A 144179-nucleotide genomic window follows, 5' to 3' on the forward strand; every position below is an offset into this window, starting at 1 on the left:
TTCAAACAGCACCTTGTAATGCCACATTCCTTGAACTCACACAATGCTGGTGCTAATAGAAAAGAATCTGTATCTTGGTGGGGGAGTTGAAAGCTCCATAGAAGGTCCCAGCTCTAATAATAAATTGCCAAGTGATTTAGACAAGCTGTTAAGCTGCTCCACGCCTCAGAATCCTTATCTGTATACAGGGCTAATAAAATTGAGAGTACAGAGAGGTTAAGTAACTTTTACAAGGTCATACAATAGTAACCACCAGAGCTGGGACTCAGACCGAGGCAGCCCATCGTTACAGCTGGATAGTTCACAACTCTGATGTAATGGCTAGGAGATAATGGGTGTACACAAACTCTGAAAAGGATAAACTGGACATATTGGTGAATGGAGATAAAACTTAATGTTATAAGCCAGTTTTTGTGTGTGTGCAAAATTGTGAAAATCAGAGCTTGATAGGGACAGCTCAGATGTCTGGGCATGTCATTCTTGACTTAGTATCTATTTTTAATTTCTGTAGCTTAAAATACATGACGGCAGACTGATTATCCCCTCCCCTCCATTCCCTTTAGCTAAACCAGCATGGTAATACTGATTAATGGATCAAAGTCAGCAATCCCCCAATTAGAATCTATCCAACTAGCTAAAAAAGAGAAAATGAAACTAAAACAGATAATTGCGTCAACTGGGGTGGAGTTCCTGGCATGTGCAATAATGAATCACCAAATAATTGTGACTGAAAAGAGATAGCTACCCATGAAACCTTGACCCAGCATTTCTTTCATCTCACTGGCGGGAAGCCAGGAGAGTGGGTGTTAATAACGTGTTCTCATATTGCTCATGTACTACTTTCTGTGCCTCAGTGTGGTATTTGATCACTGACAAAGTCAGCAGTTGTATATGCATATCAATTAGTGTACCTTTCTGGAAATGCCCTTTAAATTCTGTGTCTCTCTAATTTATATAAGTTATTTTTCTGAACCGTTTGAGAGAAGGTTGACTGTATTATGCCCCTTAATGCCTTCATACTTCAGTTTGTATTTCTTAGGATTAAGAATAGTCTCATGAAATCAGGGAATTTAACATTGATACAATGCTTTTATCAGATCTGTAGTTCATAGTTCAATTTCATCAATTGTCTCAATAATTCTCTTTATAGCATTCTTTCTCCTCTGGTACAAGATCCAATCCAGGGTCACAGCTGAATTTAGTTGTCATGCCTCCTTAGGTTCCTTTCATATGGAATATTTCCTCAGCCTTTCTTTGCCTTTATGACACTGAGATTTTTGAAAAATACTGGTCATTATTTTACAGATAGCCCCTTAATTTGAATTTGTTGATCATTCCTTATGATTAGACTAATTCAGGTTATGCATTCTTGGCTGGAATACCACAGAAACATTGTGGTGTCCTCCTCAGGGTATCATATCCAGAGGCACATGATATTGGTCTGCCCCTGATGGGTGATCGCCCAGTCAAGATATTGTCTGGTTTCTCCATCACTCTGGTGGCCATCAACACGCACAGCTCAGATCTCCTGAGAGGGGGAGCATAACTGATGGCTGCCCCAGCTGCTGAGCTCAGAATCCTTCTGTGTGGAGACTTCCCACTGGCTGCTCCCAGCCAATGAGTAAATGCAACAGCAATCCTAAAGCAGACCCATTCCTGCCGGACACGGGGACCTCTCTGCTGGCCTCCCCATTAGCCTAGCTGAATCCCTGTTAGTGCTGCATTTAAGACAGGAGGTCCTGATCTCCTGCAGAGCAAGAGCAGACAGACTGAGTAGTCGACTGAAGACTCTGGTTAGTAGACTTTCTTACCCTTTCTTCAGATGAGAAGATGGAGGCTCAGTGCAATAAAGTAACTTGCCTTTATTCATTCAGCTTTTTGATAGGTCTGCCTACCTTCAAAAGCCTTTATTCCTCTTGCAGTTACATTTGTGTGGGTCCATGGATTTGACAGAACAAGGCCAGGGCCTTGGGAAGGAACATTGCTGTGTCATGTCCACAGCACATTCCGTGTCATCCCCATTTCACTACAATTTTGACTTTTTTTTTTCTTCCAGATTCATGTTCTCTATCTCAAGATTTCAGGGTTACCTCAGTAAGAGTAATGGCTCAAACTGTAGCAAGGCAAGGCAAGGCAAGACACTCTAATCATGCTGACAAGAGCTACAAAACCCATTACTAAAAAAATACATTTCGATCAAATATATGGTGATGGAAGGAGAACTGACTCTGGGTGGTGAACACACAGTGGGATTTATAGATGATGTCATACAGAATTGTACACCTGAAATCTATGTAATTTCACTAACAATTGTCACCCCAATAAATTAAAAAAAATAAAGAAAATACATTTCTTTAAATTAAACACTGAAACGAGTTTTCCTTCTCTTTGGGTAGACACATAGCTCTAGTTGCGTGTCTCTAGTGAGAGAAAGGTGAATGCTAAGAACTGTTACTGGGCTAGGATTTGCTTATATTTGTGTAAATATATAAATGGGAGTAGTTTTATTCTTAAAGATTAAAGTACAGTAACAGATCATTGAGACTTTATTACAGGCCTGTTCAAGAAATGGTGGGAAAAGCTTTTTAATACTCACAATCCATCTTAGGACCATAGATGCATAATAATCCTTTACAGTAGTACTAAAATGTTGGCAGTTTTCACGTGTATTATTTAGTTTTATTCTCACAATAACTCTGCATGAGGTAGAGCAGGTTTTATCTCTACTTTACATATGGTATTTTATATTCTTTCAAAAACAAACAAAAATTAAATAAAGAAAGTTAATTGAAGTGCCAATGCACTGTAAGAGATGTATCTGAAACCTGGCATAAGAGGAACTCAGTTTCTGAAACTACCTACTGGTCTGCCTGGAAACTGTCATTTCTTGTATAACATTTAATATTTAATATAATTGCTAATATACTGGCGTCAGTGCTTCCAGCCTGCAGAGAACCCTCACTTAAATCTGTAATTCCTTTTGCTGCTCTTTGCATTCAGGATTTAATAAATAAAATAACACGAGCACTCAACATGAATCCTTTTCCTTTGATATTGCTAACAATTTTGAGCAGCTTTAAACCCTTTAGCTTGCTATGGGGTTAATTAAAAAGGGGAGAGAAAAGAACCAAAGTCACTAATTCCAAATCTGATCTATTTGGGAGGTGGGATAGGAAGGTCTTATTATTTTCCACTAGGAATGCTTCTCTAAAAGTTGCAATTGAAGTTGTGAGAAAATAGTTTTATAGACAAAACTGCTTTTTGGCAAAGTAGCTTCTTGGAGTGTTACTTCTTTTCTATATGTGGTGGTTGTATTTATCCCAAATAACATTTTTTGCCTTACAGTGTCTTTTGTTTAATATTAATAGAGTTACATAGGCTTTCTTTAGATAAGTATTTGCTTAGTCTATATTTCTTATCATTATGAGTATATCTCATTCGCATAGCTTATAGCTGGAGATTTTGGTTCAATTTTAGTACAGTATCCCTATTTGAATCGAATCATTCATTTTGTTTACATTGTTGTGATAACAGACATATTTGGACTTATTTCTACAATCCTAATTTGTGTTTTCCATATATCATGCTCTTTTTTTTCTTGTTTACCCCCTCCCTTACTTCTGTTGCATTAATGGAGTTTTTCTTTATTGCCTTCGATTTGTTTTTCTTCAGTATATAGTCTTAACTTTTTACCTGTGTTAGAAAAACCTAAAGTTAACCAAAATCTCTATGCTACTCTTCAATAATATACGAACCTTAGATCTTTTGCCTCAGGTCACCCTCATTCTCCATTTACTCTGTCTTACATGTTTTTCTTGTCTAGTATTTTAGATTCTTTTTCCACCTCCCTTCCCTCATTAATTAATTTTTACTTATTGTCTGGTACAGGCAATGTTTCTTCAGATTTACTCATGTTTTTACCACTTACCTTAGTAAAAGTGCTTTTTTGCAAACCACTTCTTTCTGTGTTCAATTTTCTTTTTCCTTTGGTAGCCCTTTTGAGTCTCAGTCTTCATTTGAAAAACGACTTTATTTCACCCTCAGTTTTCAATAATTCTTTAGCTGGAAATTAAATCCTAGGAGGTGCACTGTGCTCCTTCAACACTTTGGGAATGCTATTCCATTTTCTACTGTTCTCTTCTGTTGTTGAGAAGTGTCATCGGTCTAAGTGATCTGTCTGTCCTCACTGGGTGCTTTTAAAATTTATTCATCTTTAACACTTCATTGGGTGTATTTTAAAATTTTAATTGTTTGAGGTTGTTGTGGTTCTTGAATCAAAATATACATGTCTTTCTCCAATTCTGAAAAATGCTGAATCATTTGGTTTTCAAAAACACTATTTCCTTCTGCCATTCTCTCTTGTATTGCTTTCTGAAACTCTCATTAGAAATATACAGGTGTATGTTTAAACAGCCCAATAGGTTTTCAAAATTATTATGCCATTTTATACTCCTATGCACAACCAACTCCTACTTGGTTCACTTTTTGCCAACATTTGGTATTATTAGTCTTTTTAATTTTAGTCATTATAGGGTGTGTGAAGTGGTATCTCATGGCAGTTTTAATTTATATTTCCTCAAAAGACTTCTAATCTTTTCATGTGCTTACTAGCCATTCATTTATATGTTTTGGTGAAGTATCTGTTCAAGTATTTTATTCATTTTTAAATTGGGTTTTCTTATTATTATTGACACTTAGGAGATCTTTGTATATTCCAGACACAAGTCCTTTGTCAAATACATGTGGAACAAACATTTTTTTCCCAGTCTACATATTGCATTTTCATTTTCTTAATGATATATTTTGAGGAGCAGGAGTTTATAATTTTGAAGTCCAATTTATTAATGTTTTTCTTTACTATTAGTGCTCTTTGTTTCCAGTCTAATAAATTTTTTGCCTGTATTATTATTGTCTCCTATATTTTCTTCTAGAAGGTTTATAATTTTAGCTTTTCTTCATAGATCTATGATTCATTTCAAGACAATTTTTGGCATGAGGTTCATTTTTTTAGGTGTGAAAGTACTTTTTTATTAATTTATTTTTAATTATAATTGATTATTGTATTATAATTGAGTATTGTATTAGTTTCAAGTGTATAACATAGCAATTCAACATGTATATACCTTACAAAGTGATCACCACAGTAAGTCTAGTAACCAGCTGTCAGTGTACATAGTTATTATGATGTTATTGACTCTCTTCCTTATACTGTGCATGACATCCCCATGACTTATTTTATAACTATAGATTTTTACTTCCTAATTCTCTCCCCTTTTTCCATCCCTCCCTGGAGGTTCATTTCTCTTTTCCATAAAAATATCTAGTTTTTCTTGTGCCATTTGTTGAAAGACTATGCTTTCTCCCTTGAATTATCTTGGCTCCTTTGTTGAAAACCAATTGACTATGTATGTGGAGGCCTATTTCTGGACTCTGTGCCATTGATCTATTTATCTAATCCTGCATCAATATCAATATCTTAATTATTGTAATTTTATAGCCTTAAAATCAAGTAATATAACTCCTCCAACTTTAATCTTTTTAAAAACTGTTTTGGCAATTTTAGGTCCTTTGCTTTCTCATATAAACTTAGAATCAACTTGTCAATTTCTACAAAGAAAGCCTGGTAAGATTTTGATTGGGATAGCTTGATTATAGAGATTGAATTGGGGTGAATTCAAATCTCAACAATCCATCAGCATGATACATATAGCTCTCCATTTATTTCCAATCCAGATAGCATTTTATTTTGTTTACTTGCCTTATTGCACAGCTGGAATTTCCTACAGAATGTCGAGTCGAGGTAATGAAAATAAATATTCTTTCTTTGTTCCTGATCTCAGGGGTAAAGTGTTCCATATTTTGCCATTAAGTATGATGTTAGCAGTAGGTTTTTCATAGATGCCCATTATAGTTTAAGGAAATTCCTTTTTATTTCTAGTTTGCTGAGAATTTTGTTAAAGTCATGAATGGGCATTAACTTTTGTCAAGTACATTTCCTGCATTAACTGAAATGATCACATATTTTTTCTTCTTATTTTGGTAATATGAATTACTTTGATTGATTTTTCAAATGTTGAACCAACCTTGCATTCAGGAGATAAATCTCAGTTGGTCATGATTTGTTATTGGTATATGCTGCTAGATTTGATTTGCTAATTTTTTTGAGAGTTTCTTTTTTATGTTAATGAATGATATTGGACTGTAATTTTTCTTTCTTGTAAACTTTTCGTCAGGTTTCACTATTAAAGCTATTTGGGCTTCATAAATTAAGTAAGTTTTTCTTCTCTACTTTCTCAAAAAGCTTATGTAAGATGAATATTATTTTCTTCTTAAATATTTGATAGAATTCACCAGTGAAATCATCTGGACCTGGAGTCCTCTTTGTGAGAAGGTTTTAAATTATGTATTAATTTTCTTTGCTAGGGATAGCACTGGTCAGACTTTCTACTGCTTTTTCTGTCAATTTTGGTAAGTCATTTTTTAAAGGAATTTTGTCCCTTTTATCTAAGTTGTCAAATTTATTAGCGATTGTTCTAATATTATTTTATTATCTTTCTGATGTGTGCTGGAGTGATAATGATGACCATTTTTTAGTCCTGATATTGCAATTTGTGTTTTTTCCCTCTTTCCTTGACCAATCTACAATGGGGTTATCAGTTTTATTAATCTTTTCAAAAGGTCAGCTTTATTTTTCTTGATTTCTACATTGTTTGTTTTCTATGTTATTGCTTTCCATTATTATTGTTTCCTTTTCTTACTTTAGGTTTACTTTGCTTTGCTTTTTCTAGTTTCTTAAGTTAAAAATTAAATCATTGCTTTTAAAACTTTATTTCTTTCTAATATAAGCATTTAAAACTATAAAACATCCCTCTAAGTACTGCATAAATTTTGATATGTAGTGTTTCATTATCATTCAGTTAAAAATATTTTCTAAATTCTCTTGTGATTTTTTTCTTAGACCCACAGCTTATTTTTTATATATGCTCCTTAATTTCCAAATATTTGGGGGTTCTATGGATACCTTTTTGCTCTTGGCTTCTAACTTATTACCATCTGGCCAGAGAATAGTTTCTGTCCTCTTAGATTTATTGAAACTTGTTTTATGATTCATAATATGGTCTATCTTGGTGATTGCTAATGTGCAATTAAAAATATATGTGTTTGGTACTTGATGGATATAATGTTTCATAAATGCCAATTAGGTCAAGTTCATTAATAATGTTGTTCAAATCATCTGTAACCTAATTTTTTGTCTATCCCATACATTATGAGAAACAGATGTTAAAATCTCCAACTTTGAGTGTGGATTTGTCTATTTCTCCCTTTAGTTCTGTTAAATTTTATTTAATATATTTGGAAGGACTGTTATTTGATGAGTTGACTCTTCTCGTTGTGAAACAACCCTAATTATTTTTCTGGTAGTAAACTCATTTTAAAAATTACTGTAGTATACTATCTCTAATTTTTACTTCATTTGGAGGTAGGTAGCTTTATTCCATTTATAGGTGTAGAGACTTAGTAAAACTGGCCAAGTTTGCACAGCTAGTAAATGTGGCAGAGCATACTAAAGGTTTTGAACTTGACAGCAAATCTTAGAAGTCTTCGGTATTTTAATTAATACAATCTTCTATGATACAGTCTATAACATGTCTTAATTGTATCCGTTTTGTTTTTATAACTTTTTACTTGTATGCTTATTCTTACACAAATGGGCCATATTCTTTTCACTAATACTTACACTTTCCTCCTCGTTATTTACCTCCACATTATCTGTTCCCATCACAAAAACATAATCAAAGTAAACCACATTCCAGTAATTACAAGGAAACTAAGATTTGACCCTCCTAGAAAATCTATTATAGCAAGAGAATTTATCATGACATGTTTTTTTGCTCGTAAATAAAATATGCATTAAAGTTTGCAAAACCAGGTATAAAGTTATGTGATGTAATTATTATGATGTGCTTCTTTCATAAAATGATAGAATCCTATTTTACTTTATATTATTTTTTTTGGTTTCAAACTTGAGTACTTTAAAAAGAGGACTGAGAACTTCTTAGCTCTTGATCTTCTATTTTAAATGAATCAACCTTCTGTTTTACGTGGATTAAAGGTTAACAGCTCAGTTTGTATACTGCATTTTGTCTTAGTCTATTGTGTATATTATTCAAAATACAAAACACATTCAATATTAATCTAGCCAGTATCCATCAAATCCAATTGGAAAAAAAATCAATCCTAGAGATGAGAATATTAGTGTTGGATTACAGCTTTCTTTTGCAAAACAAGGAAAAAAGTTTAGTGCATAGAATGCAGAAAATTCTAACAAGATTTATTTACAACTATATTCTTTTTCTTTATCAGGTTTACCAGAATAAATATTTGTGCAGCTGAAAGTGTTGCTAGTAGCAGGTTCTTGGTGATTGCCTCAGGCCAGGTAAATATCTAGTTATAGCTGGAGCACCAGTTTTGGGAGAAGTCAGCGTATTATTCTATAAGGTGTTATTATTGTCCACACGTGCTTTCAGCTTTGCCTGAGTACATCCTCAGAACCCCATGCTGTTGACGATATGCAACCTCCATAATACTCTCTTAAAGTATCTTTTTGGGGTATGTACACATTTCTCAGACTGCAAACTTTGCAGGCAAACATATAACCATTTTTCTAAAAGTGGACCCAAATGCAATTCAATTTTGAACCTCCTATTTCTATCACTGACAGAGAATTAAATTGTGTTATTTTCCAAGTAAACTCCGGCAAATGTAGCAGTCTTGATCATTTGATATGCATACGTTGGCTTCTGCCCTCACATTTTCTCCCTGTTGTGAGATCTAAGTTCTGAATGGATGGACTTTATAGTGTTCAGGTGTTGGGGTGGGGTGGGTGGGTAATGCCTCCCAGCTTCACTACATCCTTTTGAGAAGTAGCTCCCCCTCCTAACCATGCTGTTCTCTGTTTCTGCGGCTTCCACTGCCGGTATTTCCCTTTAGGGACTTTTCCACAAAGAACTGACTTGAGTGCTGTTCCCATCACTCTGGAGCTCATAGAAAACAGCATTCAGTTCCTCCTATGTCTAGCTATGTCATGTCACCACTTTAATATTGCTGTTCTCATATCCCCGTGGCATGGAGCACAGATACATGAGTGTTTGCTATCCAAGTCTCCTGTGGACAGCTAGGTATAGTACTTATGGATGGAAAACAAAGGGGTTCTATAGAAAGTAACCTCACAGGGTGATCTGATCACAAATTCCTAACTGGTCAGGTCATGGGGGACAGTCATGCCCCAGACACATAACCTCTTTAGTAAAAGGTTTATTTTTGCCTTAAGTAAGCCTGTCCATTGTTTCTGCCCATCTAGGTTAAGGCCTTCAAGCAGTAACCACGCTCAGAGAGCACACAATCTTGTTAACTATGCTGTAATCCAATCCACACCTTGCTTTCTCTCCTCTCCTTGTAATCTTCCTTACATTCCCTCCTTAATTTCAAGTGCATAAAAGAACTTGCTGAACTGTTTTTCTCGGGAGTGAGCATTGAAATCCTGCTCACTGGCATATGCTGTCAGTTTGGCTCAAATAAACTCTTATAAGAACTATCTACAGGTTTGGACGTTTCTTACATCCACATGCTCTATTTGTGTAAGTCAGGATAAGCTATGTTACTCTGTGGTGACAAATGTTCCCCAAACTTCAGCGGTTTAGGATGGACAAAGGTTTAATTCTCACTTGCACGTCATTCCTTGGTGCTGCTCCATGACCCCTCTTTACTCCTGGATCCAGGCTGAGGGTTGCTGCTGTCTGGGACATTGCTGATAAACAGGGTGAAGGAAAAGAGAACAGAGTGAACTTTGTGCTAGCTAGTACAGCTCACACTTTATTGGCCAAATGAATAAGCAGAGAAGTATAATTCTTCCCAAGGAAGGATCAGCTTATGTTGTTAAATAATACCATCTACCACACTGTTCCTGGGTTTTTAGCTTAAGGGTGGGTCCATGTTTCTCTAGGAACTTAGCCTGAGGAGTGGTGAAGGGTCAGAAACCTCTTGCTCATGGCCATTGTTGCTTCTTCTTCAGCTCAAATTCTCCTCTCCAGTTAGGAAAACTTACCTCCTCTTCAAAGAGGGTGGTCTGGTTCTTCACCTGTTTTCTTCTAGTTGATTGTGGGAAAATAAAGTTTACATTCAGCTTCTTGCAGTGTTTAGCCCAATGAAGCTCATGAGAATCTACCTTTTGCAAATCAAAAACCTTAGTGTTCAGATAATGTTTTTTTTGTTGTTGTTGTTTCTGTTACGAGTTTAAGAAAATCTATTTAGGAACCCAGGAGCTGAAAACTGATTTCTTTTATTCTTTCAGGCTTATTTCTCTTAAAGATTTGTTGTTTGTTTTGTGTCCTCCTTTGTTAAATGCTCCCAGAAACAATGAATGCTGAGGGGTCAGAGGGGAGAAATAAAGAAAGGTAGTAAGAGAAAACTTCAATTACCTCCAAATGAAATTTTATCACAGTTGTAAAGGAAGTGAAATGGTTGCTAAAACCAAGTCTTCCCCGGGAGAGGAGAGATTTAGAACATTGTTATCCTGAGTGAAAATCTAAAGGATGCTTTCCGTGGTGGTGGTAGATTACCATTTCCCATTCCATTATCTCCAAGACTCATTGTAAAGGATTTTTGTAAAAAATGTACAATTCTGGCTTCCTAGCTTTTGCTTAGGACCTTCCCTTTGAGAAATACAAATGTTTGCCCAGTGGTAGCTTACTAGCCAAGGCAACAGGTGTGAGAAATCAATATTCAAATGAATTTACATGAAAATGAGTTAAGCAGAAAACGAGGAAAACTGGAAGTTAATCCTCTAAACTTGGATTCTGGTTTCTTGGACCGTATAAAATTGAACAAACCCTCAAATCTCAATTTAACTGTATGTGTTTTTCTTTATCTGTAATTATGTTTGAAAAGTCATGTGATCCACATGACCATTCACAGGAGTTCACCATTTAAAATATTACTTTTGGTAAATTTGGGTTATAAATGTTATACATGTTCACTGAAGAAAATTTTGAAAAATATGGAAAAGTATATGCAAAATAAAAATATGCATAATCTCACCTCATAATAGCTACAGTTAACATTTAGGGGTATTTATTTATGGAATTTTTCTTTCATACAAATAAAGGTTTATAAAAGGGAAACAGATTTAGTTATATAATTTTGGATTCTACTTTTTTTTTAACTTTTTTTAAAATTTTTAAAATTTTTTTATTATTTTTTTTAATTAATTAAATTTATTGGGGTGACAATTGTTAGTAAATTTACATAGATTTCAGGTGTACAATTCTGTATTATATCATCTATAAATCCCATTGTGTGCTCACCACCCAGAGTCAGTTCTCCTTCCATCACCATATATTTGATCCCCCTTACCCTCATCACCCTGGATTCTACTTTTTATAAAAATTTAATGTGAAATGATGAATATGTTCCTATGTCATTATATATGCTCCAAAAACATGTTTGTTAAGCCTGCATAATATTCCTTGCTATGGATGCAAGGATAATTTATTTGATCAATTTCCTGTTGGATTTTTAGGTTGGACTTATAGGTTGTTTTTAACATTTCAGTTATATAAATTATGCTGAAATGTTGATATTTGTATTAAAATTTATATGTGTCATCATGGCACCTGATGGATAACTTTCTACATGTGAATTTACTGGGTTAAATAGTATGAACATTTTTAAGGTTTTTGATATATCACAGAACATTATACCCCAGATCTCATAAATTGTAAGGTACACCATTATTTTATGTAACACTAACAAAGGATATGATGCCAACCAACTAAACATAATGCTTTCTTTGTTTGCAATTATTGAAAGAGCTTTCTGGGCTTATTTTAACATACAATTAGCTTATATTTTATTCTTGTATATTCATAAAAGAGAAACAAAAACTCTGGCTAAGGTATTCACTCCCATTCTTTGGGGTCACTTTTTTTTTTGACTATGTGGTCCTTGGTGCCACCAGGAGCATTTGGATGCAGCATTATTTAAAAAAAAAAAAGAAAAAAAAGTGCTATGTTTGCTCCAGGATTTTCTTCTAACAGCTGACATCACATCCATTTTTCAAAATTTGGTGCATATGGGCAGGCAATGACAACTAAATCACAACTGTTGCTTGGCGGACAGTGATCCTAATGCACATCTCAATTTAGAGATATTAACATGTAAAAAAATTATTTCTGGGAATGAATGAAATATGCTATATCGCGAATTGTCCACCAGAAAAGTTTTACCAGTGTGTATTCCCATCAGCACCCCATGAAGTTAGCCATTTCCCTTAAACTGTAGTCACTTTGGGGAATTTCTAGAATCAAAAACCTTGCCAATTTGATAGGTGACAAATAGTATCTCATTTTACTTTACACCTATTTTACTATTAGATCATTTGACATTTATTTTCATATATTGTTGGTCATTTATATTTCTTCTTTTGCTAATTTTTCATATACTTGATTTAGTTTTCTATTTTGATGTTAATCTCTTAACTATTAAAAGTTCTCTACACGACTCTCAATAAGTAATGTACAAAGGGTGTTCATCTTTTCTGTATAATACATTGCAAATAGTTTTTCCCTAAGTTCTAGTTTGATATTTTTCGTTTTTTAAATTTCTTTTTGTTTTTTAATTTAATTAAATTTTTGAATTTTTATTTAAATTTACAGGATTATTTTTATTATATGCAGAAGTATCTAATTTACATGCAGTCAAGTTAGTTAATATTTTCTGTGATTTCTTCCATTGCTCTTATGTTTAAAAATGTTCACCCCAGACTTAACATGAAGTAATTATTAAACTTTATTTTCTTTTAATTGTTTTATGGTTCGTACTCCCTTTTAACAAATTAACTTTTTAATGCATATGAAACTTACTTTGGTAAGTATCTAACCTTATTTCTTCCCAAAAGTCAATGAATTGTATAAGGGCCACTGACTGAATAAGCCTTCCCCCTTTCCCTGATTTAAGATGCCAACTTCTTAAAACATAGACATTTTTTATACTTACTGTGATATGTATATGGGATAGCATTTATGTGCTAATGTTTTTGTCTCTCTAGTTTTGCACCAGTGTCATATTGTTTTAATTCTGAATTAAATTCACAATATAATTTATCAACCAAATTAGGATGCTTTTACAAGTGAATTATGCCTGGATGATAGGTACAAATCTGGGTCCTGGGGCACCCTAGTTATTGTGGTTTTATAATGAATTTTCATATCTGGTAGAACAAGATTCTTATCATGACATTTATTTTCAAAATTGATCACTTTTCTCAAGCACAAAAATATGCAGAATTAAGAAGTGATGGGATGAATACCTAAGAAGTATTTCTGAATGATTCACACACATCAGATGAGATGGTTTGCTCAATTTAAATGAAATTAAGTTGATTTTTATTTATTTATTTATTTATTTATTTATTTATTTAATTAATTTATTGGTATTTGTTGACTCTCTGTGACTTCCTGTTGCCTTCCACTTGAAGTTACATGCAGTTAAGCGACTCTGTAGGGCCATCACTTAGCTTATGCCATCTCTCTTTACCTTTGGTTTCTATAGAGTTAATCTTTTGCTCAGTCTTTTCTTAGAACCGGCTAGCTAACTAACTAACGGGTTATTTCAGGTGCCACTTACATTCTTACTTAATAGCTGCCATTCCCCTTTCTCACACTATTCACCTGCTGCAGGCGTCCTCATTGCTAATTAGCACAGATGAACAAAATATAACAGAGATTCAGTTCAGATACTTCCCAAAGTTAACGCAAAATCTATGAATTCCTGCCTATAGGATTAGAGGTCCAAGTCAACCCGGGGATGGAGGAACATGGCGTCTTTCCATAAACCCAGAAAGGAAGAGGTCTGGCCCAAGTTCTACGTTTCTCCTCACTGTGGCAGGAGGTGGGCCTGTTTCAATATAATTTGTTTATTTATTTATTTTGCAGCATTTATTCCCTGCAAAGTAAAATGCTGACTGACACAGGTTCTCCCAGGCCATCACAATTTCTTTCCATCAAGCACTGTGGAAAGCCCCTTTTTTCCCCTTACAGAAACAATGGTATAAATCTCTGTGTCTCCAGGAACACAAAACACATGGCTTTGTGTACAGGAAGCTGATCTGCAAATGTTTGTTAAAAAAGTTTTGAATGACTTTCCAGCCAGTGATCTTTAAGGCAAAGTGTACCCTTGGGCTTTGTGTTTACCATTTTTATGTTAATTTTAACTTGGTTTTACTAATACAAAACATTTGTTAGAGAAGTGAGACATCACAGACCTTAAAACGACTTGAAGAAAGTTCTGGTGTATAATCCTTGAGCTTCTTTCTAAAAACTAGGATTTGGGGCCCCACCTTTATTTGTGTTTGTCCTTTGCCTCTTGTCCCTTTTTTCCAGTCCCAACCTGTAGGTCTATAAGCTGGATGTTGCCCCTGCCCTCTCCCCTCTGCATCTCTTTCCTAGATTACTTCCTTGCCTTCTGCTCAGATCTGACCCACATTTGTTAAAAACCATCTAGCTAGAATGTCTTTTTGTTTTGCAACACAGCTCACCATATCCCCTTTTCCTTTCGCCAATCCCCACCCCTGCTTTTTTAGGGTTTGTATGTTAACGGTAATCACATCTGGCTTTACAGACACCCTGTTCGGCTTTGCAATGCTCAAGTTTAGGAAGTCCCCAAGTTACAACATAATGTGTTTCCAAAGTGCCTTTGCTAATAAGTTGTTTGGAACTGGGAATACATTTTTCCAGCAAAAGTCAGCTCTAACTGGTGTTTATAGTTCTTAGTCCAGCCTATAACTTACTCACTTGACATAATACACATTCATTGAGTCAAGCATTTGCTAAGTGCTGGTGGGTTGAAAATTTTTGTGTTCACCAAGTTGCCCTTTATCAATGTGCTGTTTGAGTTGAGCTGTTCATTCCCCTGACCTCCTTTTCATGTATCATCTGCAAGGTTTTTGCTTGTTCCAATAAACAAGCTCTTTAATCTTTAGCACTAGTTTTGCAAGTTGTAGCCCTCTCTACACAGTTCATCTGTAAGACACCACAGTCACTTTCTGAACACCCAGGTGAAGCAACAATAATTTGTACATGATCAAAATTTAGCCACATTGCTCTAAAGGTTTGAGGCACACCAGGCTGTCATGGCCTATGGGATGAGGTCCATTGCATAAGGAATGAAACATTATTAAAACACGATCTTCAGAAAGAGCAGAATTTCTTTGATGCTAGGGGGCAGGTTATTGTTTAGTTTGTTTCCTGGGATATGGCTCCTAGTTGGCATACAGAAGGGTCCAATATTGACGTTTAATGAACGAGATGAATGAATGAAACAATGGATGGCAAAGGGAAACTATCTGTGCATGTGCTCTGAGTGTTTCCCAGGGTTTTCAAGCATGAATAGGAAGGACCTCACATTGCAGTATTTCCCTCCTGTAGGATCATCAGGAAGGCCCGACTTTTAGCATGTCTGTGACCTCTTTTGGCTTTGCAGAGTTCAGCGAGAACAGTCTTCATAACATTGTTTTACTTTTCATCTTTCTTCTTTACTAAAGGTGGGTCAGCTTTATATTTCAGCTTTGAAAAAAACAAAATATCCGGGACTATTTACCCCGGGAGGCCAAGAGGCCTCTCACAAGAACTTTATTTTTCGTTTCCTGTTTCAATGAAAAGGTGCCTGCCTAGCAAAGGCCCCAAGACTGATAAACGTGACCATCCTTGGCATGTGGCGGGCTGCCTGCACGCTTGGGTAGATTTGGGGTTCAAGTTTAGGAACAAGCTTTTGACTTGGAAGTGAGCCGGCTTTCTAGGGGGGGTTAGGGATGGGTGGGTGTGGGCTGCTCTTCTCTGCTGCCTCTTCAAATAAATCTGTCCCCCGGAGTGAGGCGAGAGGGACAGAAGGACAGTGCGTTAATACACAGCTCTGAGGTATGGCTCTGTAAAGCCGGGATGATAGCGGTCTTTCAGTGACCGCCGTCTCCTCCAGATACCCTCCCGGGATCGGTCCCAGGCGGCAGGGCGTCTGCAGTGGAGCCCGACCCGTGCCTCGCCGGAGGGGGGCGCTCTCCCGTGGGGACGGTCAGACGCCAGGGGCGGGGCGGGGCCGAGCGGGGAAGCGGCCCCTCCGCCCCCCTCGGCGCCACCCCTCGCTCCGCCAAACTTTCCTTGGGCTCCAGGCGCGTCGCAGCTGCAGCTCCGAAGGAGGCGCGCCCCGGCCGCCCGCCCGCCCGCCGCGCCCTCCGCTGCTGCTCGCGCCCGGCTGTAGCCCGACACTGGGTCGCCCCGTCGCGCACGGCCCGAGGGCATGCGGCAGCCGCGGGGGATCCCGCTCCCGGGCTCGGCGGCGCGGGCGAGCGTGAGCGGTGAGTGGGGTGCCGGGCGCGGGGACGGTTCCCGGAGCCGCGGCCGGACGGGGCGCGCGTGGGGAGGCCAGCGTGCAAGGGCCTCCGCCCGGGCCAGCTTGTCGGGGTTACCTGACGTCGGGCCCGGGTCCCAAACCCACTCCGAGTATCCGGGACAGGGCTCCCCGGGAGCTGTGCGGCACATCTTACCCTGTCGCACTGCTTTCCTAGGAGTAAAGCGCGCAATGTCAGAGCCGCGCTGCGTCCGCCCAGCTGGGGGCTGGGGGGCTGGGGGCTGGGGGGCTGGGCACGGGGCGCGGAGAGCGCGGCGAGGCTCCGTCCGCGCTGCGTGGGCGCAGGTGCTTCTCGGCCAAACTTGATCTTCCCGCGGGGCGTGGGGAGCAGAGGTGCTCCCGCGGAGCCTAGGGATATGACATTTTTCAGCCTCCAGCTATGCCTGGTACGGTGGTGTGTCAGGGAACAGCTCCAACCTTGCAAGGCATCTAAAAATTCGGGAAGTAATTATTATTAACTAGTCACACCGTGGAGGGGTTGTGCTTTGTGAGTGACCGTCCCCGCGGCACACAAAAGTGCTTTGTTCTGTGGCAGTGTTACTTTATTGCTTTCCCTCAGCAAGTCGAGACTACCCAAAATTGCCTCGAAATTTCTCAAGCCTGTAATTGGAGGCGTAACTGTGAATATTGGAAACAATTTAGTCTTATTAAGGTACTCATTAAAACGACCCTCCAAAGCATTTGTAGGTCAATTTTTAAGTCAGTGATTTCCACGAAATGTTTTCCCGGTAATTTGTTGTCATTGTGACACATTTCCCTCCTCACTCCTTGGATTACCTGGTCTTGGAATGTGACCTTAGAAATTAAGAGCTGCTTAGCTTCTCATGGTTCCTACTTGTTTTTTGTAATTTGGAGCCACAAATAGCCACAAACAGATGATACCTTTACAAGTAGGTTATTATTCTGTGCACTGTAAGGCATTTTATTAATGCATGGACTTTTGTATTGCTAAGGAGAGTTGTTGAGCTTTCCAGTGAACTATCAGTAGTTGCTAACCCTGTTTCCAGTGAGACGCTGGATCCACTTTTGTGTGGTCTGAATCCAGTGAGTAGAATTTTCCTTTTATCCCCAACCAGAAGTGATACAGTTAAAAACACACAATCTTGGCTGTTAACACCATGCTTGTCTAAACAAACTGGACTATTCTAGAAAGACCAGCAAGCAAACCCTGCCAGTGAAGCTTACGTATTTGAGATAAGCTTCCAGAATCTTTTGTGCCTTGAGACTGTATGGATCCAGTATCATGACCCAGTTTCTGGACATCTAACCATATGGACATAACTTATATTGATTGTCACTACCATATAACTAGGAAAATAGATCATTCGGGCAGTTTTATTCTTTTTTCTTTTTTTGGTCTTTAGAATTCAAAACTTTGTAGCTTTAACTACAAATGTCGCATCCTCTTTTCTAAATCTGACAAATGCATAAATCAACTACCAGGCTCTTTCTATTAGATTAGATCTATTTTAGATATCTGGGTGTTTTACAAGATGTTGGATAGAACAGATCCTTATATGTTTTCTATGAATGAAGACTGAAATGAAAACAATAAAATATGTGATTATTTTTCATGTATGTTCATTAGAACCTGTTTGAGAGTACACAACATGTTCATTCTCATTTTTCCAAAACACACACACACACACACACACACACACACACACAGGAACAAATGCACACACAGCATTGTAGCCAGGCTTCAACTAAGACATACTCTCAAAGTCAAGTACACACGCCTAAAGCTGGCTGCTTCTCTCCCAGGTTTTCCATCTTCCTGCTGAAGAGCAGAAATCCACCATAACTTAAGTCCAACCTCTTATTTCTTTGGGTTGGGGCAAGGGGAATCACTGTAACTCAAATGGGAATTACTATAACTCAAATTACCCATTAGCCTCTCTCCTGGGAGTGTACATTAGTTCAAAATGTGTACTGGCCTGTGATTATACCCAACAGAGTGGTTAAGTCTGATTGCAAGCTTCTAAATGGCAGAGCACAGGCCCAGGGCATTATGAACGTGGTATAAGGAGAAGAGCAAGGCTTTGCAGTCAGACCATCCTTTGTTGCAGGCCAGGCCTTGTGACCTCAGATCCACTGCTTCGCCTCTCTAAGCCTTCATTTCCTTGTCTGCAAAAATGAAGATTATATCCACCTCCCAAGATTAAAAGAGAAAAGCACTTAGCAGGGTCTTTGATATACAGGAAGTACTACTTAAATGCCAGTTGCCTTCTCTTCCTTCTAGATGAACATTAAAGTATTGACATTTCTGGAAATGGGGGCGCAAATGTACATTGTTCCAGCAAGAGGGCAAAGATAGAGCCCCAGTTGTCGGTGACTTTGGGATGTTCCGCACATGTTCCTTACTTGCCTACCCCCTTCCTGGTCATGGCCTTTGGCTCTTGCCTCCTTCATCCGTCCTGCAGGAACTCAGCCATCTCCTCTCTGGCCTTGCTGATCCTTTGTCCCTCATCCTAGATTCTCTATGTATATGGAGGCTGAGAATTTAGTCCTGCCATGGATGGGAGAGGTGAGGTGCAGGTGAGGGGTGAGGAGGTGTCTTCAGGAGCCCTGAGAGTTTCTACTTTTATAATGCTGGGTTAGAGAGGCAGTAGGAGTACAGGGGTCCGGGTTGTAATCCCAGCCCCACTTTTGTGAGTTCTTGTATCCTTCAATAAATCACTTGTCATCCTGGAATCAGTTTTCTCATTTACACAACGGGGTAATAATCCTTCCTTTTTTTCCTACCTGCATGATTTATTGTTGGGTCCCATTAAGTCGTATATGTGAAATTTAATTCCATGTATAAACATTGGAATTAAAAAGGCGGGGCCTCAGATCTGAGACACCCAGGCAGGCTCTATGGGGGTGCTCAGATCTCCATGTGGGTTTCGGGTGTGCTAAGTGGATGCTAACTGTGGCCCCTCCACATACATCTCTCCTGCTCTCTGACGTCAAATGAGACTTCAAGGAGGAAATCCTGCCAAAGGTTGAGAAACTGCTCTGTGAGGAACACGAAAGGAAGACACATTTCAGGACTGAAATTACCCAGCACTGCATGATCAAAGATACAGGGCAAAGTTCCAAGGAAGCTTTAATTCCCCCTTCGAATTACCTGTACTTTCTGCTCATCTCAGGTCTTAGTGGACAAAAACAAAGAGCTAACTAACCAACCAATGTGTCAGAGGAGACTGGTGATGGCGGTCATCAGACGTGGAAGTGGGGTGCCCTATAGCCTCCTCACTGCCCTGTGCCTTCTTGTTAACTTGGTTCTTTAAGGTTCACTCTGCAAAGTACTAAACGAACTCAAAGCATCCCCTAACCCCAAACAGTTAAGCTAATTATTCCATTCATTCTGAAAGATGTGTGTTGCTGTCTGCCTGACCTTCCTGGTGAGCCAGGTGAGTAGTACCCAGTGAGTGCAGGGTCCTGACTTCCTGGGTTGTACCCACCTGCTCCACTCTCCAGGCTGATGTCCTCCTCCTTATTCCTCTCCATCTCCTGGCCTGGCCTCTGCAGCGCCTGACCCCTTGCTTCTTGTCCTATCTCCCTACTGCATTGAACTCCCTTGCCTGTGACTCTGATACTGTTCTGCCCCCATTGACCATGCCTCTCCTCAGATGTGAATCGTTCGTAAAACTCAGACTGGGCTAGACTGGGTGTCACTCTGGAAAAAGACCTGCCCAGCACAGCCTGCCCCACCCTTCCCAAAAGATGTTCGTCCGCCCTGCTCATTACTCATCGGTTAGTCCCTGTCTTCATTGTTCCCTGGAATTTTAGGCTGTAGGTTTTACTAGCCCTGCCTGGCCTTGACTCAGCCATGTGTAAATTCAGTGGTATCATCACAGGTTGGCTTGGCAGGTGGCAGGGCACTTTAACCCCTCCATAAACACTACCAGTTTGCTCAAAGGCCCTCCAAACCAACATGCCATCTAAATAAAAACAGTGTGCTGCTTTGTAAATGCAGCTTTAAGACAAGGTCCCTAGGGTCCCCTTTTACCCAGGCTGCCCCAAAGCCCCTCCTCTACAGAAATTCTGGAGCTGCCCCAAGATAAACTCAGATCAGGTAAGTCAAAGGTAGGCTGTGGCGTCAGAGAGGCATTCATTTCTCAAGGAAGCTAGAAATCCAAAGTTAAGGCTCAGGGTCATTGGGAATAACTAGTTGTTGAAGACCAAAGCAAGGGATCAAGTATAGAACATCATTGCATCACTTGCCTTCTGCCCTGGTTCATTTTTTAATAGATTGGTCCTTTGAATGGGGTTTTTTTCCCTGGACTAAATTGTCACATAGATCTAGCAAGAGAAAATAAGTACGATCTTATTGTATATCCCCATGGCATTTGGATTAGTCAGGGTTCTAGAAACAACAGGATGGATATATATATATGTGTATATATATATATATATATATATATATACACATACATACATATATATGTATATATATGTGTGTATATATATATATATATATATATATATTTATTTATTTATTGTAAGAATTGGCTCATGGGATCACAGAGGCCAGGAAGTCTCACAATCTGTCATCTGTAAGCTGGAGAATCTGGAAAGCTGGTGCTATAGTTTAGTCTGAGCCTGATGGCCTGAGAACCAGAAGCACTGTTGCCCAAGGTAAGGAGAAAATACATGTCCCAGCTCAAGCAACAGCACAAATTCACCCTTCTGCCTTTTTGTCTTATTCAGGCCCTCAGTCTATCACACGATGCCCATCCACACTGGTGAGGGTGGTCTTCTTTACTCAGTTTACTGATTCAGATGCTAATCTCTTCCAGAAACATCATCACAGACATACCGAGGTAATGTTTTCCCAGCTAACTGGGTATCTTTCACCCAGTCAAGTTGATACATACAATTAATTATTGCACCACAAGATCAGGAAATTGGCACTGATACAACACTGCCGTCCAATCCACAGAACCCATTTAGATTTCATCATTTGGCTCCCAGATGTCTTTTTTCCCTGTCTGATCTAGGATCCATTTTAAATGTATTTGTCATGTCTCTTCTGGAATGGTTCCTCAGACGTTCCCTGTCCCCTTGCAGTTGTACAGATCTTACATCCTGCAGGATGACTCAACCTGAGTCCAGCAGGCATTTCTTCAGAACCAGACTCAGGTTATGTGTGCTTGGCAGGAATACATACTCTGCTCTTCTTAGCTCATCACTTTAGACTACGAGATGTCAACCTGTCCCACCACTGGAATGTTGGCCTTGGTCACCTGGCTACGTTGGTGTCCATGAGAACGTCCCATCTTGAATTTATCTTTTTTCCCTTTGAAATGTATTGCTGTTTGTGGGGAACTATTCTCAGGTTATGTTAATAGCCTCTTCCTATATTAAACTTCCTCCTACAGCTTTATTATTTATCGATGACTTCTGCCTGAATCAGCCACTTCTATGAAGGATGCCAAATGGTGATTCTTTATTTCTATCACTCCTACATTCGTGGGTTGGCATTCTATAAGGAAGAACTTTTACTCTCCCTCAAGTATTTATTTATGTTAGTAAGTATCCATGGAGTTCTTTTGTATACAGTATGTTGAAATCTGTTACTATCACTATTTATTTTGATGCTCAAATCGTCCTTGTTTGGCCAGTGGGAATCCCTTTGAGGTGGTTCCTGTGTCCTTTTGACATCATTTCTGGTGCCACATGATGTTATTCCAGCCTCTTCTTGTAGTTTCCCTGACTTAGCCCTCCCTGTTGGTAGAGAAAGACATTTAGAAACCAAGATATGGAAGGTTGATGTGCTAATTGTTACAGGCTGTCATTTGCTCTATATCTCTGAGAGTACAGAGCTAGGAAATACATGTATATCAACATATACATGTATACGTTTTCCTACATTAAGCCATGTATTATAAAATCGTGCATTCGTGCTAATACCTCCAATTCCAATCCAATACCCAGGGATCAGTCTATTCTTTACCCTTGATTTCTTTGTACATGTCTTCTCTTGCAGTTAGAAACTTGACTCCCATTATCTTTAATATTTTTACTTACTAGCTCAAAATAGCCCAACCCCCACCACAAAGGCCCTCCTCTGTCTTCTGAGCCAACCTCCTGTGTCTCTGCAGCTTCATTATTAGCCTCCAGTCCCTCCAGCTCACTGCTCGGTGTGGCTTCCCCACCCCCACCCAAGCCTCTATGCAACACCCCAAACCCTGTTTCATACGGCATTCTCAGCCCCGTGCTTATCCCTCATCCTGGGGAGGGAAGAAAAAAGAAGGCAAAGGGAAAGAGAAGATGGGGATGGAAAGAAAGCGAAGATAGACATAGTATATATACATTTTTTAAAGTTTTTTATGCATATTGCCAAATTGCTCTCCCAAAAAGTTGTACGAATTCATATTCTCACCAGCATGTTATGAGGGTGCCATTTTCCCTATACTGTTGCCAACACTGAATTTTATCCTTGTGTTTAAATGTTGTCAATCTGATAGCCCTCCACTTTTGTCTCTATTACAGCTCATGCCACACTCAACTCTGTATTATACTTCTTTCTATGTCTCATCTTACCCTTTGGATCAGGGTTTCCCAACCTTGGCACCACTGACATTTGGGCTGGATAATTCTTTGTTGTGGGGCCATCCTGTGCATTGGGGCATGTGTAGCAGCGTCCCTGGCCTCTACCCACTACATGCCAGTAGCAGCCCCCTGCTATGTCTACCACAAATACCTCCAGATATTGGGAGATGTCTCCAGGGGAAGTGGAGGACCGGTCCTGGCTGAGCACCTGGTGCATTTCACGTCTTTACACATGTTTTTGTACATCTGTCTTTCTCCTGAATATGGTGAACAGTAGGGAAATGTTACCTGAACAGGCATGACAGGAATCAGTGGTTGGGTAGAATCCACTATAAGGGGACCAGTGCAACTTGCCCATGACATGTGTGCAACTTTCCACATATGCAAATTCCATGAACAGCCAGCAGTGGAAAAGGAAAAGGAATGTCAGCAAGGTTAAATGTCCATGGATTGCTGCCAGGTCATTACTAGCATTTCTCAGTGACTCTCCAGTCTGATTCCTTATAGGTACATAATTGAAGTCTGTGGCCTTCTTCAACTGGTAGACTCTTATTTGGTTGATAGAGAAAATAAAATGCTTTAGGAGAAGGTGTTTCTTCAGTTCCATTGTTCACTGTGTTAGAAGTAAACTGGGTTGCTTGCTCTTCTGAGCTTTCTCCGAAATAGGCAAACTGACTAATCATCGCTATTTTCTATCCTGTGTTTAGAGTTTTATTTTGTCGTTTTCATTTGATTATATGGACTTTTCTCCCATAAACTCTTGTCAAAAAATTCCAAGTAGAGATGCACTTACAAATTTTTATTGACATTTACCATAATCAAATTATATTTCTTCTAGAATCAGTAAATGTTTGTAAGAGGCATGCATTAATGTCATTATAGAGGACAAATCTGCATATTTCATCTCTCATGGAGACAAACACTTTATCCATTGAAAACAGGCTCCAATACTCAGTTTGGTGAAAAGAGACCTGGGCCAGAATGATGAGAGCTGATCAGAGTAAATCAGTCTCTGAGTAAATCAGTCCCAGTTCTAGTTTTCTCCTCTGTAAAATGGAAAATGTTACACTGCCCATTCATCATGAGAGCAATTGGGAAAAGAGATGTGAACTCACTTTGAAAACTGTTCGGTGGTATACCAGTTGAGTATGTTTTGATGGATTACTCTAAGATCCAGATAGAGTGAGTGGTCTAGAGGAAGTATGATAATAGAATTAGGTTTTCAACCCAGCTGGCTAAACTTCTCTTACACATATTCATCTGGTACTAAATGTTTTCGGTGGTAGTGAGAAACACCACTGGAAAGGGTGGTAGAGGAAAGAAGGTTTTGGCTTTGGGGTTGTTATGCCAGGACCCACCCAACCTGAGGCAAGGTTCTCCCCCTGTGGTCTCCTGGTAATCTGTATTGGGACCTCTTCTCTCCCACCTCGTGGGAACAGGCTTGCCCTGTTGTTTACTGGACTTGTCTGATTCCTCTGGACCTAGAAGTAGGTGGAGGGCTTTACATTGGCTACGTCATTCACTTTGTCTGAATAACCCAACAAGGTAGAGATTGTCTCCCTTTTACAACAGAGGTAATTGAATCTCAAAAAGGTTAAGTAACTTAACTCAGGCCCAACTGATAATAGTAATAATGAAATTAACACTGTGTCAGAGGCTATTCTAAGCACCTTATTTAAATCTCCCAACAGACTTAGGGAGAAGTTACTGTTATTCTCCCATTTTATAGATAAGGACATTAAGGCACAGAGACATTAACTAACTTGATGGTAAGCAAGGCTTCAAACGCAGGCTAGCTATCTCCAGAGGCCATGCTTTTTCACGTGTAAATATCCAGTTTCCCCAACAACATTTGTTAAAGAAACTTTCTTTTCTCTATTGTATATTTTTGGCACCCTTGCTAGTGATCAGTTGACTGTATATGCATGGGTTTTTTTCTGGGTTTGCTGTTTTGTTCCATTTGTCTATATGTCTGTTTTTATGCCTCTACCATACTGTTTTTATTACTGTGGATTTGTAATATGTTTTGAAATCAGGAAGTATGAGACCTCCAAATTTTTGCTTCTTTCTCAAAATTATTTTGGCTATTTGGGATCCTTTGTGGTTCTATATGAATTTTAGATCTTTTTTCCATTTCTGTAAAACAAAAATGCCATTGGGATTTTGATAGGGATTGCTCTGAACCTGTAAATCACTTTGGGTAATATGGACATTTTAACAATATTAAGTCTTCCAATCTATGAACACAGTATGTCTTTCCGTTTATTTGTGTCTCTTAAAATTTCTTTCATCAATGTTTTGTAGTTTTAGTGTACAGCTCACCTTCTTGGTTAAGTTTATTCCTAGTTTTCTTTTGTTTGTTTGTTTTTGATACTGTTGTATATAGGGCTTTCTTAATTTCCTTTTTGAATTGTTTTTGTTTGTATATAGAAATGCAACTGATTTTTGTATGTTAATTTTGTATCCTGAAACTTTTGTATACCAAATTCATTTATTAGTTCTAACAGGGTTTTTTTTTGTTGTTGTTCAGTCTTCAGGGTTTTCTGCATATAAGATCATGTCGTCCGTGAACAGATGTAGTTTTACTGTTTTCCTTTCTGATTTGGATGCCTTTTGTATCTTTGTCTTGCCTAATTGTTCTGGCTAGGAGTTCCAGTATTATGTTGAATAGAAGTAGCCAGACTGTGTATCCTGGCCTTGCTCCCGGTCTTACAGGAAAAGCTTCCAGTATTGAGTATGATCTAGTCGTGGGGGGCGTGTTCTTTAACCACTCTGCTCACCTGCTTATATTTGAACGCAGAACCTGAAGCCTGTGTTCTGCCGCTCCACCATGTGTCCGTCCTCTCTCTCCTCACCCCTTTCTCTGCTCCTGCCTCCCTGCTCTGTTTCTAGCATCAGAAGAGGGAAGTGGCGGTACCTTAGCTTAGTCACTGTGGCACTGGGCCCAAACTCAGGCAGGGGGAAATTCATTCCTGGACTGTGGTTATTTTAGTGTAGGTGTAGGAGGACTTTGTCATTGATCCTTGTTAAAGTGAGGCGTTAGAACACGAGTCGTGAAACTTCACGAATGGCAGCTGTATATTCCATTGACTTTTTAAAAAGAAATTTTGAGTTATTTAACTTTCTTGGGAAATACTATCTACCATTTATTGAGTACTTCCTAGGTCCTATGCATCTTGTTAAGTTCTATAAACATAAATTTAGTGTAATCCTTTCAACCATCCTACATGGTAGTCATAGTTACTGCGCCATTTTTTGAGAGGAAGGAAAAGGCTCTGGCTGGGTCAGCAATGTGCCAGGTGAGAGCCATTGCTGAAAGTGATGAACTGCCATCTGACTCAGGTGACTCAGGTGGCTCCTTTCCCTTCACTACCATGCCCTTCCTGTGTGTCACAGCCCTCCATGCTTTCCTTGAAAGGGTTTAGTTTACCAGAACTCCACAGGTCTGGCCTTCCCTTCTCTAACCTCTGTTGTAAATTCCCATGCTAAAATGTTCATTTATTTTTTTGTTCTGACCGAGAAACATTCTTTATACAAGATAGGAGTACAAACATGAAACACACACGCGCGCGCACACACACACACACACACATTCAGAAGAATGGGAGATGTATAGCAGCAGCAGGTACCTAAACATGATGAAGCCCCACTGAGTAGGAATGATTCCGACCTCCCTGCCCTGGTGTGGAGTCAAGTCTGTGGTTGATCCTTGCTTCTGCTCGTAGGGGGAGGCCTCCCAGGGGCCCTGACTTTGACTCTCTCCTCCTTGTATGTTACCTTCTGGGGTCATATCTGAAATGGGTATTGGAATGTGAGTGCTCCTTGGAGGGAGAATGAACATGGGCCTTTCAGGCTAAGGTGTGGGCGGCTTCCATGGCAAGGTAATTCCTTAAAAAGTTCATAGGTTTCTTTCTGGCCCGTTTGCTTCTAGTTCCTTCCACTTGCCAGTTACCCCATCCAAATTCTGCTCTGGACCAAGTTCCCGAGCATGCCTTATTTCCCAGCTGCTGTGCTTGACCCACTTATCTCCCCCGCTTTAGTAGTTTCTGCCTTCAGGTCCGCTAAAGTGTGGATTTGGGTGGGAAGCTACACCCTTCCTCTCATCTCTACTGTAGGCCGGTCTTTGTTCCACTGCAACTTCTCACTGAGAGCCCTTTGAGAGGCTGTGAGCCTCCATTTTCTGCTCTCTGTAGTTAGAGAAGCACTTAATTTTTCTAATCTTCCAAGGCCCCCAGTTTCTGGTTGCTGTTTGTTCTTTTCCACCCTTGCTTACAGACTTACAAACAATTCTCGCCTGAGCCCATCTCTTTCATATAAAAGCTGCATGGAGCAACCAATACCCACTCATATTCTGTTTCTTTCCAACACCTTCACCTAGAGCTACAGGCTTCTTAGGCAAAGAGGTCCCCAAACACGACTTGAAGAAAACAGAAATTTATTTTTCTCTTGTTAACAGTCCTGAGATGCGTGGTTCAGGTTTGAAGGGTTTCTTGCATCTTATTTCTCCACCACCCACAAGGGCAGTGCTTCTCAAACTTTCATTGTTTAAAGACTGGTTTTCTTTATTTCCAGTGTGCCAAAGACCCACACTTCTGGTTTATACTCTATGGATCAGACACTTGTATTTCACACAATGTCAAATTACCGTAAGCATTTCTAAGTGCTTATTTGCATTTTCGGTACTTATCTCCTCATTGATGGAAACTAGTTTGTGCACTATTTTGACTCATGCTTCTAGGGCTTTGCCTGGTCTGAATGATCAACGCTGGATCACAGGCCTGTTTGTGTTCCAACTTGCAGGAAGACGAAAGAGCATGGAGCAGCACATTCAATGTTTCAGAGTTAACCCGAAAGTCACAAGCTTCATGTATGTTCGCATTCCATTGGCAAGGACTCAGTCACGTGGCCACCCTAGCTACAAGGAGGCTGGGCAAAGGGGTTTATTACTCTACAGGAAAAGGAAAACACGATTTAGCAGTCGGTGCCATAGAACAGAAAGCTAAATAATGATACAAACAATAATCAGAGGAGAAGTCGCAGGACAATGTACCATTTTTAATGCATTACAAGAATGGCTGTGTGTTCAGTGCCACTCCACACAGAACAGGACTTTTTCAAAAATGGAATCTGGGGTCCTGCTGGACCTTTTATTCAGCCTGAGATTCAGAGGCTGGTTGTGTGGTGAGGTTAACAAGGGGAAGTTCCCATGAATAGAGGCCGAGAACCATTCTCAAGAGGAAGTCCAGGTACACAAATACCCAGGTTTGAAGCCGAGTTAGAATCCAAAAGGCTATATCCAGAGAACTGGGGTAGGAGCATCTGCAAAGGCTTGGGCCACTGCAGTAGTCAGGACCCAGTGGGGCACCAGGAAAGGTAGAAAGGTAGTCTACCCTGAGCCCAAGCAAAGCACCAGAGAGAGGGGGAATTAAAGGTCCTGGCTGTGTGAGTGGGACACAGCCTCTGCAATTCCAAACCTCTCTGCCAGCTGGTGAACGCTGCACTACAAACAACTGGGGAGGCCTGAGGCCAGCGTCATCTCAGTCCCCTGCATTAAAAACCTGATGTTTAAAATTGAAACTTCATTCCTTACTGTGGCCTCATTATCTCCAACAGCTGACCTGAGGGAGACTGAGAGTTCCAACCTGCATGCCTGCTACCATCTTGGAACCTTGTTTCTTATTTATGTTGACAGCAGCTTGGGAGCTTTGCATGAGGGAGAGAGGACGTGAGAGGTGTCAGGGCTTCAGATAATTGTTAGGGAGTCATCCACATAGAGGAAACAATTTTAGCAATAGTAGTGCTAGTGGAAGAGAGTTTAAAAGGAGAAAAAGAGAGGGCTGAGAAGTGAGGTTGGGAGTGTGTACATCTCAAGAGTGATGGAAGAACAGGGAACAGAAATATTGAGCACCCACGGGATAAGAACCAGGAGAGGGTAGAGTCACAGAGGCTTGGGAGGGGAGTTTCAAGAAAGGTATAACTATTTGTCAACTTCCACAGTGAAACCAACGAAAAAGAACACTGGAAGCAGGATTGGGGAATTATTCAATCAAATTGGACACATTTTTATTGTGTGCCAATTACAAGCAAGGTTTTGTGTTTATGCTTTAAAGAACAGGGAAACAGAGGGATACCAGCTCTGCTCTCAACAGATTTAGAAGTGAGCTTGTGACAAATAAATGTTTAATAAAGTAGGTTGAATACCATGGGAGAGGTCCTAAGAATTTGTCAGCCAAATTTCTTGAAAGAGTAGCCTATACTTTCTTTCTACTTCCATATCACCCAAACATTGTCCAATCCAGTGTGATCAGGTTTCTGTCTCATATCTCCAACCAGCTAACTTCTAACAAGCCAACCAACCCATGAACCAAATATTGGTTGTACATGGACTACATACATGCCCCTATATTGGGCACCAGGTACATGAACATGAGTAAAAATGTCTTCTAGCCCTTAGGAAGTTCACAATCTGGTGATAAAGGCAGACACTGAGGCAGAGAATGTTTTACCATGCACAGTCAGGGGACCCCCCCACCCTCCAGTGGCTGAAAGAGAGTCTGAATCTAGTAAATAAAAAGCCACTTTAGGAGAATCCATGTATGCATGTGTGGAAGTTCGAATTGTATAGATTTGTATCTAATAGGTTCCAGATCAAGGATTGTTTCTGATCTCCCCCAGCAGGTTTGTACTCTTAGTGGAAGGAGCAGGTGGAAGAGCAGAGGTGAAGAATGCTAGAATAAAAATTTTGAAAAGCTATTGATGGAATAAGGACGAGCTTATTCCTGAACCCTCCTCTCAGTGTTCTGAGGCTCCGAGCTTCTTTGTCTACTCAGGGACTTTGTTTACTGAGAGACTATGTGTGGCTCGTGTCCCCGTTGTCTAAAGATCGTCTGTGTTTATACCATCTCTACCAGGGCTGCAGGCTACAGAGCTTCTGGGAGAGCAGCACTTAGGCAGCATCATCCCCAACAGCTATCCCCGCCACTGGAAATGCCTCCGAGGGGGATGGATCGGTGATGCCCACTGAAATGCAGCCCTTGTAGCTATGTTGGTACTGCTTCTGCCTCACATCAGGCTGCAGTGTCCCCTTGAGTCAGGCTATCATTTTACCCTTCCCCTCGCCCTCCTCATCATAAAGGAAAATCTGCTTCCTTTTCTGCAGTGTCTTGTTTCAAGCCTGGCTAATCCTTGGGCCCAAATTAACACTTAAATCCATGTCATTTGCTTCCATGGTGCACAAGACTAGGAACACAGAGAGAGTTGGGACTAACTGATCCTGGATTACACGGGACATCTGAGGTAGACTCTCTCTGCAGGGACCTGCTGGAATCCAGTGCAGTCATCTTTGTTTTATATCACCATGTAACTGTGATATAACAGTTTGGTCCAAACAGTTTGGACCAAAACTTTGTCTATTGGGAATTTTACAACATAAAGAAATCTAATTTTCTTCTCGTGGGAAGTTATTTGCTGTGAGCAGGCACTTTGAAATTTTCCAGAATACATTATCACAGAGTGACAATGTCCTTTGTACGAAAATATCTTTTTTTCTTAGGGTTCTGGTACGTGTAAGGGGACATTGAGGGCATCAAAAGAATTGTGCTACTGGCCCATTCCCTTGGGAATATGATTTATTCAATTTATTCCTCTTTGCTTCTCTGAGAGTTGTTTTATATATATGTGTGTGTTTTCCCCTCCCCCCTCCTGACCCTCACCGCACTCCGAGTCAAGCCATTGTTGTTCTCAGTCTAGTTGTGGAGGGCACGAACTGGCGACCTTGGTGTTAGGAGCACAGCACTCCAACCACCTGAGCCACCTAGCAACCCCAAGTTGTTATATTCATAACTAGAAAATGTTACGTGTACTAGATCTTAGTAAAAGATTTAGGAAAATCCACAACACAGTAAAACCTTGCAAATAACACTTTTTGTTGTATTACAATACATTTTAAATGACATCTGGATTACTCCGAGTTCCATACGAAACAGAGAATCCAGTCAAACTGGTAATTGGAGGGAAGACGGTAACTTGGTGACTGGTGAAGGGCAGAGTTCATGGAAACCAACAAGCGACTTGCAGAGCCCAGAGCTAGAGACAGCAGAACAGCTAACACCCTTTACTCAACTTGAAAGCTGAGGGAAGGGAGAGGAAAGGCGGCAGTATGGAAATGCTGCTTGACTGGAGCTAACCCAGCCAACCCACAGCAATCTGGCAGGGAGGGAGCAGGGGAAATCATGATCTCAGCCTCCTCCCTCCACCAGATCTCTTGCTGCACCTCCCATTGGCAGGCTTTAGAAGGCAAGGAAACCTCTTGGTGCGGTCCACAGAGCATGTGGAGAAGGTTGGAGAGGGGAGCTGGCAGGGCCTGCGGATGGGATCAGGCACAGCATTGGAGTGCCTGTTACATGCATTTCTACGAGTTGACTGTCTTTACACGGATGTGCTATTTTACTACCAGACTGGCCAGGGGTGGGAGAGCGAGGCAGGATGGGGAGGGCGATATGAGCCTCTTGCTTTAGTGATGCCCCTGCTTCCTGACCGAAGTGTAGGCTCCCTGCCAGGGAACCCTCTGACTTGTTCGTTTAGCAATAGCAGCGCTCTCCTTTCAAACTTCTGAAGCCTTAATTAAAACAACTGTTTCCCACTCCAGCCACATGCTTTGAAAACATGATTTTCCCAGCTATGTAGAGTTTCAGGAGTCCATCAGACACTAACCTGGGCTGGGGTGGTCTCCAGAAGCATGGAGGGGTCTCTGAAGATCACTATTGACCTTTTGCTGGTAACAGTGGGGGATTATTTGGAACAAACCATGTAGAGCAAGACACTCCTGAATACCTTTCTCAGAACTGGAGGCAGGAGACGGGGTCCTGCAATGGAGTAAACAAGGGAATGCAGTTTCATGGTTAAGTCAGGACAAACAGTTTGGACCAAAACTTTGTCTATTGGGAATTTTACAACATAAAGAAATCTAATTTTCTTCTCGTGGGAAGTTATTTGCTGTGAGCAGGCACTTTGAAATTTCCCAGAATACATTTTCACAGAGGGACAATGTCCTTTGTACGAGAATATCTCTTTCAGCTAGGAAGAGTCATACTTTATATTTTAGCATTCTCTTCTTCAAAGCTACTGACGTGATTACACAACAGTCTCAGGATTATTTGCTATATAATAGAACATGTGGTGTTGCATTATCTATAGATATTATTAATTTTGAGCATTTTGATTGGCACCTTTACTTGTAAGAGGGTCAAAGGACAAAATGTATCTGTCATCTTTCTAGCCCAATGAATTAGATGAGACCAAAACTGTATAACAGAGAAATGAAACACAGTGAAAGATTTACATTTGGATAAACTAAGCCAGGGAATTTTTGATTCACATAAAATCTGTGCGTCACCTCTTTGGTTCTCTATGTTTTCAAGTTTGCTTTCCTGTTTAACCAATAGGTTTAAGACAGTCTTCAGTCATCATTGACATCTAGGGAACAATAAATTTGACTATAGTTGTTTATTAAACAAGTCCTAGGGTAGAAGCTGCGTGTGTATACCATGGCCTCCTGTAAATCCGCCCACTCAGTGGAAAGACAAAAAGCACTAGTTGAAGCAGCTGACATACAGCAGACTGTCCTCCCTACCTAACGGGCTCATTAACGTCCACTGGCACAATAACCTGTTTATTTTGCTAAGCGCAGGCTGCAGTGTTCCTCTGTGTGCCACCACCTCTCAGCTGAAGCTGACTCGAGGCAGTTTCTCATTTCCCAGTCGCCACCAGTGGGTGCCTGCCCCTCCTCTTTGTGGCTGCTGTCTTGGGACCTTTGCTACCAAGTCGAGGCACTCAGTGTATTGTGGAGACCGGCTCCTATGTAGAGAACAGAGGATCCAAAGCCTCTGTTTCATGTGCCTGAGTCTACGATTTGTTCTTACAAAACAGAGTTACAAAACGCGAGCAAAGTTGAGTTTAGCTTTCTCTAGAGAAATGATCTAGTGTCTTAAGCTAGGGTAGCAGATTTGTAACGGCCTCACACTTAACAGGCACCTCTAAAGTGAACACGTTCGCTTTCCCCAAGATCATCAGAGGCTTCCAGAACTCTATTACAGACAATAGCCGTTTAAATTGAATCTCAAATTGCTACTCCTCTGTGTGTTTTCCCACAGCAGAGTAAAATAACCACATATGAAACATACAAGCTTTATTTCTTTTAAAACTACTGCAGTACAGAGTTGATAACATCTTCCCCCCCATATTTTCAAAATGAAAAAAAATATATTTATAGAACAATGTTATAGTTACAGAAAAACTGCGCAGATGGTATAGAGAGTTCCCACAGTGTGCCCCTCCCCTTGCACACATTTTTTCCTATTATTAACATTTTACGTTAATATGATACATTCATTACAATTAATGAGCCAATATAGACATGTTGTTATTAACTAACACCCATACTTTATTCAGATTTCCTTAGTTTTACGTAATGTCCTTTATCTGTTCAAAGATGTAGGATGCACATTATATTTAGATGTTATATCTCTTTAGCTTCCTGTTAGCTGTGACATTGTCTCAGATTTTCCTTGTTTTTGATGATCTTGACAATTTTTGAGGCGTCTTGGTCAGGAATTTTGTAGAATATCTCCCAGTTGGGATTTGTCTGAGGTTTTTCTCGTGATCAGACTGGGGTTATGGCTTTTGGGAGGAAGATAGCAGAGTAAAGTACCATTCTTAACATATCCTATTAAGATTACAAACTAGCAACATGACCTATCCCTGTTGATACTGACCTTGATCACCTTGCCGAAGTCGTGTTTGTCACGTCTCTCCATTGAAAAATGACTCACCCCCCACCTTTTCATACTGTCCTCTTTGGGAGGAAGTCACTGCATAGCCCGTACTTAAGGAGTGAGAGTTATGTTCCCCTCCTTTAGGGTGCAATAGCTACATAATTTATTTGGAATTCTTCTGCAGGGGAGATTTGCCTCTTCTTTCTTATTTATTGTTTTATTCAGTCACTTATATTAGTATGGACTCATGGATGTTTATTTTATACTTTGGGTGATAATTCGATACTACTGTATTTTGTTGCTTGAATTGTTCTAGCTCTGGCCATTGAGTTCCCCTCTCTTTTGAAGTTATGTTCCAAAGAGGAGCCATAGTTTCTGATGTCCACACTGGCAAGAGCGAGGTCTCCATGTGGCACTGCCCTTCGAACCACTCTGTCTTGACTGCTCTGGTGAAGCCACTGATCAAACACCATTCCTCACGCCTCTCAGCCAGCGGGGCTTTGAGCCACGACTGTAGAGGGAAATGAAAGAGTTGCGAGACCCAAATTAGAAAATATGCAGAAGACACTAATAATGCTCAGTGTGGGTAAAAGGTTACGGTGCATGAGGGCATATGTACACAAAGACACACTGCATTTAATTCTCCATTTAACCAGCGCTTACCAAGTGCCTGCTACGCGTTGAGCAGCGTTCCAGGTACAGGGAAGCACCATACCAACACAAAGTCCGTGATGTCTCAGCCCATGGGGAGAGGGACCATCACCCCAAGGAGATAGCATCAGGCAGTGAGAGATGCTGTGAGGAAAAATAAAGCACTAAAGGGCAAAAGTGCAGCAGGGTGGGGCGAGGTGCTCTTTTAAAGAGTGGCAGGGAAGGGCTGTCTGATGAAGTGACGTTTGAGCAGGAACCAGGTGTAGAAATGAGTCCTGTGGGTATCTGGGGGAAGAGGCTTCTGGGAAGAGGGGACAGCAAAGCCAAAGGCCTTGAAACTAATGGCTCAAATAAACCGCAGGGGTCATATGTGGATTTAAATCTCCCATGCTATCCTGATTTTTCCATTAACATGAATTATTAAAAAGGAATTTAGTGAGCAAATGTGATTGCTTTTATGCAGGAGTATTCTCTTTTCTGGCTGTTAGCGTATCCACTAACCATAGCTTCCCTCTCCCATCTGGCTGGGGTTTCCAGAGGGGAGAGGACTGTTCCGCATTTGTGGACCACAGGAAAAGAAAATATGCACAGCACCAAGTGACCCTGTTTTGGCTACACCCTGACTCTCACTAGGAGGGAGAGGACAGTGTTACTGAAAGCCAGCTGAAAAACCAGCAGCAACTTGTCTTCTACGATGTTGCTAGAAATAAAAGCTGCTTGAGTGGTTTTCAGATGTCTTAATTTTCATAATTGTTTCCACATTATGGTCGGGCTGGGCATTTTTTTTAGAGACTCGAGTTTGGGAGAGTCTAAATGAAAGCTTTGCTCATAAAGTTTTCATTTGGGTTCCACATATAGACTTTCTAAACCAACATTTTATGAAGTCTTAAATTACTCAAGTTTGAAGTTGTGGTAATAGCTCCAAAGTTTAGCATCCTTTCTTGCTGGCTCAGAACTATTCAAGCCCTCTATGCTTTTAGTGTAAAAGGAAAGACAAGAAAAGGAAAGAAAAAAAGAAAAAGAAAGAAAAGAGGAAAACAGTTTGGGATTTGGCAGAATTAAAGTTTAGCAATGTTAAAGTAGTCTTGAAATTGAGCATATTGTGTGGCCTAGTACTATAAAATTTGAAAATACTAAAGTGCCTTTTCTATGCTTTTCAGGGCTATTAAAACAAAAGAAACAATCAAAAACCCCAAAGTCTATTTAGAATGCAACCATCCCCTCCCTTTTTAAAAAAATTTTTATTGGGGAATATTGGGGAACAGTGTAGTGTGTTTCTCCAGGGCCCATCAGCCCCAAGTCATTGTCCTTCAATCTAGTTGTGGAGGGAGCAGCTCAGCTCCACGTCCAGTTGCCATTCTCAATCTTTCGTTGCAGGGGGCACAGCCCACCATGCCATGGGGGAATTGAACCAGCAACCTTATTGTTGAGAGCTTGCGCTCTAACCAACTGAGCCATCCGGCCACCCAACCCAACATTTTTTAATGCAAGACAGTCTTTGAGTGTGATTTGATTGGGTCATTCTAATTTGGTCATTGTCTAATTATTGTAAGCATGCCTCTTGGTCTGTCTGAGGTTTTGTTTGTCTGTAGACAGGTAGTGTAGAGTTGTAGATAAGCATGTGGCCTGTGAGCACAGCTGTCTGAGTGGAACCCAAGGCCTTCCACTCACTAGTGTGTGACTTCAGGCAAGGGAGCTTCAGTTTACTCATCTGCAAAATGGCTATGGCAATAGCATCCATCTCATTGCTGGGAGGATTCAATGAAATGACTCGTACAAAATGCTTAGCCAAGCACTAAGCACAAAGTAATCACCCAAATATTAGCAATTAAAAATACAGTATTACTACTGTAATAATGAAGTGGAGCTAGTAAGTGACTAACCCAAGAACACATAATAGTAAGTGAAGGAGTTCTCTAATTGGCATATTTAGTGGTGATGCTTCAGTCAGCATAGGTATTTAACTGAACCTTTTCATTTTACTGGGGGAAGAGAGAGTGTAGGACAGAAATTCATTCATTCATTCATTCCGTAAATGTGGATTCTGTAGACAGGGGCATAAAAGGCAAGGTGCCTCCTCATCAGCTGGAGCAGACTGGTCTAGTGGTAGGGGATGGACTACAAATGTATAAATACGAAAGAAAATACGTAGCAGGTGACAGGTGCTCTGGTGAAGGTAACACAGGGATCTCTGAATGTGAGAGCTGTGGGGTTGCTCTTTTCCTTCTTTTTTTATTCCCATTTTCCCACCCTTTTCCCCTTTGGCCACTATGAGCTTGTTCTTCATATCAATGGATCTGTTTCTGTTTTGTTTTGTTTTGTTTATTCATTTGTTTTTCTTATATTCCACATACAAGGGCAGTCATATGAAATTAATCTTTCTCTGTCTGACTTATTTCACTTAGCACTATACCCTGTAGGTCCATTCATGTTGTAGCAAATGGTAAGATTTCATTGTTTTCTATTGTTTAATAATATTCCATTGTGTGTGTGTATGTGTGTCTATATAGAGGGTGCCAAAAAATGTATACACATTTTAAGAAAGGAAAAATTGATTAAAATTGTAATATTCAATATATACCGATAACAAAAGATGAATACAAGTCACGTTTGACTTCTGCAATTACAAGAGGTTTTCATTAGCGTCCAAATACTTCTGATTATGGCGAACTACTGCTTGAGCAACATTAACCAGAATGTCCACTTGTATACATTTTTTTTGGCACCCCAGTATATATATTATACACACATACCACATACACACACACCGGGTGCCAAAAGAATGTATACACATTTTAAGAGATGTTATCTATGTATTACTTTTCAAAGTTGAATTACGGTAACAATGTGTAGTATGATGCTCGCTCAAAAGATGGCATTAATTAAATGAATGCTAGTGTCACTATGCGACAGGTAGGACAGTCAAAGAAAATGGCAGAAGCCCGGTTGTCGTTCGAGAAGCACAAGATCACTTTGAAGTGGTGTTTGAAATTTGAGAACGTTGTGGAAGTACAACAACAATGGAGACGTGCATATGCAACAGAACCTCTAACACTCCTAAAAATTTCATGTATTTGTGATAAGTTTGAGACACATGGCACTTTGTGTGATGTGCACAGGGAAGATCCGGGAGGCCTCCCACAGCAACAAGGCCTGCTTCTTCTGTTGTGGTGCCTTAACAGTTTACACGCCTGCCGCAGAAATCTACCAAACAATGTTTGCTGTAATCAGAAGTGTCTGGACACTGATGGTAACCACTTTGAGCACCTCTTGTAATTGCAGAAGTCAAACGTGACTTGTATTCATCTTTTGTTATTGGTATATAATGAGTGTTACAATTTTAATACAGTTTTTCCTTTCTTAAAATGTGTATACATTTGTTTTTGGATCTGTGTGTGTGTGTGTGTGTGTGTGTGTGTGTGAGAGAGAGAGAGAGAGAGAGAGAGAGAGAGAGACAGAGACAGAGAGAGAGAGAGACAGAGAGAGACAGAGACAGAGAGAGACAGAGAGAGACATCTTTATTCATTCATCTATTGTCGGACATCTAGGTGTTTCCATATCTTGGCTATTACTAGCAATGTTGCAATGAACATAGGGGTGCGTATGTCATTTTGAATTAGTGTTTTTGTTTTCTTTGGATAAACATCCAGAAATTGAATTGTTGGATCATATGGCAGCTCTATTTTTAATTTTTTGAGGAACCTCCTATTGTTTTCCATGTGGCTACACCAATCTGCAATCCCACCAACAGTACATGAGGGTTCCCTTTTCTCCACATCCTTGCCAACACTTGTTGTTTATTGATTTATGTATGACAGCCATTCTGACAGGAGTGAGGTGGTATCTCATTGCGGTTTTAATTTGCATTTCTCTGATGATTAGTGATGTTCAGCATCTTTTCATATGTCTGTTGGGCATCTTATGTCCTCTTTGGAGAAATGTCTATTCAGGTCCTCTGCCCATTTTTTAATTGCATTGTTTGTTTTTTTGGTGTTAAGTTGTATCAGTTCCTTATATATTTTGGATGTTAACATACACATATTTATATGTGTTTACATATGTATATAAATATAGGTATGTGTATATAAATATATTGGATATAGAATTTGTGAATATCTCCTCCCATTTTGTAGGTTGTTTTTTCCTTTTATTGATGGTTTCCTTCACTGTACAAAAACGTTCTAGTTTGATGCAGTCCCATTTGTATATTTTTTCTTTTGTTGCCAGAGGAGATGTATCCAAAAAGAAATTGCTAAGAACAATGTCAAAGAGTTTACTGCCTATGTTTTCTTTTAGGAGTTTTATAGTTTCAGGTGTGTGGGGTTACTTTGGATTGGTTACACAAGGTATCTATCTCTGTGAAGGGGATGTTAAAAGCTAGGGTCACAGAATCATATTCTAAGGTTTGAGAGCAGTCAAAAGATGATAAATCAATCATTTGTTGTAAGCACACCAAAGTTTTTGGTAATTTCCAGCTGAGAAAATATGATGATCTGTAGTTCATATGTACTGGGGACTGTCAACAAGCTTGGCAGCATATGGCAAAGAAGAAAAAAATCAAAAGTACGAATTCACAAAAACTTCCAGTTATTCATTTTTGGAATTCTGGGGTGATTGTATTAGGAAATGTTTTATAGGAGAACTGGGGAAAATGGTGTTCTGATTTGGTTAGTTGTCAGCATATAAAATTTTATGGTTGCATGAAGTTTTAAGTAGAAAACCATTTCATTTTCATTATCACTGAAAAACTCTAAAGTGTGCATTGCTGGTGAGAGTAGTTAACAATGAACATAAGCAAATCCTTGAGGCTTTTCCTTTGAACACTAATTTTGATTTTTCAGAGCTGTAGATATCAAAGAAAGGTAGAACACATTAAGTAGAATGTGTGCTCCAAATTCTATTTGCATACAAAATTTGTAAACAAAGACAGAATTTGTAAACTAGCATTTAAAAGTCTGTTTATTTATTACAGAAAATGTAGAAATAGAAAAAGACTGGAATTTAAAAAAATGATCCATAATTCCACTATTCTTAATTTTACACTTTGAGATTTTTTCTTTTTTCCTTATCTTTTAAAAATTGTCAAGACATATACATACTTATATGTGTTTATATATGTATATAAATATATGTATATGAATACACACATATAATTATTTTAATTAAAATAATGGCATATGGTTTTTCTCATATTACCACAGCTTCATGATAAATATGATTTTCAATGGGTGCATAATGTTCTATCCTGTGGGAATCTCTTTCACCAATTCTCTATATGAACTTTCTTTGCTCTTATTGTCTGTTTCTCTCAAAAAAGAGGATTCAGGACCGAGAGGTAAGGAGCTGCTTGGTGGATGTTCTGGTTAATCATGGTTTTTCTGTGGTTTCTCAACTTTGTAAGACAAAACTACTTCTCAATCTGAGGACAATTTTTGTTTAAATATGTCTAAAAATGTGCCATTTTGGTTTTGATGGGGGAAAGCTGAATTTGAAGATTTTTGAAGGAAAGTTCATTGAGGTTTTAGGGTATCATACAATTACAAATTCAACCAAATTGATGAACCAAGACTAAAATGTTAAGAACTCTTCAAAAGGAAATTAGGAAAATTAAAATGTTTTTGATAGTATAATGATTCCAACATCTTTCTGACATATTATCTTGATATTGCTGATGAGTTAATCAAGGATAATATGTTAAGTTAGAAATGTGTTTCTCTTAGCTATCTAGAACATATAGCAAAATAAAATACATTATTTTTCATTAGTTAAAGGACACATAATAATTGCATTATTAAAATTTCTCATGTGGTTCTTGGATTGTTTGTCTTGAATTTCTATATACTTTCAACACTATTGAAAGCTGAATTTTCTTCTTAGATATTTAAATTAAATTTCACTAGATTAGTATCTTCTATTCAACTCTCATATGCTACTAGCAGTATTAGAACTACAGTCTGTCCCAAGGGCAGTTTGATAATATGTATCAGAAACCTTTAAGTAAATTTATGTCCTTTACTTCATCAAATTAAAATCTATGGGTTACATTTGGGAGACCACCTCAGGAAGATGTAGATGCTTGATCAATGTACTGTACACCTGAAGCTTAACAGTAATGAATGCCAACTATAATTTTATATATATAATGTGATGGCTCGGTGCGATGTCGAAGGGATAGTGGAAGGGTGGATGGGGGAGGGGGGATCACAGTGTGAGGGATATAAGTGATGAACATCGAAGTATTACCTTGTCTTGTGCACCTGAAACTAATAATTAAAAAAAATAAAAAATAAATAAAAATAAAATAAAATAAAATCTATGGGTTAATCTTAAGGAAATAATTGGCCAAGTTTGTAAAGATTAATGTACAAGAATGTAGCCTCTTTATAAAAGCAAAATATTGGAAACAACCTAAATGTCCAGCATTTAGGGATTAATTAAGTGAAGTGGTACATTATTCACATGCTGGAATATTATGGAGATATTAAAATTATTACATATATCTATATGTTTAATTTGGGAAAATTATCATGATATAGTATAGATATATTGGCCTATTGCATGGAGCTATCTGATATTAGCAATTCGATATTGGTGAATGTCTTCGAAAGATAGTAATTTTTATTTTGTCATTATTAAAATTGAGTCCCTCTTCCTTGTAATTGAAAGGCACTAGAACCATTTGTCTCTTGAGACCACTCCCAGTTTGTTTTAAGCATGTAGAGTGATATTCTTATGCTTTTATTTGCTATGGCAGAGAGGCATGTGTCTAATTCATTTAAAAGTATTATCATACCATTAAAATATGAATTAAAAAGAGGACTCTCTGAGATATATTTCTCTTTTGTACTACTTCAAATTGATATCTGATCTGCTTAATCTGATTCTGGATGTGGTATTGGATTGCAGAATTTATAAGAACCTTAAACCTGGGGATTTCTTTTAAGCTTTCGCTATTAGAACCACCTCATTTCCACCAGTGGACTGCTCAGTGACTGGGCCTACTGGATATCCAGCAGATAAATTGCAGCCTTGTGAGGGAGCCCATGGTTATCCTCCCTAGAAGCCTGATTTCCTCACCTTCAACCATAGTCTCCTTTGATTGGAACTTTCCTGGCTGTGGCCAGACCTGTGAGGCAGAACCCCTTACCTTCCCACCAAGCATAGATGGATGGGCACTCTTAGAGCCCCTGCCTAGCTCCTCCGTGGCCAGAATCCCTCATCTCTTGGACCTCTTGGGGGTCCAAGAGATCTTGTCCTGAGATTAGTGTCTTCTCTGTTTGTCTGCTTGATTCCCCAATTTGGGGTTCACTTTCAGACATGTGTTGTGAGAACTTGCCCTCACTTGGCAGGTGTGTTCCCATATCCTTGGCCATCTGCCCAAACTCCAGCTCTCAGTCTTGACCATGGAGTCCTACGCTTCCAACACCTGCTGTGTTGAAGAGCGCCCAGGAAAGGAAACTGACATGAAGTGATTGAGTTGGAAAATCCAGTAAACACATTCACATTGGGACAATTTGGATTAGGAGAATAAGGAAGCAGTGAACAGAAAGGTAAGGAAGGAGTATGGAGACCAGTCTCCAGCCCTGCACCACATGCTTAACAAGTGAGTGTCGTCATTGTAGCTTGAAACCAAAAGATGGCCAAAGGAGCATCGGGAGTAGAATCGCAGTGTGGAAAAATGATCTCTTGGGTAAATCATTTGGTCATGTGAAAAGAAATTCAACACCCATTATCTTGGCAAGAATGTGCCTGGCATTACCAACCTGTTTTGATTAATGAGCAGGCCCCATAAATAAGAAATGAGCTGGAAACCACCAGGAGAAAGTGTTCATGTGCTGTACTGTAATCGTTGCCAACGCAGAGTGGATATTTCAGGGTTCCAAATATTTAACTGTTGTTGTCTCCATGACCATTCAGCCAACATTCAGCAAATACCTGTCATGAGGCAGCCAGGGCAAATGGGTCCTGGGGTTAGAATGGTGAACAAAATAGACACATACCATCCCTCACTGAGCTTGTAGATAGCCTGGGAAACAGACATCAATTATTGATATGAGATAAATGCTGTGATTGGAGGTCAGGGGCTAGGGTCCTGGAGTAAGGGACATTTACTAAGATCTAAAGAATTGACAGGAGTTGGCCGACAAGGGGTTTAGCAGCGGAGGTGCGGGTAGTGTGGTGGTTTAGTGATTGATTTTGTAAAGAGTGATATTTGTTTCTTCTTCAAATTTCTTTCTAGGATGTTCAGTTCTTCTCCACAATGAATGAGTGTCATTATGATAAGCAGATGGACTTTTTTTATAATAGGAGCAACACTGATACGGCCGATGATTGGACAGGAACGACGCTTGTGATTGTTTTGTGTGTTGGAACATTTTTCTGCCTGTTTATATTTTTTTCTAATTCTCTGGTCATCGCAGCAGTGATCAAAAACAGAAAGTTTCATTTCCCCTTCTACTACCTGTTGGCTAACCTAGCTGCTGCAGATTTCTTTGCTGGAATTGCCTATGTATACCTGATGTTTAACACTGGTCCTGTTTCAAAAACTTTGACTGTCAACCGCTGGTTTCTCCGCCAGGGGCTTCTGGACACTAGTTTGACTGCCTCCCTGACCAATTTGCTGGTTATTGCTGTGGAGAGGCACATGTCAATCATGAAGATGCGGGTCCACAGCAACCTGACCAAAAAGAGGGTGATACTCCTCATTTTGTTTGTCTGGGCCATTGCCATCTTTATGGGGGCAGTCCCCACGCTGGGCTGGAATTGCGTCTGTGACATCTCTGCCTGCTCTTCCCTGGCCCCCATTTACAGCAGGAGTTACCTCATTTTCTGGACTGTATCCAACCTCGTGGCCTTCTTCATCATGGTTGTGGTGTACCTGCGGATCTACATGTATGTCAAGAGGAAAACCAACGTCTTGTCTCCACATACAAGTGGGTCCATCAGCCGCCGAAAGACACCCATGAAGCTAATGAAGACGGTGATGACTGTCTTAGGTAAGAGGAACCGGGTGAGCCATTATTCCCATTCATTCAGCAAATACTTATTGAGCACCCACTATATACAAGGCACTTACTAGGTCGTAGGAATGCGCCAGTGAACAAAAACAGACATGAATCCCCACCTGCCTGGAGTTTAGGCTCTAGTAGGGAAAGACAAAATAAGTATTCTAATGGGGAGAAATAAAATAATTTTATAATATATTTTATTACTGTAAGATTTATGAACTAAGAGGTTGGTGAGTCTTACTGGGAAAAATAAAGCGGGAAAGGGAGAGAAGGAGTGCTAAACAGATACAGTTTGCAATTTTCAAAAGTGTTGTGACACCTTCCTTTAGAAGACGACTTTTGAGCAGAGATGTGAAGGTGGTGAGGGAGTGAAGCAAATGTCTGGGGAAGCGTGTTCCAGGCTGAAGACGCAGTAAGCATAGGGGCTCTGAACAGAAGGAGGCCCATGTGTCTGGAGTGGAGGGAGCAAGGGGAGCAGACGGGGAGATGAGGCCAGAGAACTAAGGGGGTAGGATGGGGCAATCAGATTATATAGGGCTGTGTGGTAAGGACTTTGGCTTTTCTGGGTGAGATGAGAAGCCATTGGAAGGTTCTGAATAAGGGAGTGACATGATCTGACTTCCATTTTAGTGACATCTCTCTGGCTACTGTTTGGAGAAAATACTGTAGTGGGGCAAGGGCAAAAGCAAGAGAATTGGTTACGAGAATATTTTAGTACTCAGGAGAGATGATAGTGATGAGGACCAGAGGGCAGTTTGATGAGGTGTGACTGGATTCTGGACCTTTCTTAAAGGATTTGCTTACTGGTAAGGAGGAGGAGAAGGTGGGGAGTGTCATTTACAGAGATGGGGAAGACAGAAGAGGAGGAGATTTGGAGGGAAGGTCAGGGCTTTAGTTTTGGACAAGCTAAGTTTAGGATCCTATTAGACATCCCAGTAGAGTTACTGAGAAGGGAGTTGGATGTATGAATCAGGAGTTCAGGATTTAGGTCCAGGCTGGAGATCTATATTTGAGCGTCACTGGGGTAAGAAATGGTATTTTAAACCACATTAGTGGATGAGCTCACCATGGAGGAGAGAAGACGACCAAGGAATGAGCCTGCAGCACTCCAGTGTGAGGACGGGGGGAGGCAGGGAGTAACAAGTAAAGGATCCCCAGAAGTAGCCAGGACCCCCGGATATGGTGGCCTAGAAGCCAAGAGAGGGCAGTCATTGAAGGAAAGTGGAGTATCAGCTTTGGTAATCCTCCTGAGAGGTGGAGTCAGGCAACCTTACTGGGTTTAGCAGAGTGGTAGTTTTTTGGTGACTTTGAGAAGACCAAATTTAGTGTGGCCAACAGCATCATCAGAATAAAGTGAAGAAAGAAAAGGAAGAGAGGACAGCAAGTCTGAGCAGCTCTGAGGAGTTGGCTTTGCCCTGTGAGCCATGTACCAAGAAGACACATTTGGTATGAAGAATTTTCCCTGAGTTCTGTTTTCACTATTGTAGGTATCCTGTTGTCCCCCAATTCCAGCTCTGCGTTACAGGTAGAATTTGTGATGAGTGGGCAGACAAGAACTTCTGTGGTTTCACAGGCCTTGTCTTTTCCATTGCAGGCCTTTCTTCACCCTGTGTGGTGGCTATAGCAATGGGGACTGTTATTAAGAGATATAGGGGTAGTTTTCCTGTCAAGTCCCAGGGAAGGAATTATAAAATGAATTCTTGGGGAACAATTCATATTAAAAGATGCAGGGTATATATGATATGGTATGGGAACCATCATCATGTCTCTAGTTCCTGAAATTGCTGGTAAGATTTAAAGGTCAGCAGACACACAGCATGATTGTTAAAATAATTTCAAACTCAAGGTTTATTCAAGGTTGTATTTAGTATGTGTCAAGCATTGTCCAGAGTAACTTATATATATAGCTATATATATATATATATATATATATATATATATATATATATACATATATATATATACATATATATATATATGTATATATATATGTGTGTGTGTATATATATATATATATATATATATATATATATATATAAGCTTATTTAATCCCCATGGCAACCCTGTGAGGTTAGTACTACTATTACCCTATTTACCAGAGGAAGAAACTGAGCAGAGAGTTTAAGCCGTATGCTCAGGTCACTCAGCTATTACTGGTGGAACCAAGACTGACCAGTTGGCCTTGGGTGTCCATATGTTGAACCCCACACTCTGCAGCTAGTTTTGATTTGTTTGGACTTTTTACTGGTCTCCTCTTTGTTCTATGTTCTGCTTTGACCACCTCTTTCCTCTTTGAATGCCTTGACAAGAACATAGACAAGAATAAGAAAAGGAAGGGGTCACACTAATCAGTTTTTTCCACTCTTGATCTAGAGAGGATACTTTTAGTAGAAAATAAAGTATGGTATTTATTGGTAGTGTCAATGAACTCGACTACTCTCCTTGTTTAACTTGCAAACATAATTGTTTGCTTGGCTATGTTTCTTGAGAAATTACCTGCCCGATTAAGGAGAAAACTTTTTTTTTTTAGCATATTATATAACATATACAGCGTGAGATAAAGAAGGCTTCTGTAATCCTAGGTGTAAAGAATAGGCCTCTTTGTGAGATAGTCATGGTCACTCGCTTCAGTTTCATATGTAACTTTGTCTGGAACATACGGAAGGGTTTAAAACAAAGGAGCTGTGTGGTTTTGGTCAGTGTGGTATTGGATAACGGAAAAACTGGAATAAACAGTGAAATTGCCAAGTAGGATAAGAGAAGTCGTGGCCTTGAGATGGAACAACATCAGGGAGTTGGTTAATGACAGGAAGACAGTTTGGTGTTGAGGATTTGGGGAAGTTCCTCCGTGGTGAGACAGAGGGATCTGGTGGAAGACAGGAAGTTTGGGGACAGGGGAAATGAAACTGAAGAGCTAGGTGGTCTGAGGTTGTTAGACTTCTAGTTTCCGATTTCTTTGGATAACAGAAGGTTTGGGTTTTAGCCCGAACTCTATCATTTTCTACAAGGGTGACCTGAACCACATTAGCTCACCTTTTCTTGGTTAAACTTTCTCTTCTGTGGTGGACTAAATATTATTTAAATTCTTTCAAAGTTATAAAATTCAGTGGTCCTATTATAACAATAAGTAACCAAAGGCAACACAGAGTTCTGTGGATTGATTGGTATGAAAGCAGAGCGTCTCCTTCCATGAAAGCATCTCCCATAGTATTTCCTTAGGGAGGAAGCCCCTCAGTTGCTCTGATGCATGTCAGAATTCAGTTGCCTAAGACAAGTGTCTCCTCTATGTGATAGTATATCAGAAGAATCAACAGAGCTGGCATCTACCATCATTGTTGTCACTGGTTCTGAGTATATGGAAATAAATAGCTTAATACCTATTTCTGTAATGATTTCCTGATTTAAATATCTTCATGATAAAATGCTAAACCTTTCTATTTATTCCTTGATATGTATGTTGTTGGTAACGTTAGTTGAAGATTAAAGGTGCTTATAAACACACCTTCTTTTAAATATTAGAAAGTTAATCAATAAATATATATTAACTGTCAGTTAAATAGCATCTAAGAGATGAAAGGTTGCATGTATTCAGTGAGCTTAATCACATTTCAGGGAAGGAAGAAAGGATGGACAGAGGCTAGAGTTTGGGGAAAGCTTTTCAGAGAGCTTGAGATGTGATCTGAAAAGATGGGTGGGATTTTCATGGCTAGGAGGGTAAACATTCTAAGTAGGAGAAATAGTATAATCAAAAGAGTGATGGTAAAAACATCTGAAATTTTTGCAATACCACAAGGAAGGGCTCGCAGAGCACATAAGCATGTGGTGGTACAAAGGGAAACAGTTCAACTGTGAGCCAGAAAAGTTTAGTTGGCCATTGTCTTTGGAAGAGAGAGGTAGACCAGATGACCCTTTCCACCTTTAGGATTTTGGTTGAACACAAAAGCATATGGAGCTGGATGGGGAGTAGAATCTTTCCTTGTTGAGGGAAGTGGTGGTAGTGATGATGGTGGTGTGAATTTTAAATCTGTGCATGATTGGAAAGGCATCTAGTCATTGTGTTCCCATTTCAGTAGCCCTGAGGCAGAATACTTGCTCACTTCTGGGTTATGATGTGTGATGAGCCTTTTACGTGAAAGAAGTTGTTTATTGAATGTTCTCATCGAAAAGACATTGGAGACATATAATCCTACTTTCCACAGGGCACCAAGTTCCTGCTTAAGAGAGAGCTCTGTATTTTGAAAGTGTACTTGTCAACATGTCTAATCAAGTGCAACCACCAAACACACAAGGAACTCCACATGGAAACCTCTCATTTATTGTCCAACAACACACCATGTAAACTGTGCACCCAGGGATGTTTTGTTTCCTAGGAAATGGGCTGGACTTCCTTCTATTTTGCAATGGCTTGAAATGCAAAAGAAAAGAAAGGTTGAAGGGATTTGTGAACCACGCTTTTGAAATCTTCTGTGAACCTTCCTAATTTGTAGGGTGTTTTTCAAGCTGCAGGTTGTGACCCACTAGCAAGCAATGAAATCAATTATGAGATCGTAACTTGACACTTGTTTTAATGACATAATAGAAAAGAAGAAAAAATATCTGAGTGCACTGAATGTAGTAGGTATAAGAATTGTTTTAAGCATTGTTTTATAATGTGTGTGTGTGTGTGTGTGTGTGTGTGTGTGTGTGTGTGTACTAAATTATGGTATAAAATACATTTCTTACTGTGGATTATGGTCAACAACGTTTGAAAAGCCATGGTCTTAGGGTCAAAGTTTCTTTTTTGGCCAGTAAGAACTGAACTCTTTTCAAATACGAGAAACATTATAATTAAGGGACTTTGAAAAGGTTTGTGGTAATTGAAACAAGTTGCTGAATGCTCCTGTTTCTTTCCCCCACCTCTCCACTTAGATCAACGCTAAATCTTCCTGGCCTTCTCCAGGGAGAGAGGAAGGAAGCAGGGTGGTGGTGGTAAGAGGAGAAATAGTACCTTGAGTTCTCATGCTAGGAAATAGGTGAAAATTAAGTACTCTAATGAGCCTTGCTAGAATACTACTAATAGTCATACCTGTAATTTCTGCAACACTATGTCTTTTTTAGTGTTTTAATATATTGTTTTCATTCAGTCTCATAGAACTCCTGCAAGGTAAGTGGGGAAAATACTATCCTATTTTCCTGCCACTCCCCTACATGTACCCTGTACTCAGCTATAATTAATTATTTACAGTTCTTCGTTTTGCATTCCTAAGCCTTTGCACTTGCTGGAATACCTTTCCTCTCATTCTGCCTGGGAAACTCCCATTCATCTTGTAAGTCTCAACTCAAGGGCCTATCGTCTTGCCCTATGTAGGTAAACCCAATACTACCTCCTTTGGGTCACCTCTACCTTGTCTATACCTCAATCAACACTTAATTGTTCTCATGACTTTATTTCGAACTATAATAAATGAGGAAATCAAGGTTTAGGGAAGTTAAATGGCTTTTCAAAAGCTGGAACTACAAGGAGGATCCAAGTTCCCTCATATCCAGCCGGGCCTTTGGCAGGCATTGGCTGTGACATACCTGTGAGGTCACAGTGGCTGGGGAATGAGTGGGTGTCCCATTTTATAATATGGGAGGCTGAGGTCTCAGAAGGGTAAGTGACAGTGCTATCTTGAGAAGAGGAAAACAAATGAACAGTTTTTGAGTGCCTATGTGAGGAGGTCCACATGTTACATGCTCTTAGGATTATATTTCACTTCGCCCTCATAACAACTCTCTGAAGATCTATCTGTTTTATAGATGGGTCTATCTGTTTTACTCAGATTGACTCAAGCATCTTGCGCATAGACCCATGCTGGTAAAAATAATAAGAGTTAACATTCATTGTGTGCTATACGTGGTTCTGAGCACTTTACATGTTTCGTGTCAACCTTCATGACAACCCTGTGAGGGAAGTGCTGATACTATTATCAGATGAAGAACCTGAGGCCCAGAGGGCTTCAGTGTCTTGCCCATGATTAGAAGCAGAGCTGAGATGAGAGTCCCAGCAGATTGGCTCCAGGATCCTACTTTTCAAGGTTAATAACAGCATCTTGTAAGCGATGGGGCTAGAACAACATCGACTCAAATAATGAGGTTTATAACCTATATCTCTCTTGATTTCTAGTTAAGTTCATTTCTGTAAAGTCACTGGATCCCTCAATGATTAGCTCACTCTTGACTGATTTTAAAGATGTTGCAGCAAAGTAGTAACAGTCATAACGACATCTCCTGGGAAAGGACAGCTTAGCACTCTTCAAACTTTATGTTCTTTAAAGTAAATGGCAGGAATAGAGGCTTTGGAATAGGGAGAGAACCAGATTTAAATACTGGCCTTGCTGCTTCTAAGTTGTGTGACCCTGAGCAATTTACCTAACCTCTCTGTGACTTAGTTTCTCCATCTGTAAGATGGAGATAATATCAGTACCTCTGGCATGGCAAGGTTTTGAGGATACAAGGAGATAATGCACATAAAGTTCCTAGCTCTGTGCTCGACACATAGTAAGTACGAAGCAACTTACATAGTAAGTACTAAGGAGAGTCGTGGCTCTTGTTGGGCCTTAGTTTGACTTTGAAGAGCCTTGCTCTGTATTCAAGAAGAGGGCCCATTTTCCCCCAGTAGTGTCACAGGTATCGTAGAGACAGGGACTAGAGGCTACCATTGATGCCATCGTGATGGCAGGTTTTGTGGTGTGGACAAGTAGCTAGAAGGAAGCTAACTGGGTGTTTCACAGAGGCTGTCTGAAAGCTGGCAAATGGCATCAGCTTGGTTCCTGGGGACCCAAGCCAATCTGAACACGAGGTCACCACAGAACTGAAAAGCTCTGTGCTTGCATTGATGGTCGCTCTAAACTGCCACCTCCCCAGCCCCAGTGAAATTCTGTTAATGATTCTTGTGCCTGACAGATGAGCTTTGCATTAATAATTCATTTCACTTTTATAACACTTATGAATAAAACATTATACATGCGATCCTGACCATCAAGTGTGAGCTTAATAAGAATCCTGTAATACAGCACCAACATTTTGTGTGTCGATCTGTAAGACAGTGCTCAGAAGAACCTGTTCCCGTCTTACTAATGATCCTACCAGGAAGCCTACTTAGTCAAGCACTGCCATGTTTCCCCGAAAATAAGACCAGGTCTTATGTTAAGGTTGGCTTTAAAAGATGCATTAGGGCTTATGTTCGGGGATGTCCTCCTGAAAAATCATGCTAGGGCTTATTTTCCGGTTAGGTCTTATTTTCGGGGAAACACGGTATTACCACCTTTATTAGCATTGGGAAATGTGCCCTATGTCTGAAAAGAATTGGGATCAGAACCCAGGACTTTTGATATTGTTTCTGTTAATGGGTTTCATCCATAAAGTGTCCTTGCTCAATTTAAAAAGGGGGCAGGGAAGGGTTACACACACACACACACACACACACACACACACACACACACACAAACCAGGAGTTCAGAGAAGCTTACCAGAGTCCCTGGGAATTCTAAGACATTTGTTTTTAGCTTTTGGGGCCTTGTAGTGACATCTGCATCACAGAAGCTTGCTTTCAATGTTTGCTGCCTTGCATGCCTTAGTAATCGAATATCTGTTCAAAAAAAAGAAAAAAGTTAAAGCTTTGCCGTAAGAAATGCTGAGTGAAAAGATCAGATTGTTGGCAGGTAAGAGCTCTCTTGTTGTGGGGCAGTCATATCAGAATGGCCAATTCTTTTCAGAGTCAAGCCTCCCAGGCACCAATACTTCGTACATTGGGTCCAGGGGTGTTCGTACTTTTGTCTTGAAACAGCTAATCAAAGGAACAGCTTTGTGCAGACGCTTTTCCTATGCGCTTCAGGACTTTGCAACAGGGGACTTTGGGGAGAGAGGTATTTATTCCAGGTCAAACCGTAAATGATTGAGAGCAAAAAAATAATTGCATCCTAGTTGTTGCCCTCCATCCCCACACCTCCCCAATACTATTTGACAGACCCTTCCATTTTGAGAGGGATGGTGGTGATGGAGAAAACCTCATTGTCTGATGTTAGAAAGAAGACAGCTTCAAATTTAAAAAAAAAAAAAAAAATCCCATCATTGCATCCGCCTCCATCCCACCTTTTTCAATTGTCTCCACTTCTTGACACCTTTTCCACCATGACAGTTTTAGGAGGTCTGTCCCTCCTCTTCTGCCTCTGCTGTATGTAGCCCTTTGTTATCTCGAGTCTTGTTCTTTATTTTTTTCCTTTTATTTTCTGCTTCGCTATTGCAGATGTCTTCCTTTGCAGTCAGTACAAAAGTCATTTTTCCAAATCATTGTCCTTACGTTTAGTATAATCACTGCTCTGCCTTCCTTCTTCCATTTCCTTCACATGCCCCTTCAGTTCTGTTCATATCAGCTCCTTTTACCCCCATGTCACACTTCCTCCTTCAGAACTTGTTTTCTGGCTTTTTTTTTCTTTTTAGAAACCTGAAACCCTCCTCTTCAGCTGAAACAAACAATTATTGAATATTTCCCAAGTGCAGGGTTACAGAGACACTTCTCAACTTCTGCCTTGTTTTTCCTTTGACATTATTGAGAAACAATTGACAAATATAATTGCATATATTTAAAGTGTACAACATGATGATTTGATATATACCATGTTTCCCCGAAAATAAGACCTAGCCAGACCATCAGCTCTACTGCGTCTTTTGGAGCAAAAATTAATATAAGACTCGGTCTTATTTTAATATAATGTAAGACCGGGTCTTAATGTAATCTTATATTAAAATAAGACCGGGTCCTATATATAATATAAGACTGGGTATAATATAATATAATACCGGGTCTTATACTAATTTTTGCTCCAAAAGCCGCATTAGAGCTGATGGACTGGCTAGGTCTTATTTTCGGGGAAACACGGTACATTGTTGAATGATTACCAAGATCAAGATAATTAACACATCCATCACCTCACACAGTTCATTCTTTTTTTTTTCTTTTTTTGTGGAGAGAATTCTTAAGATGTACTCTCAGCCAAACTTTTAAATAAGCAATACTGTATTATTAACTATGGTCATCATGTTGTACATTAGATCCTCAGAACTTATAACTGAAAATTTGTACCCTTTGACCTACATCTCCCCCATTTCCCCTCCCCCCACCCTTGACAATCACCATCCTATTCTCTGTTTCTTTGAAATATTTTTTTTTCTTTCTTACTCCACATTATAAGTATTTATACATTATTTGTCTTTCGCTGGCTTGTAATCAGCAGAGAATTTCCATTACCCAACTATTTCTAACATCCGGGAAGATTTAGAGTTCTAGAACTCAGTGAGCCCTCTCTTAGGGCCTTGATTTCTGACAAAGGAGAATGTGGTTTTTACCTGTCACACCTCCAGGCTAACACCTGGAATAGCAATGGTGTGCTAACCCATAGTAGAATTTTATCAAATCTGTGTTAACATTGTTTGCATTTTTAAAATTTAAGCTGGGGACTGCTGCATTTAGTGTGTAGCTAAAGCAAACAAGTTGGGTAGGAATAGGGAGTAAAGGGTGTTTGCTGGAATCGCAGCCCGTCACAGACCTAGAGATCAACACAGGGCAGGTGAACCGGTGTATTGGCTGGGGGGCCACAGGTGAGCAGCCCTTCCTCCTGCTCTGACAGTTGTTCTCCGGTCCAGCCACCCGCTTTCCCTGCTCACCAGATTGTCATTACAGCTCTGCAGAGTGTGAGAAGAAAAGATCCCATTACCTTGAAGAATCAATATCTGTTGAGAGATTTGTCCAAGTTCACCTTGTAAATCGTTGCTAATATTGCGGCCAGACCGCTGCTCTTCCTAGCTCCTGTCACTTCTAGTGGGTCTCCCTTCCTGCCTTGGTGAAATATACCTGTCCTTGGATGCCTGAGAGACAGTGGTACACAACAAGGGTTGTTTGTTTCCATCAAGTCGGAGAGTTTGCTACCCAACAGTGGGCCTGTCTTGTCCTTTATGTTTTCAGAAAAAGAAGCAATTGCTGCTTTTTATACTTACTCATCATAAACATTTCTTGAGTACCTGCTAGGTTTTAGGCAGTATACTAACGAGAAGCTGTGGCCTCTGCCCTGCAGAGCCATGAATCTGTGCTCGCTCTAAAGTGCTGTGGTCGTCAGGAGACGACCACAGTTTTTGAGTTAAGTGGTCGGCTCATGTACAGGATGGATGACCCAGAGGCAGCTCTGCTCTGTGGGACTTTATGAATGTACAACTTATAAGGAACCCTTTTTGTAGGCTTATCTGAGGAAATAGGAAACTTATCAAGAAAAAGTAAAGAAATATACACAGGGCCACATGAGGGGATCCAGGCTAAAATGCTGTGGATGGTCTTTAACGGCCTCCTTGAAGAGGTAGGATTTGAGCCAGATCTCAGTATGACAAGTGGAGAGGAAAGGGCAAGGCATTTCAGGTAGGAGGAAAGGCATACACATATCTAGGGGTGGGAGACAGGCATACACATATCTAGGGAGACCAGACCAGGGCTGGAAGTGGGAAGGTGTGAAAGGGCAGACCGATTTTTGCAATAAGGGGTTTGCATAGTAATGATAATCTGGTTTGAAAGTCACCCTGAAGCCAGAGAATGGAAGGCCTTGCATCCTAAGATTGTGAGGACTTTATTGTCAAACACCTACAGAGAGCAGGTAAATATCATTGGTGTGCGATTTGGATCTGGGGTTAGTATGATGCAATAGGGAGTGGGGACAACTGTTAACTGGACAGATTCAACTTTTATCAAAACACTAAGCAGGCCAAATTAAATAGACCTGTGTCCAATCCTCAGCCTACAGATAATGGCCTCATCTAGCAATGGAGAGCCCTGTAAGATCTTGAAGGTACTGATGGGTTGAGAGAAGGCGGGAGTTGCTAAGTGCAGAGCAGACTTTTAGAAAGATGGGAGATGGTTTGGAAAGGAAGAGATCATGGAAGAAACTGCTGGGATTGTCCCAGAGCTCTTTGGGGTGTAGGTGGTTCACATGCCAGAGAGAGGCAGAGCTGGCCTGTCATAGTTGGCGCTGCCGAAGGGACATCTGTCAACAGCAAGCTGAGTCTACGTGGGGTGGGACAGGCAGCCAGAGAGGTCCACCTCGGGCTGCAGGGGAGCAGAAGGGGAGCAGGCTGGTGGAGCATGAGCTGACGGAAATCTGGCAGGAGGCAGAGATGGAATAAGCAGGTGGCCAAGGTCAGAGAAACCTGAAAGCTGGAATCAGGGATCCATCCTGAAAACTAAGATTCCTGAAGCCTTTGAGTTCTGCCCTTTCTCATCTCCCAGCTGACCTCACCTTCCTTGTTTCCTTCTAAGAGAAGGTATGTCATCTGGCATGAACACCCCTAATTCTCCTTCACTGGCTTAACCAACCTACCAAGGCCCCCATCCCTACCTTCTACTTTCTCGTAGAGCCTACTGCTCCCAGCCTTGCCGGCAGCCTACGCTCTTCCTTATTTTTGCTCTCCCCTATGTTTGACCATTAAAAAATACAGACCCTGACCTTACCTCCTCCTTCTAATGACTGTTTTGTCTCTCTCCTTCCTTTTGTTATGCTATTTTCTTAATATTGCAAATCGTGGAGGGCTAGCTCTGCCCCTACCATGCTGATGAAACTGCCATGGCCCTCCCAGATGCCGAATTTAGTGATCTCGCTTGACCTGCCTGTTGCACGGCTGTCTGCTTCATGCTACAGTTTGATGGTTTCTTCCCCTTCTATTCCTTCTCTACCTCTTGTCCAGTCTCTCCCATTTCTGGACATCACTGAAATGCCATTTGCTCCTGTCTCCTCTGCCTCCCCAAGTTCTCTTGAAATGATCGTACTCATTCCTGTGGAGTGGACCCACGCCTCTATGTGAATGCCTCCCCAAAACAGTGTCTCCTTCTTCAGCCTGTCTCACGAGATCCAAATCGCTGTTTCCAGTAGCCTGTTGCACACACAGCGGGATATCCTGCAGGCACCACAGCCTTCATCTTCCCCTGTAAACTTGCTCCACATACTGTACTGGATGTCTGCAGTGGAGGTCCCATCCGCCTTGCCTTCCAAATTGGAAAGCTCGGGATGGTCATCTCTCTCTCCACCTGTATCCAGTTTGTCACCAGATCTATTTGAGTGGTGTCTCGGATCCTACTGCATCCCTTAGAAAAAGCCTTGCCATTCTGTTGCTTACCATTGTCTCTGTCAGTCTTCCCTCCTCCCACTTTTTGCTGTTCCAGGCCCTCCTCCATACCACCAGCTGAGTCATCTTCCTAAAAAGCACAATTAACTGTCTAATCTTTTCTTGGCTCCTCTTGCATATAGATAAAGCCCGGATTCCTTAGCTGGAATCGCAAGGCCCTTCTCACAGTTCTATTCCCAACCTTCTTTTCCAAACACTTCCCGTCCCACGTAGCCCACGCGTCCTTTTCTTTGTATGGCAAACTGCTGTCCATCTTTTAGGATCCTTCTCTGGGATATTTTCTGACTCGCTCAGGCAGCATTACTTATCCAGTGCTTCCATAGCACACTATTTATGTGCATAAAAGTATTTAGCCCACTTAATTATAATTTATCCATTAAATGCCTGTATCTCTTGCTAGACTGTTAGCTTTTCAGGGACAGGACCGCGTCTGTCTTCATCTCTGCAGTGCCCGGTCCAGTAGGAACTCAACAGATGTTTGTATAATGAACTGACAAACACATTCACTGGATGGGCCTAGGACAGGAGCTGAGCAGCTGCCCCAGCCTCTATCCTGCCCTGATTAAACCACAGGCATGGTCCCATGGCCACTGAGGACCCTTCTTACTAACCTGTGGTGTCATGACATGATTTGCTTCCTGGAATGCACTATGTCCTGGTTCTCACCAGTGAGTCTGAGTCAGGGGCAGTTTGAATCCTGGGACAGGAGTTGACTTGGTGAGTGACTCTAAGGCATAAACGATGTTTTTGGTAGTCTTGGGACTAAAGGTTGAGGAATTTCCAGAGAATACCTGGTGATTATTATGTCTTAATTCCCTTCTTCAGAGGTTAGCTGGTTGCTTGGGAGGCAATTATACATCAGGGCTGCTGACAGGACAGGCTACAAAATTTGTGGGCTCCTTGTAAAAAAGGTGGGGAAAAAGTGCCACTAAAGGTACTAAGATATAAAGCTTTTTCCTTTCTTCTGAATATCTCATTTGCTCTCACCCATGCTCCAACATCCCATCAGACTTCACTTACAAAAATCAAGTTCAAAGATAAAATTGTTGAGGATGTCAAGATGGCCATAGCAGAGCATTAAGCCAAGCGCAGACCTGTGTGAGGGCATAGGGCACACACATGCCCACGAGGCCAGCCCTGGCTGCTGACTATTCCCTTGGCCTTAAAGCTACTATATCCAGTGTGCTTTGGGAGACTTAGGTCTCATTGAATTTGCTCCCTCAGGATTACAAGGGCCAGCCAGGTGTGTTGTTTCATGATCAGTCTCCTTGACTGCAAGACGTCTTTTCTTAGAGGCCTGTTGTCTTCTCCAGGGCAGGTGCCTGTTTCCAGGGTGAGGCTCCTTATCGCCAGCTCGAGCATTGACAGGAGGTAGACTGAGGCTGTGTGGCTGAGACAGTCCCTGGGCTCCCACTTACAGCTCATACAAACGGGACTCACCAGCGAGTCAGGGAACAGTCCGCTCCTGCTCTGTGTCTGTCTGCGTGTGCCTGGCTGGTCCAGGACAAGGCTCATGCAATACGTGGTGTCTCCAGAACAGCTCTTCTCCTAACTTGGCTCACTTCGAGAACCTCGCATATGGACCTTGTATGAAAGGTCAGGACTTTTCGTGCAACTTGAACAATTCCTCCCTTGTTTACCTCCCCATGGTATGTTCCAAGCTCCTCATAGTTGGACCTGATGTTCTGTCGAAGGCTCTGGGCTCCTTGGGCATTCTTCTGAGTTTATTTCTGAGGGTTCAGACACTGGAAACATGTAGCAAAATTCATAGGATCTGTATGGTCACTTGATTTTCCTGCTATCACTCCAGAGACATGTGGCAAACTCCTGAACTCTGTTTCAGAGTGACCTTTAGTGCACTCTGCTTGGGCTGGGGAACAACTGAGGACGCCGAGATGGCCCGGCAGACCCACGTCCTTCTGGGTGTGCTGACTGTGTCTCTGTCCAGCTTAGAAGCTAACAGTGTGTCTCTACAGTAGCGTGGAATGGATCCTCAGAAGGCCATAGAGGCAGTCCTATAAGAGGTTGATGCTAATTTATGGGGTAATAACTGGGCTCTCCTCTATTTGTTCCAACTTGGAGGAAAAATATTGTTCTTCTGCTTTAAGGCAACTGGCAATTCAGGGAGAGTAGCATTGACGTGAGCCTGGAGAATCTTGAGGCTTCCTGATTCTTCTTTGCTAGTTTCTGTATAATGAGGGATCATGTAGACCGTCCTGACTCAGGGAGTCTCTCTGAATGTGGACCCCAGGGTCAATGCCAAGAACCAGCCACTGGATTCTGGACTTCTGTCATTCGGGAGGGATCGTGGCCAGCCTGGGAGCCCTGCATGGACAGTCCAGTTCTTAAGTTGAGGGCTTTCTTGAATTTCTTTAAGCTCAGGAATATGGTAACATAGGAGAGTTTTCTGTTGGAGGTGAGAGTCAGGCCTACACCTGCCCGAGATGGAAAAGCAATGGTTGGGCTCAGCCTCACGGGTCTCGGTGGTTGTGGAGTGCAGGAGCCGTGGCTTTCAGGATCTGGTGAAGACGGATAGGGATCTCTAAACTGAGGAGTTCTCTGGGACCTGACTCTGCAGGCCCTCTGAAGCCCCTAGGGGTAGGCTCTGGGGCCCCGGGGATTTAAGAGCTGCCTCAAGAGGCTTCAGGGTCTCAGGAGAAAGCAGGCTTCTTGGATCATTTACAGATTGGCTTAACTAGGCACTGGACATTCAGAGAACACAGCTGAGCCAGGGCGCATGGGGCTCATCAGCCAGATGCAGCCTTGGACGAGGGCAAAGAGAGTAGACTAGGGTCCGAGGGTTCTGGAAGAGGGCGTCATTCTCTTAAGATCCCTTAAAGACTTAGTTGAGCACACCGATGCAGGTCCCATGTTTATCAGTCAGCGGCAGTAGGCTGAGACAACGTTTCATATGGTGAGTGTGAAAGGGTAGATGCAAAGCTCACAGCACTCTTGTCTCCACGAGAGATACAGTGTTTTCCCGAAAATAAGACCTAGACAAACAGTCAGCTCTATTGTGTCTTTTGGAGCAAAAATTAATATAAGACCTGGTCTTATTTTATAGTAAAATAGTAAAATAAGACCAGGTCTTTGTAATATAATAATATAATATTATAATATAATAATATAATATAATATAATATAACACAATACTGGGTCTTATATTAACTTTTGCTCCAAAAGACGTATTTAGAGCTGATTGTCTGGCTGGGTCTTATTTTTGGGGAAACACAGTACGTTTTCTAGCATCTCTGGGCTCCTCTTGAGTTTCTTAGAGAGCCCTCTGAGTATTCCCTTGCTGTGGGGAGAAGATGGCCCCCTAGGGTCCTGTGAGCTTCCTGGGTAAGCTTCTCCAACACATCCAGACAACGAAGTGGCACGAAGTGATGGCACGACCGGCATTTCAGATAAGGAGCTAGTAGAGGTGGGGGCTGGCCACATTCAGATGGAAGGCACTTGTTCCCTTCAAGTTGCCACTGTCTGAGCTCGGCAGCAGGTGACAGGCTAGGGCGGCTGGCAGGCTGGGGCCCAGGTTATTGGAGAACACGCTGCGGGGAAGGAACTGGCTGGATGTGGACAGGCTCACAAAGGCTTGTGCCTGCTGTGTAAGGCAGTGCTGAGAGGGTGCCACAGACATCAGTGTACAGTGGCAGATCCTAGGTGACAGCACAGCAGCATGAGCCCTAGAATAGTGCCACCAAGGAAGGGTTGGGATCTAGGCAGGAGATCTGGAGACTACAGATGCCATTTCCTCCAACAACCAGGTGTAGGAGGCCACCTTGGGATCCACACAAAGTCAGTGTCAGGGAGGCCTGGCTGCAGGTAATGGGAACCTGGTTACTGACCGGGGTCAGGCTGGGGTCGGGATGGGTGGATGAATCCTCTGGTGGGCCGGAAGGTCCCTGAAGGACTGACAGGAGTTGGAGAGAGTCCCAGCCTCAGCAGACCGGGAGTGCCAAGCGGGTTACCATGGAGACTTAATTAGCCAGGTGAAGATACAGCAGAAGCCAGTATTAGAGCTAAACTGAGGCTTGGGCTCTTCAGATTCCTCCTGATCAGAGATGGACTCTAACTGGCTCCAAGTACTTGGTTTGGAAGGCTGCGGAAAAGAGGGACCAGACAATTCATTATAGAAACGTGTTTTCCGGAGGTAGTGTGGTGCTTTGTATCAAGATTTACAACATTGGCAACATTTTCAACATATGCAGGAATTCTCCCTCCCCTCTTATACACACTGACCAGTTTCTAATTCAGTGTCTGCTGGTAGAGCCCTAACATGCATATTTTGAAGAAACTACTGAGGTATTCTGAATGCCCTCATCCTATGTACAATCCCTTAAGAGGCAAGGTTTACTGTGATAACAGTGAGAAAAGAAAAGGAGAAAACAGATTGAAAAGAGATTGAAACGATAGATACCTCAGCAAATGGAGACATATTGGGGATAAAGGGAATAGCAAAATGATGAATCCAGCTTCAGAGTTTTAAATTTGGATGACTGAACGAACAAAGGAAAATGGTGGTTTAGAAATGGAAGAAGTACAATGAGGTTGAGGCCCAAAGCAGAATCTCTAGTTCCTAGAGAACATAAGATATCATTTCCTTTATAACCTTTGGAAAATACTTTCCCCAACCCCAATCTATAGGAGAATAAACCACAGGGAAGCCCCTCAAAAACTCTCAGCACATTGAAACTGAATACATGCTCTGATTGGACTCTATTTATAATACAGTCTTCCCTTCTACCTGTGTATCATAAAGACACAACACATTTTTTGTGTCATTGTCTTGTTCTTTTAGTTATTAGGAATAAACTGTATTTTGTTAGGTTGAAATTAGCCAGTTTGAATTTGTTTCACATCTCATTTGCTCTGACACAAGTAATCCCATTGAGGGTAATGAAAACAATGTAATGGTGTGGTCTGAAGGAGAAAACAAGATTACTCAAGCGATTAACACCAGGGGACTTCTTGCTGACCTCTCCCAATGACCTACCAACTGTGCTTCCAGTATTATTGCACTCTTGAGGAAGCAGGGAATGAAATCTTGCCCCAAAAATATTTTAGAGAATGCTTCATGTGAAAAAGTCATGAGGGGGTTGGGGGGGGGGAGCAGAGGAATATAAGTAGCTATAGATGAGAGGGGAGAAGGGACTTCTAAAATTAACGGGATGACAAGGTTTACTAGTTTGGAGCAGCGTGTCTTCAATACCAGTATATCTGAATTGAGCACAGGAGCCTGTTGTTCTAGCATCTTGGAAAAAAAAACACATTGCATGGGGTTCTGCAATATTGTGTTTTAAGAGTCTTTAATAGGACTGGGGCTTTCAAACAAGTGTCAACTAGGCATAGCATTTCTAACCTTGATTCTCTGCGTTAGGTGAACTTTATATTGCATAATGTGCTGTACGTGGTTCAGCTCAAGAAATGTTTGTTGAATTATCTAAGTAAAGAATTCTTTAAGAAGAGTCTTTCACTGCCACGAAACATCTCTGGATGACACCTTCAAGGAAGAGAGAATAATAATTATTATTTAATAAATAATGCCTAGGGGCAGTGTAATTGGTAGTTGCCTACTGTTTCAGTTATAGAACTGAAACATCTTTAAAATGGCTTTTTTTTATATTTACAAAAATTTATGTTGGGAGTCTTGCTGACAATCTTATATGATCGATAAACTTAGTATCTTGAATTTGTTTATTATCTTACTCGACCCCTGGGGCTGGAAATTTGATAGAACTTTGTAATATTGGACTAAACCTTGCTTGCTTAAAGCTGAGGGAATTGGAGCCCACCTGCCTTAGGTAGAAATGAGCCCTCTTATTCGAAGCCTTGGTAAGAGCAATAACTTTTAGGATTCTGGCTGCATGGAACTGGGAGAACATGTCATCCTGCCCACTTGTTTGTCCACCTTGTTTATATAGAATGGTAGCATTGCCACAACAAGCAAACGCTTAGAAACTTCCTGATGGATAATCTCCCTTCCCGCAACTTGGTGGAATCACTACCTTTGCTTTCTATAAGTCTCATATTTCCTTCAAGTAAAGACATATTTGTTTTTATCAAAGCCTGTATTTTTTCATCTTTTTTTTTAAACATCTTGAGTATTTATTTTAAAGAGATTTTCCTAAACGATTCTAGTTTCTGACTTTGGATGCATAAAAGCGTTTAGTTGAGCATAATTAAAACATTAACTGGCCTTGGTGATGATGGACCAACATGCTTTGCAGGGTGAGGAACATACAAGTGTTTCACTCCAGTTTTATTTTGTAGTTCCAGGGGTGCATAGGACTGCTCCTGACCCTACCCCATCACTTTCATCTTGGAAGGGTTCATAGTTCACAGAGCCTTGTCACCTATCTTCGTTCTGGGTGATGCATGGAATGGCATGAGGGCTGGAAGTCCGAGCATTCGATTCCGATTCTGCTATGGGAGGGAGAAATTTAATTTCTCTCCTCCCCAATTTCCTCACTTATAAAAGTCATAACACAAATGCCCGCTAGAGTATGTTCTTAGGAGTAAATGAAATATAATACTAACAAGCAGCTTAACTAATAACATAATGGCTTTCTTGGAATTTGCTTAGTGATTTTAAATGTTTTCAAAACTCGTCCCATGAATTTGATTTAGCCACCCAAGCACCCTGAGCAGTAGACAGGACAAGAATGCCAATCCTCATTTTTATGGATCAGGAATAAAGCCTAGAGAGGTGACAGCATTTGTTAATCTGAACATGACGACTAGAGCTCAATAGTAATGTAAATGGTTTTATGAATATTAAAATGCTTTGGCTCCGGAATTGAAATGCTGTTTAAAACTTTATTAATTTTGTTGTTATGAATGTAATACCTGCTTGCTACTAAAATTTGCACATTACAGAAATGTATGATTTGGAAAATGGAAGTCCCTCACTTTAATCCCTCTCTTTATAGAAATCAGAACTGCGGTTAATAGTTTGATGCTCCGTTTCGCAGGTGTTTTCCATGCAGATCATAAAGGTGTGTGTGTGTACTACTTAGACACACATAGTAATTATTTTTGTACAGAAATGTGTTCTTAATTGTCATAGTAGTTCTCCAGCTTGCTTTTTTCATTTGACAATACATCTTAGATATTTTTTTTCATATGTGTCTAATTCTGTTCAGTGACAATATAAGAATACATTGTATTCCACGCTGAATTGTTGATATTTTATAGGCTACTTCTAATTTTTTGCCATTGCAAATACTGCTGCAGTGAGCATCCAAATACATATATACATACATATACATATATACATATACATTTATTTACTTATGGAACAATTTTTATGGACTACATTATTTGAGAATTAGTAGGTCAAGAAAATGCCTGTTTAAAATTTTTGCTAGATATATCTAAATTGTCCTCCAGCAGATTATATCAATCCACACTTCCACAAACAATGCAGTACCTTTCCCCTTTATGCTTTCCATCAATGCCAAGTTTTTATAATTCACATACCTTTAAATGAAGTATTTCTGCTTTAGCACAAAACATTTGAAAGAGTGAGAGCTACCCATCTATCAACCCCTGTCAACAAACCAAGGGCAGAAAGCATAGAGGAGTAAATTAAAGCTGGCAGGGACGTGAGCACATGTTAAGCTAGAAATTGAGATGTGTGGCTTCCATTCATTCAAATGGGATTTACTGCAGGCCAGGCCCTACGTAGGCCCGGGGAATAGAGTGATAAACAAAACAAAATGTCTACCTTCAGAAGCTTATATTCTAGTGTGGGTGAACCGTAAACAAATAATTTAAAATATAATGTCAAGTAGTGTTAAGATCTCTGATGAAAAGTAAAGCAGAGAAAGGGATAAGGAGTGACAGGGCAGAGCTGGTGGGAGAGGAAGCTACCTTAGATTGGATGGTATTGGGTGTTTTCTCTGCAATAAGGGCTGAGCTCAGCGATGATCTGGAGGGAAAGTTCCACCTAGACAGAGCTGGCAACAGCAAGAGCAAAAGCCCTGAGAAAGAAGCAATGTGGGGGTTCCAGAAATAGCCCCAAAGCTTCACTGAAGGCCATGTCAGGTGAATGAATTTGTGAAATGTTTAGGTCTTTTTGGAAGAGCAATGCTATTAGAGTAGGCCAGGCTTTTAACCACTAAAACCCATCAGTGAGTCTCTGCCACTGGCCAGCAAATGTGGTGTTCACACAGCCTCTTTCCCTAATAAAACGGCTGCCTGTATTGACACAACAGTGCAAAACAGACCCTCTGCACCTCAGCATGGAGGAGGTGAGGCCAACACCCGTGTATGACTGACGGGTCCTTCTTCCTGCTTCTTGGCTTCATAAGAACCCACTTCACTACTAAGTGTGTTTTAATACAACTGGAGAGAAGAGATCACAATTTAAAACGAAGTTTGTTGGAAGCTGCCACTCACCAGGCCTGGGTCTAAAAATGAGTCTTACACCTGTGTCTAAGAAGAGGTCACTAACCACCCTCCTGCCGACTCAGGGACTCCAATATAGGCTAAGAGCAGCAGCCAGAGATTGAGAGATAGCTGTGTGAAGGGGAAAAGAGGACATGGTGAAGGAAAAAGGCAGGATGAGGACAGGAGTTAGAATTTTCCGCAGGGCATCGCCTCCACAGACACTGGGCTTTTGGCTAAGCCCTGTCACTCACCCAGGCTTGGCTTACTTTGAGCAGTGTGAAGACCAAGACAGGAGTTTGCTTTCTCTTCAGCCCTTGGTCCCTCCTTTTAACCTTATCTTTTCAGGCAAGGATGAAATTGACTTGATATAAAACTTACAGAGGCTAAAACACTGCTTACTTACTGGGCGGTTTACGGCTCCTGCACACTGATTCCTCCGTGTCTCGACATGTAGTGAGTCTTTTTTCTGTGCTGTCCTCCAAGAGTCTTATGCAAGAGGTCTCAAACAAGAAAAACCTCCTTGTGAACAAAACAGCACCCCTGGAAGACTTTGAAATCCATGCCAAGTGTGATATTGAACTTGAAATTCTAACATAGAACTGTTATTATTATCTTCTGCTTCTAAGTGGAACTCCCAATGCTACCCTCACTTACCCACCTAAAGAAAAAATGTGCTTACTCATAAGTACTTTTCACAGATAGTTTCTTTAAATGACAATTTTTAAAGAGTGCTATGGATAAATAGACTGATGAGGTTTATACTCTGCATAAATATTCCTCGTTTTATCACAATGAAAGCTAATCCACTTAAGTGCATTTCTTTAATACATCTCTTCAAAGCTCTAATTTATGAAGCTAATGGAAATGTAAGGAAAATGATTTCTGCTAGTTCATTTACATCATTAAAATCACTTGCATAGCCATATATTATGTTTAGTGTTTTTTTTTTCTTCCCAAAACTCTCTGGGAACGTTTTGGCTGTTGACCAGTGACTGAACTTTTGTCTGAGACTCTAAAAGTATAGTAAGTGATTGACCTAATAGTGATGATTATATCATATCGGAAAGAAGCTATATATTTCAGTTTTTGGTCCTATACTTAAATTTAGAGTTCTATTCATGTTTTATTCACATTCTTTTGACTGCAAAAACAGGAACTAATTCACGCTGTTTACATGAAAAAGAAGAGGAACAGGAGGGTCAAAGAACCCGAGGGTGTGTAGATCACCATGCCTAAGTAATAGCCTGGAACCAGGGATTGGAAAGTCCTGTGTTATCCAGGAAATTTTAGTCACTTTTCATCTGAGTTTCCCCAATGTGCTTGTTTTATTCTTATCTCCCTCTACAAACTGTTTTTCTTCCCCCTCTGCTATTTCTGTTTATGTGGCATAAATATGGCAGCCTGTAGTTCCGAAGTGTGTATATGAAGGTCTCTCTCTTTCTCCCATTTACAGATTCTCTGGGGAGGGCCTCACCTGGCCCAGCCTGGAGTTAGATACCAACCCTTAGACCATTCACATCTGGCCAAAAGCTGGGATCTAGGGAGAGGATTATGATTGCTCCATTCTGGGTCAGGTGCTTTGAAGGAACCAATTTTAATCAGGAGTGGAAATGGGTGTGCCAGGAGCCTCACCTGTGTGACAATGTGGCTGGAGGGTGTGTGTGTGTGTGTGTGTGTGCGCGCGTGTGCATACGCTCATGCGAGAGAGACAGAGGCAGAAACAGACAAGGAGAGACTGAGAGACAGAGTCAGAGTTAGAGACAACGGATGTGATACTTAATTATTCCAAATCTGTCACAGAAACAGAGTGATTGAGAGGGGTGCAGGTAGAAGCAGTCACCAGAGAAAAGGGAATCTCTGACTTGTAGGTATCCATTTTAATCCCCAAACATGATGCTGTACACGCTGAATGACCTGAAAAGGTAGAGGTGGAAGCTTGGAGAATGATAGAGGAGTGAGCCACTGAGAATTTTCTAGAATGCCATGAGGGCTTCATCCATTATTCTTTTCCACTAAAGGGCAAACTCCAGTGAAATCTAAGGACTCTCCAGCTTTTTAATTGTAATGGGGTTTTGTTGTTTCAATTTTTTTTATTAATGAGTAAATATACATTTGTCATAAGGCACCATTTTTTTAAATTAATGTATAAAACATTATTTCTCATAAAGTACCATTGTCTTTGCAAACCTCTCAGGCATATAAAGATTTTCATGATTATGCTTTATTTTTAGTAGGATTTCATTTGTATCACAAAAATGGGAAATGGAGCTTCAGGCATTCATTATTGACGTGTAATCTAGAAAGAAAAGACATGAACCTCAATGAATACTATTTTCATCACCAAGTATTTCTAAATGGTGGATCACTGTTGAGAACTGAGGAATAACATTTTTAATAAAAATTTGGGTTGTTTCTTCACAAAGAAGTCCCAGCGGGTATTGAAATGGGTCACAGACATGAGGACAAAAGCTTTTGGTTGTTCAGCAGAGGGTCAGCTCTGAATAAAACGTTTCTATATTTCTGTAGCTGCAGCCACTGTTTTCAGCAAATGGGGTCTCCATTCCAGTAATCCCTGAGCAAAGACAATGTTCCTCACAAGGCATGCAATACTTATTTACGCCACAAAATTCTGGCAAGGTGTTTACTCCTTTGGTTGTGTCTTTTCTTAAACAAAATTGTTTTAATAAGACATCTGCTTTGCTTTTAAGAGCATACAACTAAATCCCCTTTCAAGGTTGGAAGACACCAGTTTTTTCACTCTCAGTGAGTAAACTGTACCGGAAAATTTCCCCATAAAATGGAACTTTTTTGGTCTTAAAGATTCTCACAAATCTGAGATCGTTCTGTTAGTCTTAGGATACATTTTTTGGGGGAACTTTCTCATACATTTGGTACTCATGCATAGGAATTTATCCTTTATATAAGTAAGTGTATGCTTTGACTCTTCTGGATCATTTCCTCTTTAGATTTGGTTAGCGTTCCTCTGCTGTGTTTGTTTGTTTGTTAAAAAGTCTACTGCTAGGATATTTTGTAAGCAACCATTAAGCTGTTTCTCCAATGTTTTGTAACAAATTTTTGGGCAATGATGTTTAATTCCAGGAGTAGCATATATTGGAGGATTATCATTTTCTCTTAGTCAGGTCCTCTTGCCTGTAAAGTTGAGCTAATAATAATCTTTTTATTTTACAAGTGCTTTTAGTTTCTTCATTATCACTAATGCTGATTAAGGTTCACTTAACCTTTCTGTGTCTCACTTTCTTCCTCTATAAAATGAGATGATTAGAAACCACAGAAATGGCTATTCATTTGAGACCTGTAGTTTTAAGTTTTGTTCTAATTTTCTAAATTAAGTCCTAAATAAGCTATTGTCGTTGGTTGAAAATGAAATGCTATTATTATTCCCTAGGAGACAATGAATAAGTTAAAAAAAAAAGGAATATAATAGTTTTGAACTTTAGAACTTTACATTTCATTTTCTGACTACCTTTAGAAAACTTTTGAATATTTTATAAATATGAGTGGTTTTGTATGAAGTCAGAAAATAAGTCGTGAATTTATATTGCTTAATTATTTTAATGTTTGATGAAGAATCTTATGCTCAGCAAAATTGTAGAATGGATTTTTAAGTAAAAAAATAAGAAGTGGTGTTCATAAGACACCACAAAAATTAAATAGCCAAGTAACCACCCAATTTACATTTTGTGATCAGGTTGTTAGGCAAGTAGATAAAGAGAATGCTATAGACAGTACATACGTGGGTGCCAAGCAGGCCTTTGATAGTTGCACATAATATCCTGGTAATCAAGAAGAACTGTGGGCAGGGTGATAGGACAGTCAGGAAATTCACCCAAAACAGGCAGTTACACCTGAAGGCTGGTGATTAGGGACAGGAGTGGTGTCAACTTGGCAAGAATCTCAAGGACTGCCTAAGAACTCTGTACTCGGTCTGTATTCCCTCAGCAACATGACAATGACTTGGAGAGGATGTAAAAAACGTTGGTTGTAGGTGGCAAAATATGTAGGGGGCAAAAAGAGGGAAAAAGAACCAATATGTTAGATAGGAGGTTCTAGATTCAAACAGCTGTCAACAGGGTAGAATGATATGACAAAACAAGCCAGAATAGCACTTTATAAGAATAGGTACGCTCGTTAGGTTTAGATAAAACACATGCGCATGCACACAGGCACACAGCAACTACACAACTACAAAGATAAGGAAGACCTCCTTAGAAACAGTGCATATCTGGGGGGGAAGAAAAAAGACCTAATGGTTTTTACTAACCGGAAGTACTCTAGTGTAGAGGACATCACGCTGTGTGATTGTCAGAAAGGAGACTGCAATTACAGGCGTGTTAATCAGATGTGAAGAATCCAGGGTTAGAGAAGAAATTGTCCCACTTTCTCTAGACACAAATAAGTCCCCAGTGGCACCATAAGGCCAGCTCTGAACATCACTGTACCTACAGGAAAGTGACTGGCGTTTTGAAGGATGCAGAGCAGATGAAGGAATTAGGGAAGTGTCACCAACAGTTACTTTAAAACAGTTTAAGAATTGTTACCTGGGAAAGGAATTATACTTCAGAGGTTTACAAGTTAGAGCTAGGATCAAGGTGTGGAAATTACAGAAAGGATATTTTAACTCATCAGAAGAATTTTCTAGAAATTAGAGCTATTTTCCAATGGAACTGGCTGCCTGCTGTGGTGGGGGTGAGCTCCCTCTTGTTGGAGGTGTTAGACAGATGTTAGATGACCCTCACGTGCAGTGTTAGTTAGGGATTCCTTCACCGGGTGGGAGGATAGATAGACCAACTGTAAGAGTGCTTGCAAGCCTCAGAGTCTGTGTGAGTCTACAAAAAAAAATGTGTTATTAGATTTATCGATAAGATTATTTTATAAGCATGAGAAGATGACTTGATCTCATTTGAACGGGCACAAGCATTAAATATTTTAATTTCATGGGTGTGTATCATCTACATAAAGCAAAACCATCCTGCCAAGGGCCTCATGCGATACATTAGCGCTGGCTGGGCTAATTAGAATTGCCAAACAAACAGGATGAGTCAGAATGAAAGCTCTGTAGGGTAAAAAGTAGGAACTGTGAAACTGAGGTTCCAGGTTATGGGAACATAATTACGGTTCATCTGTCTTCTCGTTTGCTATTGGCTTCTACCTGGTGACCGAAGAGTCAATTTTTGTTCCGTCAGAGGTCTCGCCCTTGGACAGATATTTGCACCTTTCTTTAGAACATACTTTTTTATTCACTCATTTGATCATTCACGCACGAATACATATTGATTAGGTGCCGGGGAATGCAAAAGTAAATCAGCTCTGCATACTCCTAGTCCTTGAGGTACATATGGTCTAGTAGGAAAAACCAGGCATGAAAATAAAAAACACTTGCAGCATTACTAGTGCTGCTGTAGAGATGTGCTGAATGGAGAAGGCTCATACTGCTTCGGCCACTCGGGTCTTTTTCACTTAGCTCCATCTGTACCGCTATGTCCGAAAAGACGACATTTATTTTAAAAATCATCATCCTTCTGAGATTCCTTAGAAAACAACAACTAGGTTCTGCATCTCAAATAACTGGTTTCTTAGTATTTTTCCACCCCTTCTCAGACTCTTTGATTCTGACCATCTTTAGGGCTGGAGGGCAGGGTCGACAGCAAGAATGGCTAACATGCCAAGTCGTACTGTGCCAAGCTCTGCTCTGCATGCTTAATGCATCATCAGTCACGAACCCCAGGAGGGGAGTGTTCTTATTATTTCCATGTTACAGATGAGGTAACTGAGGTACAGGTGAGCTCAGTAGGTTAAATAAAAAGTGCCCAAGGCTACCCAAAAGCAAGAGGCAGATCTGGGATTTGAACCCAGGCTGGTAGCCTTAGAGGCCACGCTGTTAAAACACAATGTCATATCACCTCTCTGAGTAGTGTCGTTGTGGGTTTTCCGAACGTCAAATCGCAAAAGGCCTTTCCTGGAGTAATCATAAGATGACATGGTCCCTTACTAAATGCTGCACCAAATGGCCTTAGATCTGTTCTCTCACTCAGGCCGCACCAACCCCAGGAGCAGGATTTTACTGTCTGTCCTACAGATGGGAAACAAGGAAATGCTCTAAGGAGTTTCAGTAAGTTACCTAAGTTTACCTAACTAGTAAATTCTTCAGTCTATGTATATCATTAGGTAAAAATACCAAAGTAGTCATTGTACACAGTAATAAACAAATATATTTGCTTTGGGAAAGTGAACATGGATATGTTGAAAGACGAAGTGTTTTTCGTATGGGTGAGGGACTAAGGGCTAAGATGAGCTTTTTGTTATTTGAGTATCATGATATGTTTAGTTTCACAGTTTGAGTGAGACAATATCCCAGTCTCCATGTATTCATCCTTTATTAAGTTTAGGGTGTTTGATTTATCCAGTGTCCTGGACTAAGGTAAATAGATGGTCTCTAATTCAAAAACAGACTCCTTTAAACTTTGAATGATCTTTCTTAGCATCTGTGTATATGTGATTTAGATGTCTCTTCTTCACTGATTAACAACTTACAATTTATTGTTTATACATGTTGACTTACTAATCTCATTTGATTACTAGAATAATAAAAGTAACTTTTTAAACAGTGGCTTCTTTCAAACTATGATATAGTTTGGTTTAAATGTGTTTGATTAACCCAAATGTGGAAGCACATGGACTGTAAGAAAAGCCTCAGACTCTTCTGTTTTAGATGATAATAAACCATCCCAAATCAGAATTGGAATCCTTGGCTTCTCAGGTACCACTGATAACATGGTTTTACAGTTCCTTTGGGTGAAATGTGTGCTGGGCGTTGTCCCAGCTTGCTGTTATTCTAGCTCCACAGTATGCTGCCTGATCTCAAAAGCATTTGGTATATTTATATGTCAAGTGTTTGGCCAGCGGGTGGGGGACAAACTGAGAGTTTTCTTCCTCCATAATAATTCAATTTTTGCATTTCCTTCATGACCCCCTCAAATCCTATCTTCTCCATCAAGTTTTTTTCACTCCCTCCAACCTGCAGAGATTTCTTCTCTGAGTTCCTTTATCATTTGCCTATTCCATTCATTTGATATATGTCATTTACTACCTTACAATAATTATTTTTATTTGTGGGCCCTCTTTGCCCTCCTAGAGGGCAAACAGTTTGAGGGCAGGAATTGTCTCGTAAACCGTTTGTTTTCCCAACACTCCCATGTTTCCCCGAAAATAAGACCTAGCTAGACCATCAGCTCTTATGCGTCTTTTGGAGCAAAAAATAATATAAGACCCGGTATTATATTATACCCAGTATTATATTATATTATATTGTTATGTTATGTTATGTTATGTTATGTTATGTTATGTTATGTTATGTTATGTTATGTTTTATGTTATACCCGGTCTTATGTTATATTAAAATAAGACTGGGTCTCATATTAATTTTTGCTCCAAAAGATGCATTAGAGCTGATGGTCCGGCTAAGTCTTATTTTCGAGGAAACACGGTAGCATTTTGTACTGGTTCTAAGATGAGGAGGGGACCTACTTATGATTGGCAACAGAGATTGGAACCATGATTGTCCTCACTCACAGAACAATGTGATGTTAGGCAATACGGCAGTTAGCATAGGCTGTCTTCATATTTAAACTTGCTGCTTTCCTGAATAAAGTGGTGGAAACTAAGTTCAATCTAATTTTCAGTAGAAACAATGTCTTAAAAGGGAACTGTGTTCCCACCCAAGGGGCTGCGATGTTCAGTCTTTCTCTAAAGGAAATTTTTACCAATACTGTATTTTATCAACTCTGAATTAAATATTTGTACATAACATAAAACACGGGTATGTATTTAAAGCATGCCTGTATGTGTGTGTATATATGTATATGTATTATACAGGGTAAATAGAGTAAGCAATTGTATGTTTTAAGATTTTATTTAGTTTGTTTTCAAATACAGAGGGGTAGGAGATTTATGGAGTTCTGGGAAAGGACTAAAGGGTCTTGAAGAAATAACCAGGAGAAACAGAGACTTACCTCTAACGCCCTTTGCAGGAACTGGCCTGGGCCTTAGGCAAGACAAGGCTCACAGTTTGGGAGGAGACCGTTGGGAGATATCTCATGTATTAGCTAGGGTAACAGAGGTGTAACTGGCCAAGAATAAATCAATGAAAAATCACTGCAAATCAAATTGCTGTGAATCCAGCATTGCCTATAAAGTAATCATCTATATGTGGGTGAATAGGCTTTTATGAGTGACCTGGAGCCATATATATCAGTTATGCTCATGACGAAGTGTATTTTGAATTCCAACCAACCACCTTGGAAAGTTTGGAAGTAGAATTGACTGTTGAATAAGTTCCTAAGGTGGGTCTCCGGTGGTACCATAGCCTTGAACTTACCTTGATGGCACAGAGAGCGGTCATCCACTAATGGTGTCTGATTTGACAGTAAGCCTGTGAAGAGCGCCATGGAAACGTGGAATGGGGAATATCTGAGTCAACCTGAGGGCGGTGACTGGGGAAAACTTTACAGAGAAGGTAACAAATGAGCTGGGCTTCAAAGAATGAGGAAGAGATCAGCAGGCAGTAAGGGTGGCAGAAGGAAGAAGGTGAAGGAAGTGTGGGTGTCAGAACTAATTTGCCTTCTTTCTTCCTCCCTTTGGCCTGCCCTCTCTCTGGATGGTGTGTGTGTGTGTGTGTGTGAGATGAACTATTAGGTTAGTGCAAAAGTAATTGTGTTTTTTTCAATTATCTTTACCCTTTTAAACTTCAATTACTTTTGCACCAACCTAACAGGATGCCAATGTATGTATTTGAACTGAGGAAATATAATTTCTAAGGGATTCGATACTCAGTACCTGCCAAGTCCAGTTACAGTCTGAGGTTGCCTTTTGAACAGAATCAGAACCGTGGACAACCCAGCCATGAAGATGGGGACAAACCCCTTGACCAAGACTTTTCTCCCTGGCAATTGCATAGGGTTGTTCTAGACACCCTGGCTCTGATGATATTCTTTTCCTAGGATATTTTTGCCTTCAGTCAGATTTCAGTAAAGGTGTTGCAGGTCTAGGAACTAGGATAAGATCCCTTTAAGATGACTTTGGTTTAGGGCTTCACTCAAAGAGCAACCTTTTTTCCCCCTTCTTTCCAGGATCCTGTGCGATTCCTTAATGGCTTCTCCTTGTACTTCTTGCAATGTCTGTCTTCCCTTTCATTATCTTTTACACATATTCTATTTTCATGTCCTCCAACTTTCCTCTGCTTTCTTCTGTTTTCATCCTTACTATATACTTAAGGCACTCATTCCCTCATATCAAATTTTGAAAATTTGCTCAATGCAAACTAAAGTTATGTTTCCAAATAGTGTAGTTTTTTTTTCTGTTTTCTGATTGCATAGCGTGTTCATTATAGTAAATTATTAATCAGGTCATGTTTTACCAATAGTTTTATTTTTCTTAAACATGAGCCTTACTGATAACATTCAGATTCTTGGGCCCTACTCCAGACTCCTAGGATCAGAACTTCCAGAAGGGGATCTAGAAAGCACTGTATATGTGGAAGGTGTCTGTAGGTGAATTAAATGGTGAAATTCCCATTTTTATGCTTACTTTCCAATTGGGGTGATGGACAATCAGTAAATTAATCAGTCAGCCAATCAACCAGTAAACAAAGTAAGTGCGGACAGTGACGTGAGGAAATCAAGCAGAATTATGTTTTAAGGACTGGCAGAGCTGGGCACTGTGTCCTATGGCACAATGGAAGCCCTCTCCCAAAGGCACATCTGGGGCTGCGACCTAAACTTTGAGAAGGAGCTGGTGAAGTCAGGAACTGGAAAAGAGCTCGTGTCTAACTTGTTTACCTCTGTATCCTGGCTAATGAACAGTATCATTGACTCCTCACAGGGGCTCAATAAATATTTGTTGGATGATGCATGAAATCCTGGGATAGCAGTGTTTATACCCAGGATGTGTACAATGGAATTAAAATGAGTGCTGTTTAAATTGGAAGGGTTCGCTAAGTTAGGTGGGGTTATCCTCACAAAGAGGATACAAGCAGAACTCCTGAAGAACAAGAGAAAATGAAGAAAACAGGAGAACGAAGAGCATCTGACAATAATAGAACCTGGTGGGTGGGGGAGGGTGGCAGCTAAGGGGTTGAGGAATAAAGAGAGTAAGAAGATAAGTCCATGTTTGTAACTCAAGCATCACTGTACTGCTGGTTAAAGGTTAATCAGTAATTATTGCCATATTGTTGGGATGTGAGCACTGTCTCTTACTAGCGTTGCTTTGTATGTTACAAAGTAAACCAAAAAAAAGAAAAAAGTCTTTAGGAAACAAAGCTAGTGTCACATTACTTTCCTTTAAAGAGAATTATGATAAATACCAATTCTAACTAGTTTAGGGAAACGTTAGATATGATCAGAAGTAACAAGTGGAAGCTATTTCAACAGAATTTTAATGGTGCTCTGATTCATACTCCTGCCAAGTTAAAATTATAGATGTTTGTCATTTGGATTGTTTTCCCCTCTTGGCAGGAGAAAGCATCAACAATGCAAAGTGAGTTATTGGAGAAGCTGGCTATTTAATAATTAGCAGGGTGTACTCACAACAGAGTATCTCCGCATCTGTGTGTCTGCGTCCAATGCGTGCTTACGCTGCTTTCATGTGAGGGCTTGAAATGGGAGGGGGGGGAAGAGGTGAACCTGTTTTCCTGTGTCCTTGTACCAGTTTTCAGATCTCAGTTGAAACTTTGAAACTGAGCTATAAACAACTTGCTTAATAACCATTTTGTTTGTTTGTTTGCCTGTTATTTATTTATTTTTAATAAATATGGTGGTGAGCTAGTTTTCATGTTTCATGGCAGAGAATGAATTCTTTAAAGTCGCCCATGCAGATATGAATTGTGTTTTCTTGGTGTCCCTTAATTTATTTAATCTATGAAACAATCTCTGGCACTTACCCCCATAGTGGAAAATGTCCTCTGAGCCCTCAAAGCCTTTTAATATGTTTCCCTCCCACCCCCCATGTCATTCTTCAGAGCTTTATTGACTTTATTTGGCTGCCTTTCTTACTGAACTTTCTGAGCACACAGTACCATAGAATCAGCTAACTGAAGGGCAGGAGGGCTTGTCAGAGACACAGGGACCTCTGGCTGTGGATAACTGACGGGCTCCATCATGAGGGCACAAGGGAAGGGCAGCTGTCCAGTGATGTCACTCACTCTAGGGGTAACGGATGCTCACGGTAAGTGACACAGTTATCAAGAAAAGGCAGAGTTGTGATTAGTAAGCTCCCCTTCATGAGGAAAGGCTTCGGTTGAAGAGGTTTTTAACCTTCTGTTATCTGGAAGATAGACTTATATGGACCCTCATTCTATGATAATAAATGAAGGAATCCAGCAAGCCTCACTCTATAATTTGTAATCTGTGGTGGCTTCCACCTCCCCTAGCCCTTGTTTTTAAATGGAGACCAGTTGTAAGTATGCTCTGTGGGTAGGGAGAAGTGATCATTTGGGACCTTTTGTCTCAGTGGATGGAACAGTATATTTCTCTTTCTTTACCTTTGTGCTTTTTGTGATTAATGTACAACTAATGGGGAAAAATTTAAATTAATACTGCAATAACAAACCTCACATTTTACACAATTGGTTTTTATTGATTCCACTTCAAGGGTTATGGGATGGCCTTACCATTTAATGACTTTCTCAGACTCTTGCTTTGCATTTCCCTGTTTAGTAAACTACCTCTAGGTAAAATGGAGTGAAATTGCAATTAAGAGATTTGTTGGGAAAGAGAGTTTGACCTTCTCATTTCTCAACTACGTAGGATCAGTCTTGTGGTACTTCTTGCAGTGGAAATCTAGTGCATGCAAATATATCTGTTCCCAAAATGGAAACAGAAATAGTTTTAGTGAGAGCACATTGTTTTATATATATATATATATATATATATATATATATATATATATATATATGTATATATATATACATATATATATATATATATATATACACACACATTCTCATGGCAAAAAATTAAGACAACAATAAAAGATGTAAGGAAGAAGGAAACAGTCAGTTGGATCATATGGCCTGGAGAGTATATCTGCTAGGATATTTGAATATTTTGGGATCTTTTCCAAGTGCACACATGTACACACACAAATGCATGCTTAATTTGTATTTTCCAATGAGAATGGAATCACATTATTCACAATCTTTTGTAACCTTTTTTGTCAACTCAGCAATATATTATGAACATCTTTTATAAATGCTTTTGTTTTCAATAGCTGTTTTAATAATCACTATTATGATTGTTTTCCGTAATATTATTTTCAATCAATATTGTTGATTTCAATATTATTGTCGTTTTCAATTATTTCAATATTATTTCAACAATATTGTGACCGACGACCACGACCGACTGACTGCCTCAGCCAGGGGAGCGCAAGGCTCACAATACCAGCATGGGCCAGGGAGCTGTGTCCGACACCACTAGACTGCGAAACCATGGCTTGAACCGGAGTGGGGGTGGGGGAGGGAGGCGGAAGAAAGGGGAAAAAAAGGTATAAAAGGACACTTCTGTGAGGATGTCAATCTAACAGAGCAGCCAAATGCATACACAAATAAGATATAGTGTAATAAATTGTGTGTGTTTGTGTGTGTGTGTGTGTGTGTGTGTGAGAGAGAGAGAGAGAGAGAGAGAGAGAGAGAGCATGCACGCTTGTGTGGGCATACAACAGCAACTGCAGCCCCCTCCCAGATGTGTTTATACATTGCCTAAGGAAGTACAGCAGGGGAAGTAACCACTGGGCGGTCAGAACTAACATGTTCTGAGTGTTTTCTCTACACATTCTCATAAAAACCATGTTGGGTTGGTATCAACATGCTCATTCCATCACTAACAAAATGGTGGGAGAACCAGGAAGATGAACTGATTTGCCCACGGTCATCAACCAGGATTTCAACTCAGGGTCTGCTTGATCTCAAGCCTACGCTCTTTTTACTATACAGGGATGGGAAGTGGATTTCATGTCCAGGGCAAATTCCAACTGATTGCTAGAGGCCACTTGGAGCATTGTGCTGTGAAGGATTTTAGGCCATATCGGGTTCAGAAGCAAGTAGTGTGGTGGATTAATGATGCTGGCCATGGGTGTAGGAGGGAAAGTGGTAACCGTTATGTCAGGACTTTGTAGTTCCCGAGCTACACCATGTTGTCACTCTTCCAGGCCCAACTTTTCTCTAACTCAAGTCCTCCAGCTCCTACTACTTCCTGTTTCCTTCTTCTGAGCTTGAATGGTGATTTGTGCCATCTGGGTGTCCAGAATTTTGTGTCCTGTTCAGGTCAGCATGCAGTGTTCCATACTGTAACCCTTTAGAAAATTTTCAAACCCACCAAAGTTATCCCTTTTACATTGCCCCAGGACCCTACTCTGTGCTAATGGTAGTTTATGTGATAAAATATTGCATGCCTACAGCTTAATATGTTAATGTTTCAAGTAAGGGGTAATGCAGGCCTCCCTAATTTAAAGGAGTGACTCCAGCAGGAAGAATTTCAGATCCTTGGGCAGGTTAGTTGGGCTCTGTCAGTAAGATCATACCAGGCAAGTAGTTGCTACTCTGCCAATACACACAGCTGACCTCACACCTTTTCTTAGATGCTACAGAGCCCTTGATGTAGTAGTTAGTGAGGTACTGAGGTGTTGTTGGTCCAAACCTACGATGCTTAAAGAAGAATCTGGAGGAGGAGATGGTGTTTTCTTACACTTGCACTTTATGATCGCCAGCTGTTGCCCAGAGTTAAACACTAGAATTAAGTCTAGGCTGTGGTTTTAGCTGGTATGCCTCTGCTTTAAATTTTATCTCATAACCCCTTGGCACCAAGATTTTTTATTTTCCAGAGCTGGCCATTAATTTAAAGCAAGTGTTTCTAAAACCAGTTGTCAGAGTAAAAAAAATCCAACAGTGGTAACAATAGTGTTAAATGAATCATTTGTGGAATGCTTAAGTGCTCATCATCTATTTGAAATGTCTTAGTGTTTTCTTGCTTTCTGCAGTAAAAATAAGTCAGGTTTACTAAAGGTATAAATTTTCATTCCTTCCACATATGTGAGACAATCTATTTTCTGAATTATTGCACTTCTAAAACACTGTGGGTAAATGACTATGAATTTGAATGCAAACCACATCTGGAAGTGTTATTTTTAAATTATTTAGTGTGGTAAGAACATTTTCACTTGCATATTCTATTAATGTGTAACTTACTCATTAAAATGCTTCTAACAAAGAATAGCCATTTACTCTTAAATTTTAGTTTTAAAATTCTTTCAAATAGAAGACAGCTTCCCTGAGATGAGTTTCACAACCTGATTTTTATGTAGAGTTGCAATTTTCTATTTTAGTAAATCAGACAGCTCTGTGGCTTAGTAGGTTAGCATTATTGCTTGTGCTCTGCCACTTTTTCCTGGACTAAAAACAAAGAATAACAGAGTGAACATATTTAAAATATATCTTCCTCTTTGATGAAATGAGTAGTCTGTGTGCCAAAGTGAAACTATTCTGTGGGAGTGATTGCTTTTGTTACGGATGCCTCATTTGTGTGCCACTCACATGACAAGATTTCTTTTTAATTGCATGTGTGAATTTTTGAACAGATGAAAATAAGACTAACTTGTTGGAATAGAAAAGAATGAGTCTTGAAGAACAGGCTTCATGCAACTTGAGGTCTCAATCTTTTACACATCCTGTCACTAAAATCCCAAGAATGCTGAATTATCTTACATACATTCCAGTGAGGGGCCCGTTTTCCAGATAGACTGGTATTCTCTCTTATTTCCTATAATGTGGGGCTGAGGTATTCACCAGAGTATTTTTTGAGATATTTTGAAAACTTCCAAATAAGGGGGTGAGAGTAATCGTTATATATTGACTAGGGACTTTTAAAAGACCTTTTGTTTCACTTGTCATGATATTTTCGTTTGTAATTGTAGCTTCCAAAGTGTTAGACATTCCTTAATTTGATGTTTCTGACTTCCTTATATTACAGTCATTTCATTAAATTACAGTCATATCATTTCACTACTTAATTGAATATTCTAGTATATGATTCACTGTACTTTAAAAATTAACACTGAACCCATGATATTGGTTTTCGAGTATAGCACTAAACCTAGTTTATTTAATTATTAGAGGAAAGCTCATTTGTAGTCTATTTGGACTATTAGTAAGTCTCTTAAACAGATACTGAAAGAACATACATCATTAAAATAAAAAATAATTGCTTCTTATCAATATAACTGAACTGTCACTAGGCACTAGAAGGAAATGAGAATTGTTATCCAAATGTAATCATGAAGACATTCATGATGTAGCTGGCACGTGGTAAATATTTATTAATGGAGGGACATATGGCTTCAGTGCCCACCTATGGCCGATGTTTCCCAAGTCAACATTAGCATTTGGAGCTCTCAGAGCTCTGACCCACATGTCTGGCTGCCTTCTTCATCTCTCTGCCTGGAGGAGCCACAGATCCTCTAAATGCCCAATGCCTAAAACAGAACCATTCTCTCCTCCTTCTAAACTGGTTCCTTGTCTGTCTCTCCCACTTGATTATCAGAACCACATGCTACCCAGTCACCCTGGATTCTTTCCCTCATTTCCTGGATCCAGTTCTCATATCAAGTGTTACCACTTTCCCTCCTTACTGACTATCTAACCCCTCTATGTCTCTTCAGCTCCACTGCCACTACTTTTTCCAATCCTTATAATTTCACCTAACTTTTAGCCCGTCTTCAGATGAGTCTCCCTGCTTGGACCAGTGGCTCTCTCTGGGGAGCTGGTTAAAACTGGAGATGCCCAGGTCAGACCTTCATCAATTTCTCATTTGGTAGGCCTGGGTGGGGCCTAGAAATCGGAATTTTAAACAGGCATCTAGGTGATTCTAATGCAGGTAGGAGCAAACTTCAAGCTTCACTTACCTCAACTCCGTCGTGAGCACTCAGACAAAACTTGCTCTAAATGTAAGACATCCATGTCCTGATTAAAAATCTTCAAAGAACTATCACTCTGTAGCAGTAGTTTTCAAACTATGCCGAGTGGGATTCCCAGGGGTTCTCCAGAGGTGCCTCAGTGTGTCTATGAGTATGAGGGGCAGTGGTTGTGGTACAATGATGAGAGTGAGTTCTGCTGCAACAGACTTTAGTCAATTCCCCCACCCCTCACCCCATTTCTTTCTTTAGTCAGAGCAGATCTGATTTTGAAGTTTAACAACAGATTTCCTTTGGGAAGTATTCCTCTACTTCCTTTGAGAATGACTTGACAAAAACCACGGATACATAGAAGTGGATTTCAAACTTAAAAGACAAACCAACAAACTTGGAACATCCATAAGAAGTAGTGTACGTTCTATATCATGGCCCACTGCACACACATATTTTTGTATGTAACCAAAACAATTGTCATGAAACATACCCTTACGATATCTGATGTTTTCTGATGCACTCTGATGTTTCCTGTTCTATTTTTTAGAAAATTGCTGGTTGCAATTTTGCAAAAATTGCAAATTTCCAATTTGATTGCATGACCTGCTAAAGAGTTGCAATGGAGTCCGAAAAACCTCTGATCTAGCCTTTCTCTGTGGCATTCCTTTATGAACCTGGAACATGGAAATATTTTCTTAAGCCTCCTACGGATGGTATATGACCTCCTACGGATTGTATATGACCATTCTAGGTACTTGGGAGAGAGGTTAATTCATTACTTACAATGGAACCCTGTGGGCATTCAGGCTTAATTCTCCTGATAAACTCCTGGTAGAAAAAGGCTTTTGGGTCTAACCTAAACAACAAATCCACACTCCTGAGTAGGCTCACAGGATCCTTCCAGATCTGATTCAGGTCTATCTCTGAGATGTCATCTTATTTCCTCAATCACCTATACGGGTTAAGAACATCCCAAACTATCTGGGATTCCCCAAATGCATGCTATTTCTTACCTCCGCACAGTCATTCTTGACCTTTAACACTTCGCTCCACTGAGTGTCATTTCACTCGAAACCCTCCTTAACAGTAGTCAGAATCATCACGTCCAGGTTCTGTACCTGTCAGTGCCTGAGGGGCAGGACTGTACCCTGTTTGCATTAGCCGGTGCTGCAACTAGTACAGTACCTGGTCCCATGTGGGTGCTTCATAAACTTCAATCAAGTTCAACTGACTCATCTCTCCATACTTAGTTCTAAGGCTACAGACAGGTAGGAGGCACAGCCTGCGTGCTTAGGGAGCTTAGTATATGAGAGATATATGTATTTAAAACTACGGCCAACATGGCACAATGCTCAAGAGGTTGCATGAGGGAGTCAGGTCTGGGTTTAAATTATGACTCTTCTATTTGTTGGCTTCTGGGCCTAAGACAAACTCTTGAGCCACTCTAAACTTCAAATCTGTCATAGGTAAGACTGGAATAACAAGAGTAGCAACCTCATAGGCCTGTGAGTTTTAAATGATGGATGCATATAAAGCCCTGAGCACACTGCCTAGCCCAGAGCTCTTGGGAAATATTAGAGTAAAATCAAGCAGGTAGTGTGCCTCATGCCACGTGGATATTGTAGGTGGAAAGTGCCGCAGGAGTTGAGAGGACGGACTGGTCACTGTAGGTTGGACTTATAGGAGAGGTCCGGGGGAGTAGGTGGAACATGAGCTAAGCTTAGAAAGAAAAGTAGATCTTAGATTAGGAATTCGAGGCAGTGAGAACCAGAGAAACAACACAGGCCAGAGGAAGACTGTGGGTGCCTTGCCTGTAGATGAGTTTCACTGCTAGTGTTTGTGCATTTATTTATGCGTATCATGTGCTCAAACATTTGTCCAAATGGGAGCTGAAGGTATTGATCTCTAGTGATGCTTGTTTTCTTATTTTAAAGAATTTTACCTCCTCTCTCTTTTCCATGACTCTCTGCTAAGTCTGTACAGAGTCTACAGTTTTGCTGATAAGGTTAGCTTGATGAAACCATTTTGGGTCAGCTTAGAGAAATGGTTTACAAAACTGGCTGCATATCATCATCACCGAGGGAACTTTCTAGTCCTACAAATTTCCATGTCCCACCCCAGAGATTCTGACTATTGGGTCTGATGTGGGACGAGGGAATCTGCATTTTTTAAACAAGTCTGGGAAACAAACAAGTCAAATGTGTCTGAATTTTATGGGGAGTTGAAACATAGTTTTATAGAATTTAGTCATTTTTTACTTGGAAAAGAGTTCAGAAGCCACTTAACACTACCTCTCATTTAGGAAAAGTCCTTTCCACATCTCCGGAAGATCCAGGCAAAGGAAATACCCTGCTCAAGGGAGGCTCTCTACCTGCTGAACAATCAATTCCTCTTCTAAAAAGCTTCATTTCCTTAAAAAAAACTCTTACATCCAAATTCTGCCTCTTTGTGCTTTTCCGTTTGTTTCAGTTGGCCTTCTGGAATGGCCCAGGATAACCTGTGCCTCTTTCTATGTGATGGCCTTTCAGGTTTTGGAGACAGTTAACAACGCATCATGTCTTTCCTTAGCCTTTTCTTCTCTAAGAGAAATATACCTGATTTTTTCCTTTGGTACCCAGATAGACACCTCGGATCTACTCCTATCTGTTAATTTCTGATTTTAACAACAACAACAACAAAAAAAAGTGATTCGGGGTTGGCCTGAGCTCTTTTTGAAAACTCTGCTTGTTCCCAGCTGTCATGGTCTAAGCATTGATTCTAAATACTAAAAAACACTAGTATTAGTTTTTTCTTCCAAAATTATTGGAAATTGGTAGGGGACTGAATGATATATATTTCCCAGGATCCATCATCTGCTGTTTTTTTAAGAAATAGGCCAGTTGCCCATTTGTATGTTTCTGACATTGCACACATTCTCCAAGAATTCTCCAAGATTACAGTTTCCCAAGGCCATACCATTCCTGACATTTTTAAAAAAAATTTTTGGGGGAGGCTTCATATGTAGCTGCTGACATACAGTAAAATCTCCAAAAGAATGAACTGTTAGCTAACCTGTGCAGCTACTCCAAGGTGTGTTTGGAGGGCAGCTTTGTTGCCAGGTGGAGGAGTAGTGGGTCTGCGTGTGGTGTTTCCCAGGGTTACTGCCCAACTATAATCATCATCTCAGACAACACCGCTGAAGCACCCTTTCTTTACTTCAGCAGTTACTGTGTTTGGGCTGTTCTGTTAAAGAAGACTTGCCTTTTGTTATTCTTGGAAACAGTAGAAAGGAAAGGTCAGCAAATTTGTGTTTCTCTTCTTACTCCCATAACCAACACATATTTTTGTTGGAATTCTTTCTCCCTTCCTTCCTTCCTTCCTTCCTTCCTTCCTTCCTTCCTTCCTTCCTTCCTTCCTTCCTTCCTTCCTTCCTTCCTTCCTTCCTTCCTTCCTTCCTTCCTTCCTTCCTTCCTTCCTTCCTTCCTTCCTTCCTTCCTTCCTTCCTTCCTTCCTTCCTTCTTTTCCCAGAAAATCTTTCTGTTAGCAAACCAAAGAATGACTTAATTGTGACATATGCCGCTTCACAGTCAGATATGACATACCATGATTGGGATTTTAAGCCCGTCCTCCCACCTCCCACCTCTTCCATCACTTACTTTGTAATAAGATCCTTTATGGTCCTCTGCTGAGAAGTCTAGCCTGTGGACAGAAGCATAGGCTTTGATGCCAGGTTTCTGAGTTCAAATCCTGGCTCTTACACTTATCAGCTGTGTGGCTTTTAGCACATTACCTAACTTCTCTGTGCCTCAGTTTCCTCAGGTTTAAAATAAGGGTAGTATTAGTACCTATTTTCAAGGGTCTCCATGAAGATTAAATAGTTAATTCATATAAAATGCTTAAAACAGTGCCTGGCGTGTAATCATTGCTCAATGAAAAGTTTGTCAGGTGTTGATTGAGTGAATTATGTAATTCAATACAAAGGGAAAATATATGAATCACTACCACATATGACAAACAGAACATCGATTTGAAGATTTAGAGTGTTTCAGCCCCCTTACTAATCCAAACCAGAGGAGTTTCATCCTGGGGGAAAAAAAGTTTTCATGGTTTACAAACAAAAAAATCCCATTTAAAAAAACACAATTTTTAGGAAAATATATTGTCAACTTACTCTTATCTTTTTTTATTTTGATGTGTATACTGTGTTTCCCCAAAAATAAGACCTAGCCAGACAATCAGCTCTAATTCATCTTTTGGAGCAAAAATTAATATAAGACCTGGCATATTATATTATATTATATTATATTATATTATATTATATTATATTATATTATAATAAAGACTGGTCTTATATATAGTAAAATAAGACTGGGTCTTATATTAATTTTTGCTCCAAAAGACGCATTAGAGCTGATTGTCCGGCTAGGTCTTATTTTCAGGGAAACAGGGTATGTGTGTATGTGTGAAATACATAAAAAAATTATATAAGATATATGTACAGATTAAAGAATAACATTTAAATAACACTTTAAAAAAATACCTATGTACTTGCCACCCAATGTAATTGAACATTACCAGTGTTTTTAAAACCTCCTATATGCCCCATCCCAGTGGCCCTACAAAATAACCCTATAAAATAACCATATCATAAATTTTGTGTTAATCACCTTGCCTTTCGTCATGGTTTTACCACTTTTGGATGCAATGTTAGACATCAAATTGCTTGGATTCACCTGCTTTTAAAAAACTATACCACAAATAACGCTGAGTTTGGTTATCAGGATATTTGGACTCATTTCCAGCATCTTATTTTGTTATTTGTCCCACTTTTGCATGTTTCACTCCTCCCTTATTTCTTTTGATTTGAGATCTTTTTATCTTTTCTTTATAGTTTCATTCTTCCCTTCCCATTGGTTTGAATTTACATACTCTGTTAAATTTTGGTGTATGTATTTAGCAATATATAAAATTAATCAATATTTTTCTCTCCTTCTCATTAACACAAGGACCTTGATTAGAATTTCTTTGGAATTATGCAATTTCATACCGAAAAAAATCTTCACATCAAAGTTGGTAGCTACGGCTTTTGATGTCTGGTTCATTTAGTTCTTCCCTCTTGACAACATAGTAACCCTCTCTTGGGAGTAGTAGATAGAACAAAAGTGTTACTGTCATGGGAAATACAAACCATTGAGAGCTGGATGGGGCCTTAAAGATGATCTAAACTAGTGTTTTTCAAACTTTTTGACTTAGCCCAACAGTGAAAAATAATGTTTTATTTCATAATACACACATAAATATGGCATGTAAAAATGAAACAGAAGTTTTATGAAATAGTGTTTCCCTTAGTCTATGTAGGACAGTCTGAGCCTTTCCATTCCATTCTTTGATCAAAGGGGCGGCAGGGGGTGGGGAGTGGGGGAAACTAGGGTCTAAACCCATTAAGTTGATTGCACATCCACTAAACCGTCCAGACCCACAATTTCAAAACCCTAGAGCTAGCCTAAAGTCCCCAATTGACAGCGTAGGAAGCTGAAACCCAGGTTAATGACATGGGTCTCCCACAGTTGTACAGTAAGTGAAGACTTAAGACTCAAATCTCTGAACTCTTCTCTCCAAGTTCACTTCTTCATCCACATATGTCAGCCAGACCAAAAATAATACAGGGTAGAGAAAAAAAGGTGTCACGGGTGAGCTGTAATTGTGAAATGGGAAATTAAATTCTCCTGATACCTTCTAGACGTCTAGTTTTGGCAGATGTCTTTGACAAAGCATCTCAACATAACCAACTCAGTGTGGGACACCCCTTTCCATGACCTGTGTCTTTCACAACCAGCCCTGACAGTCCTGATTATTACCCTCATTTTAGAAATGAGGGAAGGGAGGTTCAGAGAAGTGATTTGCCTCCTTCATGTAGCTCATAAGGTGAGGAGCTGGGCATACCTGTCTAACCCCAAAGCTTATGGCATTTCATAGCTTCACACCACCTCTGTATAATTCTTGACTTGACTTGCTTATTACTATACCTCACAGAAAGAAGATAAAACAACAAGAGGACTACTGCTCTGGACTAATTCTCACCAGTAAGAGTAACTACCATGTTTCCCCGAAAATAAGACTGGGTCTTACACCGTATTTCCCCCAAAATAAGACCGGGTCTGATATTAATTTTTGCTCCAAAAGACACATTAGGGTGTATTTTCAGGGGATGTCTTATTTTTCATGGACAACAGTCTACATTTATTTAAATACAGCCATGTTATCTTCTCCTGGAACATCGTTATAATGTACTAAATGCGATCTTAACTGGGGCTTATTTTAAGGGTAGGTCTTATTTTTGGGGAAACATGGCACTGGTGATGTGGTTTGCAGAGTAGCCTGTTTATTCTGTCTCCTGAATTAGCACTTTAGGTCCACGGGTGCATGGGCTAGTACAGCTCCTGGCACATTGTAAGCTCACAGGGAATATTTATTGAATGGATAAACAAAGGTGTTTAGAAATGAGAAGGACTTTGGAAGAAAGCAACCACATCACAGTATGGAGGCAGGTCTTACTATAACCCAAAGCACAGCCTATAGCAAAAGATGGCCTAGGTTCAAAATTAGATGTCCTTTACAAACTATTTGATCATGAGCAAGTTACTTAACTTCTCCTGTGCCTCAGTTTCCTGGGGTTGATAACGATGCCTACCTCATTGTGTGGTCCCATGAGTTAATAAAGGGAAACGTTTACATTGGTGCCTGGCTCATAGTAAGTATTGTATAATCTCTGTTATCTGAGGTGATGATGACTAAGTGGAGGAATATTGAACATGTCAAAGTTTAGAGGTAAGGTAAGTATCATCAGATGGCTAGAGACTCAGACTACCTTTCATGTGCAGTTGGTGCTAAAATTGTGCTAAATAAATGGGCTAAAAAGCACATCTCTATCTCATTATGAAAGATTTATTTATGACCAAAAAAATCTCAATCGACCGCACATTCTTAAGCATATGGCCTGTGCCAAATGTGTCAAAAAGAACCTAGTGCTTACTAAGCACCAGCTTGGATTTAGAAAGACTAAAATGTTTGAGCAGGTGACTTAGTTAAAAGACATGGAGAATGCCATAGATGAAATGTGTCTTTTTTTCAGGAAAGCATTGAGAAATTCTGATGAGAGTGTATGGTTAAGTGTGTGAGGCCTGCCCACAAATGCCTCTGGGCCTCATTTTTCTCATCTGCAAAATGTGGACAGTGACCCCAGCAGCCTCCTACTGTGGTTCCGAGAACTAACAGAGATGAGGCATGTGTAGTGCTTAGTAAGCAGGCGGTAAATGTAAGCCCCTCATTACGAGACCCGATATTCTTATTGGGTGCAATAGAATGTGGATAATAGTCAAAGGGTTCTTAGCTGTTTGCCTCTAACATGCCCAGGTCTCAAAATGCTCAGGTGAAAGGTGGAAGTTTGCTTTGCAGTTGTCAAAACAAATTCTAAAGGTCTCTTGATGCCGCTAACTGAGCGCTGGGCCCGAAGAAACTTAAATGAGTAGCCTGAGGTCTGAGCACCTGTCGCTTGCTTTTCTCTCCCTCCAGGGGCCTTCGTCGTGTGCTGGACCCCGGGCCTGGTGGTTCTGCTGCTCGACGGCCTGAATTGCACGCAGTGTAGCCTGCAGCACGTGAAAAGGTGGTTCCTGCTTCTGGCACTGCTCAACTCCCTCATGAACCCTGTCATCTACTCTTACAAGGACGAGGACATGTACAGCACCATGAAGAAGATGATCTGCTGCTTCTCCCCGGAGAAGAACCCAGACAGGCGCCCCTCCCGCATCCTCTCCACCGTCCTCAGCAGGAGCGAAACGGGCAGCCAGTACATGGAAGATAGTATCAGCCAAAGCACGGTCGGCCACAAGAGCAGTTCCTAAGCCAGGGACGCCCTCGCCCACCCCAGCTTCCGCTGGGAAATCAGCTGTAGAGGATGATTACTTGTCTCTAATAAAGCCCTCACACAGTGTTATTTGAGGTCTACATGAATCATTGCTAGATCAAATAAAAAAGAAGTGTTTTACATAGTTGAAAAGCATGGGCCGTAAAGAAAGGACACAGTGCATTTAGAGAAAATGCACAGAAAGAGGGAAGAAAGCACAGTGGATTCCTTCCTGCTTGCTGTCCTGTGAACCGCGTGGAGCCCCCACCCCGGCCCGGCCATGCTTTCAGGGCTCTGCAGCCATCTTGTAGCCATTCTCTCTGTGTTTTCAAAGATATTGGTAAAGGGCTAAGGCCAAAATAAATAATAATGTTACTTGAACCACTTTGCGTAGCTGCTTGGAAAGCCTATGTAGTTCTTTCTGCATGCAATGAAAATGGTTTAAAATGTTTCAGCAATGATATTTTTTTTTTCCTCAAAGAAACCATGGCCAGTAGTTCGGTGTTCAGTAGGAATATCAGAATAACAAATCAGTAAGGGCTCCAGATAAAACTTGATTTTTAACGGAAAGACCACCTGAGGAAAAAGATTTGAAGTAAGAACAAAAAAGGTAAATATTAAAAAACTTCTCTTAAAGCAAAAAAAAAAAAAAAAAGGAAAAAAGTCTAATGTGGTCCTCTAAGCATGCATGTGTGTATAAACGTGCCTGTATATTTTTATACATTTCAAATTTGTATTTAAATACATCAAGGATAGTGGTAGTGAAGTAAATTCATTGGCCACCTAGACTTTCTATTCTAGGATTATAGCTATAGAAATGACCTGTTGTGCTCTAAAAAAGAGAAAGAGGTGATTCATTTGAAAACAGGCATACAGCAGAGTAAAAGTATAGTGACGAGCAGCCTGAATTCTTTCCACATATAAGATCAAATATGACCTCAACTCGAGTCCTTATTTTCAGTTACCTCCATACCACTGGTGGCTTGTCAGAGTTAGTATATGGAATAATTTTCACATCTCATATTTTGCCCACAGTTATTGACATGCTTCTGGTACTTGTCTTACTTGTGGACTGAATTTTGATGTGGGTCCTATTTAAAATATTTCTCCTTCAAAGACCTAAGTAGGCAACCTGAAAGGCAAGTCAGTAAGAAAAAAAATGTTTCATATACATAGGCTACTGACCAAAGTTTTCTATGTAAAGCATTTAGAGTATATTCTGATTTTAAAGTAAGAATAACTTCAAGGCAGATATTATAGTATTTATGTAGTTTGTGAAAGAAGTTTACATTTTGTTTTGCTATTGTGATATAACATTTATGTGCAAGAACTACTTATAAGAGGATTTGTAAAGTCATGCTTTTAGATATAATGGCCTAAAATAGAGAGTATTATGATTTGAAGGTGTAGATTTCACAAACTCTGTGTAGTAAGTGGGTCTATTTGAAGCTTATATCAAAGCTACCTATAAAATAAAATTTTGAAAACAATCTTCTCTCTTGTTGAAGTGCATTGCTGCTTTGTGTATTTTCTAAGTAAAAATATAGCTTGTAGTAAGTATAGCACACATTTTTATTGCAAAAGAAAAATCACATTTGCCACGAAGTACGTACTGTCTCTATTTTATGTAAGCATCTTGAAGCTACAGCTGGCCAAAGGGTGGGGAGTGGAAATTGAATTCTCATCCCTGAATAGCTACTAAGGGGTCTTTGAAGGTTTTATTTTGAGGGAAGGACTGTTTTTAGTACCCTGCAGTAGAGTGTCATGTTCAGAATGGTGTCTGGAGGGGATCCAAGCACGTGAAAGCTTGTGGTGGAAATATATAAAGCTTTTGTTTTTATGCACACACATATCTCAGCATTGGTGCAAGAGCAGAGAAGTCACGTATATTTGGAAATGACAACGGGCAGCAGCAGCCACAAGCCTCATTGAGAACATGGCAAACCCCTCTCTCGGTTGGAAAAAAAAATGAAGAAAGAAGGTTTCTCCTCAAAATCTAGGACCCCAAGCTTATCTACAAGTCATTGAGATGCTGGTTCTAAAAATTTGATCTGGACCTTTTCAGACCATTCCTTGACTCAAAATATGGGCTTCTCCGTGGCCAAACAGGTTTTAATTTTCTTCGATTTTTAGCACCATCCAAGGTATTCTGATAAGTCTGTCTTGGTGGGAGAATTTAGTCCTTCATGAAAACTGCCTGCTTGGAAAGAAAGATGTTGTTGGAAATAAATTGTTGAAATTTCTTGGTGAAATTCTTTTAAAAGTGGGTGGTCGGCCTGGGGCCATAATATGATCTTTAGAAGCCCAAGCACTGAAATGATGATGGCACCACCTGCCCCCAATTTGTGTAATTCCAAATTAGAACAATATTAAACCGTAGGATAAATGTAAACCTCCATCAAAACTCTAATTTCCTTCACAATCCACACTTGGATACTTTTCATAAACACTAAAAATCAAAATTTAGAAATTTCAATGTCCCTGCTTCATTGGTACCCAGAGCATGGGCATAATCCATAGTTGGATGGATATCCAGGATTGGATAAAGTCAGCTGCATCAGCCTCACGTGGTGGGGGGCGGGGGGTTAGGAGGTACAGCTCTGTTGATGGCCCCCCCCACATAGACTACAGGGCATGCCCTGCTCCATGTTTGTAGGCTAATTTCCTCAGGAGGGTAAAAGGATTTTGTGCTTATTAGCTCATTAATCCTCTAATCATTCAGGGAGGGCGGCAATAGCATGCTTGGCCCTCTTTTTTAATTGATTGAGTAAACATAATGAAAGTAAACCCTATTGTAGATGCCCATGAAGGCGACTTAGCAACAAACCTAAGCCCTGTTAGTGCCTGGAGTAAAAATAATCAAAGCGTTATTCTACACAATGACACCTCTCACTGTACTAAAAAGAGTTAAAAACACACAAAACCAGATCCGACTTCTGGGATGCTTACTAGAGAAGTATATCCCCTTGGTGGACCACTAAATACGATATTAAATGGTGAACCCTTAGGGCTCCTTCCACTTTTACATTGTCTTTCAGGCATACAAGTTGGTGTTAGAATCACTTAAAGACATGAAGCATTTTTAAAGGGAAAATGCAATTTGTGTGAGGGTGGCTCTCCTGAACACATGACATAATTTAAAATACTTATAATTTAAGACTAGTTTTCACAGAGGAATCATGTTAGGATGGGAGATGCTGTTGTTGTGGGGGGTTTTTTTGAGGGGTGGCTAAGGCTATATTTTATCTTTGCAGTACCCTCTCCAGTGCTTTCTAGAGTGTTGTTTCTCCTAAATTAGCAGATGGTAAACTGTTAATGGTCGTGGTTAGGGGTGCCGAGTGCTTTATCATATGTAACTTCAGAGCTGAGGGCTTACAGTGCAAACAGTAGCATGTCTGTCACTAACGTCAATGTGGAGGTTCAGTTCGTATCAGTAAGTGTGCAGGTCACATCACACTATATAATGCGGCACCTCACCTCTGTGTGCTGGTCCGTGAACTGGTTTGCAATCCACTGGGTCAGCCAGTTTGGGAATTTGCAGTTCTTGCCAGTTTTTTAGAGAGTTGCAATTTTTATGCAGCAAAACTATAAATTTGTTCTATGTCAGCAACTTCAAGTTTGCGTAACTTAAATTTCCATAATCGGCATCGGTATTGTATTTGTTATTGAGATTAGTGCCTGCACATTCTATATTAATCATAAAGTTATATTGAAGAACAGGGGGGCTGCCTGTCATAAGCCCATGTTACACCCTTGTGCATATTAGAAAACAATATCCCTTCCTCAAGACACTTTATCTGCATCTATTGGGAAATCATCGAATACACTAATTTTGTTAAAACTGGACTGCTACATTGCAGAAAACTGTACTAATACATATGCATGTCCTCTCAGCATGACTGGCCCACGTAGAGTCTCTCAGTTCACCATTCACACAAATGCATATGACAACCATCTTAAGATAGCACAAGACCAAAAGTCAGAAAACTTAGGTTCTGGTTCTTGTTCTGCCCTAAACTGCCCATGAAACTCTAGATATGATTGCTGACTTTATTAATGAGGGTCTCACATTAAATGATCTGTAAGGACCATTCCAGCTCCAAAATTCTGTGATACATCACCTCCCAGATGTGGATCCTAAAAAAAACCCTAAGTCTTTAAATTCTTTGAATTTCACTTCTTGCATAGGGGTTCCAAAGAGAAGGAGCTCAGTTTTTATTGACTGCAGTGGTTCTCAAGCCTTAGCGCATAAGAATCACCGTGGGGACAGAGCCCCAGAGAGCAGTTTCCAGGCTCTCGGCCTCATGTGGAAAGGTGCTGGCTCGGGTAATAGATGGACATCAGCTGTGACTAGTTGGCCATCAGCTGTTACCGGTTAGCCATTAGCCACTGATATAACTGCCGTGGCTAAACTAGCAAGCTGTGGCTTGCAGAGGGTGGATTGTGGATTGCAGAGAGGCGGATTGCAGTTAGCAAGCCAGGTTCGTTGGCAGAGAAGCGAACCGTGGGTTGCCGATCCTGTGGCTCCTGCTTCCTGTTTCTCCAACCCAGCCACCAGCGAAACTATAGTGGTATGACTCCCCTACCTATGGGTCCGTGGGTGTTCCTTTTTGGCCTCACCATGTCCTGCGTTCTTATGTGGGGAGCGGGACCAGAGACCCCCCTTGAAACCCTGCATGACAGTCACCTAGGAAGACCATCTAAAATCTACGAGATTAAGACAGGTGTGAAATGTATAATTGTAAACCCATCATCACTGCGGGGTGTGTGCAATGGGGGGAAAGATTTCTGGAATAAAATGAAACTGCTAATCAAAATGGAGAACCTAAGAGGCTTGATGATCTGCTTATGCTTGCTAAAATGAACTTAAATTCAAAATGTGTAAGCTGCTGTTTACACCATCAAGGCAAATAGAAAACCACACATTTATTTTTACATTTAATTTAATCAACATGTTTGAACATTTCCTAGATTCTAGGGAACAAACAAAAAGTCCCTGCCCTTAAAAGATGAGCAAAATTATAAATCAAATATATATACAAATAATTGACAGGAAATAAAGTGAAAAGGAGCTGAAAATACTAAGAATAAATGTGTGGATATAGCCATCCTCAAGGTATCACCTTGGAACATTGGTGATATTGGTGGTGTGTTTTTTAGATCTGGTCTCTGTACCCTGTAGAATTTCCAAGACCCCGGGGGAAGAAAAGAAGTCACATAAATGTGTTACCTTTTGGGTTAGAATCAGCTTACAATTTATGGGTCGGGGATCTGCTACTGATAATCTAAATTAGAATTGTGTTTTTCTCAGGTGAATGCCTGACCACAGGTTTATGTAAATTAGGAGATGGGACATATCAGTCTGTCTTCAGTTAGAAAAACAGAAATGAAGTACTTGAAGCAGGAAGGTATTTAAAATCAGCAATTAGGTGCTTATAAAACAGTTGGAGAGGCTAGAAGCTCCAAAGTAAGGGAAGCTCAGAGCTCTCATACTTGCAGCTAACTTTCAGGGAATTATTGCCACACTGGTCAAGAATTTCTGGAAACTGCCGCCCGAAGCAGGTGAGTTGTGGAGGGACACCCATAGGCCACTATAAAAGAAATCTCCAACCTGCTGCTATGGGAAGAATATGTATGGCTTCCACTTCCCTTCTGCCTTCTTTATCTCTCTCTCTCATAATTGACTGCCATTGGCAAAATCTAAACGGGGATATTTGTTGACTTTGTAGTCTAGAAAATATAGTTCCCAGACTTCCAAATTTTTAGATTCAGGAGAAAGCATAGAAATAAAGCTGACTGCCAACAGATAGTCCAGCATATGGAGATAGAAGAAAGGAAGGTGAGGGGTCTTCTTGACTTCTGAGACTTTTCCCTTCCTTAGATGATACAGGTCCTATTAGTTGTGTGTGTGTGTGTGTGTGTGTGTGCGTTTTTTTTTTTTTTTGGGAGTAGAATATCATATAACTACTTCTAGAATAAGGGGTGAAAATTCTCTACAAAATAAAGTGTTGGGTCATATAATTTACAGATGCCACATGATACACAGATCTTCTGAAGGCTGAATGGGAATAAGACAAAAAAAAATAAGTGCATAGGTTGCTTATTATAGGCTATTCATTATTCAAACCTGTGATATTAAGTTTAAGATTAGGATATGATAAATAAAATATTTGTGCTCACAGTTGATATACAACCATGGTAAATAAAGCTCTACTTAATCTTTCCTTTAGATCCAGACGACGAGTAGAAGAGCATCTTGAAACAATAATGAGTGAGACAAGGTAGGTGTCAAATTCAGATGTGTGAAGTTATTTAAAAGCAAGAATTGAGTGTTTCATGGTCTTGAAAGATGCAATGGATCAACCTTTTTGTATTCTCTATTCAGAAAGTTTCCTAATAACTGTACATAACTTCAGACTTCAAAGAGCCAATGTGCACTAATAATACGTTAGCCATTTTAGAGATTAAGAATATTTATGCCCTTTGAACAGTTCAACTTCTAAGAATATATGATAAAGAAATAATTGTAAATTAGGAAAAGGCTTTGCACACAAAGGTGATCAAACAACATGATTTCTAACACTAGGAACTTCTAATCAATGTAAATATTCAAACACATGATAAATGTAAAGCATTGCTGTCAAACACATGACTCTGCAATCAAACTGCCTAGACTTATATCTCAGCTCTTTCACTTACCAGCCGCGTGATTTTGGGCCAGTTCCTCTGTGCCTTAGTTTTGCACCTATAAAACGGGGTTAGACGTCTACCTATCTTGTAGGGTTGATGTATGTCAAGCACTTAGAACAGTGCTGGGCTCTGTGTATGTGTAGTTATTGGCAGAATGCTATTTAGCAATTTAAAATTATGGGTATGGATAAGCGAATCATATTGAAAAATGTGTAGGATGTAGAAATCGATTTGCTAGTGGTTTGGACATGATAGATAGCAAGAGAGGTGTCTTAAGGTGACTTCCAGGGTTTTGGATCGAACTACTGAAAAAGTGACATTTCTTTTTACTGAGCTAGAGAAGGCAGTAGGAATAGCAGATTGTGTGTGTGTGTGTGTGTGTGTGTGTGTGTGTGTGTGTGTGTGTCGGGGGTGGGCATCAGGAATTCTGTTTCAGTGCGACATTTGATGTTAGACACAGAACCAGGTGGAGATGTCGAGAAGGCAGCTGGGTAAATAAATCCATGGCTCAGGGGAGAGGTCCAGGCAGGAGATAATTAATCTTGGAGTCACCAGTACAGGAATGATAGTACAGCCACAAGGCTAGACTAAGTCACATGGACAGTAAGTATAGACAGAGATCATAACATGTCCGAGAACTGACCCCGGGGCGTTTGTAATGAGTGAGGTCAGAGAAATGAGGAGTCAGTTGAGGAGACTGAGAATGGTGTAGAATGAGAACCGAGGGTTAGCGGAGACCAGAGCTGAATCAAACGCCACAACTTGAGGCTTGAGAATTAACTGTTGATTTGGCCTTGAAGGTTTTTGCTGACTTTGATAAAGCTGTTTCAGTGCAGTCTTGAAGATGAAAGCCCGATTGGAGGGCATTAAAGTGAGATAGGCAGGAGAGGATTGGAGACAGTAAGGACTAGCTATTTTTAAACTGCTATTTTCTTTTCTTAAAAAGGGACCTGAATAAAATAAGGATCATAAACTCTGCTTTATAGTAAATAAGGTGAGACTCAGACTAGTGATGTGAGTTGCCCTCCGCTCCATCACTAACAAGTAGTAAAGCCATGATTTAGATCCAGAACCAATTTATTCTAAAGTTTCTGCTTAAGATTTTATGAATGATGTGTTAAAAGAGGGTTTTAATTTTGGAGATTCAAGAGGGTGTCTCAGCTGGAGGGATACTCTGAGAAGAAGTATGGAGGCAAAGAAAGAACATAATGAATACAAAAAATATTTGGGGAGAAGAATGATTTTCATGGCTAGGTGGGTTGAATATATGAAGGAACAAATGAGTCAACCAACCAGCCAACTGAATGAATCAGGAGAGTGTCTGTTTTCAATGTCCAGATAGCAGTGCTGCCTGCCAATGTACTTGGGGCCCGAGGAAGCTGCATTGCAGAACTACTAAGAAAATGTCCCCTGCATTGTTTGTACAATTCATTATTTTTAAAAAATGATAGCTCTTGAGCTCTATTGAGATAAAAGATGGCCTCTGAGTATAATCTCGTTATCATCTGTCACTATGGCGGGGAGCTTTATATGTCCACAGAATCTTAGAATCTATATTTCTCTAGCTTTAATCTCAGGGTTGATATCCCAACACAGCACTGCTCATAATAAATAGCTGGTAGTAAATGACAAAGTTGGCTACTGTGCTTTAGTTTATTTGGCTTTCAAGCCAATCAGTTTTATAGCTGTCTGTCTGAGTACTGGAAAAAAAAAATTTCTGGAGACAGCAAAGAATCATATGAAAAATTAGAATAAGCTGACAAAATAAATCTTTATCTCCCCCGCTTCCCTGATAAAAAGAGTCCCTACATAAGTAGACTGCTGATTATGCATCTAGTAAGGTGACCACTTATGAAATGGTCCTTTTGATTGGTTTCAAGTAACTCTATTTTACGTCTCTTTGGCCCGTGATGCAGTCTTTCATATGCACCTGTGTGGGATATTCAGTGATGGTATCTGTTTGCTTGCCTTCTCTTTTTTTAATTTTATTTTGAGAATATGGAAAATCATAATTCCTGATATGGTAGCAAAGAAAAAAAGAGATATGAAAAATAAAAAAGCATCTGTCCTCAACAGTAGTGCTGGATCTTCCCAATCTCTGCTTAGTTATTCCTTTTCGAAATAGATGTGGTCCAAATAAGGTGGAAAATATCTTGCCTGTCCTGGGGTAGAAAGCCTACCCTTTTAAGTTTTTGTTATAGAAAAAAGAACAGTATAAGTGATCCAGTCAAAAAGTATGCAATAAATTTAACATAAAAGACAACTTCTAAGTATAACTGTTATGTTTGTTTGAATTTGTTTCTGACCAAGAAAGTCTTTTTAGTTCAAGTCATTCATTAATATAGCATGCACTATTCATTCACTCATTCATTCATTCATTGAGCAAACTTTTATAGAGTATCTACCATCAACCAGACAATGTGCTGCACACTGAGAAAGATACTGAGGACAATAGGATGGAAAATAGGATGAGCTCAAAAAGAACTTCCACTAGTGACTAAGGCTCTTCCAATAGATATTATGGGATAAGAAAGGGGCTAATACTCAGTGGTTGCCCACACTGTCCAAAATCATGACCAGATTTATGACCATCCAAAGGTGTCATTTGGATCGCCTTAGCATAACTTGCAGGTTATGGTGTAAATTTTACTATTGTTATGGGACCAACTGGAATTTTCCTAAGAACCAATGACTGCAAGGGCATTTGTATGTGATGTGCTCATTTTATGTGGATTATGTAAATTAGTTACAAGCATACTTTAAAAAAAATTGTTATTGCTATCCTGAGGTGTATTTCTTGATTTTTATTTCCTTTATTATTTTGTAATTATTGAAATCCATTTGATTCCCCTACCAAAGTCTATGCAGAAATACAAAAGATATTTAGCTACAGAGGAAGAGTTACAGGAAACTGGGAGGGCTATGACAGTGCTGCCTAGACTGCTCGGGAGCTCACTTTCATCCCATGGAGGACAATCCCAGAATTAAATACAGACTCTAAAACCGTGGAGGATAGAGCTGCTGGGCTTACAGGGTACTACGTTCTCTTAGTTTCCTGTTCTCAGTCTCTTTTGCTGGTTTCATTTTTCTCCCTGGCTTTTTAATGCTGGAGGGCTCTGCCACTGGTCCAGTTATCTCTTCCGTCTACTTTCACTCTCTTTGTCATCTCCTCAAGTCACATGGCTCTAAATACCATCTATATGCTGACAACTCCCAAATTTATATCTATAGCTAAGACTCCGCTCTCTCACTCTTAAACTCTAGAGGCAAAGAAATATAGAAAATTCCCCTTGAATATTTAGTATTCATTCCTTCCCACTCCAATCCTGTTCGACTCACAGCCCTGCCCATCTCAGCTGATAGTAAACACAATCCTTCAAGTTGCTCAGGTACAAAATGTTAGTGTTTTCCTTCACTTCTCTTTTCCTCACACCCCATATCCAATATGTCAACAAATTGCCTTAGATCTTTTCAACATAAAAAAGTAGAATCAGACCAGTTCTCATCAGCTCCAGTGCTTCATCCCGGTCTGAGCTATCTTCATCTCTTGCCTGGATTCCTACCTACTCTCTGATGGGTCTTGCTGCGTCTACGCTTCCCCTTCTACAGTCTGTTCTCCACTGTAGCCAGAGTAAGCCTTTTAAAATTCAAGTCAAATCATGTCAACCTTCTGCTCTTAGCCTTGCAATGGCCTTCCATCTGATTAAAGTGATGTCAATGACCTTCATGATCTACGCTGTCACCTCTCTACCTCTTTCCCTTCTATCTCTGCTCACTCACACCACTCCAGCTACATCATCCTCTTGCTCATCCTTGAACATGTCAGGGTGCTTCCATTTTAGGGCCTTTGCCTGAAATGCTGTCTCCCCTTATATCTGCATGTAGCTCACTCCCTCACCTCCTTCAAGTTTTTACTCAAATGCCTCCTCTCTATTTGATCTGCCCAGACCATCCCATCTAAATTGCAATGCACCCCACTCCTAGCACTGTGCAATGGATTGAATGGTGGCCCCCAAAAGATATATCCATGTCCAAATGCCTGGAACTTGTGCACATTACCTTATTTAGAGAAAGGGTTTTTGCAGATGTAATAAAATGAAGGACCTTAAAATAAAAGCATCTTGGCTGGATTACCCAAGTGGTCCCTGAATTCAATGACAAGTGTTCTTGTAAGAGACAGAAGAGGAGACACACAGAGAAGGAGATGTGAGGATGGGGGCAGAGATTGGAGCGATGTGGCCACAAGCCAAGGAAGCCAAAGAAAGCCAACAGCCACCAAAGCTGGAAGAAGAGAGGAAGGAGTCTCTTCTCGAGCCTCCAGAGGGAGCAAGGCCCTGCTGACACCTTGATTTCAGACTTCCAGCCTCCAGAACTGTGACAGAACAAACTTTTATTGTTTTAAGCCACCTAGTTTATAGTACTTTGTTATGGCAGCTCTAAGAAACCAATACAGCAGTTAAGCATCACTCAACCCCAGGCTGGTTTAGATTTAAGTATTAATGTGTTTAAGGAAGTCAACCTGTTGTGTATTAATATTTTGTGTGAGGGAAAGGCACATGTTGGGTATTTCATGTACCCGTAATATTAAAGATAATTTGGCCTAATATTAAAATTAACAGAGTTTTCAACTCAGGTTTATAATGTGTGAATAATTGCTTTAGATTTTTAAGTTATATTATAATTTTACTAAGTTTATATGCAGTATTGACATATTTACAAAAAGCTAAGGTTAGTCGTATTGATAAGTTTGATTTTTTAGTGTTCTGTGTTGAGTACTCAGAAAGTTATGTTAGTTCAATCAAAACATTGAAGTAATAAAAAAGAAATAGAATACATTGTTTTATAAATGCAACTTAAAATGCTGGAAGGTATTAACTTAGCTAGGCTTAGAAATGGGCCTTTCACACACTTTAAAAAATATAACAGGCTATATGTAATATACAAAGCACAATGAGATTTGATGTAGAATTTAAAAGTTTCGGGAAAAATTAGTTTTCTTTTAATCTGTAACTTTAATACATTGAATATTAATTTTTAAAAGCAACATTAACCTCTGAATAGTTTTTACTGCCTCAACACCACTCGAGGGCACCAAAAAGCTCACCTTTAACAGAAGCAACATAAAGGAGACTTTCTAACTGTGCCATCCTCAGGAACAGTGCCAAGGGAGGCAGCCAGCAGAAGGGTATTAGTGTGCAGGCAGTGTGAAGGTGATTGGTGCTGTGGTGGGAACAATAGGAGGCCATGAACTGCGCTGGGGAGTGCCTTTGTTTTGAGTCAAAGCGTTCCGTGGCACGCCAAGGAACTTGAGGCCCAAAAGCCTCCAGTGACTGAACAGATAACGTTTTCAGTTCCATCAAAGCCTGACTCCACTCACCCCTGCCTCTCCTCGCCAAGACAGTGGGGTGAGTGTGGCATTCGGGCAAGCATTTGATTTTCTGTTTCTTTATTAGTGTAATGTGAGGAACCAACTTTGTCCCCACAGAGAAAACCACAGAACAGTCATTTTGAAGTAGTAGCCATTTCTGGTTTTAGTATTTTACTTCCCGTTCATTGCTGTAGGTACCAATTGTTCAGGTGTGGTTGCTGGTCCTGAAATGTCCATTTACTTCCAAGTTGGCCCATTGGTCAGGTCAGAGGGAGAGAGCCCTCGGCAGCTGCTCTCCTGACCTGGCATCTACAGTGTTGGTCTCAACTTTACCATCATCAGTCTTCAGAAGAATTACAGCAAATGACTTAAGGCCTATAACATGGAAAGTATAAAGAAACTCTAAAGAAACAGTCATGATTTTCATACGAAGAAAAACCTAAAAGGAAACTTGAAAAGGATCTTAAAATGGATAACCAGTTTTAATACTGTCCTTACTTCTGTCTATGTCCATCTTATATTCACTCCCGAGCTCTCAGGGCACTCCAGGGGCTAGGAGTAGAGCAGAAGCGAGATTGTGGGAGGGGCATGTGGCTGGCACTGAGATGGCCTCCCTCAGCAAGCCGTGCAGAGAGGAGCCCCGGAGCTGAATGCCCTTCCAGCTTGGACTGCAGGGACCTTAGCTCCCTTTCTCAGCTCTGGGCCCTAGTTGCCTGTTTCAGAAAAATAGGAAACATCCCACTTACTACCTCCCACTATCATATTAAGAGAACAAGGAGACTAGTTTTTACTGGATTGGATCAACAGGGTATTTTTGTTATTATCTCCACAGGGATTATTCAGTAGGAAACCAAAGCACAATAAACCACGATTTTTATCATATCGCATTGGAAATTGTTTCTGATGTCTCTTTAAGGAATTCAGCGATAGCTGAGTGACAAGGAAGCGCGTACATGTGCCTTCTCTGTGACGTTGTCCCCATGCCTACTCTGGGCTACCCCAAGTGAGCTGGTTGTGCTACCATCTTTCTTCCACGTGTCTGACAAACACTCTTTGGCATCTGCTATACTGGGGATATAAAAATAAATGTTGCAGTCTCTTATTTCAAGGAGCTTTTGGTAAGTGAAGAGAGAGAAAGTAAGCAGATGACCACAATGTGCTGTGTTGAACTCTATGGTGGAAATGGCAGGACTGCTGTGTATGGTTACGAAAGTGGTGGACTACACGCCTCTGGAGGGGGGGGCAGAGCGCCTTTCACATAGCCATCAGGCGAGTGCACACCCACACGTGGCAGCTCTGGTGGCTCTGGAAGCAAAGGAAAAAGAGCAAAGAATGTTGGGTGCACAGACTCCGAGCAGTTCCTATACTTTCCATCTCCTGTATTCACATCTTCTGTAACCCGTGCCCCTTGGAGTGTGTGGCCAGACCTGTGACATCATTTGAATGAATATAATATGGCAAAGGTGATAGGATGTCCCTTCTAGACTGCGTAACATCAGACTGCTGTGCCCCTCTTGCTAGGAGGCCCTCTTCATTGCAGGCTTTGAAGAAGCACGCTGCCATGTTGTGAACTTCCCTGTGGAGAGGGCAGCATGGCAAGGAATTGAGGCCACAGCCAGCAAGAAACTGAGGCACTCAGTCTGACAGCCCACAAGAAACTGAATGCTATGGACAACTATAGGAGCTTGGCAGTATATCCTTCCCCAGTCAAGCCTTCAGATGAGAACCCAGCCCTCACCAAATATGTTCAAGAGACCTTGAAGCAGAGCTTCCAGCTAAAACCATGTCTGGGATCCTGATTCCACAGATATGGTGAGAAAATAAATGTGTGTTGTTTTAAGATGGTAATTGGGTGGCAATATTGTTATGCAGCAATAGAGAACTAATACAGATGATTAGGGACACATATACAGGTCACATATTCACATATACACTGTGTTCCCACTGTGCTTTGGAAAATCCTCAGAACTCTGTATTGCAAATGTGTGTCTTCCCTCTTGAAGTCATTAACCATGTCTTACCCACCTCTGAGTTTCCCCATCTGTAAAATAGGATAATAATAGTATTTACTGCTTCAGGCTGCAAATGAAATAATTTAAGCAATGTGCTTAACACTGTGCCTGACTTAGTAAGTGCTCATTAAATAGTACTTCTAAATCTCCAGGGCTTTGCACATGTTTTGTAAGTGTTTATTGAATGAATGGTTACATGCAAGAATTGATGGAGAAGGCCAGTGTATCAGTACTTTATGGAAAAAGAAAAAGTGTCAGAAATTTGGCTATCATCTTGCAAGGTCTGCCAGAAGGAACCAAAGATGTATAAAACAGTGGTGCCAGCATGACTAAGCAAACCAAGGCAGAAGCAGACCTAATTAAGTTGGTACCTGTTAAGAATACTGTTAGGAATATCTGTTAGGAACAGCTGCCCACTCTGGACATGTAGAAGAGAATAGCAAATTCCAATGTGACTTTTTAAGGATCTGATAATAACTTTTAATACTCCCTTCACTACTCTTTCATTCATTATGCATTCATGCATTCCACCCATGAAGGACAAGTCTATGCCAGCTACTGGATTAAGCACTGGGAACACAACATGAGCAAACCAGATGGTGTCCTGGGGTTCATTGATGGCATATCTGGTTGGACTCTGTTCTGTATGTCCTGAGCCCCCTATCCCCACCCCCTTGCTGGTTGTACTATGCTGGAAACTGCTCCTCTTGTTTTGGGGTCCTTAGTATTCTTTGCAAAGTGTTTCCCCTCTGTTTGCACTTTGTTTCAAGAAGAAACAAAGACATTGTTTGTTTAGACATTGTGTGTTCATCAATTAAATTTTATGGAAGGCTTCTCTCCCTCTGGTGAGCTCCTTCTCATGGGACGAGGTGAGTGATTTTGCAACTAATAGCCTCTTTAATCTGGATGTTCTTTGTGATCTCTTTTTAATGTTTTCTCTGAGGAGCTGGGGAGATAGGAGGGCCCTTTGGTGGTTAAAAAATCTGTTATGGCTTGGCACAATAGCTTAAAGGGGATCCTCCATTGCATAACATCCCACACTTCCAGACGCTGTGAAAGGAAGATGGTGAGATAGCCCATCTAACTGATTCCAACTGCTGCTATTTAGCTGTGGGATGGGTGAAGTAATCACCAACAGAAGCACCGAGAGAGCAACAAGGAGAAAGCCCCACCACCAGTGATTTGAAACATTCCCATGTGGCTTCTGCTGATGTTTTAGCAGAATCTTGGCATCCACCAAGTAGAATTATAAACAATGACAGAGTTGCTTTCAAGTTTGTTCGTTTTTTTAAAAAAAGTAAAAAAATAAAATGAGCGATCATGCACCTACCACCCAACTTAACAGAACATTATAAATATCATTGAAGCTTCCTGTGAGCAGGATTTCCAGATTGAGCCAAACACGAACAGCAACAATGAAAAAGGGTATCAAATTAACTTTAAATTTCACAGAAATAATAAAGTTTTAGTATAAGTATGCCCCGGGGACTATCTGTAATATACTCATACTAAGACTTTATTCATTGTTTAAATTCAAAGTACTCTGGACCCGCTGTATTTTATCTGGCAACGTGGCCCCCTGACAGATAACCATTGCCTTGACATTTCTCTGTATCGTCCTTTTGCTGTTGTTTATAGTTCACCACATGTATGTGTATTGTTAAACAAAATATTGCTTTCTTTGCTTGTTTTCTAAGTTTATAAAAATGTTGTGTTTCATGTATTCTTTTCCTGCCAACATTCTATTTCTGAGATTCAGTTATGTAGTTGATTGATTTACACTGTTACAGCCATTTTATGCCTATACCACAATTGATTTGTCTATTCTCCTGTTGGTGAACACTTGAGTTGTGTTCAGTTTTTTAATACAAACAGCCTCAAACATATCCCCTGGTGCTCACATGCAAGAGTTTTTCTAAGGCACATGCCTAGGAGCCATAGGAGATGTGCAGTCTCAGTTACACTAGATCATGTCAAATTATTTTCCAAAGTGATTGTATCACCCGTTACTAGTATTCAGGAGACCCCATGGTACCCACAGCCTTGTCAACACTTAACATGGTCAGACTGTAAATATGTACCAATCTGGTAGGTGTGAAAACATCTCTCATTATGATTTCCTTTTTCTTTTCCTTGACTACTAATGAAATTAATGATTGGCCATTCATGTTTCCTCTCCATTCCTGTTGTTTATTTTCTATTTTGTGTGTGTGTGTGTGTGTGTGTGTGTTTCTTACTGATTTTTAGGAGTTGTTCATGAAGTCTGTATACTGATCTTTTGTTAATTATATGCATGGCAAATATGACTTCTCAATTTTTGGCTTGTCTCTATGGTGTCTTTTGCTAAAAATAAATTAATAATTTACATTTCTCTAATTTATCAATCTTTTTCTTTATGGTTTATATTTTCTAGGTCTTGTTTAGAAAATAATTCCTTACCTAAAGTAATAAAATATTCTTCTATGTTGACATATAAAAATTTTTCAGTGTTTACTTTCATGTTTAATTCTTTATTTCACCCCTACTTTAATTTTTTTTTTTAGAATTATTATAAAAGTTCATTTGAGCCAAACTGAGGACCTATGCTGGGAGCAAAATTTCAAATGCCCCCCTGACTTTATTTTATATATGCAGTGAGGAAGGAATCCAATATCATTTTCCCCAATATAGATAAACTCTTATCCACACGCTATTTATTGAACAGTTCATTCCCTCTCTGTCTCTGTCTCTGTCTCTGTCTCTGTCTCTGTCTCTCTCTCTCTGTCTCTCTCTCTCTCTCTCTCTCTCTCTCACACACACACACACACACATTGCTCTACCATGTCAGTGGTTCAGTCTTCATATTTTTATGGATCCATTTCTGGGTTCACTATTATTTCTTTGGTCTATTTGTCTATCCCTGTTTTTTAATACTACATTGTCTTATACATAGATTTATCAATCTTGCTATTTGTCAGGGTAACCCCTCTCCTCCCCATCATAGACACACACACACACACGCACACCTTATTTTTATTCCTGAAAATATCTTGAGTATTCCTGGGTCTTTGCACGTCCATGTAAATTTTGGCATCAAATTATTAAGGTCTATGATAAACTATTCAGATATTGGTTGAAATTACATTGAATTTGGGGAGAGTTGACATATTTATAATATTGAGTTTTTCTACCTATGAACATGGTATATCTATATGTTTAAGTCTTTAACATTTTTCAATAAAATCTTTCTTCTTTAAAGATCTTGCCCTTGTTATAGTTTTGTTTCTATTGTAATGGTATCTTTTTAAAATTATATTAGTATAATTTTTATGGCTGATGTATGGAAAAGCAATTGGTTTTTGTTACTCAGCCACTTCGTTAAATTCTCTTCCTAATTCTAATAATTTGACAATAGATTCTTTCGGATATTCTTTGTAGGCAGTCATATCATCTGCTAATGATGATTATTTTATTCCTTCCTTTCCAATTTGTTTACCTTTTATTTATTTTTCTTTTTAAATTTTACTAATGAGAATAATGTTTAATAGAATGATGATTTGGGCATCTTCAACTTGTTCCTGATCTTAAAGGGAATACTTGTAAGTTTTACCATTAATAATGGTATCTGGCATAAGTTTTTGTTTCTATCCTGTTAAAGAAGTTATTACCTTCTTTATTATTTTCAGAGTTTCTATCACAAATTAGTTTGCTTTTCTCAAATGCTTTTGTCTGAATCTATTGAGATGACCAAATGTTTGTCTTCTGTAATCTGTTAATGTAATGAATTACATTCATTATTTTAAAAATGTTAACCCATCTTTGCATTCCTGGGATAAACCCAATTTAGTATGATGGATTATCTTTTTCATATTCTGCTGGATTTGGTTGATAATATTTTATTTTGAATAGTTTGTTTTTGTAACTTTGGTTGTGAATAAGATTGACCTATAACTTTCCTTCCTAGTCCTATTTTATTTGATTTTAGGATCAATGTTATACTAACCTCACAGGTTGAATTGGAAGAATTTAAGATTGGTGCAAGATGTTCGATTAAGTTTGATTTGAAGCATCAAGATTCTAAAGATAAACTTCCAAGGTGAGATGAAAAGTCAAGATAGCCTTTCTGAAAGAAATATCCAGAAATTAGTTCTTTGATATTATCAACTCCTCATGTAATGTAATGGCTTGAGAAAATGGAGTTTAATGGAGATTTTTCAAGAAAAATTTTTTTGGAAAGTATTACTGGTATGAATTGAACCAATTGGGGTGGGATTCAGTAGCTCCTCTTGGAGAACTACACATGTGTCCTCTGCAGCTAGGCGAGTCCAGTGGACTCGTCTGTGGCTCCCATTTAGAACACAGAAGGCAAGAACAGAGCGAGCTAGCTGCTTTGGTGAGGGAGTGAAAGAAAGGTGCTCTTGGGCTTGAATCATTCCCCAAATTTGCCTGGGCAAAGAATATATGAGTGTTTTCTTGGCTCATATACAGCCAAATATGCACAAAAGAGTTGGCATGGGGTCATCTTAGATTGTCTCAAATAAAGTCAGGTAAGTTGGAGAGGTGAATAGGTTTCATTACAGGGGAAGCTGGAGGTGAATGATGCTTTTTTGGCATTAAATGGGGATTAATGAGCAACTTCCAGAGTGTAGTGCATTCATTCAGATCAAAGGAAATCAGCAGTGATGGGCAAGAAAATAGGTTCACATGAAAGCACTCCGTGAAAAAAAGCAGCTTTAACTATCTAGCAGGTCCAGAGAGAGCAAAGCATTCTAATAATACTAGCACCAGTTAACTAAGGACTTTGTTCCACTTTATTCCCCATTTTCCAAGCCTGGTGAGGATCAGAAACGACAGTGAGTGAGTGGGAAGTGTGTCAGTTACTGATTTATTGTCTTTCAGCTCCAAACCCATCCTTTTACTCTCTGCTTTGTGATGCTAGGGCCACAACCCTGCAAACCACATTTCTGCTTTGCCAGCCCTTAGTTGCTGCCAATCCAGGTGCTGGAGAGAGACTCCTCTCTGTTTCCCTCCTGTGGACTTCTTGTCTGCTGGTGGTCCCCACGCCTGTTACTCCAGCATCACTTCTTCACTCCATCAGTGGCAGTTTCTTCCAGAGCAGCTGGCAATCCAATTTTCAGTTTCTAAAAAACTTGCAAGACTAGACTCATCCTGAAACATGATTACATGCCGGCCAGCACCTCCTTTTCAGAGTCTGGGTCCCGACCTTACAGGCTCCTTTCTCTGAGTTCAGAGACACCAGCATCCACCGAGCACCTTTTCCTTTGCAGTGTCAGGATCCCTTGTCTAAGCTCTGAAGTTTTAAGAATGGAAACCCCTTCCTTTTATTTGCTCAGCCCTGGGGATGGTAGCTGCTTCTTGAAATTGCTACATTTATGACACCTTAGAATTCTCTTCTTGTTTTCACAGTTACATGGTTAGTAATTTTACATTTAGTTAAAATTCTTTATATTAAATTCTTCCTCAAATAACTGGTGTGTTTTCTGTCTCCTGACTGGCCTCTGACTGATAGAGGGGAAGGAAGGGTGATTAGAAGGTAGGAGAGAAAAAGAGAAGGCACTGACTCCATTTCCTTCCCCCAAAATAGGTGGTCAGCCTGCCACAGCCACTCATTGGGGGAAGAGAAGGTGGAGTGGAGAGAAGTCGCAACATGTAAATTGAAAGCCTAGCTTTTTCTGATAGACATTTTAGGTTACTAATTTGAGTCTGGGTTTATGTCTAAAAGTAAGTATAGGCATTTCTATTACTCAATAATGGCCATAAAAATCAAGGGGCTTGCCTGAGTTTTCATCCAGTGGCAGGGGAGGGATGACCTTTACTGGGAAAATTTAAAGGGACAGTAGGAGGCCAAAATGTAGTAACTTTCTTGATCATATCCCATGATTCCTGCTTATTTAACAGACTGGTTATAATCTGAAGCTGCAACTGAAATGTCTCATAGAAGTCACAAATAAAACTCTCAAAGTCTAGGGTTTCCTTTGTGGAAAGATTTTTACCGCTGATTATGTTGCCTTTCTATTTCTTTTTTAGTCAATTTTGGTAAGTTATATTTTTCTAGGAATTTTTCCATTTACAATGCACATTTTCAAACTTATTGGCATAGGTTTTTCATTTACTATTTCTATTATCTTTTTGACCTTTGTATTTTCCTTTCTTATTCTTATTATTTGTGCCTCCCCTCTCTCTATGATATATGTATATATCTTATTTCCTTATTCAGTCTTTCCAGGGGTTAGTCTTTTTCCTTTTCTCTTTCTTTTTTTTTTAGGGTTAGTCTTTTCAAAGAACCAATTTTTGACTTTCTTGGCTATCTTTATTGTATCTATTATGTTTCTTTGAGATGATTTCCTCCTTGTTACTTGGGGACTGTTGTTTTATTTCTATTCTGTTGTTTTATTTCTACCTCCCTGTGTTTGAGGCTTAGCTCATTAACTTTAAGACTTTCTCCTTTTTCCACATAAGCATTTAAAGCTGTACACTTTCTTTCGTGTGTACCTTGGAGAACATCATCTTCTATTGTGGCTGCCCTCCCTCAATCTGAGTGAATTCACTGCATACCGTAAATTTTGACTATAGTGTCATGCAGTTCTCGTTTTTTATACTTTACAATGTTTTTCTTTTGACCTATTAGTTATTTAGTAATGTGTTTTTTAATTTTAAACTTTTTATTGAAACATAATATAGAAAATGTAATACATACAATACAGAAAAGTGCCCATGTCATAAATGTATAGCTTGAAAAAGTTTCACAAACTGCACACCCATGTATCCACAGATTAGGATTTAAAGACAAAAATATGAGCACTTCATTTTATTGAGGTGAAGTTCACATAACATGAAGTTAACCATATTGAAGTGTACAATTTAGTACGCATACAATGTCATGCAGCCACCACCTCTATCTAGTTCCAACACAGTTTTCATTGTCCCAAAAGAAAACCCCATATCCGTTAAGAAGTCACTTTACATCTCTCTCTCCTCTCAGTCTCTGGCAACACAGTCTGCTTTCTGTCTCTGAATTTTTAAGTAACGTGCTTTTACATTTCTAAATGTGTGGAGCGCTTAAGTTATATTTTTTACTGACTTCTAACTTAATTGTGATACAGTCTTTATGATACTACTTCTTTGCAACTTATTGAGATTTGATATTTGCTTTATGCCCTAATGCATCATCAGTTTTCATAAATATAATGTGTGATTTGGGAAAGAATGTGTATTCACCAGTGGTTGTGTGAAGTGCTCTATCTAAGTCCTTGTTGATTATATTGTTGAAAATCACACTTGTTGATTATATTGTTGAAAATCTTTATAATTTTACTGAATAGTTTTGTCTGTTTGATCTATCAATTACTAAGAAAAATTGTGCTGAATCTCCCAGTCTGATCACAGATTTGTCAATTACTCCTTGAAGTAGTGTCAGTTTTTGCTTTAGTAATAGACTTTTCAGACAACACAGAGAGGCACTTCAAAGCAGAAACTTCAAATGTGCTCCGTGTGCAAAAAGACTGTCAGCTGTCTGTCTTTTGTGCCATATTAACCCAGTTTGATCAAAGTCTTCCACAAACAAGGTGGTCCTTGCTCTCATTCTATTTCTCATCCTCTCTTATCCTTCCTCCCATTCCAGAAATGCATATATTTAAAATCAAAAGATTCGTCTAAGAAGATGTTAAATAAGAATATTCTAGATCCTTGGGGTTTCTTTATTTCATTTTGGCAATAGAGGCAAAAGTATCTCTAAATTTTTTTTTTTTAATTAATTTTATTGGGGTGACAATTGTTAGTAAATTTACATAGATTTCAGGTGTACAATTCTGTATTACATCGTCTATAAATCCCATTGTGTGTTCACCACCCAGAGTCAGTTCTCCTTCCATCACCATATATTTGATCCCCTTTACCCTCATCACCCACCCCCCACCCCCTTACCCTCTGGTAACCACTAAATTATTGTCTGTGTCTATGAGTTTTTGTTTCTCATTTGTTTGTCTTGTTCTTTTTGGTTTATATACCACATATCAGTGAAATCATAGGGTTCTCTGCTTTTTCTGTCTGACTTGTTTCACTTAGCATTATTTTCTCGAGATCCATCCATGTTGTCACAAATGTTCCTATATCATCTTTCCTTAACGCCGAATAGTATTCCATTGTGTATATGTACCACAACTTCTTTATCCATTCATCTATCGAAGGACATTTTGGTTGTTTCCATGTCTTGGCCACCGTAAACAAAGCTGCAATGAACATTGGCGTACACGTGTCTCTATAGAGAAATGCTTTTATATTTTTGGGGTAGATACCCAGGAGAGCGATTGCTGGGTCATATGGTAATTCTATTCGTAATTTCTTGAGGAACCTCCACACTGCCTTCCATAGCGGCTGCACCAGTCTGCATTCCCACCAACAGTGTATGAGAGTTCCTTTTTCTCCACAGCCTCTCCAACACTTGTTACTATTTGTTTTGTTGATGAAAGCCATTCTGACTGGGGTGAGGTGATATCTCATTGTGGTTTTCATTTGCATTTCTCTGATGATTAGCGATGTTGAGCATTTTTTCATATGTCTATTTGCCATTTGTATATCCTCTTTGGAGAAATGTCTCTTCAGGTCCTCTGTCCATTTTTCAATTGGGTTGTTTGTTTTTTTGTTGTTGAGTTTCATGAGTTCCTTGTATATTTTGGATATTAGCCCCTTATCAGAGGAACTGTTTGCGAAAATCTTCTCCCATTCAGTTGGTTGCCTCATTATTTTGTCAATAGTTTCTTTTGCTGTGCATCTAAATTTTTGTTTCACTAACTACCATCAACATGGCAGTTTTTCATTTTCTACAAGGGTCACTGTGCCTCAAGGGCAGCGTTGGCCCAAGGGCGGCCCGAGCCCTGTTGGCATCTCATATTTGTGTGGGCTCCAGGGTTGTGCTGTCTTCTCATCAGGCGACACATGATGAACTGTAATTCTGTCCACGTCGGGGAGAAAAGCCTATCACTCCACAGGAAATTTACTCTGTTCATTTACTACCTTAGCTAGAAAAGGAAAGAGAAGCCTGTGTAGTATATCATTGGTCTGGGTCCAGCATCTTTACTCCTCATTACCTTCTACATCTAATACAGTTGCTAATTGAAATAATTACTATCTTTCCCTGAGAGTAACATTCTGTTTTGCTTAGAAGACAGGCTGACTGATGTGCTTTGAACGGCAACAAACCATCTTTCGCTGAGCTTGGGTTCATTTCCCTTAGCAGACGATTTCCATAACTTCACATCATTTTTCATCTGGCAAATCAAGGGGAGCCAAGTTGTGAGAAAAATAGGGCTTGTTCTTTGGAATGGAACAATGCCACAGAAGGTGAAACAACTTCATTTTCCACACAGACATGTGTGCCCTTCTAGTTTTTGCAGGGAGAGGTGCCTGGATTTGTTCTAATCAATTTGTGGTCCTCATACTAATTGACTGTTTGAAATGGGCTGCCCAGCTGGCAGCCATCTGGGCTGCTGGAATGGCCCTGGGGTTGCTGACTCATGTCTCTCCCCAAGAATGAATGGCCTATTATTTGAAAGGGAGGACAGGAGCCAACCCAGTTTGCCCCAACTTGCTGTGGACAACCTGGGAAGGGAGCTGCCTCTCCAGTGCTTCAGGGAACCTCGAAGAAGTCATTTGCACTTCAGCACAATACACAGCCTGGGGAGCTGGTGCTGCAGCCGGCTCCTTGAGCCTGGAAGTCAGAGATGATCACGATGATTAGCATAAGCTGGGGTATGAGAACTGAACCAGTCAGTGGCATAATTTGCAGTGCTTTGGGCTCATTACGCCATCCCAAGACCCTCATCCTGCTCATTTTCCTGAGGCCAGAAACAGTGACAGAGGAAAGGACTACGGAGTAGATAATCACTTGCCAAGTACTATGGTGTTTAAAACTTTAATACTTATTTATAGAGCCCTGTATGCAGCTAGTCAATCTAGATATGTTTATTGAGCATCTATTACTAACCTCCAGCCCAGCAAAAGCATGTCCTACTCTGAGGTGGGGGGGGGCGGGGACAGGGAGGGTGTAGACCTAGGCCTGCCACTCCCCCCACATTGGTTAACAATAACAATCACAGCAAAAATAATAAGCTCTTATACAGGCTTACTAGAAGTGAGGCATGGTTCCAAACACTTTATATATGAATAGCTGGGGGGAAGGGTCGATCCAGGTCTATGCAAGGGGTCCTATAAAACATGCTGACTTCGCAGAGAAAAGGGAATTGGCAGAGTTTCAAGCACCTCCTCAGGGGAGGTCAAGATAAGAACAAAGGAGAGAATGTGTAACCCTGAGGTGGGCCTTGAAGAATTAGTGAAGCCATGGGTCTGTGCCCCTAACCAGGCCCAGCAGTCAAGCCTCTGTTAGGGGGTTTTGGGGGATCTCACTTCCTCTCTGCGGCCTTTTCTGCTGCATATCCTGATGAGCTCAGGGTAACCCCCTATGGAATGACCCTGCCAAACCCTGGTCCCTGGGATCTGCCCTTTGTCAAGATTCCACTCCCTGCTGGGAGTAATATAAATATGCATGGAGCTTGGCATCTTTGAACAGTGTACAAGAGCAGAGGGACAACCAGATCTAAATGATAATATTTTGAAAAACCACAGGGAGCCTCTGCTGCTGTTGAGTTAGAAGTGTTCCTCTTTCATGTGATTAAAGAAGCCCCCCTGGGTTCTTTCTTTTCCTTAGAGACACACCAGAGTTTCTCCCCTCCTGTTATAGCACTGAATGATTTTTAAGGTTTCTAAGTGCACTGCATTTACATTTACTACTCATTCTCTAAATGAGAGGCAGGATGAACCACATTAATGAGCCTCCTGATTACTGCAGCCCTTAAGAAATTAATTAACGACAATGCAGCGTGCACTTGACATGCCTCCCACTCTCTGTGACTGGAGAGGCAAGGAGCTGTGCTTTCATCCGCACCCAACCAAGAGCCACCCGTGTGTCTTCAGCCAAGGAGCGTGCTGGGCATGCTTTGGATTGCTTTTCCTAGAGAATGTCAATCCCTGGATATTTAAGTGATAGCATCTTGCTCGTGGCCTGGAATTATTTTCCCCTAAACTACTTGGTTTTAGCTAGAAGTCCCTTGATTTTGTTTCTTCTCCTTCCTCTCCTTCCTCTTCTTCTCCTTCTTCTCCTTCTTCTTGTTTGTGTCTGTTTTTAGACACCATTGTCAAGTGCCAGCACTTAGCTGGTCCTTTCCTTAATAATAGGAGCCAACACAACTGTTGCTTAATTTGTCAGGGACTCTGTGTGTGTGTGTGTGTGTGTGTGTGTGTGTGTGTGTACATTTATTTTATTAAATCTCACAATAACCCTGGGGTAGGTGCTATTATTATCCATTTTACCAACGGTGAACTAAAGGTACAGAGATGTCAATTAAATCACTTAAGGTCACACAGCTAGTAAGTGAGAGAGCCATGATTTGAACTCAAATGGATTGGCTCAGAATCCATACCTTCACCACTAATCACATCTACAGCCACCCACACATATATTTGTATTTTGGGTCATTTGGGGTTTTTTAAAAATCCAAACTGTGTTTATTGAGATGGTTTCCCATTCATTTTGATTCAGGGTGCTTTCTGTGCTGCTTCTGCCTGAAGGGACATCTTTCAGGGAACTTGCTTTGCCTCCCAGAGATGGTAAAAGAGCCAACATACAAAGCTATTGTTTGAACACGGATAACACCAGGGTGATTTTATAGCATCCAGACAGTTCTCATCCAGAATCCAGGAGATGGAACTGGGCGCGGTACCACGTGCTTCATCTGCATTTCCTCTTCTGGGGAGTGAGGAAGGAGCTCTTTCACAAGAAGCATCTTTTCCCTGGGATATCGTCACTGCTGAAAAGGGTGGAAAGAAGTTGGCATGATTATTCCCATTTTTCTTTAAATAATTGTTTTTTTAATTTTATTGGGGAACATTGGGGAACAGTCTGTTTCTCCAGGGCCCATCAGTTCCAAGTCGTTGTCCTTCAATCTAGTTGTGGAGGGCGCAACTCAGCTCCAAGTCCAATTGCCGTTTTCAATCTGTAGTTGCAGGGGGCGCAGCCCACCATCTCATGCGGGAATTGAACTGGCCCCCCTTCCAGAAGCTCAGCAGCAGCTCATTGTCTTCAATCTAATTGCGGAGGGTGCAGCTCACTGGCCCATGTGGGAATCGAACCAGCAACCCTGTTGTTCAGAGCTCGCGTTCTACCCAATTGAGCCATCCAGCCACCCCCAATTATTCCCAGTTTTTAGATGAGGACTCGGGTTCAGGGAGGATTACTGACTTATCTGCTTAGAATCATGCAGTTTGTTTATTTTGTCTTGTTTTGTTTTTCTGTTTGACTCTGCAAAACTGCAGAATTACTGATTCCAAATTGGTGCTCTTTCTACCACACTGCGCTGTGTTCATGTGGTTCTGCCGGACGAAGGCTTCACCAGCATGGCTCTCCTCTGATGGTCATTTGTAATCTCAGGGCTAACATAAGCAAGAAGCAACCTTACAAACTTGAGCTCCATAGGCCAGGTTCTTGAAAAAGCTGCACAACTTTTTGGCACCCCCAGGAGGCCCTGAAATAAAACTGAGGACCACAGTGGCATTCGAGGGCATCCTGGTGGCGACCACATTTACCTCATAAAACGGTGAAGCAGCAAAGAGTCAGGAAGCCACCTTGAGAAGCAGCTTTGTTTGCACAATGTTTCCAAGTGAAAGAAAAATGACAATCATCAAAGAAAGTGATTTGCAACCATAAGCAAAGCATGTTCCAGGCAGCACTGCAGCCTCCAAAGTATTTTTTCCTCCACACAAACCCTGTGGACCTGGGGTGCCCTCTAATAAGGCAGCACAGAGCACTTTATCTTGGACGACAGAGACACGGAGGTTGTAGGCTGAAGCCTCAGCTCTGTGTCATGTCCTAACTATGAGATCTGAGGCAAACGAGGTCATCCTTCAGCCTCTGTTTCACCATCTGTAACATGGGAGAATAACCGTACCTGTCTCACAGGACTCTTGTGACAACTAAAGGAGATGACGTAAGTCAGGAGCATACAATGTGTATAAAGTGTAGATACATACGTAGTAAGTACTTAATAATAATAGCGGTTTTTAATGTCCATGGTGCTTTTTGCCAGTTTCTTCCATCTATTAAGCCCCTGCTCTTCTCTCTGAAGTGCTCTCCCATCGGGACTCTGCTCAAAGGGCAGCCCATCCGCAGACCTCCCCATCCAGAGCAGCTCATACCCTCCCACCTTGCGTGATGCCTTTCATTCCACAGATCACTACCAGATGCCGTGCTATATATTACTGTGCTCATTTGTTTATTGTCTACCTCCTTCCACAAGAACATTAGCCCCATGATGACAGCAACTGTATTGGGTTCACTACTGTAGTTTTGGTGCCTGGAGCAGTGTCTGCCATATGGGGGGTGGGTACCAAGTATGGAAGGTATGTGAATACCTTCAGAATAGGCTATGATTCTATGCAGTGACATGGCCTAAAATTGGCCATCGGGCACAGGCGCTATTATGTGTCTGGGACAAGCGTTGGGTTTCAGAGCTGCCAGCAGAGAGTGCCCGAGCAAGCCTGCCCCACTGAGGCTCTCGCTGAGCTGTGTCCCGGTGAAACCTACAGCCCTGAAGTGCAAAGCAATCATTGTGCCAGCCTGGAGGGCATCCACCGGCTCCCCATTTTCTGTGATCAGAAAGTTAGAGCCTGAAGTGACCACACGGGGCGCCCCTCCTTGGTGTGCTTCCTACACTCCCTCTCACTCTCTCTCCGGGTTCATTACTGGGTAGGACCGCTTTCTCAAGGACTTAAAGTATGTCTTAGAAGTAACCTGTGGGAATGGGCAGTTTATTGCTTTTGAACGCAGGATCTATTTTTTAATGGCAACACGTAGCTCAGATCATGATTTTCAATAAATAAAAGCAAAAGTGGCTTTTGCTCGTGGCTCTACCTGGCTGCCACTGAGGTGCAGCTACCTGTGTTCCTCAGGTCACGCTCCGTGGATGGCACCCGGTACGGACCGCATGGGGCCGTGTGGACAAAGAGCTGCCTCCTGCGGGAGGCCAGAGGAATGGAGGAGGCTCAGTGAGCGGTAAACCACCTGGCTGCCTTGCCACGGCTCCTGGTGGGTGGCACGCACCCCATTAGGATCCAGACAGCAAACTATATACAGCAGTGCACCTCAGAGCCACCAGTGCAGACTGATATACAGGCACTCCGGAAGGGCATGGCGTTCCTCCAGCGTGCAAGGCTTGTAAAGTCTAAGCACTCTGAGAGGTTGTATGCGATAAGCAGACGTGTGGCTTCCCAACGCTTGCAGAGAACAGAGAAATCCAGCAGAAGGAAAAAAAAAAGTAAATGAAATGAAATAACAAATAGCAAACAGGAGAGCATGCTCCTTGAACTCCAGCAATTCCAATAATTCGTGTTAGAATTTAATTTCTCAGTAGCCACACTGAGCAGTGAGATTGGTCAGGCTTCAGACAGGCGCTGCCTTTGGTCCTTAGCTGTGACTTAGTGTCTGGGATGGACACTAACATATCTGCTGTGTCACATAACTAGGAGAGCAGCTCTGCTGGATAGGGTGCATGAACAGATGCAATCATTAAGAGCTATAATACCTCAAATCATGGATTTGGGTGCTGGGAGAACCCAAACTGTCATGATAGCGTGGTGGGATAGGCTCTGGAAGTGTGCTGTGAAAGTGTTTTTCCTTAGCCATTCCACTTAAAATCACAAGTCCATACATAGCTCATTGGCTGGATTTCCTGGGCAATGTTCAGGTCTCTGGCCATGGGCGGGTTGTTTCTTCTTTCTTTTACTTACTTCTTCTCTCCCCAACTTAGAGTGTTTCTTAGACAAACATTGCTCTTATTAAAGAAAACCACTATTTGAGAACTCCTGAGAAAAGTATTGCAAGGAAGAGTGGCATCTCTCCGGATGGCTATATTCTCTACGGACAAATAGCGCTCCAACTGTGGAAAATCAGGATACTGACAACCTATTGTCCTAACTCTTTCCTGGGAGCTTGGAGAACTTGACCCAGGCCCCAGATGCTTGTCCCCACCAGATTGGGCAGACAGCCAGCCAGTGACCATCAGGACTGAAGCCTGGCAAGCCGATCTAAGAGCATATCGAAGAGCTCCATGTTGTAACTTTCATTCCCCAAACAACTCCAGGTGGTAGGAAGCTCCCCCGCCCTCCCTCTTCCAAACCCTTTCCCATGGAGGAAATAATGGCTCCTGCTTTGTGCCCCCACTGAACCCAATATGTCCTTCTGCACGGCTCCTGTAACATTTTGTACCTTTTTTTTCTTGAGGACCCATGGGGGACCCTGAGTCTGGCACAGTGCCTGGAACATAGTGGATACTCAATAAATACTTGTTCACTTATTTGTCTGAGAACCCTTCCTGTTGAGGGTAGTTGAGAGTGTATTTTACACAGGAACAGCCTCTGCTTACAACAAAATGCAAAGAGATGCGTGATGAATCTGAGCACAAAATGGGGCCAGGTGGATAAAGAAACCTGACAAGATAGCTTGGATCAAGAAGGCTTACAAAAACCTCCTGATCCCATCCCTAGAGCAAGGAGGGCCTGAACAGTCCTCTCCGGAATCCTTGGAGACAGAAACTTAGGCCCCGGTTTCAGCTGACTGATAACGAGTTCAACTTTGACTATGTGTAAAGTCATTTAGGATCCACGTCATGTTTGGTTTCTAATCCTGTGGTGATAATCATGGTATAGAAGTAAACACACCAGCCTCTCGGGGTTTCCTTGAGTAAGGAATGTGTGCTTATGGTGGCAAAGAAAGGAATAACCCTGTGAAAGAAAAGCAAGGTACCTTGGAGACTCAGTGGTACCGGGTTTCTTTTGTTATTGAATTTCCTGGTGGGTCAGCATCAGGGCCTGTAGAGGCTGTTACTTTGTTAGAGCAGAGTCTGGTGGGAGCTAGGTGGGCCCTGAGTGTGAATGGAGGAGAAGAAGATGGAAAGGCCTTGCCATGAAGCTCTGACTGGAAGGGCACACTGCTGCAGAAAAGATATGTCTTTCCCAAAACTAAGGCCAGGATTCCTCATTCAGGAATTGCCTGCCTGTGAAGGGAGGGGAGTGTGTTGGGGGAATCTCATCTACACTAGGAACCAGGCCCAGGCCTTCCCCGGAGAGGGGTCATGGCCCACAGAGCTTGAGGAATTTCTCCCTAGCAGCATGTCAACCACATCCCTTTTACCTGGGATTTTGGCAACGTGGATGCTTTTTAAAAGGGTAGATTTTATTCCATTGCAAACAAAAGAGCATTCAGGCTCCAGGGCCGTGGATGGGCCCCAGCATCTCCCATGCCCAGAGCTCAGACTGCCTTTTCCACCCAGGCAGCATCCTCCGCGCCCCCGAGGCCTGGTGAAAAGCTCTATGCACACGCTCAGAGCAGCTCGTTGCCTCCCAGATGAAGGCGAGAAAGATGGATGGCCCGCCCCAGGCAAGCCTGCTCTGTGGGAACATAAAGCTCAGACATCTGCTCTGGGAAGAAGCCCCGGTATGCCCCGTGAGAAAGCTGTCAGGGCCCTCGGTGTGCAGTCAGGGGCAGCTGATGGGCTGGGCGCTCGCTGCCAGCCAGGGAACACAGAATGCTCCTTCACAGTACAGGGAGTCCATCTGGGCGGGGTGCCCTTCCACAGCCGGCCTCTCTGGGACTGTGCCTTTGCCACTTGGAAGGCCACAAGCCATCACTGTTCACTCAGATGCCCCTCTGTGGGGGCCAGAAGGCTGACTCCGTTGTCTTCCTGCTTTCCCCTCTCCTCTGTCCTCCCACCCGCAAGATGGGATGCTCTCTTCCTGCTGCCACCTGTCATTTGTACAAGATTTTTAGAAGTCTCTCTTGAGACTGGCCAGGAGAAGAAAGACGTATTTTATTGGGGGCATGAGTCTTTAGAACATTCATTAAAGTTACCCTGTCAATCTCCTGTCAACTATTAAGGCTTATCGTGCCACAGTAAGGCAGAAACACATCTGTGGGGTATACACAACTTCTCAAAGAGAGCAGGCAGAGAGCTTTTAGCCACAGTGCCATCAATGTCATCATCATCATCATCATCATCATCATCAAAAAAGCATCTTTTAAGCACCTGATTGCCATGACACCCAATAAGAGGGAGACTTGAGTGGAACATGGTTGAACTTGAATGGAAGAGGCCTAGAGTCCCCGTGGCTCTGTTTCTAAGCAGCTCTGTGCCTTTGAGCATGGCATGGTTTCCCTCGCTCCTCTCCAATTCCCCACTGCTATCGTACACACAGCCCGACCTTCTGCATTTCCCCAGCTCATGTCCATGGCAGACGTGGCTAATCGATCACTCCCCCACAGAGCCTTAGAACATGGCCTCAGAAACCTTAACACAGAGCTCCCAACAGCCAATGCTTACTGATTTGAAGGGCATTCAAGATGTAACCTGTGGTAACCTGTGTTATCACTGCCCTAATGGAATTTATTACCTGGGAATGGAATCTTGTGCCAAATATTCAGGTCAGGCTGCTTGGGGAAAAAAAGGAAAAGAGAGAGAGAGAGAGAAAGGAAGGTGATTAAAAATCAATAAAGCAATAAACCCACCTGAACAATCTGGACTGGCCAGGTGAATGGTACTTAATTACTAAGCAAAGATATTCTCACTGAATCATTTTATTCAGATGGATCCAGGTTTATCGAAACTCACAAATCGAAAGTGTGCTTTTCTTATACACAAGGCATTCTGGAAGGCAAGGAGCCTTTGTCCAGCCTCTTCATTTCACAGATGAGGAAATGAAAGCCACGGTGGTTCTGACTTCCTGGTCTCCCTCCTTGGTGGCGACCACATCAAAAAAGAACCCATGGTTTCTGGTTCCCAGCCCAGTGCTCTTTCTACCCACTGACTACATCGTCTTCTTTAGCAAAACAAACAAACAAAAAATAGCTACTTAAGGCACAGCAATTAATGGAGTTCAAGTGTTTGTGGTGAAAATAAACTAACCAATGCCCCTCACTGAGATCATAAAACATAAATCCCCAAACACTCCATAATTGAAAAGGGAGTCAGAACTCTTTCATTTTTAACTCAACCACCGTGGGGACAGAGCCAGGTGTGCAGTTTCCAGGCTCTCGGCCTCACGTGGAAAGGTGCTGGCTAAGGTAGTAAATGGCCATCAACTGTGATTAGATGGCCATCAGCTGTGGCTAGCTGGCTGTCAGCTATAAGCAATAAGCCATTGTCCACCAATGTAACTGCCGTGGCTACGCCAGCAGCAAATGGGGGTTAGCAAGAGCGGATTGTGGATTGCGATTGCAGAGGTGGAAGCCGCCAGCGAGAATATAATGGTATGACTCCCCTACCTATGGCTCCGTGGGTGTTCCTTTTTGGCCTCACCGTGTCCTGCGTTCTTATGTGGGGAGCGGGAGCTGAGACCCCGCATGCCACCCTGCATGACAACCACTTTCTGTTTGGATATCTGGGGAGAAAGTTTTTGACCTTGGTTTTCTTGCCTGTACAATGGGCACCAATCACGCTGTCTGTACTTGCATCACCAGCATATAGGAACTAAAAGCAAAAGACATGGAACATTCTGCTCCAGGTAAACAGCAGTCATCAGGAGAGGTTGCTGAGCAATCAGGTTGTCATCTTGGATTAGTGGCAACATTTGGCAAATGCCGGGATGTGTGAGATAATGCACCACAGCTCTAGGACGACTAGAAATTCAAACTGAGTTTGAATTCAGGTGATTCAAACTGAGGGTCAGGCAGGCTTCAGAAGTGGTCTTTATTTAGATGGGAAAGGAAAACCCCAGAGGGGCCTTCCAAATGATGAAGGATTGTTCCAGGGTCAGCAGGAGACCCCAGGGGTCCTTCTTCCTCTTTCTGCTTCAGATGTCTGAAAGAAGGTCTGACAGCAGGGGAAGGCCCAGGATGGAAGCACTGAATGCATGCTTAATGAGTGTTAACTGGGGAGCAGCTGAAAGCATTAAGGACCAGCATGTAACAGATTAGCACGCAGGGAGTAACCCAAACATATCTCCTCCCTATTGCATTTACCAGGACACCTCACTGGGTGTTCCTGACTTCGGGAAGCCTGGCTTTGTAATCACATGCCCACCACACCGAGGCCTTTGCCTCCGTGAAGGCAGTAGCAGTGTGTTCACAGAAAATATCTTTCTAGGACATGAATTAAACATGTGTTTCTCCCAGGACTGGCAGTTTGCCACATGCCTGCAAAGGAAGGGCTGAACTGGCTTTCTTCTCTTGCTTCAGTTGAGGCCAGACGACCTGTGAGGGGAAGTTATTTTAGGGAGAAAGAGGCTTCTGAGTTGGCCACTAGGTGGCGCAAGAGTTCTACCGAAGAGACGGAGGCTGGCCCAAGGGCCTTTTAGAGAAATTCTGGACAGGAATTTGAAGCTTCCAAAAATTCCAAATAAAGCGGGATACGGCCATAGAGGTCATCTAGTCCAAACCTATTATTTTAAGGCCAGGTAAGTGATGCTCAGAAAGAGGACAGATCTTGCCTGGTGTAAACAACTAGTTGGGATTAAAAACTGGGATTAAAAACCAGGTCTCCTACATTCAGTCAAGCCATCATGTTTTCCTTTCTCTAGTTCTGTGTGTCGTGGATTCTGAGCCACTACTGAAAGAGGAGACAGCTTTGGTGTTGAGGATTAAGTACAGAAAAACAGGAAGGGGTTAGAATTGTTATTTACCTTCCCCAGCAGAATGGACCAGGCCTCACAGATGACCAAGGGCCAGGACCACAAGGTCGAGAAAGGTGTGGGGTCCTGCCCACCTGCGACTCTAGGGATACTGTCATCCTACCCGGAGCTGTAATTGGTCAGATCATGAGGGTCAAAAGCAGATGAGAATCCAGCCCGGAGACCTTAACACAAGCTCTACTCTGTTCACCACTCCCTGATGCAAACTTTTCTTCCCTAAGCCTTGGTTTCCTAGCTTACATGGGAACATGGGAACATGGGAAAAGCAACATGGGAAAGGGAGGGTAAACTCTGACAGCAGATTCCCATCCAAGACCATGGGGATCCAGAAAGCGAACGTACCATTGTTTTTATTTTTCTATGTTCTTTATTATTTTACATAGGCCCTACCATGTTCTAAAAAGAAATTAAAGTACAACTAAACAGTTGGGATAGTTTACTACTAGGGCTAGAGATCAAGAAATCTAATGATAATGATGATTCATTCAACAAAATGGATCCAAAAATATTTTTCGGATGCCAAGTTTGTTTTTGTACATGATTCTACTTTATTTGACATTCCACCAGCCAGAAATCACGTATATTTGGCACATCTGTACTTTTTCTGCCAAGTAGTAATCCATATTTCTGATAAATGAGGCATTCGCACTAGTGACAAGGTTCAGAGGATAGGATTTGTCCTGGCTTGAACTTTTTTGGCCGCTAATGACCTAGGAAACATGGGGCAATCATGTAACCTTGCTAATGTCTATACTTCCCATCTCTAAAGTTGGAATCATATTTTGATTCTAGACTATCTTACAGTGATATAAAATGCCACCTAGCATGCAGATCTTGTTTTCTAAATGCCATTCTCCAATAAAAGGAACCAGAACTCCTTTGGAAAATTGGTCGACTATAGGGATGCTGGTGCCAGAAAGTAAGGAAATACATCCAGAAGGACACTGCCATGTCAAAAGGGCATGGAAGCTGCTCTGAAAGAGTTCCCAATGGCCAGAGCTGGAATAATTTGAGCAGTAAAATAAATAATGATAGCATTGAATAATAATTTATAGAATAAATACCCCTGAGTCAATACTGATATAAATATATAGTTAAATATAAATAAATGGGGGAGAAGGGACAAATCTCCTTTACAGAAGAATTACTATTACTAAATGAGGGAATGAGAGACACATAAAAATCACCTTTAGAACATCACAGACAAGACCCCCAGGCTGATGCTAAAATTGATGGGCAGAATTTTGAAGGGAAACAGGTTATTTGAAGAACCATCAGGACATTTATTAATTGTAAAAGGAAAAATAACTTCACAGTGGGAAAAGCCAGCAGATACCACCTTACCCAAATCATCATGGTCATCATCGCCAGTAATAAGAGATACTGGCGTCACATACCCCTGGAGATGATGGACTTGAGAAGGGCACATCATTTCTATGGTACTCTTGATAAAAATGTGTGACATTCATCTAACCATAAGAAAATATAAAAACCCAATTTGAGAGATAGTCTATGAAAAGAAATGAGCAGTACTCTCCAAAAGGGTCAAGGACACAAAAGGCTAGGAAAGACCTAAGAGCTGTCATAGATTGGAGGCGACTAAAGAGATAGGACAACTAAGTGGAATGTGGGATCCTGGCTTGGAGCCTGGAACAGAAAAAGAGCCTAGTGTTTCTGGCACAGGGGACAAGACATATGAAACCCTCAGCTTCTGGCAGGAAAGGGCCTGGTTCAGCCTCTCTTACCCCCATGCTGTACAAATATTATCATTTTTCACATGTGCCACTGTGGGAAAGCAGTTAGGCAGCACTGAGATTGAGGACCAGATCAGTGGTGAACCTTTCTACTGCCCCTCCTGCTTCCATAATGCAGAATGGCAAAGGGCCAAGAGCAGCCTCTGAAACCAGTGATTCCCACCAGGGTGGGGCTGGTGTGTTCTGGGTAGACCCCCACATCTATGGATGTCAGCTTGGGGCTAGTTTCATTTTCAGGAGACAGCCCAGAACTTACTAAACCTACAGTAGAGTAGGAAAAGCACTGACATAAAACACACCTAAGTTTAAATCCCACTCACAGCTGTGTGATCTTGGGTAACTTACTTAACATCTCTGATGTGCCAGGCTCCTGTTCTAGCAGCCTAAATAAGGATATAAACTACTCAACAAATGTTGTTGAGCCCGTAAGACTTCACCGCATTTTATAGCGCACGCATAAACTAGTGAGCTAGTGTGACGTTGAAAAGTAGAAAGTTAAAAAGCAAATAGTAATAGATCCTTATTTTCCCCAGGCATTAACAGTAATAATCATAGGTTACCACTTTTGGAATGATAGGTTTGTATCAGGCACTCAACATGCACTATCTCAGTTCATCTTTACAACATTCCCCCAAGATAGGAATTTGTATCAGTTAGATTGCTTTAAGTTGGAAGAATCTGAATATCAGCTGAGTATTCAGGGGCCTAAAGCACAGTCATTCAATCACCTCACCTAAGGAATAGAGTGAAGAAATAAAAATAGTCACTATTGTCAAGTTGCTAAATTATAAAAATCAAGTAAGTTGAGGCATGAGGAATGATTCTATTTAATTTTTTTTCAATTACAGTTGACATGCAATATTATGTTAATTTCAGATATAAAACATAGTGATTAGACCCTTATATACCTTACAAAGTGATCACCCTGATAAATCTAATACACAGTTGGCCCCATATGTAGTTATTACAATATTATTGATTATATTCTCTATGGTGTACTTCATATTCCTGTGACTATTTTTACAACTGCCAATTTGTACTTCTTAATCTTTTTTCACGCAGTATCCCCAACCCCCCTTCCATCTGGGAACCATCAGTTTGTTCTCTGTATCTATGAGTTTGTGTCTGTTTTGTTTGTTTGTTTTGTTTAATTCCACCTATAAGTGAATTTATATAGTATTTGTCTTTCTCTAATTTATTTCACTTAGTGTAATACCTTCTAGGTCTATCCATGTTGTCGCAAATGGCAAAATTTCTTTTTTTATGACTAATATTCCCTTGTATATATGTATCATATCTTTTTTATCCATTCATCTATGGCACTTAGGTTGTTTCCATATCTTGGCTATTATAAATAATGCTGCAATGATGTAGGCTAGCTGAATAGGGGTGCATATATCTTTTCGAATTAATGTTTTGGATTTCTTCAGATAAATACCCAGATGTGGAAACAATTCTATTCTTGTTTAAACTAGCTTGGAAACTTAAACTTGTAAACTTTCCAATCTTACATCAATGACTGGATATACATTAGACCTCTAGATAACCTTCTGATTACCCCTTGAAGGAATAAGAAAAGAATGTTCACTTATCCAGACCCCCAGTCACCGAGAAGATTACCATCTTGGAACAATCCAGAGGCTAAGAATGCATTCTTTTCAAGAATGTGCTTTTTACTATAAGAACTCTTAGCTTTTCTTTTTTCTTCAGGACACTCTGGGTATTGCCTAGATGTGTTCCCAGGTTCCAAATCCTAAGACCCTTGAATAAATTTTCATAATTTATTTTTTGCCAAAGCCTCCAGACTCTTTCGGTGTTTATTCAACATATCCAACCGAGAGGTGATCAGTTTCAGGGTTAGTTCAGCAGCTCATTGATGCCAGGTCACTGGGTGAGCAGCTCCACATTCTTCTGGCCTCCATGTCATGGTGACATGATTATGAAAGTCCCAAACATCACTTTCTCACCTGACAGCATGCAAAGCAGAAAGAGAGGAAAGAAGAATGTACTCCCATGCCTTTTATTATAGAGGAAACTATTTCCCCAAGTTCCCCTGCAGACTTCCACTTCCATCCCATTGGCCAGAACAGTGTCATCCCTCCCTGCAAAGGAGAATGGGAAAGTATGTGTCTGCTACACTCACCTTCTAGTTTGAGGCAGGCAAGGAAGATGGGGTCGGGCACATACTACTATTATCTCCGTTTTATAGACAAGGAAGCTGAAACATGAGGAAGTTACAGTTATACATGCCCAATGTGTCATATAGTTATAAATGGCAGAATTTGTATTGAAATTCAGGAAGGTCTGATCTTGAGCATGGACTCAAGCATCACTGGATACTGCCCTCATCTACTGTACAAGACTGCATCAAGTTTAACAAATTACCCATTCATTGTATTTCCCTGCTCTTCGCATTAACCTTACATTGAAGTCCAATATTGTAAGTTCTTTCTATAAGGTTAAGAGTCACGTGTGTGTCTCCCCAGCATAGTGACGGAACTGAAGCTACCGCTGAAATAAAATGCCTAGGAAAGGAGCAATTTAACAGCGGGGTGATGGAGGCATGTGTGTGGACTAGGTAATGTAGTGACATGTTAAGTTCAGCACAGCAAATGGAAAACTATTATTCAGAAAGAGCTGGCAGATGAATGCTTGCTATTCAGCAGCATTTTTGCCACAGAAATAAAGTTTAAGTTGAAGGTCAGTTCTCAGCCACCCCACAAACTTGTTTAACATGTAATGTACCTTGAGCACAGTACAATTTCATTGAATTTCTCTCCATGATTTTCAATATTGCTTTCATTGGAAAATACATTTTAATTTCTGACAAGCTCCTAGGATTCAAATGCTTCTTGTTGTCATGGTAATTCAAGTGCTTCTAGCAAGTGAGTGAGGAAGAGTGGGTGGGGGAATAATTTATCAACTCTACATGTCAAGTCCGAGGTGGGGAGCCAAGCTGGAGGTATAACAGAGAAGAATTATGCCTCAGGGGACCTGAACTTATGGGTATGGGCAGAGAGGGTGCAGGATCCTGGTGAATTTGTCTACTCAGAAGCTAAGAGCAGTGTCAGACTCTCCCAGAGCTGCAGCTCAGGAACCAGGGTGACAGTGAGCCACATGGGACTCATAGATTAAGTGGCTAGAGTAAAGAAATGCTAGCCACACAAACTAACTGGTAAAGAATGACAGATTCTCCAGCTGCCAGTCCCCTCTAGCTCACCTTTGCCCCAGCTCCTGAGACAGTCTGGCACTTCAGCCACTTGGGCTGCTGAGGGTAGACGATAGGGGCATGTGGCAGGCAGAATAATGGCTCCCCAAGGATATCCAGTCCTAACCCCAGGAACCGGTGAGCACGTTACTTTCCATGACAAAAGATTTGGCAGGTGAGATTAAGGATTTTAAAATGGGGACATTATCCTGGATTATTCAGGTGGGCCCAGTTTAATTATCAGGGTCCTTATGAGACAAAGGGTGGGGGGAGCTGCAGGAGGATCAGAGAGCGATTTTAAGATGATGTACTGCTGACTTTGAAGACAGAGGAATGGAGGAACCTTCTAGGAGCTGGAAAGGACAAGGAAATGGTTTCTCCCTTAGAGTTTTAGAAGGTGTGCTGCCCTGCCAATACCTTGATGTCAGCCAAATAAGCACCATTCTGGACTTCTGATCTCCAGAACTGTACGAGAATCAATGTGTTTTGTTTTGAGCCACTCAGTTTGGTGGTTTGTTACTGCAGCAGTAGGACACTAATACAGAGGCAAAGGTGAAAGCAGGTGCCCAGTTGAATGCCCTCAGAGAAGGATGCCATGATCTGGGTGACAGGGACAGAGGCAGGAAAAGGGGGAGGGGTTTGAGTGAGGACACAGTCCCAGCCGCCCTCCGCTCTCCAGGTTCCCCCCCCACTGGTCTCTGTGTGTAAACTATCCTTACCACCTAGACGCCTTCCCAGAGCAGGTGGGAGACACCTGTTTGGAGGTAATCACCCACCTCTAGTCTCTAGGCTAGAAATATACACAATAACTTCTTTCAGGGCTAAAGGCCTGATCACTAGCCTGTGATTTCAGTGGCTCCTGCCCATTTTCTGGGCCCCACTGACTGGCTCCACTGTGTTTCTTTTCCAAAGTGTTTTCCTTGCTCTAGTTTAAATGATTCGGCTGATGGGACTGCTCTCCCTCTCCCTCTCCCTCTCCCTCTCCCTCTCCCTCTCCCTCTCCCTCTCCCTCTCCCTCTCCCTCTCCCTCTCCCTCTCCCTCTCCTTCTCCCTCTCCCTGGGATTCTTGGTTCATTGTATCCATTAGCACTTCCCCAATTCTCCCCAGCAGGAGATTTTCAAAAGCATTAGTTCAAATGATAGCTGTCTCTTGGCTCTGTACTTGTTCCCTCCCTTGTCCCTTGGTGGTGGAGACACCCCAGGTGGCCTTTGCATTGTGAGTTGCTTTATTGGTTAGAGAAACTTGTGTGCCTTTGGGCTTTACAAGGATTGCATTTTTTTTTTTTTTGGAGTGGTTGTTCCCTGACTTAGAAGATAATCACTCTCAAAGCCTATAAAGAAAGTGAAGAAAACACCCAGAATGAATAAAACCTGATTTCAGACTGAACTCAGGAGGTTCCCTTGTTTTACCTGAGTTGGCTGTGATCACAGGGCACCGAGTGTACTGACTGTCACAAACCTCATTAGGGAGTCTGAACAAAGACAGGGGAACTGTCTCAAGCTTCTGAGGCAGATTTCCCCAGTGTGGGTACCCAGTCAAATAAGGATGGAAACAGGTATATTTGGTCTTTTACAAGAACATTTTGCTGCCCAAATTGCTGGATGAAAACCGTACTGTGCTCATTGTTAAGCAACCAGAAAATGCGATTAATTGAATGTAGAAGACAGCATTAGGCTAGATTAGCTATTCAGACAATCAGCAGCATTGGAGGCTCAGAACACTGAAAACTAAGATTCTACATAATAATAATGCTTTAATAATTCCAAATGTCAATGGATGGTGTTTAATCCAGTTACATTTTCTTTTTAAGATCTTTTTCTCATTATTTAGCCAGAACTATGAATGATAGCAACTTTTATACAAGGGGAAGCTTCTGAGAATCTGTGGGCCAAATGTACATGGAGTCAATTGGAAGAGCAACAGACAGCTGAAAAACAACCACAAAAATATTATATTAACAAAAACTATATTGTATCATATCATATCATATCATATCATATCAACAACAACAGACATATGTGCCCTTTGGAAGCTTCTAGTGAAATAATGAAAAAATGTCATGCATGCTGTCCCTTCTTGTGACAGTGGCAGACAGCACTAATCGATCACCATCCCTTTGCTGCTACACAAAAATGTTGCATTAAAATCCTTCTCTGCATAGTCAGAGGACAGAGCCTGACATGTAAGATAACACTCTGTCTTCAAATTAGCAATTTCATTCAGAATCCTTTCAGATTCTGAGGACTTAGCTCCTTAGTTTACCTTCAAGTCTAGAGCGATGTGCCTAGAGCAATGTGCAAGGCACTGGGAGAAAACAGATACAATGGATGTTTTGTTGAGCTAAATGGAATGAATTTGTAAGATAGAGAAAATCTTCCCAGGAAAGATAATATCTGAGTTAGCCTTTTAATGGGAAGTGGGAGTGGAGACTATCGGAAAGGGAGAGCATGAACAATCTAGGGATAAAAGTACACTCCTGGCTTGTTGTAGGAGATGTAAGGATGAGGCCAAGAAAATAAGCTGAAGTCATTTTGTAAAGGGCCTCAGCTGCCACACTACGTAGGAGCTTCCTGTAGCAAAAGAAGAGCAGATGATGGTTTGTGAAGAGTGACTCAAGGCTGTCCATGTTTCAGAAAGGTAACTGTTGTGGCAGCATGCAGGAGGGTTTACACAGGGTGAGCCCAAGAAAGGAATCAGATTTCTTAAAGCAAAGGATGTAATCCCTTCATCTCCCTTCTTCCCTGCCAACATTACAGAGCCTTATGGTCAGCTCATTTCTGGATTGATGAGCTTCACACTGTTCTAGGTGCCTCTTCCTGAGTTACGGGAGTCCCTCTATTGCTTCCATTCTCTCCAAAGTCTGGAGGCCTCTGGTGATCTGTCTAGCTCTAGGCTTGACCACTAGATTGCCAGCTCCCTGAGGGCAAGGACCAGGGAGAAGCCCCCCGTCATCCCAGTATCAGACTGTTCCTGGCCCACAGCACGTGCTCCGCAGATATTTTTTCAATTAATTCATTGTAGGATATTTCTCCTTTTATTAAATACACCCCTACTGCATGTTCCACCCTACCTGAGCAGGTCCCGATGTTTTCTACTCAGGAAAGCCTTTTCCCAGACTCCTTTCTCTAATGCCCTTTCACTTGAATAGAAAGGCTTCTCTCCTCCATTTTCACAAAACCCAGTTCACACTCATTCCTTCCAAGAAGAATATTCTGAATAACAGGTAAACCTGCGCCATCATTCCAGATCCTGAGCTTTAGAAATCGTTGGGGTGTGAACTCATTATATGCCCCTGCCTCTGGGGAAAATTTGGCTGCCCCTTTTATCTCCAAAGGTGCTGTTACTTCAGAGTCATGGAATGTTATAGCTCAAGCAGCCCTACCCAGCCAGCTCTGTGATGTTTACCGTGGAGGCACTGCAGCCCTGCTTTACCGAGCTGTGAGCAGCAGAGACAGGATGAACTCTGTCCCCTGACCCCTCCACTAGCTACGAAAACTTCCAGCTGCCTCTCCTCTTTACTGAGTGCCTGGTCCATGAACGTTTCTCAAATCGTTTGTTAAAGGAAGTGACAAGCATATAGAGATTACTGACTTCAAAATAAACATTGTTTTTTTCAAACAAAATCCATATTACACGACAACGGCATGGAACATCATTTCTTAGGGGGTGGCAGTGTTTCAGGAGGCACTTGACAGTCTCATCTCATGGTGTTTGCGTAAGTCCCAGTCAATGTCACTCTACTGGCAAATGGGGTCAATACAGATACACACTGGAGGGCCAGTGAGTAGAGACTTACTGACCGAAGTAACAGTTATAGAACACACACACACACACACGCACACACACACATTAAATGTGTTTCCAAAACACATTTTAAGCTGTCAAGAATTTATCTAAAGCAGTCATTCATTTAACCACTCATTCACTTACCTAGTGAAATTTTTTGAGAATTTATGACATGCCCAGCGCTGCTAAAGTACCTTCTCTGAGCTTTCAGACACTTGTCACAGCTTGAAATGAGTGACTTTGAGAAGCATCTAGGATTTCTGTAGGAGAAACAAAGCTATCTGGCAGAAGGCAGAACAGACCTGTAGGCTTCTTCTTTTGACACTCTTTTCTTAGGAGACTTGAGAATGTCAGACCCTAGCCCCCCGTCCCCCTGCATGCACTCCTACTACAGACTTCCCCTCCCCCAAGACCCGCATTGGCCAAGGTGGTGGGGACATCCATTGCTCCAACTGACTTTATAAAAAGTTTTTTGGGTTGTGTGAAAACAAAGATCTTAATTTTTATAGGGAAACAGGATTGCTTCAGCAAAATACCCATTCACTGATTAACCATGAGCAAAGCAATAGGAGTACTGTTTACTACTGGCAATTAATCAGACTGGATCCATTGGGTGGCCAAGGCCGGCACTTGTACCCAGCCATGTTCAGGGAACAATTTGTGCATGCCGAGCCACCGCAAGGACGGCCAGCAAGCTCTGCCCAGATTGCTTGGGAAGGAATAGTGGGTGTATATTATGTATGTTCTCCTTTCAAAACAAACCCAACAAAAGAACAAAGCTTTCTTCTGTTGGCAACTTGAGCGGTTCCAACATACGGCGCTCTGGGTTCTTTCTGCTGAGGAGTGGGTATCCAGGTTCTGCGCAGGTATGGCCACAGCCATCTGCTGAGTGCCAGCTCTTCACTCTGCGCTGAACTGTAGCTGTGAAACAGGGCCTGGGGAAGCAGCGGAGGGGAGAGAGGAGCGTGGTTTTCATAGAGAGTGTGCCCAGTTTGTGATGGAGGAAATGTGCCCGGCCAGATTGCCACTCATTACGTAGTCCAAGTCCTTTCTCCAGAGAAGCGAGAGATGGTATGTGCGAGAAAAAAAGGAGGTGAAGGGCAGGGGTGTAAAGAGAAAGGGAAAGGAGGAGCAGGGAACGGGGAAGCTTAGACACACAAGTGAAGCTATTTGTAGTTTCTTGACCACAATTTAAGTCCAAAAGATATTTTGGTATTTCGAGCCTCTCTCATGGATGCATGTAAAAACAGGCACAGTGAAGGCACCCACAGTGGCTGAACACTGTGTTTTGAGGAATGTGTTTGGGTCACAAAATTAATGTTTGGTCCAATGTGATACAACTATAATCCCTTTAATCTCAGGGGTTCTGAAACGAAAGACTTGAACAATCCACACAAGGCTTGTGGCACTAGTGCAGCCCTTCTTGGGAAGGAAACTGCTTCTGTGCCCTGGTCATCTGACATGCGGCAGAGTCGGAGGCAGCAGCAGAAGTCACAGATCCCGGAGCTGGTGTGTGTGTGTGTGTGTGTGTGTGTGTGCACACGTGCATACACACTCGCAATTCCTTGAAGCAATTAAGAATACTTATAACGTGTGATGTTTAATGCACGCACTGCACGCCATTGTGCCCAAAGTGACTTGCCATGTCTAGGCACCCTGTACGAGGAAACACTTAGACACACATTTAAGAAAACCAAGTCGAAACACGTATTTGTCCTTGGAGATTATGACATCTGCTGCAGACTGCCATTCTCTTGGCTCAAATTCCGAGCAGTGGAATTTCTTACCTTAAGCTAAGATTAATTGAGGTGTGTCAGACTTTTCTCTGCCTGTGTTTCTCCAATTCTGGGAGACCCAGGGATCACACCAACCTTCCTGAACCCCCCACCTCACATCTGTGATAATCACAAAATGAGCCCTTTTCTTCTTGTTCCCAGCATGCCTGGAGACCAGAGCCTTTCAAGGGTTGCTAATCCCTCAGCAGAGGCCGAACAGGTGGAAATGGCATTTCTTGAAGCTAAGATTGTTTTCCCCTAGACTTAGAGAAAAAAATAAAAAAAATATGACAGAAATTTGTCCTTTTTCACTTCTTAAGGGTATTTCTCTTTTAGGGGAAAAATAACATGGTGGTCTCTGCCACTTGTCTCTACCACCTTTGGGTGACCCAGGGATCTTGGGTCTTATTTGCAGGTGCTCTGGGAAACATCCCATTGGCACCGATGTGAGGGGAGATCTCGGTGACTTTGACACATGCCCTGGTCCTGCTGTTTGCCCTGTGGAGCTCACTGAGTTGTCTTTCTCTCCAGACAATAAATAAGATCTGCAAGCATAAAAAATAATTTGTAAGAAAGAGGAGAGAAGGAGGAGATCTAGTATTTGCACATCCCAACAAGCATTCCCTAAAACTAGATGGAGGTTTGTTTCTGGAGACTCTCCATGTCTCTACTCCACGGTGAAGCAGTTTTGCGATCGAGTCACTTGGATTGAGGCCTCATCAGAAAATGTGTTGTGTTTCAGATCCCAGCACCTCAAAGCCCGCAAACAACAGTGCCCCAGAGCAAGAGTCAGCACACTTCACGGAAAGGACTGGAGAGTAGACATTTTAGTCTTGCCAGGTTGAGAGGCAAAATTGAGAGCCCATTCTCACTGAAAAGCTAATAGACCTTTGGCATTTTACAATTGGCATTTAAAAATGTGAAAACCATTGTTAGCTCTCAGGCTGTACAAAACGTGTGGCAGGTCCACATTGGAAATCCTTTGGCAGCCTCCCCAGGAGTGGCTGCCCAGATTTGGCTTCAATACCTGTAAGCCACAGGACACTCACCACCTATCACAATAGCCAAATCCATTTAGGGGCAGCTAAACTTGCTAGAAAATGTTGCTGTGTATTGAACTAGAATACGCCTTCTGCATTTCATTACTGAAAAATTACTTTAAGAATGGATGTAACACATTTTTCAGAACTGATTTAAATTTCTAGAAACACTTTTTGATGGAAATCATCATCTATTACCTACTCCCCTGCCCGGCAGCCATGTTGTCACCTTTTCTTGCTGTGTTAGAGTCATTATGAAAATTAGTGATTGCATTGTGCTGTAATGCGAAACAACCCTGAGGAGCTGTTGGAGTGCACAGACCTCTTTGCCCTCACACTAAATGCCCCTGCACTGCAATGCGCCATGAGTTCTTGTTTCTTTTTTCAGTTCTTCTGCCTGATCCCTTATTACAGGGATGTCACGTGTGTCCTTTCTCATTGTTGTCTGCATGTTCACCCACCTGCCCCCTTCTAATTAAATGCTTCTAATCTTCCAGCAGAGTAAAAACCTAGCTCTGGGGCCTTTGTTAGTTAACTTAAGTACTTTCATCAATTTTTTCTTCTTTCTCTCTCGTCCCCCCACCCCACTCCCACCCTTTCTTAATACCAGGTAGGTTGGTTTGCCAAAAACCGTTATTACCATTTGTGTAGTTTACGGACGATAAATTCCTTGAGGGCAGTGACTTTCTTTCTCAACAACACCATAGCCTTAGATCCGAGTCCAGTGCTTCCCCAACAGTAAGAGTTCAGTAACTGTTTCCAAATGAGAATGAGAGGTTGGAGGATAATACTGGGTTGATTTGTTTCAACCTATTTCAGTTTTTAGTGGTAAGTCTTTTGTTTGTCTTATGGACAGTAAGATTAGAACTATTATGTAATATGATTTAGAAACCAAAAGAAATCAACCCTTAGGGGTAGAATTTGCTATCCATGGAGAGAGCCCCCTTCTGGTATGTTATCTATTTCCACAGATCTGACACTGACTGTCGTTAAACACAGATCTGTGGGATTTAGGTAACTGCAAGCAGACTGCGTTAGTCCTGCTGTTAGAATAAGTTCGGGGCTCACAGATTGGCTGTGTGGAAGTGGTCTCTGTTTGTAGTTCCGGCTGCTGGGAGGTAAGAGTGAGCTTTAACTAATTACACCTCGCATCGCCCCCAGGAGGTAGGTAATGATTATAGATGTGCTTGGCTGAAGTAACGCAGAATGTCTTAATAATCACTTAATAGAATCTTATCATGAGAAGCAAATTGCATTAAATGGGCAAATGAAGTTGACTGTGAGAAGCAGATTTAGGAAATAAAATGCTATGGGGGGTTTTATATGGGAACAAAATCCAATTAACACCTTTCTAAAAGAGGTGGCTTTGAAAAGCCCCGTGGCTTTTTCATATCTCTTACAGTGCCTATCACAGGATTAAGCTCGGAATAACTACTTTCTCAATCGATGTCAAATTATAGGTAAAAATAAAGAATGTGAAAGGAGGCAGACGTAGTAGCCATCCAATAGATAGCACAAGTCTGCTTAGAAGCAAAATGAAAAATGATTTGATTGTGGAGCTACTGTGACAAACTTTACAAAAAAGACTTATTTTCCCCCTCATTTTATTCTGTATGGGTTTAGCATGAGTCACCCCAAGATGTGTCTCTGTGGTATGTGGATTGTTTTGAGCTAAAGGCAACTGAGACTCTTTGGACTCAAGAGAAACTTCTGCCTCCCCTTAACTACCTAGAAGATTTTAAACTAGAGGCCTTGCCAATAGTAAGAGATTATCAGACAACCTTTTTGACTTAATCTGTATAGTAGGACAAGCTACTAAATAGTGAACGTCTGCTCTTCTAACTGTCCGACAATGACCTTGCTCCCCTCTGAAACCCTGAGGCACCTTACTCAGGATGCCATATAGACCTTGTTCTATCTTCTGTCCCTGAATCTTTCATGTATGTGAGGTCTCTCTCTCATGTATGTTGGGTTTCCACATGTATGCATACATACGTACGTAATCAAGTTTCGTTTTCTCTTGCCAATCTGTGTCATGTAGCTTTAATTATGTATCTTGAAGGCTTAAGGAAAGTGACTTTCTCCCCGACAATTCTTAAGCAAAACTGTCTATCATGCAAAATGCCAACCAGACAGATTGAATGTGGAATGGATGTGCCCTCCATTTATCCAAATCTGGGAAACGCTCGCATTGAAAGAACCAGGCCTAATGTGAAGGCAGCAAGACAACAAATTTGGTGACGAGAGAGTTCAGGTAGGTGTAGGGTCTATGAGACACCCTACAGAAGTTGGTTGGAATTTTGTGTCACACCCCAAGATAAGGAGATGGAAGCTGCTGTGGAACTCGTATGATGCTGGAGGTAAAGGGGGGCGGATTTTTACTCCGGTGAAACAATTCTGGAAAGCATGGTGGTCAGCATGGGAACTGGGCTTTTATAGAAAACTGGAAGGTGGCAGAAAGGTATGGACAAAATCCAGACTGCCTGCCCCAGATACACAGATCCAACATGCAAGGAGTACAGCATGAGGAAATGGGGAGGCCGTCTCCAAGGGGGAGGGAGGAGTCAAATTCTGGCCGCAGGAAAAAGCAGCTCCAGACCAAGGAGACCGGTGCATGAGATTCAAACTGGACCAAAATTAAAGCAACCATAGAAACTGCACTCTGGAAATAGCCCAACAGGAGCACCATACACCTAAATTGTCTATGTGTGTACACACACACACACATACAGAGTTAAATATATGGAAAACACTCCAAACTGCTCCAGGAGGAACCCCCGCTATGGAGAGGTGAGTAGAAGAGAGTAAGATGAGGCAACTTTGCTTTTTTTCTATATATAGTTCTGTGCTATTTGATTTATTTTCCCTTTTATAAGGGATACACATTCAGGTAAAGTAACTACCACACATTTACCATCTTCAAAAATAAAACAGGGATTGGGTGGTAACACATTATCACTCAACAGAAAAGGTGCTGAGGAGGCTTTCATCTTTGCTGGAAGAAGTTGCCTCCCTTTTATTTGAAGGACAAGATATTTAAGAGGGAGCTGGGATCTACGTTTCTCATAATGAAAAGAAAAAAAAAAACCACAAACAAAAACAACCCCTCACATTCCGCTCGGAAGCTCTTGTAGGACTATCAACATTAGTAGCTGTTTTGTAACCTGTGTTTCCTTTGCTTAACACTTCTGTTTGCCTACCCACAATGCTGTCCTACATTACTTAGCCTCCCTCAATTACCGGCTTTCTCCCACTCCTGAGTCTGAGGCAGGGCCCGGGGTATTACCTCCAAACAGCACATTCTGCTGGTTACATTCCTTTCCTATCTGTGATGGGCAGACCTCAGAGGCACATTTTAGCGTCATTCTACTGGAGCAAGGGACATTCTGTTTCCCTGTCTTGTAGGGATGACTAATGAGAGAAAATAAGCAGGTGCGATGGGCAATAAGGGACACTTATTTGGCACCAGGACCAGCAGCAGCCTAGAACGAAGCGCTGATGGCAGGAGATGAAGAGTGAAGCAGGCTCCTCCAGCATCACCCAAAGACTTGATCTGCCGGCTGCCCCTTCCAGGCCAGTGCTGACTGTCGTCCACAGCGGCCCAGCCGGAATGCGTTTTCACAGCCTTGGAAGGGGTGCTTAGACGGGAATCACCGAAGCTTCCAGAATGCACTTTTGTCTCTCAGAGGAGCACATTCCTGCCTCCTTGGGGGATTTTAACAACATGTCATTTAACAAATTAGGAGGTGAAGCAAATTAAACACGGTAAATCAAAGCCAAGCTTGAAAAACAAACTAGAAGCAAGCAGACCTTTTCAAAGCGTGCAGATTTGAAAACGTAAGGTTTCCAAATGATTAGCAAAAACGGGGAAAAGTTACTACAGCAACTCCAAAGTCCTCCTAGCTAGCTAGCCCGCATCTGCCTTCAAATGTCCCTCTCTGTGGGAAGGCAGAGGTGGAAGAGGTTTGAGGGCAGTTTTTAATTTTTAAAATAAATATATAAACAAGCTTAGCGCATTCTAATTTTCCTTTAAATACCAGGAACAGCAGCACTCTAAATGCCAAGATTTCTGGAAAGGAGCAGATAGATGCCTTAGGTAATGGTGATTGGCCGCTTGGAGGCGCTGTTGTACCACTGACAGGTTCTGCAGAGGCCTTCCCGTGCGGTTCTGAAAGATAGCTTCCCTTTGCTCTTTCTGTGAACCGCCGTAACATTCATTTATTCAAAAATATTTATAAAGTATCTACCATGTGCCAGGCACCATGTGGGTCTCTGTGGAGTTCATAGTCTAGCAAGAGGAACAAGTAATCAAGTGAAATAATTACATGTGATTAGGTCTGTGAAGGAAAAGATTAGGCTCCTATGAGAGAAAATAATGGTGGGCAACTGCCCCTCTACAAGGTGGTCAGGGAAGACCTTTCTGATGAGTTTTTAGATTGTACACAACCGCCCCCCCCAACCACCACCGCCACAAAAGGATGGAGGGAGAATGTACCAAGCAGAGGGACAGTAGGGGAACACTTTGGCTAAGATACAGCAAGGAAAAGAGGAGTATGGAAACCCATAAGCCGGTAGGGGCTGGATCATGCGTGGTCAGACCTCAGTTCAGATTTAGTCTTCCGGCAAAAGGAAGCCGTTGAAGAGTTTCAGCAGTAAAACGAGGTTATTCAACTTAAGTAGTTTTTCATGCTTTATTGTATTGTACAGCTTTTCATGCTGTATTGTAATTCCTGTTTTATCATCTTTGCTTTAGATATATGGAAACACTTAAAACAACACATTCAGTATTATAACAATTTTACACAGAATGGTTTTCATAATACAAATTATATGATCTAGGGCTGAACCAAATCTTTGCTGGTGAGGCAGAGTTTAAGACGTTTGAGAAAAGTAGACACGCGTTTGGTGAGAGAGCACTGATTTGTGATGTGTGTCAGGAAATTGGGTTAGCTGCCCCTCTTCGTAGTACTTCTCATACTATGTTGTCATTGCTTTCTGTTTTGTCTTCTGCCCCACTAGACTCTGGGATTCAGAATCAGGGACTGTCTTACTCATCTCAGTGATTACCACAATGATTAGCATAAGAACACAGAAGACTCTCAATAAGTGTTGGGTGGATGGAAGGAGGGACAAACGGATGAATGACTGGATGGATAGATGAAAACTGGATCAATGAATGGATAGATGGGTGGAGAAATGGATGTATGGATGATTGGATGGATAGATGGATATTAGATAAGTGACTGTCCTGCAGGATTTTAATGACTCTTTCTCAAAGATAAATCGTTTTCAATTTTCAGATATATGAGAAAGCATTTCTCTGGCCTCCTTGTGTATGGACCAAATATCAATTGAGCGCTTACTATGTGCAAGGCACCGTGTCGAGCAGGAACACAAAGGTGAGTAAGACATCGTAACAGTCCTCCATTTACTTACAGTCCATGAAGGAGATAAGACCAAGTCATAACTAATCCACAGTTTAGAAAGTTTTATGTACCTAGAGTGAGGTGTGGATTAAGTGCTGTAGGTGTTGAAAAGAGGGAAAGAGGACTTTCAACTATAAGAGTGAAAAGAATGTTTCAGGAAAATGACACTTGAGTTTTAACCCAAAGGAGGAGAGGTTTCCTTCCGGGATGACAGCTCTAAGAGCCTCCGCTAAGAGGAAGTGGGCTTGTCCCTGAACATGCTGTGCTGAAGAAGGAAGCACATAAAGTCCTGCTCTGTCCCTTGTCCCCATTCTGTGAGGGCAGGGTGCTGCCATGTCAGTGCATTCAGACAGCCCAGCTTCCCAGACGAGGAGCCTCCGTTGATGAGTATGTTCCGAGAATGGATGTTTGGGACCACAACTTTCCCAAACCTCTCGAGCGGTCTTTGTGACTGCCTGTTAGAGTCTGTAGTTTGGGGGCACTCTTCATTTTCCTACTGCAGTATTTTTCCAAGTGAAGATCACAGTTCATTAGTGAGTCAGGTAATCGATATAGTGGATGTGACCAACATTTTAAAAAGTAGAGTAGAATAGAATAGAATAGAATTAAGGGGCATTGCATAGTAAGGGCAGTATGGTTTTGTGAAACCTTACCTCAGTTAAATGTAATGTGTGAATGGTGGCAGCCCTGCTAGGTGATCCTTTCCTAGAGGATCCAGGGGACAATCTTCTTTGCCAGAGGACTGGTATCCTACTTGCAGGGTGCTTCTAACCTTTCTTAGCATTGAGGCGAGAGCTCCCAATTTAAACTTAGGTCTCCTCTAGGGCCCATGAATATGTAAAGCTATGCCATAATTTAGTGGAATTAGAATACAGTTTTGTATTAAACATCAACATGTTTTTGAAAAAAGATGTCCTTTCTGGAGTGCTACTAAAATATTCTCAATCCTCCATCTGTGCATGTATGTATGCACTTGTCCTCCCAAGACTGGCCAAAGAAGCTTTTTTAAAATTTTACTTTATTGAGGTAACATTGGTTTATAACAGTATATGCTTCAGGTGTACAAGATGATAATTCAACATCTGTATACTACATGTGCTCTGCCAACACTGAGCAATGTGCTTCATCAGGCAGAAAAATACAAATCAAAATACCAGAAAATGTTCGAGCCAGAAAGTCAGCCGTAGCTTCACAGAGCCATGGAGACTTTTCAAGTAGTACCTCCATTTTGTTAGAATTGTTTGCAAATATGTGGTTTCTGCCACTAACAGATTTTTAGTCAGAGTCCATAAGCTACTAATTTCAACTTCATTAATGTCTCATAGAAGTCTTTAACTTTAGGTTCTGAAACCCTCAAAGCACAATTAAATTTGGATAGAACCAACTAATGTAGATAGCTTGGCATTAGTTGATTAATTCTCTGATTCAATTAACATTTTCAAGGGCTCAGTAAGAGCAAAACACTTTGGAGAGCAGGTGAGAGACAAGCATGGTCTCTGCCCTCAGCAAACTCAAGTCGCACTGAGAATTCAGCAAGTCACTGTGACACTTTTCCTTTTTGGGATGGAATTATGGAGCATAATATAGGCATGTTAGAGATTCTATCACATCATCAGCAGTGCAGGCGATACCATGTAGCCATTTTAAAGGGGTTGCCCTCCTTTAGGTAAGATCCAAACTAACCTCAAGTATTAACAAGCAAAAAGTATGTTACACGCTGCGTGAAACGCGATAGGGGAATTCGGAATGCAGCTGAGCCTCAGGCAAGTGTGTGCAGCAATGGCTTCAAGTCTGCCTATAGTTCTTACATTGTTCCCACAAATTGCAAGCAACTTGCAGCCAGTAAGATTCTAGAGGGAAAGAGTCAGGATTTGTCTTTATCAGTGTTGGCTGCCAGGGAGTGGCAACTAACAGGCTGGTGAAATGGATTCAGATGAACAATTAGTCAAACCTTCACACTTTCAGATTTCCTAGAAATTTTGTTAACTTCAGATATCCCAGGAATAATTTTCTGAAGATACAGGCCCTAATGAATGACAGCCTCTCCTGGAGAAGGGGAAGGGTATGACCTAGGGTAGCCGTCGTTACACTGACCCACAAGGACTGGATTGGAACCACTCACTGTGGGTCAAGTCCAGGCTTAGAACGGTGGGAAAATCTATAGATGCCAAGCCACGTCAACCCATCTTGAACACTGTGACCCCTCACCATGAGCCAATTCCACCTCCATTTCAAGATTCTTGAGTCTTTCTATAAGAGATTCAAAGGACAGTTTAGTTCAAACGCTTGGATCTTAGCAAACTCTGGCATCACTGAGCTCGATCACAGAGGACCCCCAACCCAAGTGCTGTCTGCTCACCATCCCCAGAGTTCTCAGAAGCAGAGTTGACCTAGAGATGACCCACTCGTGTGTCATTGCCTCAGGTCTCCACCTGGATCCATCCAGATGCCTATGCGTGCGTGTGGAATGTTAGAAGCCCCACTGGTCTCCGCAGGTCAGGCGACCCGACTCACTCATTCTACACCATCTTGCACTCAACCAAGAGGCTGGGAAAAGTGAGCGTGAGTGTTGGGGAAGTTTGTGTTCTCTGGCCTCAGTCAGGAAATGTTTGCTTCACCTGGATGAGTAGGGTTGCCTACGTAAAATATTCTGAAATGAAACCATAGAAAACCGAGCAAAGCTAACCCGCCTGACAGCAGCCTGTCTCTGACTGTGACAAACTCACAAATTTTCAGTTTATTTGTCAGTAAAGTCAAAACATTTTTGTTACAAAATTTAAGCTGAGTGAGTAAAAACCGGATGAACACAAAACTGGCTGAATCTAAAACTACTGGACGTCGGCAGTGTATGGTGAGAGTTCCTGTGTGGACTTTCACTGAACTCTTCTTTATCATTCACCATTGAAATGTAAGATGTTATTATGTGATCGCAGGATGTGGTGACTATGGGAAAGGAGGAATTCATAAAGGCCTGATCCGCTCTTGTCATTGGTGGGAAAGGAGGGGTGTGTTCTGTATGAATGCACACTCCCACTTTTTCCTCTCCCCCTCACATGGCCAGTATGGTGTAGACACTGTGCTCGCAAATAATTGCAGCGTCTGTTTTAGGGACCCTAGCCAAGGGTTCCTTCCCAGCATGATTGTTTCTTAGGACAGTGTCTCAGCCACGGCAGTGGGTGGGGCTAGGAGCTTCTATGTGGCAGCTATTGACAGTGTCTAAATCCCCAGGGCAGGCTGCAGGGGCTGCCTCAGACTCCTTGGACCCACTGATCAAACCAGCAGACTCCCAGGCTCCACCCAGCCCTGCTCACCCGTGGGAGCCCTCACGCTCCCGTGCATGACAGCTGATTCTGATTCCAACTGAAATTTGAAAACCATTGCCTGGTGAGAACCACAACCCTGGATGTGCATCAGAATCATCTGGGAGCTTTGAGAAACACCAGTTCCCAGATCCTATGACAAACCTGTTGATAAGAATTCCACAGGAATCTGTTAATAGCTCTCCGGTGGATTCTAATTTGCAGCCAAGGTTGAGGACCAAGCATGAAAACAAACAATAGCAATTCTCCAGGTACCTTAGGGGAGTAAGCCTGGGTGACACCTCCAAGTCCCGTCCCTGAGGCAGGGATGGGACAGGGGCCTGGGCTCCTTTGACACCAAGTGGCCAAGCCAGCGGCTGCAAAACAAAACCACTGGATTCCTTCTGGGAGCCTCTGGTTTTCTCCCTGGGGTCTAGGCAGGGCTATCCCAGGTACCGAGGGCTTTCTCACCTAAGGAGGAAACAGGGCAAAGCTCCTAACTTCTTCACATGGCAAGGGGACCAGTGGGCTCAAGTTCCTGGGAAGATGTGTAAACTCAACTTTAGTAATACCATCAGGATACAGGATTTGCTTTTAATCGAGGTAATTTTTTTTCTTTTTTCTGCCTGGAGTAAAATATTAGAAATGAATCCTTCCCATATAAGGAAAATTAAAATAACCTGATTTCCAAGGAGAGTCATTAAGTGTAGGTGGTAACATAAACTGTCAATCTCAAAGAGTCTCATTTTGGAATCGCTACCTTTGATATTCAAAACCCTGATGTTCTCTTAAGAATTCACAGAACCCAACATTGACTGGCTTCTATGCGGTGCTTCTATAACACAATTCCTTCAATCTCTCCATAGTTATTACCCAGCAAACACTTGTGAGCACTCACCAAATGCCAGGCACTGTGCCAGGCTAGGGGTACAAAGTGAGCCAGACAAGATCTGTGGGGACAAAGCCCCAAAAAGCAGTTTCCAGGCTCTCGGCCTCACATAGAAAGGTGCTGGCTCGGGTAGTAAATGGCCATCAACTGTGATCAGATGCCAGCAGCTGTGGCTAGTTGGCCGTCAGCTGTAACCCGTAGGCCATTGGCCACTAATATAACGGCTGTGGCTGCGCTAGCAGAAAGGAATGGGGGCTAGCGAGAAGATGGTGGCTGGCAAGCATGGACTGCTGTTAGGCAGATTATGTGGATCCTGCTTCCTGTGTCTCCAGCCCAGCCGCCAGCGAGAATATATTGGTTTGACTCCCCTATCTATGACTCCGTGGGTGTTCCTTTTTGGCCTTACCATGTCCTGCGTTCTTGGGCGGGGAGTGGGAGCTGAGACCCTGCACAACAAATGGCGCAGCGAACAAGGTCCCCCGAGTGACAAGATCTCAGCCCTAAGGAGAATGGGGAGTATAGATAAGTAAACAAATAAATACAAAGCAAAGTGATGTTAGTCCTTACCATGAATAAATACTGGATGCTATCCGAGTTGAAGGAGCAATTCATGAATGCCTGTCTGAAACAGCCAATTTGAGCTGCATTTTGAAGGGTGAGTAGGAGTTTTCCAAATTCCAAGAACAGGGCGCTCCAGGCGAGAAAGTGGTACATGCAGGAGGTGTGGATGAGTGGGTCACTTTCAGAAAAATATGTGTGTGTGTTCTCTGTCCCTGCTATACAAAAAGTTACCATAAACTCAGCAGCATAAAACAACACAGATTTATTATCTTATAGTTCTGGAGATCAGAAGTCCAACGGGAGCTAAAATGAAGGTGCTACCAGGGCTGCGTTTCTCTCTGGCAGCTCTGGGGAGAATCTGTTTCTTTGCCCTTTTCAGCTACTACACATTATCACATTCCTTAGCCCGTGTCCCCCTCCTCCATCTGCAAAACCAGCAATGGCAGCTCAAGTCCTTACGTCACGTCTCTCTGACCTTTCTTCCATTATATCTCTCTCTAACCACAGCTGGAAAAGCTTCTCTGGTTTTAATCACTCATGTGATTAGATTGGGCCCACCTGCATAATCAAGGATATAATCTCTCCATCTCAACGTCCGTAACCTCAATCACATCTGTGAAGTTCCCTGTGCCATGTAAGGTAATATAGTCACAGTTTCTGGGGATTAGGGCCTGCACAGTTTGGGGGGGGGGTCCATTATTCTGCCTACTCCACTGTGTATCAATTTACTCAGTGACTTCTCTGGGCTAGCATGATTAAAAAGGATAAGTTGTAGTTAAATCATA

The 144179-nt window shown here is 41.2% G+C and overlaps 1 protein-coding gene across 2 annotated transcripts; it reads left to right on the plus strand.

The window, feature by feature from the left end:
* The first annotated feature begins 16191 nt into the window (after positions 1–16191).
* Positions 16192–88495, plus strand: LPAR3 (lysophosphatidic acid receptor 3). Of its 2 annotated transcripts, none has more exons than XM_081055819.1 (3): positions 16192–16405; positions 42664–43420; positions 87527–88495. In XM_081055819.1, exons 2-3 carry the CDS (start codon positions 42685–42687, stop codon positions 87853–87855), a joined length of 1065 nt encoding a protein of 354 aa, XP_080911945.1. In that variant the 5' UTR covers positions 16192–16405; positions 42664–42684; the 3' UTR covers positions 87856–88495. The 2 variants fall into 2 exon arrangements, with proteins under 2 accessions (XP_080911945.1, XP_080911946.1); XM_081055820.1 differs by lacking the exon at positions 16192–16405 and adding an exon at positions 41874–41974 and having other exon boundaries at positions 87527–88489.
* The last annotated feature ends 55684 nt before the right edge of the window (positions 88496–144179 follow it).

This window comes from Rhinolophus hipposideros (assembly GCF_964194185.1).
Source record: "Rhinolophus hipposideros genome assembly, chromosome: 8".
In the NCBI taxonomy this organism is placed as follows: domain Eukaryota; kingdom Metazoa; phylum Chordata; class Mammalia; order Chiroptera; family Rhinolophidae; genus Rhinolophus; species Rhinolophus hipposideros.

Coding starts and splice junctions, on each gene's coding strand:
- LPAR3 (XM_081055819.1), top strand. CDS start 42,685: ATGAATGAGTGTCATTATGATAAGCAGATGGACTTTTTTTATAATAGG. Junction 43,421..87,526: donor GACGGTGATGACTGTCTTAG/GTAAGAGGAACC, acceptor CTCTCCCTCCAG/GGGCCTTCGTCGTGTGCTGG.